Source organism: Corvus cornix, chromosome 23 (assembly GCF_000738735.6).
Source record: "Corvus cornix cornix isolate S_Up_H32 chromosome 23, ASM73873v5, whole genome shotgun sequence".
Taxonomy (NCBI): domain Eukaryota; kingdom Metazoa; phylum Chordata; class Aves; order Passeriformes; family Corvidae; genus Corvus; species Corvus cornix.
The window spans coordinates 6,062,104-6,182,372 of NC_046352.1; the positions used below are offsets into that span (position 1 = coordinate 6,062,104).

Below are 120,269 nucleotides of genomic sequence, written 5' to 3' on the forward strand. Positions count from 1 at the left end.
CTCGCTGCTCTGATATCACCCACAGCAGCACCGAGGGGATGTTTTTGAACGAGGTACCACGCGCTATTTTGAGCAGCTTCTAAAAATAAATCCCTGCCCAGGCTGCTGTTGTGGTAGCTGATGTTTTATCTCTTAATTGGGGCTGTTTGCTGAGGGTGATTCATAGAAAGGAGCTGAGCTTTCCAAGTTTTGCCCTGAGGTGGAACGGCGGAGATGATTTGCTGATCAGAGCAGAGGCCTGCGCAGCCAAGAGGAATTTTTGGATTTTCTCCACGGCTCTTTTTGGCTTTTCTCCTAAGGCTGAAGTGTCACATTAGACCCTGGACAAGCTCTTTCTCCTGGAGGTGTCTGGGAGCTGGCAGAGCACATTCTGTGCAGGGGCAGTGACCCACAGAGCTTTGGAGAGTCCGTGGTGTTGTCACATCGAGTGAGAGATAATGACTGAGGGAAGGAGTGAGGAAGGAGATGATTCCTCTGGGAATTCCAAGTGGAGATTTAAAACTTGTGCTTGAGCTATGGGGAAGAAGAGCCAGAGGTGGAGGAAGGCATTTCATGATTATCTGAGGAGCAGGAGGTGACTCAGCCTTCCCACACTGCCACCTAATTTCTCCTGAGCCGTGTCCAGTTCTGGGCCCCTCACTGCAAACAGGACATGGAGGGGCTGGAGCGAGTCCAGGGAAGGGGCTGGAGCCCCGGGAGAGGCTGAGGGAGCTGGGAAAGGGGCTCAGGCTGGAGCAAAGGAGGCTCAGGGGGGCCCTTGTGGCTCTGCACAAGTCCCTGACAGGAGGGGGCAGCCGGGGGGGTCGGGCTCTGCTGGCAGGGAACAGGGACAGGAGGAGAGGGAACGGCCTCAGGCTGGGCCAGGGGAGGCTCAGGGTGGGCAGCAGCAGGAATTTCCCCATGGAAAGGGTGCTCAGGGATTGGCAGGGGCTGCCCAGGGAGGTTTGGAGTGCCCAGCCCTGGAGGTGCCCAAGGGAGGGCTGGAGGTGGCACTGAGTGCTCTGGGCTGGGGACAAGATCAGGCACAGCTTTGATGATCTCGGGGCTCTTTTCCGACCTAATGAACTGTGTGGTTCTGTGATCCATCAGCGTTGGATCCCCTTCCCTGGAGGTGTCCAAGGAAGGCCTGGACATTTGTCTGGGTCACAAGGTGGGGATCAGGCACAGGCTGGACTCGATCCTGGAGCTCTTTTCCAACCTAAAAGACTCTGTGATTCCACATCCTGGGGGGAACAGCTTCCTTGCTGCAGCTCCCAGCTCCCAGATTTGTTCTTTTTGATGTTCAGCAGAACAAATCTTCACTGCTGAGCTGCCATGGTCACCCTTTCCTGGCCAACTACATGAGCAGCTCCCAGAGCCAACTCTGGCCTCTTGTCCAGCCCCAGGATGTTCCCTCTCCAGGGGTCAGCGCCCACTTGGAGATGATTTAGGGCTGGATGTGAAATAAGAAGAAAGAACCAAAAGAGCTGAAGAAGGGAGCAGGAGTGGCTCAGGTCCCCTGAGCTGCTCAGATCCCAGTGCTGGTGGGGTTTGTGTGCTCAGGAGAGTGAGAGGATCCCAGGGGCGCTGTGCTCGAGAGGCCAGAACCTCCAGAGCTGTGATGTCCAGGGGGACAGCAATAGGAACAAGCAGTCCCCACGCTGAGGGTAGCGCTGGCCTTGCTCTTCCCGGAGATTTGGAGGCTTGGCTTCATTTGGACTGCCATGAAATGCTTCTCCAGCGTCCCTCCCATGTTTCAGCCCCAATACGGGAACGATGCATTTCTGTTTTGTGGGGTTGTTTAGGATTTGCTGGCGTTGGATTTGGGATCCTGGGGTAACACTGCTCCATAAATGTGTTAAGTTTTGAACGGAATTCGTAGGCACGAGGTGACCCAACGGCCATGGGTTTGTCCCCACGGGCCTGAGAGGGGATAAGGGAACACCTGTAGGGTGTTCACATGGACAATGTGGGATCCTGGAAGGTGTAGGGTCACCTTTACTGCACCCAGATCACCTTTACTGCACCCACAAAACGTTCTGTTGTGCTGCCAGTGGTGGCTCCAGTGCTGACCAAACAGGTTGTGCTTGGTTCCTTCCTCTTGCAGGAACAATCCAGAACGTCCTGTGCCCTCACTGAGGGAGCCTGTCCTCTCACCTGGGCAATGGGAACCTGCCCCGTGCCCTCACCTGGGCAAAGGGAACCTGCCCTGTGCCCTCACCTGGGCAATGGGAACCTGCCCCATCCCCTCACCTGGGCAATGGGAACCTGCCCTGTGCCCTGTGCCCTCACCTGGGCAATGGGAACCTGCCCCATCCCCTCACCTGGGCAATGGGAACCTGCCCTGTGCCCTGTGCCCTCACCTGGGCAATGGGAACCTGCCCTGTGCCCTCACCTGGGCAATGGGAACCTGCCCCGTGCCCTCACCTGGGCAATGGGAACCTGCCCTGTGCCCTCACCTGGGCAATGGGAACCTGCCCCGTGCCCTCACCTGGGGAATGGGAACCTGCCCTGTGCCCTGTTCCCTCACCTGGGGAATGGGAACCTGCCCTGTGCCCTCACCTGGGCAATGGGAACCTGCCCTGTGCCCCGTGCCCTCACCTGGGCAATGGGAACCTGCCCCGTGCCCTCACCTGGGCAATGGGAACCTGCCCCGTGCCCTGTGCCCTCACCTGGGCAAAGGGAACCTGCCCCGTGCCCTCACCTGGGCAAAGGAAACCTGCCCTGTGCCCTCACCTGGGCAAAGGGAACCTGCCCCGTGCCCTCACCTGGGCAATGGGAACCTGCCCTGTGCCCTCACCTGGGCAATGGGAACCTGCCCTGTGCCCTCACCTGGGCAATGGGAACCTGCCCCATCCCCTCACCTGGGCAATGGGAACCTGCCCTGTGCCCTCACCTGGGCAATGGGAACCTGCCCCGTGCCCTCACCTGGGCAATGGGAACCTGCCCCGTGCCCTCACCTGAGCAATGGTGCCCTCACCTGGGCAAAGGAAACCTGCCCTGTGCCCTGTCCCCTCACCTGGGCAATGGGAACCTGCCCTGTGCCCTGTTCCCTCACCTGGGGAATGGGAACCTGCCCTGTCCCCTCACCTGGGGAATGGGAGCCTGCCCCGTGCCCTCACCTGAGCAATGGTGCCCTCACCTGGGCAAAGGGAATCTGCCCTGTGCCCTGTCCCCTCACCTGGGGAATGGGAACCTGCCCTGTGCCCTCACCTCGGCAATAGGAACCTGTCCCGTGCCCTCACGGGTGCCCTGGGCAAAGGGAAGCAGAAGCTGAGCCAGAGCCGTGGCCCGGTCAGTGTCCCGGGGATGTTGTACCATGCTGAAGTTACAAACGAGGCTTTCCTTCTCCTCGGAACCTGCCGTGGGGCAGATTTGGGGCAGAGTTTTTGTGCTTCGTGAGGAGGCAGAGCGCAGTGGGGGCTGCACTGCCACCCCATGTGCCCCAGGAAAGAGAATCAAAAACATCCTGAGCAGGGAGGGACCCCGCGGATCATCCAGCCCAACACAGGCACCCCAAGAACCCCACCCTGTGACACCAGAGAGGCCACAAGGCCTGGCCCTGCGGAGATGTGCCCAGCTCCCTGCAGAACAACAGGAAAACCCATCAAAGGGCTGGGAAGTCGTGTGGTGATGACACAAACCCCTCATGGGATCCTGCTCTCCGTGAGGCCCTCAGGGTGTCACAGCGTTGGACATTGGTCTGGGCGCTGCCACCTCCTCCCTCCTGGGGTGCAGGTGCCTTTCAGGGGGTGACAGCACCCTCAGAACCTCTCCTCGGAGCCCTCTGGGGTGCCACCAACCTGCAGCAGGTGGGCAGAGAGCGTCTGTGCCTCCTGGAAGAGGTGAGGAGGCTGCACCCTGCGGCTGGAGGGAGGTGGGAGGAAACCATCGCTGCTTGTTTACCCTGTGCTGCCTCAGGATGGAAAAAAGAGGCTTATCGTGATCAAAGCAGGCAAAACAGGACGTCGGGGCCGAGTTCTCGTCAGGCGCTGCTGCTCCAGGCTCCTGCGTTTCAGCTCACTACAGGAACGGGGCATTTCTGGTTTTGTCAGGCTGCCCAGGACTCGCTGCCGTTGGATTTGGGATCACAAGTGCTGCTCAGTAAATTTGTTTAGCTCTGAGCTGGCAGCGGGGAAAGGAGCAGAGGGTCAATTCAGGGCTAATTCTGACTTTATTTGCTGCCCGTTTCAGGAATAGCCGCCTCAAAGGCAGCAAAACCAGCTAAAAACCCCCAGAATTGTTCCAAGGCAAAAGGGTGCCAGAGGCTGAGGCTGAGCAGAAGGGAATTGGTTTTGTGTGCAAAGGTTCAGGCTCTTTAAAACGGAGTTTCCTTCATTCATCTTCATTAAGGAAATGACACTCAGAGCAAAAATGAAACACCCTGGGGAAATAAAACCCCTCCAGCTGTGGAGGAGATCTGCCCAGAGCTGCAGTGCAGCCCTTTTGGAAGAGTTTATTCCTTGCACTGCCTCGTGTGGAAGGGGATGAGACCATCCCCATCCCTGGCAGTGCCCCAGGCCAGGCTGGACAGGGCTGGGAGCAGCCTGGGACAGTGGGAGGTGTCCCTGCCATGGCAGGGGGGGAACTGGGTGGGATTTTGGGTCCCTTCCAACCCAAACCATTCCAGGATTCTGGGATTCTGGGATTCTGGGATTCAGTGATTCAATAATTCAACAATTCAATAGTTCCATGATTCCATCATTCTGTGACTCTATGACTCAATAATTCAGTGATTCCGTGATTCTATGACTCAATAATTCAACAATTCAGTGATTCAATGACTCCATGACGCGATGATTCCATGATTCCCTGATTCCATAATTCTGTGATTCTGTGATTCTATGATCCAATAACTCAGTGATTCCATGATGCCATGATTCTGTAATCCTGTGATTCAGTGATTCGATGATTCAATAATTCAGTGATTCTATAATTCTATAATTCTGTGATTCAACAATTCGATGACTCAATGATTCCATGATTCTGTGATTCCATGATTCCACGATTCTGTGATTCCACGATTCCGTGATTCCACGATTCCATAATTCCATGATTCTGTGAGTCCACAATTCTCTGATTCCATGATTCCGTGATTCCGTGATTCCATGATTCCATGATTCCGTGATTCTGTGATTCTGTGACCTCACAGAGCAGGCAAGAGATTGAAACCTGAGAGAAATGGGGAAAACCCCCAATCTCCCTGTTTGTGCTGGGGTAACGAGCTCTGCCCGGCTCAGCAGGACACTGGGGACATCCGTGGCGACTTCTGTGCCCCGGTGCTGCTTGGTTGGGGTTGAGGCAGTGCAGGGACCGGGGGAAGCCCCACTGGCAGAGAGTTAATCCTGACATAATCCCGACGTGATCCCGACATGATCCTGACATGATCCCAACATGATCCTGACATAATCGTGACATAATCCAACATAATCCAATTTAATACCAACATAATCAAGACATGATCCCGACATAATCCCGACATAATCATGACATAATTCTGACATAATCCAACATAATCCTGACATAATCCCGACATAATCCGGACATGATGGCCCCATTCTCCTGGGAGAGGAGCTTTCCTGGGGCTCTGCAGAGGGGAATAAATGGGGACAAACCCCCAGGAGGGAGAAAGGCCCTCACTGAGTGTTGTCCCCCCGAGCTCGTCTTGCCACGGGGCCCGGGGAGCTTCCTCCTGCTGCAGCTCAGCAAAATGTTTGTGTTACCCACGGTGAGGGCTCTCTGAGCTGCTAGGGAAGCTCTGGAGCTGCTCCTTGTGGCTGACCTTGCTCCTCGTGCCTCCCGAATTAGTGATCTCTGCTCAAAGTGCGGGCCACATGGAGCTGCCACCAGGCCCGCTCCCTCCAGGCTCACTTTGCAAAGTGCTGCCACAGCCCTGCAGAGCCACTGCTGCTGCAGGGAACCAGAACAGGGCTCTAAAACCCGCAGTGCACCCTCCCAGTGCCCCCAGTTTGTGCCCTGGGCAGCTCCCAGTGGGGCTGGGGATGCTGTGGGGCTGGACTTTGAGTCCTGGGCTTCGTGTGCTCTGATCTCAGACCTGGGGCTGGTCAAGGGAGGGATTGTCCTGCTCTGCTCTGGGCTGGGGCGGCCTCGCTGCAGTGCTGGGGGAGTTTGGGGTGGAAGAAAGATCTAAAGGTGTTTAGAAAGTGTCCAAAGGTGGGACAAGGGGGTGGGAAGGGTCTGGAGGGGCAGTTGAGGGTTCTTGGTGTGTCCAGCTGGAGCAGAGGACATGGAGGGCAGAGCTCAGCAGGGGCTGCGGCTCCTCCCGAGGGGCAGCTCCGATCTCTGCTCCTGGGACAGGGACAGCACCCAGGGAGCGGCTGGAGCTGGGCCAGGGCAGGCTCAGGCTGGAGAGCAGGGAAAGGTTCTTCCCTCAGAGGCTGCTGGGCACTGCCCAGGCTCCCCAGGGAATGGGCACGGCCCCGAGGCTGCCAGAGCTCCAGGAGCGTTTGGGCAGCGCTGCCAGGGATGCCCGGGGTGGGAACTGTTGGGGTCCAGGAGCTGGGCTGGATATTCCATTATTTAAGAACATAATTTAAAAAATCTTGGTGCTCCAGAACAAAAAAATCACAGATTTTGTCACTGGCAGCCAGTCAGACATGGCTACAGAAATGTCAAATACTTGGTAAAGGATAGAAATATTTTTTTGTAGTATTTTTTTTTTTCTTTGACCTTTAGCACTGCAGGCCCTCCATGACCAGAGAAAATTGTGATGGTTTCTGGTTTCTGACCATTGCTGCTCATCAAAAGCAATTCCAGAGTGTCACAGTTGACCACAAAGGCAGCTGCAGCCAGAGGGTCTGGGTGAGATGCACAGAGGGCTGATTGAAAAGGGGCAGGTTTCCAAGAATTCCCCAGGTTTTGGTTTGTGCAAAGCCTACAATGCAAGAAATGCTTCTCTTAAGGCACAAGGATCTCAAGCAGCAGTTGTAAGTGAATTACAGCAGGATTTGCTGGGTTCAGGGAGGGCCCACAGAGATCTGTCCTTGGGCTTTGGGAGTTGGGGGCTTTCTCCTCGAAGAGCAGAAACAACAACAAAAACCATCTGGTGCTGAATTTGAGAGGTCTGGGCAGCGAAGCCAGACAAAAAAAGCCTCGAGAAAAAGGGAACAGAACCTTAACAGAGAAGAAATCAATCACCAGAACATCTCCACTCAGAGCTGCTGCTTCTGCTGCCGGTTGTAGTCTTTCAATCCAGACTGTTTTCTATTTTCATATGAGAAATTGAAGCTTAAGGACGAGTCCTGAGCCTGACGCAAAAATGCCTGGGGCCTTCTGCAGCCTGGGTTTAGCAGGTCAGGCTTTGTCAGTGCTGGATCCTGGTGTCTGAGGGTCTCTGAGGAGCCTATGGGGTTGTGGCACCACTTTCTGAACCACCAATCTTTTCATCTTCCTGGGAATGCTGATTCCAAAGAAATCAAGGGCCTTGACTGCAGCAGAGTTGTTTTGCTGGAATTCCCTCTCTGCAGTGCCCCAGAAGTTTGAGCATCAGTGCTGTTGCTGCTCAGTCTGGGGCTCAGAGGAGCTCCCAAGACAAATGCCGGGCTAATTTCACTCCACTTCATCGCTGCTGGTGATTTTAGGGAGTTTAAGGCGGCTCCTGCACAGCTCACAAAGCAAAAGCTGAGACCTCCAGGGCTTCTTCTGCCCCCTGGGCAAACAAACAACCTCTCGTGCCATGATCCTTTCTAATCTGACACATTTGGGGGGATTATTTTTACAGGTCTGAGCCCCTTCCCTCAGACTCCGGGTGTGGGTGTAAGCCTGACGCTTCTGCTGGGGGAAGGAACGGCATCTTCCAAACTGACTTTCAGGAAGGAAAATAAAAACCAAACCCAAAAGGGGCCAAAAACCCCTTGAAAAATAAAGGCGTTGTAGGCCACAGAGTGGTTTGGGCTGGAAGGGACTTAAAGACCATGGGCAGGGACACTTTCCATTATCCCAGGCTGCTCATGTTGGAAGTTTCTCTCTTTTGGGGAGTGAGGTCAGAGTTCTGCTCATCCTCCCTGTGCCACCAGAGCGGGGCCATGTTTGCAGCTCTGCTTTTTGTCCATGAATGAGCACAAAAGCCTCAGAGAGGAAAATCCTGCAGAGCTTTTAGAAACCCAAGGCTGACATTTCATGTCCCCCGGTGACCCGACCGCTCGACTTCCCCCGGCCTTGCCCACTGTGGGTGTGAGGTGAGCAGCTCTGGAGGGCCCTGGGGTTTCCTGCAGCCCCGGGGATGATTCAGCACCTTGCAGGCAGCTCAGGTCCGGCTGTTTTGGGGTGCGAGCACCATTCTTGCAGCACCACCTTCTGGTGCTCAGCCCCGCACCGTGCGGGCCGTGGAGCAGCACATGGAGCTGCTGCTGCCTGCCAGGCCACCAGGGAAACTCCTGGCTGGCTCCTGGCCAGATCCTGAGGGGCTGGAGCACTCCTGGGGGAATCGGAGCCACCCCCAAGCTGTGTTTGCTGCAGGATTTCCGAGCCCCGCGGTGCTGGCGGTGCACAGGAGGTGCGGGACCACATCCTGCCCACAGCCCGGAGCGCCAGTGGGGAGAGAATTACTGAGCTGCAGAGTTCAGAGGAGACCCAGGAGCCTCCTGCCCTTTCACACCATCCCACGGGGGAGTTCTCTCCTGCTGCCCCTCATTTTCCCACCCTGTCACCAGCTGGTCACCAGTTGGTCACTGGTTGGTCACTGGTTGGGTTTAATGACTCACCCTGGGCACAAGTCCCGGTTTTATTGCCCTGCACGGGGCTGGAGCTGCTCAGGGTGGCTCTCCCTGTGCCAACTGTTCTGTTTAAAGCCCTCAACTCCTCCTCCAGCCCTGGCCCCGCACTGAGATCTCCCAGTTCCCCTCCCTGACTGGATGTGACGGAGCTGCCTGTTCGGGGGCACTCAGCCACCTCACCCCACACCTTCCCTGGGCCTGTCCTGCTGGGACAGAAATGTCCTGCTCAGGGCACTCAGCCACCTCATCCCACACCTTCCCTGGGCCTGTCCTGCTGGGACAGAAATGTTCTGCTCAGGGCACTCATCCACCTCACCCCACACCTTCCCTGGGCCTGTCCCACTGCTCTGTCCCTTCTGGGACAGAAATGTCCTGCTCAGCTGCTCTGCAGACACAAAACCCCTCTGCTCTGTGCAAATCCCAGACCTGAGCTCTGCCTGTCAGGGCCTGCAGACATCCTTCGTTTGAGGCTCAGGCACCAAGCAGGAATGCTGGCCCCTGGAGAGGGTTGGGTTGGTTTTTTTTTTTGGTACTTCTAACATTTTTTTTAAGCTTTCCTAAAGAGGCTGGAGGCAGTTTCAGACTTGCCTCGTGTCCAAACATTGCTCTGCACATGGGGCAAGAGGCAGAGGAGTTGTTACAATGGGAATTGTCTCTCCCTGGACCCAAACCCAGCTTGTTTGGGATCACTGAGGGGTCTCTGTCTGAGGGGACGGTGCTCAGGGTGGGTTTGCAGCAGCCCCTTGAAGAAGGAGTGGTGGTTGGAGGTTCAGGGCTGCGCTTTGTAAATGGGATCTGGGGGGGGAAAAAGTTGTTGCTGCTCTGGGATAGACCAGGAAAAATCCATTGGGAATCCAGCTGTGAGGATTCCTGGATTTAACCAAGGAATCAGAACAAAACTCCAAAAACCTGTGCTATTTCTCACGCTGGCACAGTCAGAGGGGGATGGATGCTGGCTGAGGATCCACTTTGCCAGCAGTTGATTATTTTAAGTGTTTGTATTTGCTTTGTTTATTTATTTTTTTCTAAAGCAGCCGTTTCATCTCAAGTTCAGATGTGTGGCTGCTTGGGATCTTTGACTGAAGAGTTTCTTGCTTGCGTTAAAAGAATGATTTTTTGGTTTTTTGGTGATCTCTCAGTTGTTCCATCAGAGATTTCATCTTAGGGAGGGTTTTTGAAGCATTCTTCCTCTCGAGGCTCTGCAGAGCAGGAGGCTTTTTGGATCAGTAGCTGAGCACATGAGTAATTTCTGGCTCTGGATTCTCTGCAGGTTTCAGATCTGGTTTTTTAATTTCTTAGGAAAAGGTAACACGCAGTTAAATAAATAAAACAGGTTGGATGTGCTGAGGAAATTATTTGTCCATTTTTTCTTGACAAACACATTAAAATTCTTTTAAAAATATCCCCAAATGAATATTTTGAATCCAATTGTTGATTGAGCCCCATGCTAAGCTGAAGGAATATGCTCTCAGATTTTCTGCGTGTCTGTCCACAGGGATATATCCACTGTCTTTGCTTGGGTTGTGGCACCAGCCTTCCAAAAAATATTTATTTACCTTGAAATCTTTAATATTTGACCTTGATGCCATTCCAGCTCTGAGCCCTGATGAGCTCAGCGAGGTGTTTTCAAGGTATTTTTGGTCACCAGTGTGAGCTCGTTGCTAACGAAACAGGAGCTCACACCTTATCTCGTGAGAGACGTGGTAATAAATGTGCACAGCACTGGCTGGCTCTTGGAAACAAATTCCCTGAGTCTGGCAGGGTTGGAAAAGGGGGGTTTGTGCCACTGAATGCTCTCGTTCTCCTGATCCACTTGAGGATGTCGCTTTGCTCCCGGCTTGGATGTGTTGGGATAATTTATCCAGCCCCTGGGTGTGACAGCAGCAGGTACAGCTGGAATGTTTCCAGGAGGCACAGGCTGGACTTAGGGTTGGTTTCCTTTTAAATCAGGGGAAGTTCTGGAACCTCCCAGCTGCTTTTGGCCTCAGTGGTGGCTCTCGGGGTCACCTCTCCATCTGCCAGCTCCACCTGCAGGTGCCTTCACCACACAAACATCAGTGGTCAATAAAGGCACCAAAATCGAGTTGTTTCTCATGAATCTGTGGCTGCTCCATCCCTGGAAGGTCCCAGGTCAGGTTGGACAGGGCTTGGAGCCACCTGGGAGAGTGGAAGGTGACCCTGGGGACTGGATGAGCTTTAAGGTCCCCCCAAGCCAAACCATTCCATGGTTCCACAATTCCATGTCCAAGTGAGAATCCAGCAGGGTGGGTGCAGCAAACACAAATCCTTCACATGAGCCCTTCCCTTGGGGTATTCCAATCACCATTCCCACACTGTGGGAGTGGGCTTTTGTTGGGAATGGGGTGAAACTGGGGGTCTCTCCTGGAGTGGATCCTCCTGCTCATCCTCACCCCGACTCCTGCAGATCCTGTGGCGGCCTCGTGTGGCTTCGTCCTCCCGGCTGCATCCTGAACTCTGCTCCCACATGGAGCCCTCAAACCCTTACAGGGATAAAGGGAAGGAAAACGTCAGGAAATGGCACTGGAGCAAGGAGCAAGGAAAGGGCAGCACCAGGATTCCTGGGGTTTAAATTAGCGTTTAAATCTTGGAGTGGCTGTTCCATCCCAGGCACAGGCAGGAGGCTCCAGGTTCTCATTTCGATAAAGAATCATTCGATTAATGATCGTTCGTTGTCCTGCAGCTTTGCTGGAGGCTCAGGAGATTTGTCCCACCAAAGGGCAGAGCTCTTCCCCTCCAAATCCACCTCAGGTGTCCCAAAGAGCCACCCCAATCCACTGGGAGCAGAAGATGCTGGAGGAAATATTTGGCCAGGCTGCATCCCTGTGTAGGAGTCGAAAAAGGGGAATTTCTGATGGATGCAGCGGGGTGGGAAGAGTGGAGACTCTCTGGTGAGGAGGAGATCCTGTCTGGGGTTCTGAGGATGTGGAAAACCCTGCTCTGGGTTTTCTCCCGCTGCCCCAGCCAGCGCTGGGCTGTGGATTCCTGAGGAACAGGTTTATGAGGGGAAAAACCAGGAGAGACGGACACGCAGCCAATGGGGTCCCTACACAAATATTTGCCTTCATCTACAAGCAGGATCTGTTAAGAGGAGCCCAATCACCTGGAAATGACCCAAAACACGCTCTGGCGCTCGTTAAGGCCTGGTTCCCTGGCACAAGGTGGATTTTTGTGAGTGCAGACAAGGGAGGTCTGTGGAGCCAGTGATGACAGGGGAACAAACACTGCCCAGACTTGACTCCGCTCTCCCCGCACAGCTCCCGACATTCCCTCCAAACTCTGTCATGCTTTTCCTCCCTTTCCTGTTAAACAAACGCATATCTTGATTTAAAAGTTATTTGTGCTCTCTCTGTGTGCGCTCCAGAGCTCTAAAATGTGAGGTTTCCCCCCTGGATCTGCTGTGGGGAACATCAGGATCTTCCAGGGGGGCCAGGTCTTCACAGCCTTCCCAGCTGTGTGAAATTGGGATCTGCTGAGAATGGCCTGGAATTGGGATTTGGTTTGGAATTTTGAGTCAGAGTCGCACATGGAGGGGTGTGTGTGCGCGCAGACAACTGCAGGATATAAATATATATAAAAATAAAGATAAAGCAGAAATAGCTACACTCTCCTTTGGAAGGGACAGAAAAACTCCACGCCTTGCAGCTGGCTCTGGGTTCCCTGGTGAATCCCTTTCCAGCAGCTCCACCTTGCCTGGGAAAATATTTACCTGGAGAAAAGCTGTGTTCATGAACCCAATTCTCCCCCAGTTCCCCTGCCACGGAGTGGGAGCACAGCAAAGGCTTTGTGGGGCTGAGGGTGGCACTGGGGACAGGCAGGGACCTGCTCACTGGGCCTAATTCACATTTCTGGGTCTGTCACCATTTCTGTTCCGGGACAAAACGGAAAGGAGTTTCAGGATGAGCTCCCTACGAGCCTCTGGGGAAGGGAGATTCCCATCCTGGAGAAAGGACCAGAAACTCTGGGTTTGCCCGCACGGAATAAAAGGATCATTTTCTTCTCTTTCTGCCTTTTTGTTGAGGATAGGGAAAAACCCCATCGCCTTTGGCCCTGAATCGCTTGGGGAAGTTCCCTTGTTGAATTTCCACTGAGATTCCAATTATTTTTTTTCATTTCAACAGAAATCTTTCAGCATCTCCTCTGTATATTCAATTAAATAACACCGCACTGTGTGTGGATGCTGTGTCCAGAGAGTGGAAAACATGACTTATTTTGGTTTTCAGGGGCTGCACACACAGGTGAAGGAATTGCCAAGCGAAAAATTCCCAGGCAAAAATGCTTTTGCACCATCCTAATTCAGGGAATTTATAATATATTTGCATTTTTACAGTACCTTCTATTCTTTAGAGTACTTGGGACCTCGGTTAACTCGAAGCTGGAATTCTGAAGCTGGAATTCTGTGCATGGAGAAAGGGAAAGGAGAACCTCCTGCCCAGAAGGGTGGGAATTGCAGGCTGGGGTTGCCCAGAAGATTTCGTGGCATCTTTAATGCTCTGTCCACAGATTTCAATCCCAAACTTCCATTCCCCGCCCAGCCTAGGAGCCCTGATGTGGCTGCTCCTGGTGGGTAGGGCTGGATTCCCCTCCAGGCTCCCTAGGATGGGGAGATGGCCCTGATGGGGCCGGGGAGATCATAGGATCGGGAATCACAGAAACCTGGAATGGTTTGGGTTGGAAGAGACCTTAAATCCCACCCAGTGCCACCCCTGCCATGGCAGGGACACCTCCCACTGTGCCAGGCTGCTCCAGCCCCAATGTCCAGCCTGGCCTTGGGCACTGCCAGGGATCCAGGGGCAGCCCCAGCTGCTCTGGCAATTCCATGCCAGCCCCTGCCCACCCTGCCAGGGAACAATTCCTTCCCAATTCCCTCCCTGCACCTCTCCTGTTTGGTTTAAAACCCCTTGTCCTGTCACTCTCTGCCCCTGTAGGACGTTGATCCCCCCTTTATGAGCCCCTTCCGAGCACCAGGAGGCTGCACCAAGATCTCCCTGGAGTTTTCTCTTCTCCAGATCCTTTGCTCTGCCTGTCCCAGGTTGTAGCTCCGCCTTTTTTCAGCCTTCATCCCTCTTTTCTGTGCTTGAGGGCCCAGAAAAAAGCCGAGCAGGCCGAGGGGGTGAAGCTGTCTGTGTTTTCTGTGGGAATTCTCCGTGTGAGGCTGCTGGAGCTGTGGGAGCAGCAGTCAGGAGGCTCTGGAGGAGCTCTGAGGTTGTGCCCTGTGTGTTTTTGGCTTTTGGACGTGGCAGATGTGAGGCTCCACATTTTCCTGGCTGCTTTTCCAACGCCTCTCTCACCTCCACCAGCGCCTGGCATTTAATCCCTGGAAGGATGCAGCCCTTGGCACATCCCGGGACTTCACTAAAACCCTGTAAATTCACTTTGTTTTCTTGCACGGGGAAATGACAAAACCCCATAGATATTCCATGATTTTTTTTTTTTTTTAAACATAAACCAGAAAACATTAAAAGGAAAAAACCCGACCTCAGTAACTGCGCGTGCAGCTGCCAAAACAAAAGCCCAGGCACCAGAGCTGTGCCAGGGACTGAGCACAGAGATGAACCCGTGGGTGGGTTCTGGCCCCGCTCCCACGGTGCCATCCAGGGAAGGGGCAGAAGCTGCCAGCAGCAGAGCCTTGGCTCGGGCAGGGGCTGCTCCTGCTTCCAGCTCCTTTGGGCCCTGCTGGGGCTTCCCTGGAGCTGCTGCTGTCGGGACATCTTCGTCTGCCAAGAGCAGCGGGCTCCAGGAACCCCTGTGTGTGTCAGGATGGGGGATTGGTGGATGTGAGGCAGAACCATCCCCGTTGTCCTCAGGGATCAGATCAGAATTCCTCCTGTGGGGCACAGGCCCTGTGTGCAGCCACCACTTATGGGGCTTAGAGAAAACCCATTTTCCAGCCCTGATGTGTGTCTGGAGGGCACAAAACTCCCCCGTGATCTTCTACAGGTAAATCCATCAGGGAAAATAGTGACTGGGGGAAAGGGCGTCAGTTTGGGGTCGGTGTGGGCTGACAGGGAAGGGGTGCTCAGCTGGAGAGGAGAAGGCTCCAGGGAGAGCTGCGAGCCCCTTGCAGGGCCTAAAGGGGCTCCAGGAGAGCTGCAGAGGGACTGGGGACAAGGGATTCAGGGCCAGGACCCAGGCAATGGCTTCCCAGTGCCAGAGGGCAGGGCTGGATGGGATCTTGGGCAGGAATTGTTCCCTGGCAGGGTGGGCAGGGGCTGGCATGGAATTGCCAGAGCAGCTGGGGCTGCCCCTGGATCCCTGGCAGTGCCCAAGGCCAGGCTGGACATTGGGGCTGGAGCAGCCTGGGACAGTGCCACCCATGCCAAGGTTGGATTTAGATGGTTTTTAAGGTCTCTTCCAACCCAAACCATGCCAGGATTCTGTGCCCGTTGTCCCATGCCAGGAGGAAGAGAGGAAGCCTTGCTGAGGGCTCGGGCTGGAATTCAGCACAGGGATAAAGCTGAGGCAGCTCCCAGCCCTCCACAGCCTCTGTCCCAACGGAGAGATTGTTTTTAGGGAGACGTTTCCTGCAGAATTTCTGCTCCTCCGTTCTGCATTTGAAGCAAACCGGCAGCTTTTTGTGATACCAGCTGGAAGGGTCCCGTCAGTGGGGTTATACAATAATCCCGGAGTCGGTTTAATTCTCTTCTGTTTAAGTTTTATTGCACTTTGCTTAATTGCTTCTGCTTTATCGTTAACGAGACAAAGAGCAGTTTGTGCAAGACTAAAATTGTCGAGGAGCAGAGCTGGAATTTGCATGTTAAAAGTTTCCCTTTTACTGTTCTCTTTGCCTTCCAATCCCTCACTTGGTTTTGTTCAGTCCTACAAAGCTGCTGTGCCCTGCAGGTGACATCACTGGCCCGGCTGTGTCCTGCCGGTGCATCCTGAGGGAAAACTCCTCTGGATCACGGCCCGGGAAGGTTCTCCATGGGCAGGCCCAGCCCTGCTCACACGTGGATCGAGGCAGAGCCTCCCTGCCCCGGCCCTCCCGCAGCCGTTCAGTGCTGGGCACTTCTGCAACCTGCCAGAAGTGTCCCTCTCTTCTGCTATTGGCAGAACACACCAAAATTCCTCATTTTTCCCCTTATGGAGCGGTTCCAGCTCCCGCAGCAACCAACGGTCAGGAAACCAGGGGCTGAGCCAAACAATGCAGTCAACAGCCCACGGCACTTCTTGGGGGTTTTTTGTTGGTTGGTTTTTTTTCTTTTGTTCCTTTTTTTTTCCCCAATTATTTTCTTTAGTGAAGCCTAGAGGGGAATGCTGCTCTCAGGAAGCCCCTGGAATGCCAAATAAGCTGGGAAGGAAATGGTATTAATTCAGCTGGAGAGCGCCATGCAGGAAACTTGGGAAAAGCTGCTCCTCCCTGGTGTTCCCCTGCTGTGGAGAGCCAGGAAAGGCTGAGTGACTACGGGCTGAAAAGGGCACTATTGCAGCCTGATTGCTGAGCTTTCCCCGTGTCCTTGTTGGAACAAACTTCCCAGGGAAGTGGTGGAATCACCAGCCCTGGAAGTGCCCGGAAAATGAGTGGCGATGTGGTTTGTGAACGTGGTGGAGTTGGGTCGAAGGCTGGAGTTATCCTGGAGGGCTATTCCAGCTTTAATGATTCAGTGTTTCTGCAGAAATCCTGCAGGAGTTACGTGGGCTGGCGTGGGGTCTGGATCCTGGGTGGTCAAATCCGTGTGGATAAAGCTCTGGGGAATATTCTGGGAATGGGGATTAGCTCGTTATTCCCACAGCCACGACGTCCCTGCTGCTGCCTCCCGCCTGTCCCTCAGCTCCGGCCCGGGTGGTCACTCACTGGCCATCTCACTGGTGTGGCTGCAGCTCTCCTGCTGCTCCAGGAATTGTTCTCCAGGATTCTGGGAGAGAGGAGGTTCCAAACTGGTCCGTCCCGGACAGCTCAGGCCAGGATGTGTGAGCAGCAGCCAGCACCTGGGACTGGCTGCGCTTTGTTGTAGGGCAAAAGGAAACCAGGAAAGGGCTGGGACAGAGCTGTTCCCACTTGTGGGCTTGGCTGGGGTCTGGTGCTCTCCCTTAGTGCTGGAATCCCTGCTGGGTTCCCGTGCTGGGAGTTTGGGATCTCAGCTCCCACTGGGGCACTGCCTGGGCTGGGATTTGCGTGGGGTTTGAAGGATGAGCCGGGCTCTGGCACATCCCAAGTCAGCTCCAGGAACTGGGCTCTCCCTGACCTGCTGCAGCTCCCAAACTAGCGTGGCTCCACAGAAAAATGGGCTTATCTGGGAACTCTCCTCATCCCTGGACTTCTTACTGGAGCTCCAAACTGGACCCAGGCTCAGACAGCCCTGAGTGGGTGTCTGGAGGTTGCCCTCTGATCTCTTTCTGAGCAGTTTGGCAGCCTGAGTTCTGTTGGGCTTCATCTGTCCTGGTTCAGCTTCCCTGGGAGCTCTTCCCTCTGCTCCATCCCGGGAGCTCAGCTGGAGCAGGAGGAGCTGGCTCCAGAGGGCAGGAGCAGCAGGGCAGCGCCTGGTGGGGAGCACCCAGCACCCTCCAGCTGCAGAGCCCCTGGGGCTGCTCCAGTCCCAGCACATGGAAGGAGCCAGGATCAATGTCCTGACCGGAATTCCCAAGCTGAAGGAGCTCCCTCCATCTCAGGGGCTGCGGTGGGGCTGTGCCCTCTGCAGAAGGGGGAGATCCCCCTCAGAGCAAAGCCTGCTGCTCAAAATCCTGCTGGAAAAGAATCCTTATAAAAAACCCTTCCTGGTCCTGCCTGGGCTTGGGGTTGGAGATGCTCCATGGGCTGGGAGTGTATCCATGGGCTGGGAGTGCGGGGTGTGCATCCATGGAGCGGTGAGTGCATCCATGGATTGGTGAGTGCATCCATGGATTTGTGAGTGTATCCATGGATTTGTGTGTGCATCCATGGGCTGGAGAGTGCATCCATGGGCTGGGAGTGCATCCGTGGATTGGTGAGTGCATCCATATTTTGGTGAGTGTATCCATGTTTTGGTGAGTGTATCCATGGATTGGTGAGTGCATCCATGGATTTGTGAGTGCATCCATGGATTGGGGTGTGCATCCATGGGCTGGAGAGTGCATCCATGGGCTGGGAGTGCATCCGTGGATTGGTGAGTGCATCCATGTTTTGGTGAGTGCATCCATGTTTTGGTGAGTGTATCCATGGATTGGTGAGTGCATCCATGGATTTGTGTGTGCATCCATGGACTGGGTGTGCATCCATGGATTGGAGGGTGCATCCATGGATTGGGGTGTGCATCCATGGACTGGGTGTGCATCCATGGATTGGAGAGTGCATCCATGGATTGGGGTGTCCATCCATGGACTGGGTGTGCATCCATGGATTGGAGAGTGCATCCATGGGCTGTGAGTGCATCCATGGATTGGAGAGTGCATCCATGGATTGGAGAGTGCATCCATGGGCTGTGAGTGCATCCATGGATTTGTGAGTGCATCCATGGATTGGGGTGTGCATCCATGGATTGGTGAGTGCATCCGTGGGCTGTCTATCCCTGCAGGAAAGTCAGGGCAGTATCCAAGGAGAGGCTCATCCAGGGGAAGGTCAGGGAGAGCCGTTCCCACTGACCCCTCTGAAGCTGGCCACAGATCCAGGGCTGTGGGATTGACTCCTTCCTGCTGCAATCCTGAGGTTGAGCAGGAATCACAAACTCAACTGAACTGGAGTTGCCCGTTCCTCCTTTTTTTTCCCACTCCTGTGCTTTGAGATGGTGCAGGAACGTTCTGGGAGGTTTCTCAATCCCTGGGTTCACACAGGAATCTCTGCAGGCGAGCACATTTCCAGGGAAAGGCAATTCCTGCCTTCCCTGCATTACCTTGGATGGAATCAGAAGCTCACCACCAGCTGCCTCCCCACCCTGGATCTGGCAGGCCTGGAGTGGTCAATCCCGAGGAATTCTGAAGGAATCATCAGGCAGGAGTTGTTTAAAAGTATTAAATAGTGACTTTTGAACAGTGAGAAGGGAGAGCAGCAGGGATTTGCACAATCCCGTGGAGGAGATGAGATGGGAATGCTCGGAATTCCTCACAATCGCAGGTACTGCACCTCGAGGGTCATCTTAAATGTCTCTAAAAAAGGTGATTTTCTTGAATTTTGGCCGCAAGAAAACAGGATCGGTGTCCTTATAAAAGTAAAAATCCCCTCTGGAATACGGGAGTGGATTGGCAGCGCCTGCAGGAGTGGGAGCCAGGCTGCAAATCCCATTTTAGGGAAAAAAATGGAAATGGATCAGCCTGAGCTGGGCTGGGGCTGCAACAGAGCTGGGGCTGCCTGGAGCCTGAGCCAGAGCCTTGTCCTGGCTGGCCAGAGCCGAGTGCTGGCTCCAAGGAATTCATGGAAGTGCTGATGCTTTGCTCCATCACTGCCCTTCTGCTGCTGCTGCTCCTCAGGCTGCACGGGCCCGGCTGCTTTTTGTATTCCCCCCTCCCCTTCTAGTGTTGAGGGTGATATTTCTGGGAAGATTTAGCTCTCAAATGTGCAGATTTTGCAATGATTTCTCTGTTGTGACTCAGACGCTTTTCTGGAAAGCCTCTTTGAAGTGATGAAACTCTGTAGGATTAACCCTTTGCCTCGAATAAATGCAGAGTTGGGTTCGTTCATGTTTTCCTCAGGTTCTGGGGGCCCTTCTCTGCCTGGAAAGGTGGGAGGGAAAATTGCTGAAACCACGTGGGATAAAAATAAAAGTGAATAAGCACAGCCTTTTAATCCTGGGGTTTTTTAATGAGCAGAGAAAGTCTCCTGGCTGTCTCCCCATCTGTTTCCAGTTAAGAGGATCCCTGTTTATCTCCGTGGGTCTCTCCCTTCCCGTAGGATCCAGGGCCCCCCAGACGCTCAGTGCTGAGTCACAGCACCGCTGTGGGATAGGGAAGTGTTCCCGTTTGGAAATGGGGACGAACTTGGGCCCGAGTGGGATGAGCTTGCCCAGTTTCACCCAGGAAATGTGTAACCAAAGTGGGAACGGAACTGAAATCTCTCCATCTTAGCCCCGGTTTGTCTTCTCCCCTCGGCAGCTCAGCAGATGTTGCTCAAGCCTGAGGATCCAAACATGTGAATTCCAGAATCCCGGAATGATTTGGGTTGGAAGGACCTTAAAGCTCATCCCATCCCACCCCTGCCCTGCCATGGACAGTGACACCTCCCACTGTGCCAGGCTGCTCCAGCCCCAATGTCCAGCCTGGCCTTGGGCACTGCCAGGGATCCAGGGGCAGCCCCAGCTGCTCTGCCAATTCCATGCCAGCCCCTGCCCACCCTGCCAGGGAACAATTCCTGCCCAAGATCCCACCCAGCCCTGCCCTCTGGCACTGGGAAGCCATTGCCTGGGTCCTGGCCCTGAATCCCTTGTCCCCAGTCCCTCTGCAGCTCTCCTGGAGCCCCTTTAGGCCCTGCAAGGGGCTCGCAGCTCTCCCTGGAGCCTTCTCCTCTCCAGCTGAGCACCCCCAGCTCTCCCAGCCTTTCCTCATCGGGAAGGTGTTGGGATGTGCTGGGATGTCTGTGGAAGGTGAATGTGGAGCAAATGAATGATTTCATTAAAACTAAAGGTGGTATAAATGCAAATATTGAGACTAAATATGTGCTTTGGAGGAAGGGCTGGGCCAGGAAGGGAAATAGCTTGTCCAGGAGGAGAAGTAATTGGTCCAGGGGGAATAATACCTGGTTCAGATGAGGAATACCTGGGCCAAGAGGAGGAATATAGGAATACCTGGTCCAGGAGTGGGAATACCTGGTGCAGGAGATGGAATACAGGAAGAGGGAAGTAACTGGTCCAGGATGGGGAATAACTGGTCCAGGAGGAATAACTGGTCCAAGAGAAGGAATAACTGGTCCAAGAGAAGGAATAACTGGGCCAAGAAGGGAAACACCTTGTCGAGGAGTAGGAACGCCTGGGCCCAGAGGGGGAATTCTTGGGCCAGCAGGAAAAATACCTAATCCAAGAGCAGGAATAGCTGAGCCAGAGGAGGAACACCCCACAGCGCTGTGTTGTCTCTGAGCGTTGGTGTCACCCGAGGGAGGGGATGCAGCCCCAGGGGCTCCCCAGCCGTGGCACTGTTTGTGCCCTGCTGTGGTTACCTGCTGCTGTCTCCAGAAGGGCCTGGCTGCTCCTTGGAGGTGGCACTGGGATATCTGCACATTCTGAGCCCAGCCTGCTCTTCCTCCCACAGACTGAACTCAGCCGTGGGCAAACGAGAGAGGGACACCACCAAAATTCCAGACTCCCCAGTCCACTGTGAGTATCCTCTGCTTTTCCCACCCTGGGGGCCTCCCCCGCCCTTTGCCGTGGGCTCCACCTGGCAGCAGGACCTGCCTTTCTCCTTGTCCAGTTTATTTTGCTTTCACTTCAATTCATTTGAGAAACTTTTGCCTTTTGAGTCCTCCGAGTGCTTCATTTTTATATTTCTGAGTTACAAGAGGTGATTTCAGGGGGTCTGCCCCTGCTGTTGTTTGCATTAAATCCTTCTCTTCATCAATCGCTTGTTCAAAGCTAATTTGGGGCCTCCCACAACCTCCAGGTAGCACCAAACTCTCCACCCCGTGCTTCTCACATCTGGTTTTATACACAGGTCGAGGTGTTTTGGAAGAGCTGAGGAACACCATCAGCTACTGCAAAAAACCTGCTGTTTGTTTTCCCCCCAGATGTGCATCTCCAGATTGATTAACCCCTAATTAAAAAGGGGTAAATGCTGGATCCTCCCACAGGCAGGGCACTTTAGTGGCTGCCAGTTCTGTCCGTGGAACAGAAATAGGAGCTGGTGCTGTGCCTGCTTCCCTCGCTTGCACAAAAGTTGGAAGATTTAAAGTTTATTTAACAAATTTAACAATTTTTAGCAAAGTATTTAACAAATGTCCAAGGCGGTTGGTTGTTAAATTTGTCTAAAGTTTGGCTTCACACTTGTGTCCAACAAAGACGTGGATTTTCCAGCAGCCCACCAGGCTTTCCCCATAAGCCTGGAGTCCCTAAGAACAGGCTAAAATTGGGTGTATACAGAGAGGAAATTGCTGTCGTGGTTGGAAAAGGCGGGGCTGTGACAGCTTCCCAAAAATCCCACTGGAAAATCCTGATGTCTTCTCAGTGATGTTCCCACTTGGAGCTCAGGCGCCAGGCCCAGCATTTCTCATCCCGTTCAGGAGGGGTCTCAACCCCAAATCTGCTGGGGAAGAGCTCATGTGGGTGGGGTGATGGTCCCAGGCCTGAGGCTGGGCAGTGGTCAGCTCTTCCTCAAAGCCTTCAGGAGGACTTGGGAGAGGCATAGGACTGGGAGAGGTTTAGGACTGGGAGAGGTTTAGGATTGGGTGAGGTTTAGGATTGGGTAAAGTTTAGGATTGGGTGAGGTTTAGGATTGGGAGACGTTTAGGATTGGGAGAGGTTTAGGACTGGGAGATGTTTAGGATTGGAGAGGTTTAGGACTGGGAGAGGTTTAGGATTGGGAGAGGTTTAGGACTGGGTGAGGTTTAGGATTGGGAGAGGTTTAGGATTGGGAGAGGTTTAGGACTGGGAGATGTTTAGGACTGGGAGATGTTTAGGACTGGGTGAGGTTTAGGATTGGGTGACGTTTAGGATTGGGTCAGATTTAGGACTGGGAGAGGCTTAGGACTGGGAGAGGTTTAGGACTGGGAGAGGTTTAGGACTGGGTGAGGTTTAGGATTGGGAGAGGTTTAGGACTGGATGAGGTTTAGGATTGGGAAAACATGTGCCTGGCCCTCCTTGCATGACCCATTTCCGCCATAATAAGGTCGTTCAGAATCCCAACAATTGTGACTTTCTAGAAGAGCGTTTTTCTGGGCATTTTCTCTCAGGCTTTAGGGTAAAATTCTGGTCCCATTAAAATCAGACGGAATTCTGTCACCGATTCCTTCCATCGGGGTGGCAGCCTTTGTTTCTGGCACTGGGAACGCAATGGGCATTCCTGCTCGTGTTTGCTCCACTGCATCTCAAGTGAAACCCTAAGAAATGCTGTCTGAATAGAAAGAAAAGCTGGAATCCCCAGTTTGAGTGCCTGTGCCTCGGACCGGGCCGCAGACATGTGATGGCAGCAGCTGGAAACCGTGTGCCAGATAATCCCTGCAGCTTTTTCCTTTAGGATTTGCTGTTGTTGTGCCAGTGCCAGGCTCGGGATGCTGAGGGGAAAATATTGTAGGGTTGGAGAATCACGGAATATCCTGAGCTGGAAGGGACCTCAAGGATTATCAAATCCTGCCCAAACAACCCCAAATCCCGCCCTGGGCATCCCTGGCAGCGTTGCCCAAACGCTCCTGGAGCTCTGGCAGCCTCGGGGCCGTGCCCATTCCCTGGGGAGCCTGGGCAGTGCCCAGCAGCCTCTGGGGGAAGAACCTTTCCCTGCTCTCCAGCCTGAGCCTGCCCTGGCCCAGCTCCAGCCGCTCCCTGGGTGCTGCCCCTGTCCCAGGAGCAGAGATCGGAGCTGTCCCTCGGGACGAAGCTCCTGATCCTGATGAAATCTCCCTTCCTCTTCTCCCTCCCTCTGGATTCTTAGTGGAGAAACCCTCCCGGGCTGCATGTTTTTTCTCCTGTTTTTTGTTGCACTGTTAAATTTTCCTTGGAGAAGTCCCAGCCTGGATGAACTGATCCAGCCAGGAGAGTTATCCTTTGCCATTGGCATTCCAGGAGCCTCATTCCCAGTAATGGAATAAAGATGTCCAAAGTAGCCTGAGCTGGCCCGGGATGGCCCCGCTCGCTGCTGTAGGCAGCCAGGTGTGTTTGTTTGTTGGCTTGTCCTTGAATTGTTCACTTTTGGGCAGAATTCCTAAAAAAAAAAAAAAAGTCAGCTGGGGCCCATGTGTTCATCAGAGGAGAACGAGGAACATCGAATGGTCTGGACATTTGGGGTAATATTGAATCAACTCAAGAATTTTCTTTGCAAGCCTCACTGCTGTACATTTAGGAATTGGTACGTTGCCTATAGCAGGAAATTCAGTATTAAAAAGTTGTTCAGGTTGAGTTGGGAATTCTTAAGTGTGAATACTTGAGCTTGTGGCAGCTCACTCTGCACTTGCTGAAAAAATCCCCACCTAAATCCACTTCTGCCTGGTTAAAGTTCTCTGTCCCTGCTTAAATCCACTTCTCCCGAGTTAAAAAGCTCTGTGTGTCACGAGTGGGGCAAACCCCAGCAATGTGGGCAGAAATCAAGGTGATAAATCAGCCCCACGAGTGTCTTTGATCTTCAGTAAGTGCTGGGCTCAAAGTCTAGCCCAGACCACGCTCAGGGTTAGTCAGCACTGAGGGCTGCTCAGAAAACGGCTTTCAGAAGGTAATTAAATCCTTCTCACAGCAACGAGCCCGACCTCCTCAGCAAGTCAGGGCAAGAACAGGTGCTCTGCAGGTCCTGGGAAGTTTGGAGGTTGTGCTGGAGGGGAGCAGGGCCTGGATTTGGGGAAAAGGAAGGTGAAGTTCAAGCCTAGGACTGATTTTGTGTCATTGCCCTGAGACTTGGTGTCACAGCTGGGCAGTAACAGAAGCCACTTGTCCAGTGAGTAAAAAATGGCATCTCAGGGCCACCAGTGTCCCTGAACTGAGCCCCTCGCGGGGGATGCGTTGTCCCCGTTGGGTCCCTCAGTGGCAGCTGCCTCTCTCCGTGACAGAGTTGTGTCCAAGGACTTGCACCCTAAATTCGGCCATCTGAGGTGATGTGTCCAAACAGCAGAAGGTTTTCAGAGAGTTTTGTGAAGTCTGGCTGGTCACGATGTGTCCCCGGGTGTCCCAGCATCGTTAGACTCTGCTAATTAAGCTACATCCCCTTAAACCCCACGTCCCTTTTCTCATTGAGCCCACAGGGTTGCAGGAGTGAATGAGGTGTGGGGAATCCCTGGAGGACTTTGTGGTTCCTCCTGGTGGATCTTCACTCTTCAGGAGGAAGTCAGGCTGTCACAGAGCTCAAATCTCACTCCCCTGCTCCTCCCTGCTCTGCTGGACTTGCACTTCAGCCCCATCCCCAGGATGAGAACACAGGGCTTGGAACACTTTCCCCCTATTAAACCAAAGCAATCCTGTCCTAGCGAGGTGCAGCACCCCGGGGCAGGCAATACCTTCAGAAAGAGGGACAAGGATTCATTTCTCCTGATAGATCACACCTCTCGGTTCCCTTCACTCAAAAAGCACCGCCCTTCTTTTCCTTCAGAGCGTCCCACCCGTCCTCTACTCCATCTCTTGGAGACACCGGCTGATTCCAGTGCAATTCCAGTGCAATTCCCTCCTGGAGTGTCCCATCACAAGCTGCCCTTGCTGACCAGGGTGGTCAATAGGGCTTGAGAGGTCCCATCCCCACTCATTTCAAGAGGGTTTCCCTTTAGGAACAGCCCACGATGGCAGCCCTCACGTGTGCTGCAAGAATTGGATTTGCACCTGTGTTTGGTGACAAAAGGCAGGAAATTAAAGAGGCAATGCTCCCACAAAAGCTCCTCTTTACCTGCCTTTGTCGTCGGTGACGCTGAAGATTAGCACAGCTTAAGAGCAGCTTTCATCCAGAGAAGATCTCTCGTTATTTGTCAGGGCTGTAAGAGGCGTGAGGCAGTGCTTTGGTGTCAGTCAGTTTGGAAGGGAAATACAATTATGAAAACTTTAAACCCCTACATGCTTGCAGGAGATTAGGAGGAATCCGAGTTTGAGAGCGTTTTAATGCATTTTTCCAAACTGTCTCTGTTTCCAGTTCATGTCTTTGGTTGCTGCCCCACAGCCAGGTTTTGTGAGCGTTAAACCGAGTCCCTGAGGTTTGCCTGGGTGCAGTTTATGTTTAGGTTGCCATTAAAATAATGTCTTGTGAATGGCAGACATTCAATGAGTTATTCCGAATTATTTGTGTGCAAAATATTCCCTGTGAACCCCCCCAGAACGAGCAGCGTTTAATTACTTACACACAAAAGCTAAAGTCATTTTTTTTTTGTTTGTTTTTCTTTTGGATGTAATTACAGAAATGTGGGAAGTACTTTTCCAAGGCTTTTGAACTCCAAAGTGGAACAGAAGGAAGACACAGGGGGACATCCACCGTTCAGTGTTATTTTCCTTGCACAGGAGAAAGAAAGGGAAAAAAAAGGATCTTTCTGAGATGAGCACTAAAGTCTCAAGTTTTCAAAGCTTTGCATAACAAACAAGAGACACATTGTGGGTTGCATCTTGACTTTGAAGGCTTGCCACTGTCAACTGAAATAAAATGGCAAGGTTTAAAGCCTTAACCAAGTTCACAAGGAAAATATTTGGACTGAAAGTTTTGGAAAGTTTTCTCTCTTTGAAGTAGTTTGTCATGTGTTACCAATGTGAACTTTATTGACCTTGAAACGTTTTTTTTTTGAATCAAATAGCAACTAGTGACACTTTAGTAAAATCTTAAATCAACAACCATCTCCTGGCGGCTCCAGCTTCGTAGCAAATGCAGGCAAAACAGGGAATCTACAGAGGAGACCTTTATTATTCGTAAATGAAGCCTGCCAAAACCTTCCCGAAATAGCATTCAAAGACCCTTTTAAGGTCATGGATCCTGAACAAAGCCAGAAGAGCACAAAAAAGGCTGAGGAAAGTCCAAGAAAGAGGCTTCCCAAAGGAGAGGCTTTCCAAGGCAGTATTTCATCCCCAACTACGTACCAGGGCAGCTCTGCTCCTTCCCAAGGAACCCCTCTCCGAGATATCATCTCACCGCAGCACTTTTCCGGCTCTTTGCCCGTTCCGCGAGAGGAGCCCCAGGAGAAGCCCGGCCACCAGAAACAACCCAAGCCCTCCTCCTTCGACCACCCCGCCCACGTCCCGCAGCTTCAGCAGCACGCACTGGCACCAGCATTTATGTCCCCGGGGAAGCCGGAGCATGTCCTGGAAGGTCCCACATGGCAGCTAGTTGATCCAGTCAGACCAGGGCCCTCTGGCTCCTTCCCATCCCCCGGGCTGCACTCCCACCATGGCCAGCTCCTCCCGTCCCACTCGCCCATCATTCCCGCGGAGGACATGCCGGCCGTGCAGAAGGTCTTCATCCCTCGCCCTGCCCAGGTGTCCCTCAAGCAAGCTGAGGAGGTGCACAAGAAGGAGAAGAAGCCTCAGAAGCCGGGCAAATACATCTGCCAGTACTGCAGCAGGCCCTGCGCAAAGCCCAGCGTGCTCCAGAAACATATCAGGTCCCACACGGGGGAGAGGCCCTACCCCTGCATTCCATGCGGCTTCTCCTTCAAGACGAAGAGCAATTTGTACAAACACAGGAAGTCTCACGCTCACCGGATAAAAGCTGGGCTGGCCTCAGGGATCGGAGCAGAGATGTATCCATCGAGCCTGGAGATGGAGAGGATCGGCGGGGAGGACTTCGAGGAGCCGACAGAAGGGGAGAGCACGGACTCGGAGGAGGAGACGGCAGCGATGTCGGGTCATGCCGTGGAGCTGTCGCCCAGGCAGAAGCACACCCTGCTCTCCAGCAGCCTGCTGAGTGCAGGGAGCCAAGGCTCCAGCCATGACCGCTGCTCATTGTCCCATTCCAGCATGTCCCAGTCCCTCGAGGACAGCTCCCAGTTCGTGGAGCCGTCGTCGGAGCACGCCCTGAGCCATAAGTCCGAGGACACCCACACCATCAAGCAGAAGCTGGCGCTGCGCCTGAGCGAGCGCAAGAAGGTGATCGACGAGCAGGCGTTCCTGAGCCCCGGCAGCAAAGGCAGCACCGAGTCTGGGTACTTCTCCAGATCCGAGAGCGCGGAGCAGCAGATCAGCCCTCCCAACACCAACGCCAAATCTTACGCCGAGATCATCTTTGGGAAGTGTGGGAGGATCGGGCAAAGGACGGCGGCGCTGGCTGCAAACACCACCCAGGGGTTCCCACACCTGTCCGGCGACGAGAAGCCCAGCATGGTCCCGCTGTCTGTGCCTAGAACACAGGTGATCGAACACATCACTAAGCTAATTACCATTAACGAAGCCGTTGTGGATACCAGTGAAATCGACAGCGTGAAGCCCAGAAGAAGCTCCCTATCCAGGCGTAGCAGCATTGAATCCCCAAAGTCTGGTGCGTACAGGGAACCGTTTCAGTTCGATATCAAGTCTGGTTCCAGCAGCCAGCTGGATGCAGCGAAAGTGTTGGCATCCCACGGTGAAAAAATGAAGCCCGAACAATCATTGTTGTCACTTCAGCAATCCCACAGTGCCACAGAGACAGTGCCTCTCCTAAGAAGCCACTCAATGCCTTCTGCTGCATGCACTATAAGCTCCCCACACACCTTTAGAGGTAGCTACTCATTCGATGATCACATCATGGAGCCTGAAGTCTTAAGCCGCAGCCAAGCGTTTTCCTCCCACCCTCGAATGCTAAAACGCCAGCCAGCTATCGAGCTACCCTTGGGAGTGGAATACGTCTCGGAGGAGGTCGGCTCTGCCAGCAAAGAAACTGTTCCCAAACCTCCCGAGGAGCCTGAAACCAAGGAAAGCGATCTTACCAAAAAGTCCCGCAAGGGCCCAAAGGCAAAAGGGTTCATGTACGAGTGCAATGTGTGCGGCGCTCGCTATAAGAAGAGGGACAATTACGAGGCCCACAAGAAGTACTACTGCTCAGAACTGCAGCTCTCCAAACCCCGCTCTGCCACATCCCACACCTCGTCGGAGCCGGAGAAGAGCGCGGCAGATCCCGATGTGTGGCCCCAGATGATGCATTACAAGCTGGGCAGCACCTTGGAGCTCACCCCGCTGCGGAAGAGGCGGAAGGAGAAGAGCCTTGGGGACGACGAGGAGCCTCCAGCTTTTGAATTATCTGACACCCCCTCCTCCAGCACCGGCCCAGGCGCTCAGTTTGCAAACCTGGCCTCCTCTGATGTGGCTCTAAACCTGACCCGTGAATCCTTGAAGTCACCAGCAGACTCGGGAAAATCTGCACCTTCCGAGGCCAGTGCCAGCTTCCATTCCAGGAACACCAAACCGGCTTCGAGCGCGGAGGGCAAGGAGAGGAGAACAACCTCGAAGGAGATCTCTGTCATCCAGCACACGAGCTCCTTTGAGAAGTCAGACTCCATCGAGCAGCCCAGCAGCTTGGAAGAGGACAAGCCCCTGTCCCAGTTCCCATCGCAGCCCACACCCCAGCACAGCCGCCCCCCTCACTCCCTGCAGCCCAGGCTGGTCCGCCAGCCCAACATCCAGGTCCCTGAGATTCTGGTCACGGAAGAGCCGGACAGACCAGAAACAGAGCCAGAACCTCCTCCGAAGGAGCCAGAGAAAACCGAGGAATTCCAGTGGCCGCAGAGAAGCCAGACTCTTTCCCAGCTCCCTGCGGAGAAACTCCCACCCAAGAAGAAGCGGCTCCGGCTGGCAGAAATGGCGCAGTCCTCCGGAGAGTCCAGCTTTGAGTCCGTCTCTCTCACCCGGAGCCCCAGCCAGGAGAGCAGCCTATCCCACGGCTCCAGCCACTCCATCTCCTTTGATCGGGACGACCACACCAAGCCAGAGTCGAGTAGCCAGCCCTCCGAATCCCACCCAAAACCTCCTGGTGTTGGCTCCCATATGCTGATGGTCCCCAGCCACCATCACCATTCCAGGGAAATGCGGAGATCCGCGTCCGAGCAGACGCCCAACGTGTCCCACCCTTCCCAGATGTCAGAGACTCGCAGCAAGTCCTTTGACTACGGGAGCTTGTCGTCCACTCCTGCCTCCACCCCTGGCCCCTCCACCTCCTTGGCCCCCCAGGAGAGGAGGAAATGCTTCCTGGTGCGGCAGGCCTCCCTCACCAGGCACCCCGAGCACGAGCCAGACCCGGCCCCACCGGGCTGGCCAGACACGGAGGATCCAGCTCCTTCTTCCAGTAAATCTCCTGCCACGAGTCTGCCCCATCAGCCGACCTCGTCCTCCCCTTTGCCCTCACACGGCACCTACCCGAGTGACAAGAGCCAGCCAAAGGACAGCCCCGAGCCATCCTACAGCCCGCCATACACAGAGGCACTGCAGGTGTTCCACCACCCCGTGCCACAGCTGACACTGCACGAGAAGCACTTCATGGCCCCCCAGGTTTCCATATTTCCCTACCAGCACCTCCTGCCGCAGCCGGGGCAGTCTGCAGAGCTCTTCGCTGCCCACACCATGTCTGACATCCTCTCTGCCCAGTTCTCCATGCCTCAGATCCCTCCCTCCATATTCCAGACCCCGCCGCTGCCCCTCCCGCAGACGCTCATCCACCCCGGCCCGCTTCACATCACTCCTCCCTTGATGTCTCACCCCGCTGAGGTGTCCTTCAGGCACCCTTCATTCCTGCCCGTGCACTACCCTGGCTCCTCCCCGATCCCCTCAGCCTTCTTCCTGCCTCTCCAGTCTCAGTTTGCTCTCCACTTGCCAGGCGATGCTGGTGGACATTTGCCACAGATCAAATCCAGTTTGTTCTCGGCAGCAGGAAGCTCCAGCCTGTCCCCGTGCACGGATTATGACTCGGACAGCAGGTTGCACCCTCTGACCTGCACAGCGAGTCCCGCGGTGTCTGTCACCGTGACCCAGCTCGTTGTCCCCACCCGGACGGAGCCCATGGTGTCCCTGGTTGTCCCTGTTCGCATCCAGACCAACATGCCCTCCTACGGCAGCGCCATGTACACCACACTCTCCCAGATCCTGGTCACGCAGTCCCAGTGCAGCTCCTCCACCATCGTCCTCCCCAAATTTGATGACCGCCAGCCCAAGGGCACCCTGGTGTGCAGCGCTGACGTCCATGGGCTGGGTTTTGACCTGGCCCAGATGATCACAGAGGAGCAGAGGAGCCTTTTCCAGAGCCCATACCTGAGAGTGCCCCTGCCCTTGCCAGAACGAAAGGGCTACATGCCCCTCACCTGCCCCTCGGACAGCGTCCTCGGCCTGGAAGGGGGCCCCTCCACAGTTGGAGGGAGCAAAAGGATGCTGTCCCCAGCCGGCAGTTTGGAGCTTACGATGGAGACACAGCAGCAGAAGAGGGTGAAGGAGGAGGAAGTGTCTGAAGCAGAAGAGAAGCTCGAAGTGGTGAAGCCGCCCAGTGCAGTAGAGGAAGGGAAAAAGCAGGATAAATCTCCCTTCCTTGCAGAAAGCCAAGACAGGGTTGAGGTTGAGACACCACCCAACGTGTCCGTGGAGCAGTCGGAGCCAAAGGAAACCCTGAGCAGTTCCCAGCAGGCCGTGTCCCGCTCGGGTTCCCCGAGCTTTGAGGCCCTGCAGGAGTACGAGCAGCCAGCTGGCAAACAGTTCCTCAGCCAGGAGCCTCTGCAGCCCGTGAAGAAGGAAGACTCCAAAGAACCGGTGGAGCAGCCTCCACCAACCCCTGCCAGCACTGCCCCCGTGCCCGAGGGCGCCGCCAGCGCGGGGAAGGCTCGGGAAGGCACAGACACCAAGAAGGTCCTGCAGTTCCCCAGTCTCCACACAACCACTAATGTCAGTTGGTGCTATTTAAACTACATCAAGCCAAATCACACCCCGCAAGCGGACGGCCGCTCCTCGGTGTATGCCAGCTGGTGCGTCAGCCTCTACAACCCCAACCTGCCCGGGGTGTCCACCAAGGCAGCCCTGGCCCTGCTGAGGTCCAAGCAGAAGGTGAGCAAGGAGACCTACACCATGGCCACTGCTCCGCGGCCTGAGGCGGGCAGGCTGGTCCCGGCCAGCTCCAGGAAGCCCAAAATGACCGAGGTAATGCAATCCTATCTCTTTCTCCTGATCCATTTGGATGCGTGGGCAGAGGGGGCTGAGGGCCGGGGCGTGGCTGTGCTTAGGTTGGTTGGGGTTTACTCGTCCCGCTGGCGCTTTGAGAAGCGCCTGTTCTCGGTGAAGCTGTTAGAGTGAAGAACCCAAACCCCACTGAAACCCCAACCCAGGAGGCAGGAGAGCCTGCTCCAAGGCCAGGTTTCTGTTCTCCAGTTCCTACTTGCCTTGTCACCCAAAAAGTAGGAATCACCACCACCACCCCACGAACCACCACGGCTCCAGCACAAAGGATTAGACTTCATTTGCATTTGTCTTGATATTTCAAATAGCTTTATGGCTTTTTTTTTTTTTTTAATGCTGTTCTAATTCCCTACATTTTGCATGTTAGAAATGGAAAAAAAAGAAAAAAGAAAAAAAAAAAAAAAAAGGATTACCTTGGGGAAATGGGATTCTGTCTGGTTGTGCATCTGCTCATCTCACATTAATGAACATGGAGAGGCATGCTTAAAAGTATTTAAAAAATATTAAAGGGAGATTTGCAAGTGTATTTAGGCCCCTGAAGAAGCACAAAGGCTGGCAGTGACATTTATAAAAGTGCCTCAGCAGGGCAGACACGTTTTGTTAAACACCCCTGTGGTTTGGTCCGTTTGGTCCATAGCTGCCCACCTGCTTTTCCAGGTATTTGAGGACATTTTATGCCTGGTTTTAGAGTTAAGACTTCGCAGTGGCTTCCCAGGGGCAGAGCTCCCCCAAGGCAGTGCCCACACGGGCACAGAAGTCTTTAAGACGCTCCTGTGAGCTGCCTAATTTTATGTATCTCATTTTAAAGCCAGACTTTACTCCTCCTGCTTAATGCTGAACCAAACAGATCCCTTTAATCCAGATCATGTTCATGTAGATTAGCAAACAGAATCGCTCTAAAGATTTTGCAATTTGATATTCATCTCAAGTCAATTTATATTGATGGATTATTCATTTTATTTCTGTGTCATGAAATGAACTCTGAATATTAAATTTATCATAATCACTGCTGCAGCTGCTGCTTATAAATATGTCTTAAAATACACAGTAGAGTGGCTTTGATTCAATAAATCTTTATTTCTATTCAGCATTTCCATCGCTCTCCTGCCAAAATCCAAGAGACAGATTTCCAGGGACACAGGGGCAGATAATTACCTGAGCAGTGCAATAACCACACTGACATTTATGCACTATTTTTCTGAGGGTTTTATCTGAGTGCTGTCGTAGCATCCTCGATTTCAATCCCTTAAGGAAGTGCCTGTGCTGCTCTGAGCTCTGCTCTTTGCCATGGTGCTAAAACGCACACCCTGTGTGTGTGTCCAGAGGTACGAGACCCCCACGCCCTGAAGGGACGGGCTGAACAGCGATGGTTCAGCCCTCACTCATCCAAAGCCACATTTCACTGCATGCATGTCCCCCAGCGCCTCCTAAACCCCCTCACAAAACCCCTCCAAGCTGTCTGCTGGTGCAGGTTCAGGTTCCCGTGGTGCCATTTGCAGAAGGAAGAGTTTGCCCTGCCCAGTTCACCTCCATTCAATTGGCCTCCAAGGGCTTTGCAGAGGGATTTGTGCCCCTCCAAGGGCTTTGGAGAAGGGTTTGTGCCCCTCCAAGGGCTTTGCAGAGGGATTTGTGCCCCTCCAAGGGCTTTGGAGAGGGATTTGTGCCCTTCCAAGGGCTTTGGAGAGGGATTTGTGCCCCTCCAAGGGCTTTGCAGAGGGATTTGTGCCCCTTCAAGGGCTCTGGAGAAGGGTTTGTGCCCCTCCAAGGGCTCTGGAGAGGGATTTGTGCCCCTCCAAGGGCTCTGGAGAAGGGTTCATGCCCCTCCAAGGGCTTTGGAGGGGGATTTGTACCCTTCCAAGGGCTTTGGAGAGGGATTTGTGCCCCTCCAAGAGCTGTGGAGAAGGGTTTGTGCCCCTCCAAGGGCTCTGGAGAGGGATTTGTGCCCTTCCAAGGGCTTTGGAGAAGGGTTTGTGCCCCTCCAAAAGCTTTGGAGGGGGATTTGTGTCCCTCCAAGGGCTTTGGAGAAGGGTTCATGCCCCTCCAAGAGGAGGGAAACGGTGGATCCTAAACCCAGCCCTTTGTCCCCGCGTGGCTGGCAGAACCCCTGATAGCTGCAGTGGAGGTAAATGGAATTCTCGGCAGGCACAGAACTGATTTGTGCTCAGTGGGAGCGAAATCCTCCGTGCAGTGCTTAAAACACACACAGCTGGCACGGGCGGGGCAGCAGCGGCTGCCAGGACGTGCAGGAGCAGTAGCATCACTCCAAGGCTGGGAGTCCAACCCTCAGCTAACTCTGCTCTGGCTCCTTCCCTTCAACATTCCCTCCTTTCTGCAACTCCAGGCTGTCACTCAACCCCCCAGGAGATGTAACAAAGCTCCGCTGTTCTGTACAGTCATGCATGCAGCAAGCAGTAGTTCCGTACGTGCTGTCTCCGTCCTCGGCTTGGGGTTTGAAATTTTCCAGTGGGATTTGCTGAGCAGATAATTCTGGAATTCTGGAGTGGCTGCGGGCTCCAGCGTGCATGTAGGGATGGCTGGTGACACTGTACTGGGGCGTGCACACTCTGTACATTCGAACGAGACTGTAAAAGGGGATAGCAGTGACTGTATGACTTTGGCTCTCCGGTGCCTTTCATCTGTCAATGTTTTTGTGCTTTCGAAAGTTGCAATAAACAAACCTCGTGCTACATCTAGCAAGTCAATTGTTTTGTATTCCTCAGCAAACCTGCGAAGGTTGTCCCCAGCAGTGTTCTGAGCCCATAGCTCCCATCAAGAGGTGAAGCCCCAACCCTAAAAGTTTAAATTTTGAGGGTTCTGAGTGTGTCTCCTGCCGCTGGTTTCCTCGCTGTTATCTCCATGCCCAGAGCCACCAGCTCGAGACCATTCCTGCTGTTAAATATTCAAATGGTTCCTGGCACTGTTCTGCCCCGGACCCTTTCTCATGAAATTCCTGGCACTTTTAGGCAGACAGGACAGCACAGGGACCATTCCCAGGAGGCTTTAGGAAGGATGTGTGGATGGTGTGGGCATGAGGCTGATCTGGCCCCACGGACAAAGAGCAGCCCTGGGTGAATTTAATGCTCTGAGCTGAGCTCCTGAAATTCCTGGGCAAATCTGAAAGGTTTCACCTCATTTCCCAAAGCGACTTCTGGGTTATCCCTGCTCCTACCAAGCATCCCGTGGCAGCTCCAGCAGCTGCGGGGGCTGGGTTACATCCCCCTGGATTCTGCCGGCTTCCGTTTGAGCTGCTCACTCTGTGGCTTCCCCCAAAACCAGGGGAGACAAAGAGGCTCCGCTGGGGTGATTCATCCCCCTTAGGACAAGGCTGAGGTGGGGCAGGGGAATCACCTGGGGAGCCGCCACTCCTGGCAGCCAGAGCCAAGGGTGACGAGCTCTGCTTTGGGCTTCAGGGGCTGCCTTCAGGCCAAAAACTGCTCACAGATGCCTTCAGCCTGATTCCATAAATGACAGACAGTGTGAGGACACGGGGATTCAATTGGACGGCAGAGTTCCTGTGCGCAGAGTGACCTGGGGGAAAGGCCTCTGCTTTCCTTTCTCTGGAGACCCCTGGGTCTGTCCTGTTAGGGTTTAGGGGACCAACACCCCAACATTTCATTCCAGGCATGGAGAGCTCTCCTGGGGTTTGTCCTGTTAGGTTTTAGGGGGCAACACCCCAACATTTCATTCCAGGTGTGGAGAGCTCTCCCTGGATTTGTCCCATTAGGATTTAGGGGACCAACACCCCAAAATTTCATTCCGGGTGTGGAGAGTTCTCCTGGGGTCTGTCCTGTTACATTTTAGGGACCAACACCCCAACATTTCATTCCAGGTATGGAGAGCTCTTCCTGGATTTGTCCCATTAGGATTTAAGGGACCAACACCCCAACATTTCATTCCAGGCATGGAGAGCTCTCCCTGCATCCCATTCAGAGCCACAGAGGCAGCTTTGATGTTTAGGTCCATCCTATAGCAAACATTAAACGTGTAGCTGAGCTGTCAGGGCATGACTTAAACCTTGGGCTAGGCAAGGTTTAGACCCCAAACCCCCTCACCAAGGTGGCAATTTAACAGTAAAAAAGCAGATCTGACCCTGGGAACGTGTGGGGAGGTTGAGGATTCTTTTCTCCCGTGGGTTTTGTGGCTTTCTCCGTGCGGCGCCCTTGGCAGCGGAGTTGCAGCGAATGGAAATCACCCAGGAGCGCTGCCTGGCGAGTGATTTATGTCAGGCTGAGGTGGCTAAAACCCAGATTTGTGTGAGTGTGTGTGAATGAGGGGGAAGGCCAGACGTTCAGTGTATGAATTCTGCTCATTCCTCCTCTCCAGCCCTTTCCGATGTGCATTTTTAGAGAGAGGATTATCCAGGGACAGAGATTTGGGAACAGAGAACCCCACACGCTCAGAGTTACCCCAGCCACTACCCTTCCCTCCATCCCTCATTTTTCCAGTTGGCAAGAGCTGGATAACGTGGCGGGGGCATTAAAAAACTTGTGAGAGCTCACAGTAAATGCAACAGCACCCTCAGGGCCCCAAATCCAGAGGGAGAGGCCCCATTTGTTAGGAGGGTGCCCTAATTGGCGCCCTTGGTGTCGGGAGCAGCCTGGGGACGCTGCTGGCTCTGCTGGGCTGTTTGCTCTGTGTCTGCCTGCCAGTGATGTTGTCTGTAATCATGGATTGTTTTGCTCTTTTGGGGAGATAGGTTCATTTGCCTTCGCTCCTTTCTAATGAAGGTCGAAAAGATATAACTAGAGCTGAGAAGGAAGAGGAGAAAAGGGGAAAATCAGAAGAGGCTCTTGTGACCAAGCGAGGGGAGCCGGTGAGGATCAAGATCTTTGAAGGAGGGTGAGTGTCTCATTTTCTTTCTCTCTCTGTGTCTCGCACTTGCGTAGAGTTGTTACAGTGATGGCGAGGTGCCACTGGAGGTGAGCAGATGGAGCTGGATTTCAGTTCATTTTCCGCAGCCGCTGTAAAAACTCGGCCCTCCAGCTCTGGAGTGCATTAATTCCCTATGTTTGAGCTGCCTTTAAGTCAGCAATCACCTGGATGTCTCTTCTGAGTGGGTGGTTGAGTGAAGAGCCCAAATCCATCTCGCGGCTGTCTCTGAAGTGACAGAGGTGCACTCCTCAAGCTTTCCAGAGCCTTCTGAAAATGGTGTTCCTGGTGGTTGTTCCCATTGTGAGGAGGATCTGGGGAGCTCTCTCCTGATGCCTGGGCTTTGGGTGGGGAACAAAAGCAGCGTTTTGTTCATGTGATTTCCATCCCACCCAACTGAAATAGCTCAAACCAGGATGGCTGCAAGGCCTTGATTTGATGCGTCTCAGACCCCGGCTCCAGGTGATTCCGAGGATGCCTCAGGAATTCAGCACTGGTCTAATGCTGCTGTTTATTTCTTAAAAATTTAAAAAAATACCGAATGAGCAATGTGTCTGTGGGTCACCATTAGAGATCATCCTTCCTGGGCGTTGCAGAGGGGGGCCAAACTGGTGGGGGCAATTTCCAGCAGGATTTATCAGTCCTGCCCGTACTGTTGGGTGGTCTTGGTTTCCATGTGTCAGAAAAAGGCTTTCATTAGGCTGTGCTTGTGGTTTTGCTGCTGTTACCAGCTGAAACTCGCGTTTATTTTAAAATACCTCATTAGCAGATGGTCAAACTAGCAAAGCAAGAGGGAAAAGCAGTGCTGTGGGACAGGAAAGCTGCGTCTTGGTCAGGAGAACTCAGCTCTGCTCCAGGTGTGGGCTCTGCATGCCCGGCTCAGGTCTGGGCAGGGAGTGGGGGATGCAAAGAGCCAAACAGTGCCAATCCTGTCATGGCTGTGGCCTGAAACGACTCAGGGAGCAGCAGAACGAGAGATTTGATGGGCTCAGTAAATCTCTGTCACCCCCCTGTAGCAGATGGGACCCACGGGACCGACCGAGCGCGGTTTATTCCCTTCAACCCCACGGCAAACCTCGGTTCCCCTGGACTGGCTTGTCCCTGTGGCTGCTCAGGGGGACTCTGGCATTCCTTCCTGGAATTAAAGCAGCTCAGCATTAGCACGCCTGAACATCCCCCTGCTCCTCACAGGGCAGCTCAGGGGTGTTCAGGGCAGAGCTGGGGGGTTCTCAGTGCTGTGCTCCCACAGGGGTGGCTTTGTCCCCGAGCCCAGCTCAGCCAAGTGACGCTGGGGTCAGTGCTGGCGTCGCGGCGTGTCAGGGGATGGTCCCTGCCTGCTGCCATTCCCAGGGTGGGATCTGGGAGCGGAGGGGTGGGAACACCCAATGCCTGTCCCTCTGCATGACAGACACAAAGCAAAGCCTCTTCTCCAAGGTGCTCTGTGCCACCAGCACCAGGGAACGTGTCAGCCGTCCTCAACCCGCGTGGGGTGTACTTCGAAACCTCCTGTAGCTCTGACTGTGTCCCTCTGGGTGGCACACAGCGCCAGGCACTGCTGGGGCACGTCAGGTCATGGCAACGGGTTCTGTGTGTGAATTCCATGTCTGGATTCCATACCTGAATTTCATGGCACTGCCCAGGGCTGGCAGAACGGGCTCTGCTCCGTGTGCTCCGTGTGCTCCGTGTGCTCCGTGTGCTCCGGGCCTCATTCCCACAAGGTTTCTCATGTCGAGGTGTTCAGCCCCAGCAGCCAGGACCTTTTCCCTGATGCTCTTTCCCAGGCATCTGCCAGGACCTTTTCCTGCAGATAAATCCACGGGGTGCCTGGTGCCTTCTGCTAGCTCCCAAATGGATCAGCCTCCCTTTCCTGGCCATCTCCTGAAAATGTTTTATACAAAGTGCAGCCATTTTCGAGACCTTATTTCACTCTCTTATTTTCCTTTATCCCCCATAAAAATTTCCTCCTGGACTCATTTCCCCCCTGATTTGTTGGTTTCACGCTGAGTGCTGCTGGCCAGGCCCATCCTTCCGGGGGGATGCATTTGGATTCACAGCTTTTGGAGCCATCCCACGTTTTGTTGTCTCAGCCAAGGAGGGAGATTATCAAGAAATTCACAAAAGGTGAACTTGCTGCAGCTCCTTGAGCTCCTTCTTCCCCTCAGCTTTGATTTCTTTGGAGCTCTTGCCTTTCTCTCTTCTATTTCCAGCACTTTTCCCTCTGTGCATTCTTCTGGCTTCCCCAATCCCATCACTTTTCCCCTTTGCCACACTCCTTTTGGACTTCCAGGACCATCTCTGAGGCTGCTCCTGCTGCTCTCCAGCCTCCCAGCTGAAATTTTATTTCTTGGCCTTCAGGCAAGGCCAGAAAAGCCAAATTTCCTCCTTTCACCATTGAAATGAATGAAAGATGAACCCCCGAGAGCGCTGGGGGCAGCCTGGCTTCTCCTCTCCTCTTCTTCTCTTCTCTTCTTCTCTTCTTCTCCTCTTCTTCTCCTCTTCTTATCTTCTTTCTCCTCTTCTCTTCTCTTCTCTTCTCTTCTCTTCTCTTCTCTTCTCTTCTCTTCTCTTCTCTTCTCTTCTCTTCTCTTCTCTTCTCTTCTCTTCTCTTTTCTCTTCTCTCCCTTGGAGGTGTCTCCTCCCCAGCTCTGGGACTGGATGGTTCCTTTGTTTTCCCCCTGGGAATGGGTTTGGATCCAGCACCTGCAGGTTCCCTGAGCCTGGAGGTTTGTGCCTGGGTTTGGGATCAGGGGTCAGCAGTGCCGGGCACGGGGCTCAGTCCTTCCCTCCCCACTCTCTCCATGAGGGATTGGCAGTGCCAGCTCAGGATGAGGCTCTGGGGCTGCCGGGAGGGCCCGGCTGTGGATGTTTCCAGCTCCTGGGGAGTTTCCAGCCCTTCCAGCACCGTTCTCCTGGTGGGAAGAAGCTCTGCAGACCCTTTGCAGAGCCTCTGGTTCCCTGGAAGCCTCAGGAGGGACGTGCACGGTCCCACCTAAACCGGTCCACATTGAACTGGGGGTGGGACCCACGGAGTTTTGTGTTTAAAGAACAAATTCCTCTTGAAGAGGTCACTCCATGTGCAATTTCAGCAGTGGCTTTTTATTTGAAACCGTGGAATTCTGTCAGGCTGGATATATCCCCATTCCCAGCAGATGGCCCCAGCACTTGGCTGGAAGGTTGGGGTCATTTAACACCCCCAGGACAGGCTGGAGGCCGCACAGGCTGCTCAGGCTGTGTTTGGGAGAACCATTAAACAGCCAGGTCAATGCCTGAGCTCCTCAAGGAGCAATCAAAACATCCACGGGGCTCGTCCTGAGGGATGCTCTGGTGGTCTGGGGCAGGGAAGATGATCTCTGAAGGTCAGGCTGGCAGGAGCAGTGCTGTGGTTCCTCAGTGGCTCAGTGTCACCTTCACCACCCCCCTGCGGTGCCCATCCTGCAATCTGACATCATGAAACCAGAGACTGGGATCGACCTGGGCCAGAGCGGGGCCCGTGCTGCTCTCAGGGGCTGCTCAGGGACGCGTTCCCTGTTTGCTGCCCTTCCCACCGTGGGATCTGAGAGCAGAGGGGTGGGGACGCTCAATCCGTGTCCTTCTGCTTCACAGCCCAGCCCTCTGGGCTGTTGTGGGGACAATTAGTTGGTTTGTTTAATTAGTTAATCGCAACCAGTGGGAAAAACAGCGCCAAGGTATATAAAGTTAAAAACCTGGACTGACACCCCAAACCAGTGCCGTGGGGAGTGAAAACTGCATTTTCTCCTTGGAAAACTGTTCCTTTTTTTCCTACTTTAGGGAAAAAAACCCCACTGTAACATTACAATTGGAGACACAAATATCTGGCATTCCCACTTTAAAAAACCCCTCCCCTTCACACCACGCCATGGCACAAATCCACACATCCCCGAGAAGAATTTCTCCCTTCCAGAGGGACGCTCAGAGTGGGGCTGTGCCCCAGGGCCTGCTCTGCTCTGCAGTTCGGAGGAATCCAAACCCTTTCCTCTTTGTCTTCCCCAAAATGTGACAGAGCTGGAGGTGCCCCAGCCATGGGATCTCCTGAACTGGGATCTCCTGAACTGGGATCTCCTGAACCCCAATCTCCCTCGAGCCTGGGCGCAGCCCCTTCCCAAATGACCGGGGGGTGCCTGAGGTTGGATTTGCATTCCCTGGTGAGCCCCAGTGCTGAGGGCTGGAGCTGCCATGCGGCCCTTCCCCTTCCTGTCCCCTCTTTTGGGGTTTTAGGCACTCAGGAACACCATAGAGCCTTAGATCTTCCTCTTTTAGCCTGTCCAGCAAAATATTTCCTCCTGGTCAAAGGAAAATGGAGAAAACGCAGCTGTTTTAGCAGATTTGAGCATGATTGCTAATTAGTGGATGAATAGGGGAAAACCCCCCACCTTGGGGTTACCCCTTAGCTGGTCTGAGCCTCCCTTCCCCGCTCTCCTCCCAGTTCTTGCCGCCGTGGGCTCACTGGGAATTGCGGTGGCTTCTCCGGGGTGATGTCACCCCATTCCTGTGCCCAAACTGCGGCTCCCTCTGGCACTCACCTGGTGGAAAACCCCTGGCACAGCCCGGGGCAGGCTCTGCTCCCCCGGGAAAGGCTCTGTGTTAAAGCAGCAGAGTTCCCGGGCTGTGACCCCAACCCCTGCGGCACCGCGGGGATTTCCTCGGCTGAGATGAGTTCTGGGAATCCTCCGTGTTTGTTTTGGAAGGAGTCGCTCATCCCACGGCAGGGATTGAGCGCACACAGGACCAGGGACGGAGGGATCCGAGGCACTTCCAGCTGCCCTGAGCACTGGGGAGAGCCGAGGGTGGTTCATTGAATATGGAATCGGGGATTATCCAGGGTGGGAAGGGACCCACAAGGATCCTGGAATTCAGCTCCTGGCCCTGCCCGGGACAAGCCCCAGATTTACCTGGAAACCTGGCAGTGAACTCACTCAGAGCCCCAGGGCAGTGCCTGAAGTGGGAACTCTCCCGTGATGAGAAGGGCTGGGCTTAAATAGGAGCCACAAATCCCAGAATGGTTTGAGCTGGAAGGGAACTTAAATCCCATCCAGTGCCACCCCAGGGACACCTCCCACTGTGCCAGGCTGCTCCAGCCCCAATGTCCAGCCTGGCCTTGGGCACTGCCAGGGATCCAGGGGCAGCCCCAGCTGCTCTGGCAATTCCATGCCAGCCCCTGCCCACCCTGCCAGGGAACAATTCCTGCCCAAGATCCCATCCAGCCCTGCCCTCTGGCACTGGGAAGCCATTGCCTGGGTCCTGGCCCTGAATCCCTTGTCCCCAGTCCCTCTGCAGCTCTCCTGGAGCCCCTTCAGGCCCTGCAAGGGGCTCGCAGCTCTCCCTGGAGCCTTCTCCTCTCCAGCTGAGCACCCCCAGCTCTCCCAGCCTGGATATTTTGCTCCATTCCTAGATGTAAGCAAAGAATTCCTGCAATTTACATTTCTGAGTGAAAGGGGTTTTCCTGAGTCTGTTTGCTTTGCGTGGCTGGGAGAAATTGGAGTTCAGCCTTTTCCATGAGGGCTGGTGGTGCCAGACTGACCACTCAGCATCCACTTGAGCATCTCCTGGGGGTTTGGTTGCTGGATTTTCCCTGCCCTGAGCAGTGCTGAGCAGGCACTGCTGCCCTGTGGCTGCACAGCCCTCCTGGGAATCACAGAACCACGGGATCATGGAGTGGTTTGGCTTGGGAGGGACCTTAAAGCCCATCTCATTCCAATCCCCCACCACGGGCAGGGCTGCCCCCAACCAAATCCCATCCTGGGTGTCCCGAACTGCTCCCTGGGACAGGAGTTTAAAGTCTCAAGCAGCAGCCCCTGCACTGGTGTTTGTGCTGCCTCTGTAAAGGGTGTTTCAGTAAAAAAGTGGGGTTTATGTGGGGAATTTTTGGTTGGTTTTCAGCCAGGACTTCACCGGCAGTGCAGAGGGGAGGTTTCATGTCCCCCTGAGCCCCCCAGGGACAGCCTCGTTGCCCATCAGCTCCAAACACCATTAACCCACTGGTGCTGGGATGCTGGGAAGAAGGGAGAGCAAACCCTGGATTTGGCAGAGCTCAGCTGAGAAAAAGCTCCTGGCAGCTCTCCAGAAATCCAGGCCCCATTTTACCTCCCAGAGCTTCATTTCTTGTGGGGTTTCCATGGGGTCTGGGTGTGGCCTGAAGGGTTGTGATGCTCTCACTCGGCAGGATCCATCCTGGGTGCCAAGGAAAGGTTCTGGAGCTGGGCCAGGGCAGGCTCAGGCTGGAGAGCAGGGAAAGGTTCTTCCCCCAGAGGCTGCTGGGCACTGCCCAGGCTCCCCAGGGAATGGGCAGGGCCCCGAGGCTGCCAGAGCTCCAGGAGCGTTTGGGCAGCGCTGCCGGGGATGCCCAGGGTGGGATTTGGGGTGTCTGGGCAGGGTCAGGATTGGGCTGGATGATCCCTGTGGGTCCCTTCCAGCTCTGGATATTCTGTGATCCTGTGACCTTGCCAATCTCAATTATAGGATCATGGAATAATTTGGGTTGGAGGGACCCTAAATCCCATCCAGTGCCACCCCTGCCATGGGCAGGGACACCTCCCACTGTCCCAGGCTGCTCCAAGCCCCATCCAACCTTGGACAGCGCTGCCAGGGATGCCCAGGGTGGGAATTTTGGGGTGTCTGTGCAGGGCCAGGATTGGGCTGGATGATCCCTGTGGGTCCCTTCCAGCTCAGGAGATTCTGTGATTCTCCTAAAAGAGCCCAAGGTCTCTCTGAGCACGGCAAATTTACACTTTTTTCTATTTTTAATAGCACAAGAAAAATACTTTTTCTGCTTAAAATGTAATCCAAAGGAGACAAAACACAGCGTGGCAATTTAAGGAAGGAGAGATTTTTGAATTTTCCCAATGCTGACAAGATAAAAGGGGGAATTGTTTAAGAGGCAGCTCTGCAGTGGGAGCTGCTGCTTGAAAGATGCATTCCTTAATAAGACGGGAGAAAAACAGCCAGGAGAGAAAAATATTTGCAAAATGAAAGGAATCTGCTTTTTGCTTTGGAAATCATTATATTCTTACATTAAAAGATACTTAAAAGCCAATATTGCAAAAAGCTTCAATTCAATAGGAAGCAAATGCTTTTTTTTCCCTCCCCATAAAGTGTCTTCATGAAAATTTGGATTTTTCTCATTAATTTTGGGGGTTACTTAAAAAGCAAATGTTTTCCCTGGTAACTCAGGGAACAGTCAAAGTGAAAAATCAATTTTTTTCCAGTGGTTTGCTCAGGGAATCTTTCCTTGGATGGGAGCAGCGAGGTAGAGGGCAGGAAACAGCACTTGGAAGAGGAGGAAAGGGAGGAATTTAAGTGCAGAGTCAGAGCAGGAGCAGCAAAGCAAAGGCGTCACTTGCTGGGCTCTGAGCTTGGACAGCTCAGCGTGTTCTCGTGGCATCCCAGAATGGTTTGGGGTGGGAGGGAATTTAAATCCCGCCTCATTCCACGCGCAGGGACACCTCCCACTACCCCAGGGGGCTCCGAGCCCCGGCCAGCCCGGCCTGGACTGAGGTTTGGCTGGAAGAGCTGAAGGTTTCCGTGCCACGGTGGCTGTTAACAGCACCACTGCCCAGAGCTGCCCCTCAGCAGCCATGAGCTGGCCACGAGCTCCTGGACAGGAAAATTTGTACAAAATTTGTACAAAACAGGAACAATGTTGGGTTATTCACTTGAAATCAGCGTTAATTTCTGTCAGGAGCAGCTCTGGGTTGTGGAACCACAGCTGGACCTTCAGGCACGACCCCAAATGTTACAAACACAGAGTCCCAGACTAGTTTGGGTTGGGAAGGGCCCACCTTGCTGTGGGCAGGGAATGCTGTCGGAGCTCAGGGCTTGGAGCTTTGTGTTTTCCCTGCTTTTAGGACAATAACCTGTGAGTTGGTGCCTTTGGGAATGCACCTTAAGGGTCTGTGCAGAGCAACTCAGCATCCACCACATCCAATCTGCTTCCTTTGGTGTCCCCTTAGAGATGGGGGTGGAAAAAGCCCCATTAACCCCCCCAAACCCCATTAAATCCCGCATGTTTCTGTCCATAAGCACAGATCCCTTCCCAGCTCCATCCCAGCCCTTCACTGGATGAAAAAAGACATGTGAGGCTTGGGCTCTTCCCGCTCGGGGTGCAGCGGGGCCTGGCCAGGCTCGGCTGGGGGGTGCAGGATGTGCCCCGTGCCTCTCCTGTCCCAGCAGCTGGGTTTGTGCCCAGCAGTTCCTGGACAAGCTGTTCCCTTGCCTCCCCGACACCTCCAGGAATGCTGCTTGGAGCTGGGAAGGGGGACTGGGGCTGGTGGGATGAACCCTTCCCCTCTCAGTGTCTGGGTGTGTGAGGGGACACACAAACGGCTAAGCTCGATTATGTTATGCCTTTAAAATGTCTTAATAATGCTCCTCGCTGGGAATTGTTGATGTGTCCTGGCCTGGACACCTCGTGGCTTCACTCGACAAACTGGGTTCATTCTGCAGCTTATTCCTGTTTTCCCAGGAAATCCCACGAACTCAGGAGGATTCTTCTGGGTTGTTGTCTGGTTTCCTTTGTTACTTTTCCTCCGTTGTTCCTGCTGGGGCAGCCAGCCCCCTTCCCTGACTCGTCCTCGTGGGTGCTAATTTCCCACAGCCAATTATTAAACAATGTTGTCTGCAGCTTCCTGCCTGACCTCGCGTGGGATGCTCAAGTTTCTGCAGGGATTTCCTTCCCCCGAAGGACCCTGCGAGTGTCCAAGCCCGTGGGATTCCCCCGTGGTCCCTCCTGGAGGAGGAGGATGAGGATGCTCTTCCTGAGCCCAGCATTCCCAGGGGTTTTCCCCAGCATCTTACTCCACTCGCCACCAGTTTTATCTTCTCTCTGACAAGAATTCCCATTTGCTTCCAGCTCAAATCAAGACTAAATAAATGGGATCAAGCAGGAGAATGCCTTTGCTGCCTCTCACAGGTGCCCAGGGTACCTGGCTGGGCCCTGTGTCACCTTTGGGGGAACAAGGGGTGCTCCAGTGCCAGGCCGAGCACCAAAGGAATTTAAAATCTACTCATTATCACATTTTGTCCAAGTAATTTCTTTGCTCTCAACACCTCGTAGATCCAAGGATCATCCCAGATGGGTAAAGAGGAGCAGCTCCTGCTGTGAGATCGATACCAAGTGGGTACCTGGGGAGGACAAAGCAGGATTTTCCTTTCTCATGCAGTGCTAAGGTGAATTCAGGGAGCAAAAAGGGAGAACGGGAGCTTGGCCTCGCTTGGGGAATCTCCTCCATGCCTTGCCAGAGATTGGTGGCCCTGTCTCAGTCAGATCCGGGGCAAAATCAAGGATGGCAGGAGTGGTGTTACATTTTTAGACCTCCTGTCTCTCCTTGGGGCTGGTTAGACCATTCCCAGGTCCGGAGCTTTTCCTCTTTCCTGGACCTCTGTGTGACTCCATCTCATTTTGGGGTCGGGGGTTTGCTGATGAAACTCTGAGTGAACAACTCGGGGTCGTTTCCTGCAGCGAGGCCGAGGTTTGTGGGGTCAGGGAGGGGGAGAAGGGGAACGTGGGGGAGAGTCTGAGGGTGGAACCTCTGTGCTGATGTGATTTTTGTACCAGAGAATTATAAACCAAAATGAACAAAGAACTTTAGGGCCAGAAAGAGCCCGTGGGTGTTCCAGGCCCACAGGGGCTGTGGGCAGAGCAGGGCAGGGAGAAAATGTCACGAGCTGGGAGCAAATGTGATGTCCAAGAGCAGCTGAAAGGAGAGGCAGGAGCATTTCACAGAGCCTCAATCCCACAGGTGAGAGGATTCCCGTGGGAAGGAGGAGGATTTCATCACACAGACGATTCTGGCAGCTGGACAGGGATGGAGAGAGGCAGAAATTGGTCAGAAGGGAAGAGCTGCAATTATCCAGCAGGAGAGGGACAGGCTGGAAGCTCTGAGCTCTCACAACAAAGAGGGGGGAGTGGAATGGAGAGGAAAAATGGCTCAAGCTGCTGCCAGCAGAGAAGGGAAGAGAGGCTGAGGGTCAGAGATGATCTCGGGATAGGGAGGTGCCAAACTCCCAGGAGTGGGTGGATGCAGGTACCAGCTTCAAACACTCCTGGTGGTTTTGTTTCCATTTCCAAGGGGCTGCCTGCCCTCAGTTTCCCAGGAATAATCATTTCCCCGCCGTTTTAGATGCTTTCCTTTGTCAGAGGGTTGCAAATTAAAACGCGGAAGAATTTATGTGAAGTCCTGCAGCAAATCCACGATCACCTGGGCTGTCCTTCCTCATCCCGGATTCCCAGGCATGACACAATGCCTGACTCCGAGCCACGGGGTGACAGGGGCCAAACGTCTGGGATAATGAGCTGTGCCTGTTAACAGAGCATTCATGGGCTGCTGGCAGAGCTCCCGGCGCTGGGGTTTGCACTTCGTCCATGCTCTGACACAATCCTTGCCGCTAATTCCGTGGAAAATCAGAGCAGCCAAAGGTTTTTATCATTTTGACTCAGGATTAGGCAGCTCTTAACATCTGCATGCCCAGGCAGCCTCTCCCGTGCAGGGATGGGGTTTCTGGGAGCCCTTTAATGGATTCCAAGCTCTGTGCAATCAATCAGGAGCCCGGTGTTCAGGCAGACAGACCCAGAGCCCAGAGCCTGATGCTCCGTCCGTGCTCCACTGGGAGAAGGGCAGGAAGATGACTCTGAGAGTGTAATTCTGCCCTGGCTTCTGGGACTTCCTTTTCTGTCACTTTCTAATGATGAAAATATTATTTTGGGGAGGCAGCTCCCTGTGCAAGGCTGACGTTGATCTGATTCCTGTTCAGTGTGGTTTTGGGGTTGTTTGTTTTTAATTTTAATGTTCCCAAATGTAGTTGGTTTTTAGTTCTCTTCAGTACTGACCAGCAGACATTTTATTTATTTGGGGATTAGGGTCAGGGTTAAGATTAGAGTTAAGGTTAGGGTTGGACTTGGGGTTAGGGTTAGGGTTGAGGTTAGGGTTGGGGTTAGGGTTAGGGTCGAGATTAGGGTTGGGGTTGGGGTTAGGGTTAGGTTTGGGGTTAAGGTTAGGAGTGTGGTTAGTGTTAGGATTAGCATTAGGGTCAGGGTTAGGTTTACTCTTAGGGTTAGGGTTGGGGTTAGGATTAGTTTTAGTGTTAGTTTTAGTGGTAGGGTTAGGTTTATGCTCTCTCTCCCACTGAGACAGATGGGATGTGGAATTTTTGGGAATGACAGCAATGGTAAAGGTCTGAGAGTAGAGTGTGGCTAAATCACGTTTTTCATAAATTACATGAATTTGGGGGTGTTTTTCCTGTAAAATCCATCCACTGACCAGGAATCCACCCAGAGTGGGGCCATGACCCTGGGAGTGGAATAAAGCCATCCCACATCCCAGTTTGCATTACAGTTTTAACTTTTTGAGAAGTGTTCCTGTTCTGTGGGTTTGGAAGGGAGCCCGCAGCTCACCCTGGTATGGGGACTGGGGACAGCCTGTGACAGAACCCAGCATTGGCACTGGGAGCCCTTGCAGAGGAAGGTTTTCCAGTAGCTCCCAGTTTGTTGCTGGAAGGGGAGCAGCTGTGGGCTCTGTCCTGGTGGCTCCGGAGCTTTGGAGGTCATGGATTTCCTCCCTCAGCTGCCCAGCCAAGGGAGGTGTGGTGCTGGAGGAAAGGGAGATCACTGCTCCTCCTGGGACACTGCTGGCCTTGGAGAGGCTCCAGAGGCTCTGGGATGTGCCCGGAGCACATGGAATGAAGACCAACAGGGCCAGAGGGAGTTGGGCAGGCTCAGAAATCCAGGGAATAGCTGGAGGCAAGGATCCAACTCGGAGCCAGGGCTGCAGATAATTTTTTTTTAAATATCCCAAGTTGCTTTTCACTATTTAAAAATTATTCTCTTTTATTAAATTATTATTTTATGGTGAAGCTTCTCTACTTAGTTTTTAATTTCAGTCCTTTTTTTGAGGAGGAGCTCCTCAGGGATGAGTCCCAGGCAGATCCATCCCAACCCTGCAGCCAGCCTCAGTCCCAGACTTCGGGATCAGCTGCCAGCCCAGCTCGGATTCTCCAGGCTGGAGCGGTGGGAAAGCTGTGGTCCCTCCCTGCAGGTGTTTAAAGGCATTTCCCTGCCTGCAGGAGCTGCTGCTGCTGCTCCGGGAGTACCACAGAACCAAGGGGATGGGCAGGGACAGGGTGCAGGGTCCGTCTCTTGAGAAATTCCTGCGTTTGTGTCGGAAATGTGAATTCAGCCCAGCTGTACCTGCAGGTTTCTTGCCCTGCAGAGCCTCAAACAAAAAGAAAATGCGACCTAGTAAGATGATAAGCTTCCCTTGCTGCTGTTGAGATATGACTGAAGAATTCCGAGATTTTTAAACTGGAAGAGGGGCGGATTAGGGGCAGGGCCTTGGCAAACTCTCCTGGGGATGCTCACCTGGCATCTGTTTTTTTGGAAATTCGGGTGGTTTTGGATGCTTGGGTACCCTTGTCTCTGTTCCTAACTTGGTATAATTGCTATGAGGGAGTAATCAGATGGATGTAGCCAAATTTCATATATTTTTCTGGGGGTGCTCTGGCTCCTCGTAGACCCTGGACCAAACTGGTTTGTGTTTCTTGCGGGAAATTCAGGTGTTTCTGAATGCTTGGGTGCCCTTGTCTGTGTTCCTAACTTGGTATAATTCACATCATGGAATAATAACATGCAAGTTTTATAGATTTTTCTGGTTTTTGGGTACTCTGGCTCCTTGTAGACTCCGGACCAAACTGGTTTGTGTGACTCATCTTGTGGGAAATTCAGGTGTAGTATATTCGCTATAAGGGAATAATCAGATGGATGTAGCCAAATTTTATACATTTTTCTTGGTTTTGGGTGCTTTGGCTCCTCGTGGACCCCGACCAAACTGGTTTTTGTTTCTTGTGGGAAATTCAGGTGTTTCTGAAGGGTACATTTGATATAAGGGAATAATGAGATGCAAATTTTATCATTCTTTCTGGGTTTTGGGTGCTCTGGCTCCTCGTGGACCCTGGACAAAGCTGGTTTGTGTGGCTCCTCCTGTGGGAGCAGCACAGTAGCGGCACTTTCGGAGCGCAAATTCTTCTCCCATATGTTTCAGATCAGCACTTAAATCAGCGCTTTTCAACGTCTCTGGGTGTCTTGACATTCTCGTTTAAACAAACTATTTGATGGCAGAATTATGGTGGTTTCAAGGCTGCAAGAGCCCGAGCACTCACAGGGCTCTTGTGAGTGGTTCAGTCCCCTCACAAAACCCTAAGAGGCCTTCCAAGTGTGGGGTTATCTGCAAAGCCTCTGCCTGCGGTGTGCCAGCAAGCTGGGCTTGAGGAAATAGGGAATTTTCTCAAATGGGAACTGAGCAGAGTTAAAAACCCCCAGCCCTGTGCTTGGCAGGAGAGCTGCTGTGGGGTGGGGGAGCTGGAGGCTGCCGGGGTGCGCTAGTCTGAAAGCAAACCAGTGGGAGATCCCAAGTCAGGATTACAATTTAATAGGAAAATTAAAATAAAGGCAATGATACAGAAACAGCGGCTTAACCTGACAGGGTCAGGATCCAACCTGACACCCTGCCGGGCAGGGTGGTGGTACCAGTCCGATTAAGGGGTGTCTGCAGTCCTCTTTGAAGTGATAGAAATGGTTCTGTCAAAGCAGTGACCCTGTAGATGGGTCTGGTCTTCCTCTGAAGGTCCAGTGCTGTTGCAGTGGGGATACTGCAACACGCATATATCAAACCAGGAGTCCCGTGGAAAGGAAATATATATGGACAGACAGATTCTTGCTAGCTGTTTCAGAGATGTTTATTTCTCCAGCCGCATGGCCGGAGCTCTGCCAGGAACTGTTCCAGTCACGGGACCAAGGGTCCTTCTGCCCGCGCAGGGAACACAAACCAACCAATGGGAACGAGGCTGAGCAGGGGCAGGGAAACCCCGTGTCTGTGCCCTCAGGGCCCCTCTCCCAGGGCTACACGGCGGGGAGGGACCCCAACACCTCACCCGTTTTATTTTAATAAAAGGAGAATGAAAACAACTGGATAAACATAACAAGAACAGTTTCAAAACAAAACAAGCCACCCTCCTGAGTCTTTAAATGTCCAACAGATTCTGTGGAACATCTTAGGGCTGACAGAAGGGAGACAGACTCTCTGAGCATGCTTTGTGGGGAAACTGAGGCAGGAGAGGGTTTAACTTCTTCCCTCCCCCTTTTCATCCCCCACTCGGCATTGGAAAGGGATTTTTGGGGAAACAATTGGCAAAAGCATGGTTTTGTGAGGGAAACCATGGGTGAAAAAACGGATTGGGAATACACTGGGGGTAATAGGACATAGGGTAAAAGGGAAAGGTGGGATTAGGAAAGGGAGACTGTAGGGGGGCTTACAATGGAGATATTGTCTAACATGACTACGATTTTTTGCATATATACTGCCTTTTACAGGAACACCATCAGGCCCAGTGACCTGCGATGCTTGTAACCCTTTTCTCCCTAGTACAATTTAATTCCACCACCTTCCATCTCCCAAGCTTGGGATGCATTTTTCAGGGTTATTCTTTTTAATAGCAGTTCTATGCACGAATATGTCTTGCTGGTTGTCACACCTTGTTATAAAACCATAATTTTGCTTAACATTATACCATTTTACTATCCCTAAGGTCTTAGTTACTATGATCTTTTCCTTTTTCCGAGTGGCTGCTGTTTTCTGTCTCGCTGCGTCTTTGCTCTCTCCTTCGGTCGCTCCCGTGTTGGAATTGTCGGGGCTGCTGGTGCCTGCGCGCTCTTCCCGGGGTCGCGTTCGGGGCTGCGCGGGCCGGGCCGGGCCGCGCCGCTCAGTTCTCCGTGCGTCGCCTCCTCTGGTCGCAGCTTCGCTGCCGCTGCCGGCGCTGCACCCACGTCTCGGCCGGGCCCCCGAGCGATGACTCCCCCGCGCTCCGCTCCAGCGCGCGTCTTCGGCTGGGCGCGGCTCCGCTCCACCGCCATCGCCGCCGCCGCCCGCGCGCCGCCCCTCTCGGCCGGGCGTTCACGGGGCTCGCTCCACCACGCGCTGTGCTGGGCCGGCGGGCACCGCCGGGTCCCGCGCCCGCCGCGCCTCGCTCCGCCACCGACACTGCGGCTCGCGTGGCTCCGCCCGCCGCGGGAACTGCCTCGCTGCTGCTCGCAGAGCGCTCGGTGCACGTGGCCTGGGCCGCACGGTCCCTGCGCCAGGCTTCCCTTCGCCAGGACACAGCTGACATTGCTCAACAGTCTCGGTAACTAAATAATATTCACGAAAATATTCTTCCATCGGCATATATTTTGACTCCAGTATTAACTGTGTCCAAACGGTTTTCCAAAAGCCCTTGGTAAGAATTAAATCCCAAGAAACATAGAAAAAGTTCTTAAACAACCATGCCAGGAAGTGTTTCAGTTCTTTTTGAGCTTGAATCAAGCTAAAATTTACAAATCGTTGTTCAAGAATCATTTTAAGTTTAAGATAAATGTCCATATGCGGCTCTGAGAGCCAAGAGTCTTCCCACGTTCCTCCATAGTTTAGATATGGAATAGCAAAGCAAAACCAAGAAGAGGAATCCAAAGTTTCCAGGGTTTACTCACACAAATCAGTCGCTTAGGGATCGGGGATCGTTCTGCTCTCATTCTCCACCATTTGTTGCAGTGGGGATCCTGCAACACGCATATATCAAACCAGGAGTCCCGTGGAAAGGAAATATATATGGACAGACAGATTCTTGATAGCTGTTTCAGAGATGTTTATTTCTCCAGCCGCATGGCCGGAGCTCTGCCGAGGAACTGTTCCAGTCACGGGACCAAGGGTCCTTCTGCCCGCGCAGGGAACACAAACCAACCAATGGGAACGAGGCTGAGCAGGGGCAGGGAAACCCCGTGTCTGTGCCCTCAGGGCCCCTCTCCCAGGGCTACACGGCAGGGGAGGGACCCCAACACAGTGCTGGTTATGGAGCTCTTGTCCTCTGGGAATCCAGTAGGTCAGGGCTGGCTGTGGTGTTCCAAACCTCTGATTATATCCAGGTAGGAATGCTTGGTTCCTCCCCCTGGGCGGAGTGTCTCACAATGGGATGATGTCATTCTATGAGTCATGCAGCAAGGCTTGGTGGCCCATTAAGAGAAGATATGGCTCCGGAGGGAGTTATCAGGGATGTGTCGAAGCAGAAAGAACCCTGCCCCAGCTGGTTCTGACACTTCTGGTTACATCCTTCACTGAAACCTCAGACATGAGACACAGGGAACTGGTCACTGGGGAGCTCCCAGGTGAGGGTGAGGTGGGGAAATGCAGCAGATAAAGGAGCCTTGGAGAATTCAGGCTGGAGGTTGATGAGATTTTTCCCAGGAATTCACTGAGGCCAAGCAATGCATGGTTTGATGCGCACAGTGTACAGGGGATGTTGTTTTTCCCGTGGCTCTGTTGTTGGTTTGTGGATATTTTCCTTTTTTTCCCTCAAATATTGAGAATTGCAGTCAGGTGTGTGTGAGAGCAGAGGGTCGCAGCACAAAAAAAGGGCAATTATTGACCTGGGCTGGGGGATTCAGAGCTGCCACGTGCCAGTCTGGCTGCAAAGTATCCCTAATTACAATAATTTATTATCAATTCAGCTCCTCATGTCTTGGACCTTGAGCTAAATTTGTTGAGCTGGGTTTCTCCAGCAGAGAATTCCCAAGCTCTGGGAGCCAGAGAGACTCTGGGAGGTTCTGTGGAGAGAGTTGGATCTGCAGCTGGGCTTTTCCAGCAGAGAATTCCCAGCCCTGGTGCTGTTGGAGGCGCAACTCTCCTGGGTAACCCGGCAGGAAACACCCTTGGGTTCCTCTGCTGAAGTTTGGGGAAGTTTTATTCCTTTCAGTGAAGAGAATCATCCTAAACCAGCTCCTGACTCTTCCCCAACTCCTTCAGGAGTCCCTGGTCCTCCCATTCCTGCCGTGCCAGGAATGCTGGAGAGCACAGGCTGTGGCAGCAGGAACAGCAATCAGATATTTTTGCATATTTTTGTCTCCATGGCCTTCTTGCCTTCCCTGAGGGAGGGTGGCTCCTGTCACCAGAGCCACTGCGGCCTCCAGCAGCTGAGGTCACCTCTGGGGCAGGGGTTCATGAGCTGTGCCTGGGATCAGATGGCTCCGAGTCCCTCTGGATCCGTTCAGGGAATTCCCAGCCGGGTTGGTGATCCCAGGAGCCACCAACAGAGGGGAGCAGGAGGGGTTTGGCGGAGGAGCCACCTCGGATTCCTGTGAGGTTTAGTGGGGCCTGAGCTGCAGCACAGGCACCTGTCCCAGATGGGGACACTGAGGGACTGGCCTGCGTGTCCCTCCCTGCCTTGAGAAAAGTCCTACTCTAGGATAGCCAGGGACGCTGGTTTTGTAACTTTGTGGAGCTAAAAATGGATCTGTTTTAGTCCCAGCAGAACCCACCATGAGATCCTGGTACCCTTGCACACACAAAACACGGAGAGGAAGTGTTCGGGGCAGGGAGCTGGGAGATGTCCCAGTTTTTTTCTTTTTAAGGGAAATATCCTGAAGCGTTAGTGCAGGAAGGGGTTTCCTGAAATCCAGGCAGAATGGTCTTTACTCGCGATTGCAGAATCACAGAACTGCTCAGGTTGGAAAATTCCTCTGAGTTCATCGAGTCCAACCACTGATGGTGCCACCAAGGCCAGCACTGATGGCTTCTAAATCTCTCCAGGGCTGGGGACTCCACCACTTCCCTGGGCAGCCTGTTCCAATTCTTTCCATGAGGAATTTATTCCTAATATCCAATCTGAACCTCCTCTGGCACAACTTGTGTCCATTCCCTCTCTTCCTGTTACTCTGAGCAGGTTGGGTTTTCTCTGCAAGCCAAACTCGCCCAAATCCACTTTGAGCTCACCTCGAAGGAGGGTCCAGGATCTCTTCCCATTCCTTGGGGGTTATCCTGGCTCCCAGCACCCCGTTCTACCCTGGGAAGGGAAGCTGAGGGAGCAGGGAAGCAATCCCTTGCAATTCAGCTGCAATCACCAACCTCTTTCTTCTGGGCCACCAGAAAACTGTGCTGGGACAGCTTTCGGCCAGCACAGACCTGGAAATTCCAAGTGCCAGCCCCTCGGTGCCATCAGCAGGCTCTCAGGGCACTTCAACCTTTATTTTTCATCCTGTTTGCACCCTCTCCCCCTCCTCCAAAGCCTGGCCGTTCCGCCTGCACAAACCCCGGCACGTTCTGCTCCCTGTGCATTGCCTCTGTGAGATTTCCACGGGAAAAATTCCAAGCAGGGATCATTTCAGCCCTCAGGGGAGGCGGCCAGACCGGGGGCATTTTCCATCGCTGCCTTGGGAGCCGCTCTCCTCCTCCTCCTCCTCCCACCAGCTCCGCATTCCTGGGAGAGAATTCCGTGCAGCCGGTGGGTTTCCGTCCCTGCCTTCCTCATCTCCCAGCTGCTGTGCTGCTCCTGGCTCTGCTCTCACCCCCGAGTCGGGAAAACCTCTGGGAGCAGCGGGAGCAGCGGGATCCCATGGCCCGGGCAGGAACCGGGGGTGGTGCCGCATCCTTGGGAAGTGGGGGTCCCCTCTGGAGCGGGGAGACCCTTCCTGAGCCGTGTGTGGTGTTGGTCCCGTGAGAAGTGCTGAGCTCCGGCGCTTAGGAAAACATTTCCCTGCCGGAGATCCCCGGTCCGGAGCGGTGAAACTCTGGGGAAAGGGTTTGGGAAAAGGGCAGGATCTCAGTGAGGCTTTCCGTGGCTGAGGGACTTCCAAAAGGAATCACACAGGGGATGCCTGGGTGCTGCTTAAGATATGCAAGAGTGTGCTCTTGTCATAATTATATCATTTATTTTTTTAATTTTTACTTCATTTTTATTTTTATTTTTACTTTTATTTGTATTTGTATTTTTTAAATTTTAAAAATTTATTTATTTTATTTGTATTTTTATTTGTATTTTTATTTGTATTTTTATTTGTATTTCTATTTTTATTTGATTTATATTTATATTTATATTTATATTTATATTTATATTTATATTCTTTTTCTTTTCTTTTCTATTTTTATTTTTATTTTTATTTTTATTTTTATTTTTATTTTTATTTTTCTTATAACATATGTAGTTATACAACTAGCTAGAGTTATATGGTTATATGGTTGTTGTCATTCTTATAATTATTTTCTCATATTATTATTTTAGTCTATTTTCTTTTATTTTACTATTAACTATAATACATAATTTGAAGAGATATATACATAAAATATATTCATATTAAATATATGGTATAGATATATATATTCAAATATATTCGAATATAATAGAATGGTTTATATAACTAGATAACTATAGCTAGTTATAGCTGTATATGTTATTATTAATATAATAATATCAATATTATTGATGTGACCACAAATTATTATTATTAATACTATTATTAATATTAATATTAGATATATAGTTATACAACTAGCTATAGTTATATGGTTAGATATACCAATATATTATATATTAATATTATTAGCATCATTATTTTATACTACAGTATATGATTAGTTTATTCCATTTGCTTTTATTATTTTATTCTCATTAGCTATAACATATAATATGAAGAGATATATTTAATATATTCATATTATATATATGGTACAGACAAAAAATTCCTTTAACAGAAAAAAACCCCTAGAACTCTTAAAACCCCAACACAGATATAATATATGTATTAAAAGATATTAATATATAATATATTGGTATATATAACTATAGCTAGTTATAAATATATATGTTGTTATTATTAATATAATAATATTAATATTATCAATGTGACCAGCAGCAATAATAGTAATGGTAATAGAAATAGTAATAATAATAATAATAATAATAATAATAAATTCATAGTTATTATTACTACTACTATTTTTATTACTATTATTATTATTACTATTATTATTATTACTAATACTATTATTATTTACACTGAACCTTCTGCACAGCAATCAGTTTGAGGGGTTTTTTAGGTTCAGTTGCAGGGAAATGCCTGGGAAAATGGCGTTATGGGTTCGCCAGGTTTTTTCCCTCTCTAATTGTGGTGTCAGGTGTTCCTCAGCTCCGAGTGAGAAGCTGAGGGGGTTGAAGTGCAGGTCCTTTGCAGAGCTTTGGCTCTGCTCAGCTCCTCACACATCATCATCATCATCCTCTTCCTCATCATCATCCTCGTCCCGGGGAATGGAGTCCAGCCCTGCTTCCCTCCATGGATTTTCCTGCAGGATTGGAGCTGCACCAGCCCCTGCTTTGATGATGTGTAGGGAACAGCAGGATCCTGCTCCCCCTCCCTGCTGCTCCTCCAGCAGCAGCAGCAGAGGGAAATCGAGGGAAATCGAGGGAAATCCCAGCCTAATTCCAGCTGGAGTTGGCAGCTGTGACTCCGACTCCCAGGGCGGAAGGGGCACCTCCAGGGCTGAGCAGCCCTGGAAAACCTCGGGGAGCTTGGAACTTGGCTGATGGGGTTTGGTCCTTAGGGATGTGGGATTTGGGCAGGTTGGGGATTGTCACCCAGGGGCTCTCAGAGTGGGCAGGGAGGTGCCAGCCTGGCAGGAATTCAGGCACTTGGGTAAGGATTCCTTTGGGATGGGTGAGCCCAGCTTGTGCCCAGCCCTGCCTGCAGTTCTCCCGTGTCCAGACCCTCCACCAGCCTGGATTGGGCCCCACATTTTGACTGTAGGAGTGCTAAAAGAGCATCCTGGTGCTCATGGATTCAGCAGGACTGATGATTTAGGGCCTCTTTGCAGGTGTTCCACAATCCAGGTCCTTCCTCGGTACTACTGAGGATGAGTAGGGTTTAAAACCCCCAATTCCCTTCGTCCAGATGAGAGCCCGAGGGACAAAGCCCCTCTAGCCCACCTGGAATCTCTCACCTGTCTAGAACTGATCTGAAATTTTGCAGGACAGAACTTCCTCTCCTCCAGTTCCTGCTGTCCAGAGGGACCGATGGGATCTCAGGCCTCGCTGGGATCGCTCCTCATTTCCTCGCTCAGCTTTGACAGAAGGCAGGAAATGAGAAATAATTGAATCAGTTCCTACAAATTGGTTTGTCTCAGATCCAGTCGGAGCGATGGGGAAGGGCCTGGGCTGTGTCTGAGGCTCAGAGTGTTTCTCTCTCCGCCAGAGCAAGGCACAGAATTTCATTAACAATTACAGCCCCCAGGTTCTGGGGAGCAGGATGGAGGTTGATGGGGCGGGCTGCTCAGAGCTGATAATCCCAGCCCAATCCATCAGATCCTCTGGGATGCCGAGGGGTTGTAATAACCTGAGTGGCTCTGGGAATTCTGTCAGTGGTATTTATATCTGGAGATCAGAAATTCATCAGCCATCTATGCCCAGTGGTGATGAGGGCAAGAACAGAGCAGAAATTGATATTTTTTTGGTACTTTCTGAGGATTTTTGTTGCTGCTGGTTCTCAGATTGTCTCTCCTGTGCTGTTGTGGAGTTTTGTTACCTCAGGAAAAGAGGGATGGGGCAGCTGGGCTGGGTTTTGTGTGCTGTGTTTCAGTAGAGCCAGAGGCTGTTTGGCTCCCGTGCTGTGGAAATAAACCCAGCCTATCATTATTAATTATTGTAATTATTTATTAGGAGCTTTCCCTGGGGAGTTGGGCCTCACTCAGGGAGGTGTCAGACTCGTGGAACTGCTCGGTTCCCCTCTGAATTCCAAGGATGGATCCCAGAAGGATCAGCTGGTGGGGAATGCCCAGGATGCTGCCAGCAGGGACGGGGATCTGCTCCAGCACCTCGGGGGCAGCCCCAGGGAATTACACATCCTGAGAAACCTCAGAGGGCTCAGCTCTGCTGCCAGCTCCACCCAGGGAAGGGCCTGAGGCTCCAAAGGGGACCATTTCTTCTGGAAAATCCTCCAGGTTCTGCTGGAGCTTCTCCAGGCACTGGCAGCGGGGTTGGCTGGGCTGCCTTGTAAAGGCGTTTGGGAACCGAGTCTGTGTGTTGAAGGAGTTGTTCCATCATGTGCAGGATGCCAAGTTCACATCCCAAATCCTCAGAAATCCAAGCCCTTCCTGTTATTCCAGAGCGTCACGGGGCCAACCCTTGGATGGGGATTGGGTTGTTGTGAATGGCCGGGGTTTTGGGATGTTCAGGCTGTGCCAGCAGGCTGTGGATGGGTATTCCTGGCACTGCTGGAGAAGGAGAAATCCAATATTCCCTGTGGGGCTGGAGCTGCTGGAAGGAGAAATGTTTGGGTCTCTGTTGCTAAGGAACAAAAGGCTGGGGATAAACACAGATCCTGACCAGCCCTGGGCCCCTCCAGGGTGGTTTCAGCCCCTTCTCAGAGAGGGACAATCCCCAAGGAGAACTCTCCAGCCTGTGCTGGTGGAGAGGAACTTTTCTTTCCTTTCATCCCCCTAAGGGCTTCATCCCGTGGAACTCCCAAAGGTGATGGAGCAGCGGGAGGGGAGATGCAGGAGGTCACCTCGAGAGCATCCAGGCCAAAATCTTCCAGCAAAACTTCCAGGAAGAGGAGCTGAGCCCCCGTGGGATGAGAGGGAAACAAAAGGATGTGACAAAGCAGACAGAGCCCAGAGGAGGGGCTCGGTCTGAGCCAGTTTTGTGGCTCATTTGTACTGAAAAATCAGAGTTTCCCATTCCATCCCTTCAAAACAACAGGGTCAGCATTGCTGGAGCTGGCTGAGGCTGAAGGGAAGCTGGAAGGGACCACAAATCCGTGGATTATTCTCCTGGGAGAAAGGAGTTGCAGCTTTTGAAGTTGGTTCGAGTGAGGCAGCAGCACCGGGAAATGCTTTTGGGTCATCTTGGGGAATACTTCACAACTTTGACACAAATCAGGGCTGGGAATTCCCTCCTGTCACTGGCAGTATTTGGGGTATTTAAATGGATTTCCTGGCCAGACAGCGAGGAAACAAGGATCCTGGAGGATCTGTTACCACCAGGGGCACTTGGTCAGTGGAAGGGTCTTCCAGTCCTTAATTCCATCAAAACAAATTCCATCGAAACAAATTCCATTAAAATAAATTCTATTTGTGTAAATTCTATTCCAGTGCCAGGTTCTGTAGCTCGGACTGCAGTTCATGTCTCACCCACTCCAGTGAGTGCCAAAAGGCTCCTCATTTCCCTTTCCAGGGATTAGAAACATTCAGAATAAAGTGCATTTGTTGATGTTAAAAAATGAACTAAAATTTGGAAATATTCCATCACTTAGAATCATGGAATCATGGAATGGTTTGGGTGGGAAGGGAACTTAAGTCTCTTCTAATCCCACCCCTGCCCTGGCAGGGATACCTCCCACTGTGCCAGGCTGCTCCAGCCCCAATGTCCAGCCTGGCCTTGGGCACTGCCAGGGATCCAGGGGCAGCCCCAGCTGCTCTGGCAATTCCATGCCAGCCCCTGCCCACCCTGCCAGGGAACAATTCCTTCCCAAGATCCCATCCAGCCCTGCCCTCTGGCACTGGGAAGCCATTCCCTGGGTCCTGTTCCTATAAAAAATCCCTCTGCTTCCTTTTTAAAAAGCCCCTTTAAGGTACTGGAAAGCTTCTTCCCAAACTTGTCAACACTAAACCCAAAATCTGAAAGGTCATCTCAGCTGTGATCAGACCGCTCAGACTCAGGGCACAAACCTCTGTGTAGTATTTCCTAATTTTAAATTCATGACATTTTCTATTTCCTAATTTTTAATTAATGTCATTTTCCACTCAAAGTGCAAATTGGTTTCATTTTATCCCTTGGCATTCCTGGACCTTCCCTGCCATTCCCTGGCAGCTCTCCGGTGATGTTGGCTATTCTTGGGATGCGGAATGAGTTTGGGAACTGTGGAATAATGGCAGGTGCTGTTGATCTCCATCTCCATTTCCTTGCTGGAATCAGAGAATCAGGGAAATATTTCTGTGTTAAAGATCTTCCGAAATCGGCTGCAGCACCACAGATTGCTTGTAAAAGTCAGGAAATGACTCTTCCTTTTCCTGCTTCCTCCCAGTAATTCCAGCGGTCGGGGATGGGACAGCTCCATTTGGGGGTCAGGGATCCCAGAGAGCAGAGGAACCACAGAAAATGAGGCAATAATTGGTTGTGACAATGTAAATGTCATTTTGGACAGAATATTAGAGAAAATGTCCTACCCAGGCTTCTGTGAAGGGTCAGCTGGGGGTGTTTCTCAAACGAAATGATGAAATTCTGCTTTTTAATAATTTAAAATGGATTGGTGTGGCAGTGGAAAGCAGAGACGGGCAGTGGCACCTGTCCCCAGGAGCCGCCCCTGTGTTCCTGTGGGGTGGAAGGTGTAAATGGGATATTTAGGGTGGACCGAAGAAGGTTTGGTGTGGTGACAGCAGAGAAAATGCAGTTCTGGGGCATTTTCACTGCAATCAGTGGTTTCTCACCTTGTCCCATGGCTGAATATTGAGCTTTGTTCCTGCGACTCGTGTTGGGACCGGTCTGAAACCAGAACTTCCCAGTGCTGCATCCTAAATACCTGGAAAAACTCAACGTGGTCCCACGGAGAGCACCAGGACCCCCTCAGGAATCAGAGAATCAGAGAGCCCTGACAATATGTTTTCTGTGTTGAAGACCTCAGAAAATCAACTGGATAGCACCACACAGAGAGCTCGGGCAGGACACAACCACGTCAGGGAGGCAGCTTTGGGAAGAAATCCTCAGGAAATAAATCCTCCAGCCCAGCCCAGCCCAGCCCGGCCCAGAGGGGCTGAGCATCCTCAGTGTGTCCCAGTCAGGCTGGGAGGGGATGGAAAGCCCGAGAAAATTCATCTAAAACTCAGAGTCTTGGGGAAGTGTCACCCCATAAAGCTGATTTTTTTCTCTGCCAGGAACTGTCTGTCACGAGGCTCTGTTACATCCCAGACCTGTGAATTCTTCAGTGGGTGCATTTCAGCAGTTAATGAGTGGAGTAATTAAAGACTGGAGAATCAGTGGTGGTTAGCCCTGTGAGGAATAACCAGCTCAAGTCAAGGTTCCTGTGAGGAATGGGCTTGACTCTGAGCAGCACTGGAGTTCTGCTGGGCTGCTGAAAGTTCTGCTTCTCAAACGAAGCAGTCGGCAAGTGTGAAAAATGCTAATTAATGGCACCAATCATTCAGTAAATGGCACGGGGAAAAAAGCTGCTTGAAATGAATGTGGAGGTGGATAAAATGCGATGGATCCAACCTGGAGAAAAGGGGCCATTTTTGGCAAAAATTGGGGGTTCTTTATAAAGAAATGCACCCAAAAAAAAGGGAATTTATGTATTTCAGGAGCCAAAACCTCACAGGGTTAATTTCTTTGAATGTTTGTAGCTGTGTTGAAATAAATTCTTGAGTAGATTGGGGCAGCTTAAAAATAGAGAGGAGGGAAAGGCCCTGGAGCTCCCAGCCATGCAAAAGAGCAGCGGGGGAATGTGGGGATGGAGGCACTTGGCCTCTAACATTGGGAATTTCATGGAATCCCAGAATGGTTTGGGCTGGAGGAGAACTTAAATCCCACCCAGTGCCACCCCAGGGACACCTCCCACTGTGCCAGGCTGCTCCAGCCCCAATGTCCAGCCTGGCCTTGGGCACTGCCAGGGATCCAGGGGCAGCCCCAGCTGCTCTGGCAATTCCATGCCAGCCCCTGCCCACCCTGCCAGGGAACAATTCCTGCCCAAGATCCCACCCAGCCCTGCCCTCTGGCACTGGGAAGCCATTGCCTGGCTCCTGGCCCTGAATCCCTTGTCCCCAGTCCCTCTGCAGCTCTCCTGGAGCCCCTTTAGGCCCTGCAAGGGGCTCGCAGCTCTCCCTGGAGCCTTCTCCTCTCCAGCTGAGCACCCCCAGCTCTCCCAGCCCGGCTCCAGAGGGGCTCCAGCCCTGGAGCAGCTCCGGGACCTCCTGTGGATTTGTTTCCATAACTGACCTCGATCCAGAACAATTTATGCAGGAATTTTAGGATCTCTTCAGTGCAACAAGTGCCGCAGAGGCCCTGAAGTGAGATCCTGCAGGGGGGAGCGAAGCCCTGGAGTAAGGCCAGGAGTCAGAGCCAGCCCTCCTCACCAGGGCGCAGGACAGAGGGACAAGAGCAGCCTGGAATTAAACAAACCAGCAGTGGAACCAGCCAGAGCACCGGGAGAAAGGGCTGCAAAGGAGCTGTTGGAGAGCCAGGAGTGTCCGTGTCAGCCCGGAGTCACCCGGAGCCAGCCCCGGTCATTAATGTCACTCCTCCGGAAATTGGTCAACCCGTGCTGGGGAGGCTCAGGGAGTGGACAGGTCATCTGTGGGGATTTCCGTGCCAGACTTTCCCTATGAATATTTTATGAATCAGCTGGATGAGTCGCTGGTTGGTTTTTTTCCTTTTTTTTATAGGGTGTTTTATTCTATTTCTGTTTGATCTTCCAAGGGAGCTGCTGGAGCACTGCCCAGGGCTGAGTGTGAGTGCTCACCCATGTGGACTTTTTATTGTGGTCCAACCTGTCTGAGTGGTGCTGGGCGGGCAAAAATACCCCCCAGCCTTGCATTAGCAGTGATGCAGCTTTAATTTATCCTCAAAACATCCAAAAACCCATCCAAAATGTGCCTGTAGAGGGGGGGGCAGCTGCCAGCACACCCCTGGCATTGCAAACCCTGCAGCAGCTCTTTGCTGCCTTTCTTCTCCCCTTTTTATGCCCCTGTGGTGGTGGATGAGGAGTTTGGGTTCAGTTTGGGTTTCAGGGTTCTGCAGGAGCTGGGTGAGTGGATTCAGTTTGGGTTTCAGGGTTCTGCAGGAGCCGGATGAGGAGTTTGGGGTCAGTTTGGGTTTCAGGGCTCTGCAGGAGCTGGGTGAGGAGTTTGGGGTCAGTTTGGGTTTCAGGGCTCTGCAGGAGCTGGGTGAGGAGTTTGGGGTCAGTTTGGGTTTCAGGGCTCTGCAGGAGCTGGGTGAGGAGTTTGGGGTCAGTTTGGGTTTCAGGGCTCTGCAGGAGCTGGGTGAGTGGATTCAGTTTGGGTTTCAGGGTTCTGCAGGAGCCGGATGAGGAGTTTGGGGTCAGTTTGGGTTTCAGGGCTCTGCAGGAGCTGGGTGAGGAGTTTGGGGTCAGTTTGGGTTTCAGGGCTCTGCAGGAGCTGGGTGAGTGGATTCAGTTTGGGTTTCAGGGCTCTGCAGGAGCTGGGTGAGGAGTTTGGGGTCAGTTTGGGTTTCGGGGCTCTCCCGGAGCTCTCTGGTTGTTGTGTGGCATCATCTGGGGACAGGGACACTCATCCCCATCCTGAACAGAGGCTGGGGAGTTCCTGCATTTCCTGCCTGCACTCATAATTGGGTTTAATGGGAGGGAAGCCCAGCAGGGACTAATTAGTGCGTGCACACAATCAGTGCAACCCTGCATTTTTCACACTCTGGTGGCTGAAGCCGAGCACCAGGCAGGGACAGTGCACTCCCATTCCACTGAAATCCTCTCACCTTGCCCTGCACTTCCATGTTTTCACTCTGCTCCCCTCCCTAATTGCATTTGAGCCGCCAGCGCCGGGTTTGCAGCCTGTCTGGAGCAGTGTGGGGCTGCTTGCGTTGGGCTTTTGTGCTTTCGTGGTGGTTTGTGGTGACAATTCAGTGATTGCAGTGTGCAGAGGATGGAGCTGTGGAGCAGCCCGAACGAGCAGAGCTGCAATTCCACCTCTGGTAGGCCAGCGGAGGCCTGGTGCCACAAGCCCAGATGGAACTGGGCCCTCACTCAGGCGTGACACTGAGGGGAGGAAGGTGAAGCCGCTCTGCTTTCGCAGCTTTGCATCCACAGCCAGCCCCGGTGCTGGCTCTGTGCGGGGTTCAGTGCACTCAGGAAGGGCCAGGCTCTGTCCTGAACACTCCTGCAGGGGCAGCTCCGGGAGCAGGGATCAGGCACAGGAGCAGGGATCAGGCACAGGGTCAGGGATCAGGCACAGGAGCAGGGATCAGGCACAGGGTCAGGGATCAGGGTCAGGGATCAGGCACAGGAGCAGGGATCAGGCACAGGATGAGAGATCAGGCACAGGATGAGAGATCAGGCACAGGGTCAGGGATCAGGCACAGGGTCAGGGATCAGGCACAGGGTCAGGGATCAGGCACAGGATGAGAGATCAGGCACAGGGTCAGGGATCAGGCACAGGGTCAGGGATCAGGCACAGGGTCAGGGATCAGGCACAGGATGAGAGATCAGGCACAGGGTCAGGGATCAGGCACAGGGTCAGGGATCAGGCACAGGGTCAGGGATCAGGCACAGGAGCAGGGATCAGGCACAGGGTCAGGGATCAGGGTCAGGGATCAGGCACAGGAGCAGGGATCAGGCACAGGGTCAGGGATCAGGCACAGGAGCAGGGATCAGGCACAGGGTCAGGGATCAGGGTCAGGGATCAGGCACAGGGTCAGGGATCAGGGTCAGGGATCAGGCACAGGAGCAGGGATCAGGCACAGGGTCAGGGATCAGGCACAGGAGCAGGGATCAGGCACAGGAGCAGGGATCAGGCACAGGGTCAGGGATCAGGGTCAGGGATCAGGCACAGGGTCAGGGATCAGGCACAGGGTCAGGGATCAGGCACAGGAGCAGGGATCAGGCACAGGGTCAGGGATCAGGGTCAGGGATCAGGCACAGGGTCAGGGATCAGGGTCAGGGATCAGGCACAGGAGCAGGGATCAGGCACAGGGTCAGGGATCAGGCACAGGAGCAGGGATCAGGCACAGGGTCAGGCACAGGGTCAGGGATCAGGCACAGGGTGAGGGATCAGGCACAGGAGCAGGGATCAGGCACAGGAGCAGGGATCAGGCGTTGGATGAGGGATCATGCACAGGATGAGGGATCAGGCACAGGAGCAGGGATCAGGCGATGGATGAGGGATCATGCACAGGGTGAGGGATCAGGCACAGGAGCAGGGATCAGGCACAGGAGCAGGGATCAGGCGTTGGATGAGGGATCAGGCACAGGATGAGGAATCATGCACAGGATGAGGGATCAGGCACAGGATGAGGGATCAGGCACAGCTGCCCTGGAGCAGCTCCTGCGCTCCCAGCTCCTCCCATCCCTGCAGCCCACAGCGCTCCTCCAAACCCAAATGGCAAAGCGATTTGCTTTTGCTGATGGAGAAATGCCATTAAAAGTCGTTCTCTTTTTGTGTTTTTAGCCCGGTGAAAGCTCCTTGGGTGGATTTGGGTTGTTGGTGGATGTTTTCCACGCTGATTTCGCCACCTCTGGAGGCAGCTTTGGGTGTGACAGAGGTGTCAGAGCTTTGTGAGCCCCTCCCGTGGGTTTACAGCAGGGAGCAGAGGCCCAGCAGGTGCTTTAAAGGCTGAACGGGCATCAAATCCTTCCATTGGTGCTCCTTGAAGACATTTTCCATCTTTGGTTCATGTTTAGCTGAAATCTTCCACTCCCTGCCTTCGCTCTGCCGCTCTCAGGATAACTGTCCATAAAAATGTCCCCCCATCCTGACCATCCCGTGCGTTTTTCCAGATAATCACGTGTCCCTGGACCTTTTCCTGGCTGTCCTTCAGTGTAACCATTCACTTTTCATGTTCGTTCCTCCCAAATTCACCTTTGCATCCACCCCCCTCACACAGATCTCGTTTCCCTCCCCGTTTTTCTGGTTTGCTGGCACCATTTGGATTTTGAAGTGCAAAAAAAAAGACCCCAAACCGACCCTGGATGCAGTCATGGGGTCACATCAGGAGAGATTTCCTTGGATTTGGTGGCACTGACCTGCCCCTGTCCCGGTGGCCTGGCTGCTCCCGGGACACTGCTACAGGCAGCAATTCCTGTGGGGTTTTCCAGCGAAATGTGGACTCTGTCAGTGTCCATGTTTTGTAGGGAAGCTGGACCATCACTGATCTGCTGCTGGGCAGTGCCCTGGCCGTGGTTCTGAGGGGCTGGCGTGTCCCACTCAGCCCCAGTGGCACCGAGGCCGGGCTGGCAGAGCTGTGGTCACCAGGAGGGCACTGTGGGGACATTCCCACTTCATTGTTTCCCACTCGGAGAAATGTGAAAAATTGCCTTGGGTAGGATCTGAGCTGTGGGGACCCACCAGGGACAAGATAAAAAGCAGAAAGGCTCACTCAGGCCTGGGTGATCATTTCTGGGGTTTTCTTTTCAGTGCCATAAAATCCTTCCTCCTCCTCCTGTCTGTGCTTGAATTCCCGCAGAGAGAAGTGAGCAGGATGCATTAATTCCATTTATTTGTGCCTTTGGGGGTTCTTGCTGGATTGAGGTGTATTCTGTGGTGCTCTGCGCTGTGTGAGATGGAGAGGGAACGGCAGAGCTGCCACTTTGGGCTCCCTGAGGGCAGATTTGAGGTTGTCAGAATCCCTTGGGAAGCCATCCTGAAAGGCACAGGAGTCCAGGAAGGCTGGACATCCTTCAAGGGGGAAATCCCAGGAGTCCAGGAAGGCTGGACATCCTTCAGGGGGGAAATCCCAGGAGTCCAGGAAGGCTGGACATCCCTCAGGAGGGCAATCCCAGGAGTCCAGGAAAGCTGGACATCCTCCAGGAGGGCAATCCTGAGGGGCTGCTTTGCCTCACTCTTTAACAGTCAGATCAGTTTTCTGTGGGTCCCCAGCCCCCCGAACTGGAAGAGAAGAACTGGGAGCAGAAGGAAGCCCCATAATCCAAAGGGAAATGGTGTCTGTGACCCCACTCAGACACACACGGAGCTCTGGGGCTGGATGGAATTGGCAGAAACGTTCACCGAGCCAGTTCCCACCATTTCCCAGCAATCCTGGCTCACTGGGAGGTCACAGTGGACCGGAGGTTCCCAAATGTGACCCACAAGAAGGGTCAGAGGAGGATCCAGGGGACTCCAGGCCTCACCTTGGTGCTGGAGTAGGTCATGGACAGATCATCCTCAGTGCCACCACACGGCACGTGTGGGACAGCCAGGCCCAAACATGGACTGAGAAAGGTCTTCCCAGGCCAGGTGGGTGAGGGAGAGGTTGTGGGTGTGTGTCTGGACTTTGGGAGAGCCTCTGGCTCCCTTTCCCAAAGCGTTTTGGGGCCACTCAGGGCCTGGGCAGGTGCTCTCTTTGCTGGGGAAAAGCTGGAGTTCAATGAGGGGAAGATTTCACGCCTCAACTTTTCTGTGATTCCCCCAGCCCGTCCTTACCTCGGGATAGATCCTAACCTGTTATCTAAATGAAATCCCACTGCAAGCCACACCCCGGTGCTCTGCGCTGTGCCTGGGGCAGGGGACAGGCCCTGCCCTGAGGCTGGCTCCGTTTGTCACCTGGGGCAGTGCCACCCTGCCAGTGCCACACCCTACCTGAGCTGCTGACACCTGACTGGGGGCACGGGGATGGTGACAGTGACACACTCACACCATGGGTGTGTCCCTGATGGTTACAGTGACACCCTCACACCGTGGGCATGTCCCTGATGGTGACAGTGACACCCTCACACCGTGGGTGTGTCTTTGGTGGTGACAGTGACACCCTCACACTGTGGATGTGTCCCTGATGGTGACAGTGACACCCTCACACCGTGGGCATGTCCCTGATGGTGACAGTGACACCTTCATACCTTGAGTGTGTCCCTGATGGTGACAGTGACACCCTCACACTGTGGATGTGCCCCTGATGGTGACAGTGACACCTTCACACCATGGGTGTGTCCCTGACAGTGACAGTGACACCCTCACACTGCGGGGCATGTCCCTGATGGTGACAGTGACACCTTCACACCTTGAATGTGCCCCTGATGGTGACAGTGACACCCTCACACCGTGGGCGTGTCCCTGATGGTGACAGTGACGCCTTCACACTGTGGGTGTGTCCCTGATGGTGACAGTGACACCCTCACACTGCGGGCGTGTCCCTGGTGGTGACAGTGACACCTTCACACCTTGAATGTGCCCCTGATGGTGACAGTCGCACCCTCACCCTGTGAGCGTGTCCCTCACCCAGCTCCCACCCTCTGTGCAGTTTCCCTGGCGACTGGTGCGTTCTGTCTGTACGGATCCATTATTCCAGCCAGGAAAAAGGAGATTTCCGTGCCAGCTCCTCCCGGATCCGTACCCAGCTTTGTTGTGCTTCTCTGGAAGCGCCTGGTTTGTCTCGCTGCAATATCTCTGTCTGGGAAATTGGGATGCTGGAGTGATTTGGGATGCTTTTAGGAACCTGGAAATGACATTGTCTGGTGTGGGGTTTGTGAAGGAATCCCTCTGTTTGCCCTGCTGGAGCTTTGCACGAGCGAGGGGACATCTCACGGTGACTGTATGGCCCTGAGGACACACCTGTGTGTGGTCATCCCAGCTGGTGTTTCCCCAGGGATTCCATGGGAAAGGCTGAGCAATTCTGCTGCACGCTCGGGTTCAGAGTGATCATTGTGTAGGGAGCTGTGAGGAAGGCAATTAATGGTCGGTAATTAGTGGCACTGTGGTGGTTACACATTTATCCGTGACCTGGCAGATTTTGCAGCAGACACAAAGCATAAATGAGATCAGTTAATCCCAGAGCAGCCTGTCAGGAACTTCCCGAGGACTTAGCCAAGCCAGATGAGTGGGCAGCCTGGTGACAGATGGAATGGGCCATCAACAAACCCAAAACCTGACACCAAAGGCCACAACTGCAGAGCTTGACTCAGTTCACTTGACAGGGAACCAAACCCAGCAGCTCAGGACAGGGATCAGATATCCCGTTCCCGTTCCTGTGCACCCAAAACCCAAAAAGCAAACAAGGGACTTTATCAAATGTCAAAACCAGTCGAGGAAATACTTCTTCAGTTGCTGTGAGAGCCTCCAGGGGTGTTCTTTGAGACAGCAGCGAGCTTCAAACTGTGGGAATTTACAGAATTAAGGCTGCTCACCTCAATTTTAAAAATGTAACCACTGTGCCCAGGCTGTGACCAGCAAGGCCACATCAGCAAAGCCTTTGCAAGGCGAGGTAAAATCCTGGTGGAATTTAAAAAAAGATTTGAGAAGGAAGCAGGAGGGAAGGGGTGATTCAGCCCAGCCGTGAGCAATGAGTCCCCCGGAAACCTGCTCTCCCTTGCCGCCTGCCAACCACCAAACTTCCTTCCCCCCTGGCTGTCCAGGGTTTTATCCTGTGGTTTCCAGCCACATGGAGATTTTGGATGTGGCTCACAGCACTGAGGGGAAAAAAAGAAGTGTTTGTGGCTAAAAAGGCTGGTCAGGAATTTGTAATAGCCGATACTGAGAACTAAAGCTCCTGAAGGCTGTGAAAGAATAAATGCTTCGTGGGTTTGGGTTTCGGCTGAAGGGAAGGAGCTGAGACAAAGCTTTTGCCAGGCTTGTGTTTTCCCATTGTTGGGTTTCCTGTGCCTCCTGACAGCCACGGCCCATTCTGGGGCTGTTGGGTCTCTGGTACTGCCAAGGGTGACACCAGCACTGCAGAGGCTGTGCCCATTCCTCCAGATCCAAGAAGGCTTTGTGGTGGTGGCCCAAAATTTGCCAGCAACACAAAAGAACCTTTCAAAAATGCATCAAATAGCTGAGTTTTTCTCTGTGTGTGTGTCTGTTTGAAAGGACAATTCCCAAATCAGTTTTTGGGCTCGTAGTGACCATTAACCCCCCCGTGTTCCCAGCCATGCCCGCTTTGGAGGGGAGCGAGGGGAGCTGCTAATGCCGGGATTGTGAATTCCACAGTGCTCGGGAAGAGAAGCCCAGATGTGCTGACACAAACCCCAGCTGTGGCTGTCCACGGGATGTGCCAGCAGCAAACCCTGCGGAGCAGGGAAGATCCTTTGCCCGGGGTGAAGCTTCACACAGAGCGAGCTGTGGCTGATTTGTCTCTCTGATGCAAATCAGATGGGCACAGGAGCAGGGAAACCGGGATCACATTGAAGGAATTATGTCCATAAATCTATCGCAGCCCTCGGAGCAGGCAGATGGCATAGGCAGCAGCATTCTCTGGGTTCTGGCACTGTCACCTCCTGCTTTCTTCCTCTTTGGTTTGGGATTCCTTAAGATTAACTTGCTTTTCACCTTTCTCCCTTCTCCCTGCCTGTTTTCCACGTGGTCTCGGGGAGCTGTGGGGGAATATCTGTGCTGGAGCCTCCCAGAGTGTCAGATGAAGTGCAGTGCCTGATTCCAGATTAAATCACTTGTCCCTTGTAACGCAGCCCCGATGGCTTTAATGAGGCCGAGGGAGGGAGGGACACAAAGACATTTCCACGGGAGGGTGTCATCAGGGGCAGTGCAAGTACAAGGCTGATAAAGGAGCAATTCCAGGTTTTAAATGGCCAGGTCATTCCCAGCACAGGGACAGGCAGGGAGGAGGCAGAGAGGGAAGCCTCCAGTACAAATCTGAACAGAAAAAAAATCAGGATTCCCGATTCCTTTTGCTTCTTCTGATGCTTTAAGTCCCTGGCTGAATGCCATCCCTAAGAATTAGTTACGTGGGATCTGTGTGGTTAAATGGAGGTAACTGGGCGTACTGGGATGGACACTGGGGCACACTGTGAGCTCTTCAGACACCAGCTCAGCCTCCTCTGCCCAGATAATGAGAACCTTGTGACGATGGGTTTTGATGTTGGCTTTTTTAGGGGTTTTGGGGTTTTTTTTGGTGGCTGGGAATGGCCACAAGGGGGTGGCGTTGCTGCCACTTCAGTCACAGCAGATAAAATAAAGTACTTGGGCCGCCAGGTGAGCCTGGCGAGGATCTAGAGAACTCCTGATGGCACCCAAGGACAGAAACACAAACTGTTCCTCCGCACGTTGGGCACCAAGATCTGGTTTAGTCTGGTTTGTGCTCCTGCTGCAGACTGGGGCCGTCTAAACACCCAGATTTCCTCTCTTCTCTAATCCGTGTCCAAGCCTGAATCCGTGAGCTCATGCCCTGAACTCGCGAGCAGCTCATCCCCCTCTGAGCCTCTCCCACGTCTCTGTGGGGCTCAGCCAGGACTGGCAGCACAGAAGGGTTTAGTCCCAGCTCACCTCCTGCACCCAGGAGGATCATCCTGAATTTCAGCTGCAGCTCCCCCAGACACCCCCCTGGAGCTGGAATTGCCCGGACTCCTCCTGAGGGAATGGAACAAAGTGTGTGGGAGACCCAGGGGTGCCTGCGGTGGGACTCTCCCACTTCTAACTGCACCCTCACAGGTGGCTGGGATGAGTTTCCACGGCTGCACCCTGTGCAGGCCATGCCATTCCCATCCTATCCATTCTGGGCTGGATCAGGGATCTTTGTGTATTTTTTTAACTCAGTTTTAAATGACTTTAAATGGTTTTTCTTCTCTATAAATACACAGAGTTTAGCATTTATTGTATATTCACTTGCTGGAGTGCTCAACCTATTCCAGTGCAGCTGTTTCTGTTTGAGCTTCTCCTCAGTCTGGCTGCTGTTTTCTCACCCTTCTGGTTTGGAATGGGCTTCGTTGGGAAGATACTAAAACCTGACGGATGGTGTTGGATGCCTTTGGATCCCCTATTAAGAGCCTTTAGACAGCCTGATTTTTCCAGGGTGGATGTTTGGAGATTTCTGAAGACCAGACTTAATTCCTCCTGGGTAGAAAAATGACTTGCAAGAAATGCCATGCTTCAAAAATTTGGCCTCTTTAAGATCTGAGGGGAGCAATTTCGTGTTACCTTATTCCTCTTGTGCTGTGAGCACAGGAAATTGCAGACTTCATTTGCTGAGCAGCAGGAGGCCGGGAGATTTGTCTCAGTCTTACAAGGGTTTTTCAACCCCCCATCCTGCAGCCTTCCCCGTGCGCTAATGCCTGGACAGAAAATCAAATATATAATGGGAAGGAAGGATGACCAACCTCATTCTCTTGGGTAGAACTAAATCGTGATCCTGCGCCAAGGATAAAACAGCCTGGACTCTGCGGTGTTTACATTTAGTGGTAGCATGATTTATTTATTTTAAAAAAGGGTGTTTTCTTCTCTTTGTGTCCATTCTGGGTGTGTCATTCAGGCTGTGCGGGGGTCACAGAGGGAGATGTGGCATCAGTGACTTCTCAGCTGGCTCTTGCTGCAGCCCCAGCGGGTGGGAGGTGGTGTCTCAGGAGGTTTGGCTGGGATGTGTTTGCCCAGCACCCTGCACGGTGCTGGGCATGTTTTAAAAGGCAGGGAGAGAGAGGCAGCTGGGCTGGACTGGGATGAACTCTGTCCAGGCTGGCCTGAGTGCCTCAGTGTGTGTTTGAGGACGGGGACATCAGGACAGTGAGGTGCCCCTGTGACTTAGCTCAGCCTCTTGGTGTGCACAGAGCAGCACATGCAGGACATGAGGACATGTTCCAGCAGAGGAATCAGGTGTCTGGAGGCATCTGGGAACAAGCTTTGGATGATAATTTGCATTTATCCTAATTACCCAGAGCTACCAAACAGCAACCAAGACCTGTGGTGTCAATAACGCGCTGAACTAACCCAGCAAAGTTGTGACTTCTTCTGTTGAGGTGGGAATCTTCTTTTTTTTTTTTTTTCCTTTTTTTTTTTCTATTTTTCTTTTTTATTTTTCCCCTTTATCACGCCACCTGTTGCTCATAGGTACAAATCAAACGAAGAGTATGTGTATGTGCGAGGCCGTGGAAGAGGGAAGTATGTTTGTGAGGAGTGTGGAATTCGCTGCAAGAAACCCAGCATGCTGAAGAAACACATTCGCACGCACACAGACGTCAGGCCGTACGTCTGCAAGTACTGTAACTTTGCTTTTAAAACCAAAGGTAAGCCACAGCCAGCTCCCAGCTCCTCTGCGCAGTGCGGTGGCTCTGCCAGCCTGCTGGGGGGCACTGGCAAAGGGCAAGGGAAGGCCTTCCCAGGGGCTGCAAGAGCCCAGGAGTTGGAGGGAGGGGGATGAGGGAGTTGGAAATTGGTTGGTGTTTCCGGAAGAGGAGCAGCTCCGCTGCAGCAGAACTTCGCTGCCGTCCTCCTTGTGCTTCTCTCCAAGGGAAAAATCCTGAAATGCAGCTTCCCTGGAAGGGCTTTCCTAACAAAGCCACCCCAGAACGCGAGCAGGAGCTCCAGGCTCCTGGCCGAGCCCCTGGATCCAGGCTCTGGGTGGCTTTTCCTGCTGGTGCTCTCCAGATCTGCCCATTCTCATCCTCTGCAGTTGCATGTGGCTTCCACATTCTCTGTGTCACATCAAGGGACCTTTTCCCTAAAGGCCTCCATCCCAGGACATCGAGCCATCAATGCCACCAGGTCTTCTCTGCCATGGCCTCAGGGAGGGTGTGAGTGAGCCCAGGAGGAGCCTGCAAACCACAGGCCAAAAAAAAAAGTCTATTCCAAGAGAAATGGGGATTGGGACTTCCCAAATGTGCCAGAGGTGCCTTTAACTTCCTGTAGGGTCTGGCACCATGGGTTGGACAAATCTTTGGTGGCAGCAAGTGTTGGGGTAAAGGTGTGGGGCTCAGTTTCTCAGTTACAGCTTGACAGAGATCTGTGAGTTCAGGGAGCCTTTGGACAACGCCCTTGGCCACGTGGGGGGATTTTGGGGGTTGTCCCATGCAGGAGCTGGCCTGGGTGATCCTTGTGGGTCCCTTCCAGCTCAGGATGCTCTAAAATGCCCGTTGTCTGTCACCAGAAGGTGGCACAGCTGGGAGGGCTCAGTAGGCAGGAAGGACCCGGTGTCACCCAGGCAGGGGCACGCTGTGGGTGTGGGGAGCGGCACTGGGTGCTGCGTGCTCTGTGGCACGGGTGCTGGCCCAGAGGTGACAGAGGAGGGCAAGGGAAGTGGCCGGAGCAGGTGACTCGGGGTGGGCAGTGCCTGGAGCCGGTGGCTTTGCTGGGAAGGCTGGCGGGGGATTTCTGGGTGACAACGTGCTGGTGATCACTGGGACTGGGGGAGAACGGGAAGTGATACCGGGTTTGAGGCCAGGCTTTCATGCTGCACATCCCAGCGACGGTTCTTCCTCTCCCTCCCATCCTGGAGCTGTTTCTGATTCATTTCCTTTCTCTTCCCCTCTTGCTTTGACTTCGTTCCGAGGTTTCCCTTGGAGAGCTGAACCTGCTCAGCCTCTCCCGTCACTTCACCTCACTCCCCACCATGCTTCTGTAGGGCTTTTGTCCAGGGTGCTGGGCCCAAACCATCCTCTCCACCACCTCTCTGGCTGCTCTGCTCTTCATCTCTGCTCCCTTGAAGGCCACGATCTGTCAGCTCTGACTGCACATTGCCCATGGACACTTCCCTTCTTCCGCTTGGCATGGGCAAGGGAGCATGGAAATGCTTCCTTCCACAAAAACCAAAAAAATCATCAACAGTCTGTTGGGATTTGAATGGCAAAGTATCCATTTGCCTATGGATGCATGGAATGGGCAGCACTTCCCCAGATCGGGGTTTATGGATAAATAGTTGCATGATGGTGACTTGGAATTGCATGAGAACGGCTCTTTGCTGGGAGGGCGTGACGGGCAGAGCCCTGGGACGTGCTCAGACTGCCCAGAAATGGGAGAAAAGCTCTTTGGGGGCACAAGGACCTCGGGAAGAGTGGGGGGAAAAGCCCTGAGTGTGTTGATAAAAGCATCAGCTGGTGATGGGGAGTTATTGCAAACGAGAGTTTGAGTTTGCTTAAAAAATCCCCGCCAGGGGTAGGAGGAAAATCTGGATTTTTGCTCATGCCCTCACCAGCAATTTTTTTAAGCCATCTCAAACTCTGGTTCTTAGCAAGAGTGACCTGGAGGAGCTGGGGCTTTGCAGAACTGGTGTTTCCCAGCTCATTCTGGAGCCACTCCGGAGGGGCTGGTCCGGGCCCCGGCTCCTGGGTGGCTTTGGCAGCCCCGGGAATTGCAGAATGCAGAAGCTGCAGCTCTCTCCCTCCTGCCAGGCTGCACTTGCACAAACACGGAGCTTTTTTAGAAATCAGCTTTGCAGAGTTAATTTTAGCCTTCGGCATCAGCTCCAGGGGGAGGTCTGTGGAGCTGGCTTCGTTTTGGCGGGGGGAGATCTCTCCAGCATGATCTAATGCTCTAAACTCTCAAGCAGCCTGGAAGCAGTTAAATGGGTCTTTATTATTATTATTTATTATTATTGTTTTTAATGAGGATCTTTATCTGGTTAAAATGTACCTCACCACCCACTCCTCCCACTCCACAAAATCCATCTCCGTGTTCCAAGAACTGGGAAAACTTTTGCAACAGAAAATGCTTTAAATATTTCCCCTTATTCACTAATTGTCTGCTTTTTTGTGCCTTTCTGTCACTGGAAGCAAAGCTGTTCCTTTGGGTTACAGAGCTGCAGGGAAATTTTTTTATTATTATTATTATTTTAAAGCAAATCCATGAGTTTGGTTTGGGGGTTTTGTTTGTTTGTTTGTTTTTTGTTTGTTTGGGGGGTTTTTGGGAGGTTCTTTGGGTTTTTTGGGGGGTTTTTTGTGTGTGTGCTCGCTTAGCTGATGGGAACAACAGCCTTGGAAATCTGGTTTGTAGAGATTTATCTGATTTGGTGTTTCTGGAGGAGATATAAAGGTGCTTCTTTAATGAGGTGTCTCTTCCCCTCCGCTGAGGTGGGGCTCTGTGACCGTGGCCTCCAAGAGGGTCTCTAGAGGAGGCTCAGCAGCTCCTGCATTGTTTTCTGGGCAGGAAGGAAAGGAAGGAAAAGCTGTTTTCCCTTTCAGGAAGGTCGGGGAGAGCTTTTCCCTTCCCCTCTCTCGCTGCTGCTCGGGGTGAGCTGGGACGAGGGGCAGTGCTGGCACATTAATGCCCCCTGTGCAGACATTCCCCTTTTCCAGTCATTTTCTGCCCTCCTTCAGACTCACGTCACCCTCTCCCATCCTGGTTGCTTTCAGAATTCCTCAGAATTTCTGGACAAAATGTGTGGAACAGCTCTGGGTGGCTGCTGCTGCCTCTGCCTGGAGGTCAGAAGGGACGAGGAGCTTCATTTGAATTTAAAGGGAGCTGCGTGAAGGACACCGGTGCTGCTGGCTGGAGACACCCATTTCGCAGTCTGGGCCACTCACACTTCCCAGACACCAGACTGCTCCATGGCCTCAGCCAGGGTCTTTAATAAATTCATTTTCAGTTCCTTAAATCAGCCCTGACAGCACCGAGGTTACTGCACATGTGAATATATTCAATATAATAAATTAAATATATTAAATGTGTCCCCCCCCAAGCCCTTAAAGGGCTGCACAGTTAGTTGCTATTGCAGCTCCAGCAGCCTCAGCCTCCCCTGGAAGGCGCAGAGCGGGTCCAGCTGGTGGAAAACCCCGGCAGAATTCCCTGCAGGGCACAGGGATGGACACATTCCCAAAATATCCGGAGGGCTGGGGCCCTTCCTAAGCGGCCTGGAGGAGGGGAAGGGGCTGAGCATCCCTGGGGAGCTGCTGGGTGTGGTCCCTGGGGAGCTGCTGGGTGTGGTCCCTGTGCTCCTGAGGATGTCACAGATGTCCCAAGGGATGGGGACAGAGTTCTCCTCAGGGATTTGCTGCCTGGACATCCTGTGGGGTGTGTGGCCAGGAGCAGAAAATGTCCCAGTGGTCCAGCCAGGAGATGAAACACGGAGAAAAAGGGCTCTGGAACTCTCCAGGGAAAGGGAAAAAAATCCAGGAATCAGGGCTGGAAGCAAAGGACTGGTGACTTGCAGTGAAATACTCAGGGGTGTGTGCTTTAGCCAGTGCAGCCATTGACGTCTCAGTCTCCATGGGAAATCTGCTCAGGGTTAGGATTGGGAAAGCTGCAAATCCAGGGCAACTTTCTGGAAAATCAGCCTTTAGCTGGTGCGAGGGATAGGCCTGATCCAGGAGGTGGCTGATATTTTATAGCCTGTGTGGACACAGGCAGGATGTGCAAATTCACTCCTTTAATATCTGTGTCAATAAGGATAAAATATAAGAATTGATTTTTTAAAAAATTGAACTCCTTTGCCCAATGAGTTCTGTAAATTAAAGCTTTCCTCCTCCTAAAGTCTCACCTGGGGACGTTATCTCCCCACCAAGACCTAAATCAAGGCCTGTGAAGTATTTAAATCCCAAGTAAAACCTGTTTCAAGGATTTATCTGGGACACAGAGTATCATTTATGGCTGGTTCTCCGTGTGTGAGTGCATCTCCCAGCAAATCACAGAAACCTGGAACGGTTTGGGGTGGGAGGGACCCTAAAAGTCACCCAGTGCCACCCCAGGGACACCTCCCACTGTGCCAGGCTGCTCCAGCCCCAGTGTCCAGCCTGGCCTTGGGCACTGCCAGGGATCCAGGGGCAGCCCCAGCTGCTCTGGCAATTCCATGCCAGCCCCTGCCCACCCTGCCAGGGAACAATTCCTGCCCAAGATCCCACCCAGCCCTGCCCTCTGGCACTGGGAAGCCATTGCCTGGCTCCTGGCCCTGAATCCCTTGTCCCCAGTCCCTCTGCAGCTCTCCTGGAGCCCCTTTAGGCCCTGCAAGGGGCTCGCAGCTCTCCCTGGAGCCTTCTCCTCTCCAGCTGAGCACCCCCAGCTCTCCCAGCCCGGCTCTGTGGGATTCTCCTCCTTCCAGAGAAGCTGCTGCTCTCCTGGTGAATGATTTTCAAAGAGGGACGTGACAATTGCTAATCCTGGGAAGCTGCGACCGTTTGTGTCCCGGTGCTGCCTCCACGCTGAGCTCCTGCACTCGGTCATTTCATGGTTTTTTTGAGTTTATTTTTTGGCTGTTGCTGAATTGATCAGGTTAAAGGGCAGAAACAGAAAGGACGGTGCACCCCCAGCACAGACAGGATCGCTTTGACAGGAGTCTCAACGCTTCGGCTCCCTGCGCTCTGCTCTAACTCCGTCACCTTGCGAGGATGATAACAGCTCTTCCAAAAAAAAAAATTCATTTCCCTCATGAAATTTAGCTGGGAAATCACTTCTATCCCCCATTAAGCTGCTTTAGGTGCTTTTGGAAGGCTCGAGGCTCGGCTTTCTCCAAACAACACAGGCATTTAAGCTGCTCTAAGTCCCCAGTAAGACCTCACAGCATCGGCAGAGCTCAAGCAGCTGTAGCACATAGTTCTGGGCAGGCGTAATGGGAGCCGTGCTCGCTCTGCCTCTGCTCCTCCTGGGGGCTCGCAGCTCCCAAGAATTCCTGAGGTTTTTTTAAATAGAGCCGGTTTATTTCAAATCTGGGAGGGTTTTGGTAAACAATCCCCAGAGAGGAGCACTCACCTGCTCAGGGTTCAGTGCAATTCCTCTGCTGTTTAAACCCAGCCTCCCTGCTGGTCTCTCTTGCTCCCTCGGAGATATTTTTTCCATGGTTTCCAAGGAAGCAGTGCTGTGTGGTTTTCTTACTTTTTTTATTTTTTTTGGCCTTTTTTTAACTCGGGAGCCAGAACTCTGCGAGGCAACAAGTAGCTATGAGCCTTCCCTTGTAGGATCCAGGTCCGGCTTTCACTTAGGCAGAGTGGTGCTGATTTTACTGGAAATCTGCCGAAGGACTCGAGCAGCTTTCATCCTGCCAGCATTAATTAAGGGGTCGAAAAAAACCACAGACTGGAGGAAGAGCCCTGATAAGACAAATATCCTTGTCCTCCAGATTGCTCCCAGGATGATCACTCAGCTTCTCAGCTGGTGGGAAGCAGCATCCAGCTCTTCATTTCCTTCAAATGATGCAGAGGGGGCAGATGAGGATCTGGCCTGCTGAGTCTCCCTTCCCTGAAAGGATGCAGCACCCCAGTTCTGTTGGGATTTCTCCGGGAGTGTGTGCAGGATTTGCATCCCGAGCTTTGCAGGAGGATCTTGGCTTTACCTGGGGGGGAGAAGGAAGGGACAGAGCAGAGGAAAAAGAAGTTGAAGAGGAAGGAAAGTAAAGCTTGGAATGAGTTGGTGCTTTGGTGTTTGGGGTGAATTTGCTGGCGCTGGGGGCTGGCAGTGCCTGGGCTGGGGAGGGAGGGAAGGCAGAAGCCACACACTGGGACAGAAAGGAGAACAGGAGCTGACACTGGTGGCTCCTGGCACAGCTTCTCAACCCCAGCAGCTGCTGAGGTGCAGGGAGGGCTCTGGGAGCCCTGCCCAGGTCCTGCAGCTCCACAGGGACAGGGGCCACTGGACCTTTGGACACCTGAGGTGGCCACAGTGGCCTCGGAGTGCCAGTGAGGAGTCCCCAAGCACGGCACCGAACAGCCCCCCTCTCCTCAGGAATTCCTGCTGTTGCCTCCTGGTGTTTCCAGAGCCCGGTGCTTGTGGCACAGAGGATTTCTGGGCTGCTTTTGGGGCTGGGGCCACACCAGAGCTCCAGGGGATGTCCCCTCCTGCTCAGCTGGATCCCCACATCAGCCCCTGCTCACAGCAGGCACTGCCCTGGGCTGGTTTTGTGTTTGTTGCCCTTGGGGTGACTCCAGGCAGGGATTTTGCTGTGCTGGCTGAGCGGGGATGGGGCATTTCTGCCAGCCGGGCTGTGAGGTGCCCTGCTGGGCAGGCGGCAGCACAGGGTGGATTTCAGCACGCTGACTCAGTTTGTGTTTGTGCTGCTTTTCACTTCCAAAACCAAATTCCAGCTCCATGAGGCCGCAGTTTGGACTGGTTGGGTGCTTTTTTTTTCATTTTCAGGCAATGGTGATTCACTGGGAGCAGAGGTGGCCATGAGAACACACTTCTGGCTCACAGGGTGGGTTTGGGGCCACAGCAAAACTCCTGGTTTGGGGTGGAGAAAAAGGACTCTGATTTGGAGCAGGGAGCTGAGCCAGGCCGGCCTCATCTTCACACCTGAGCGTCCTGACCATGGGGCTAAGGGGAATTAAACACGAGGCTTAAAAATAATAAATCTCTCTTACTTGGAGCTGTTTTGCTGCATTTAAATTATTAAACATCCCCTGGATCCACATCCAGCTTGGGTGCCAGCTACAGAGGGATATAGAGTCAGCCTTTGTCTCCCATGGTCTTCCCTGCTGGAGCTGCTCCACTTTGTATGAAATGGGCTGAAATCAATAATTCATGGACTAAGGAGGAATCCAGGTGGCAGCTGGGTGGTTGTGGCACTCTCTGAGAGGTGAGGGCACCACGGGTAATGCTCTGCTCCAGCAAACAGTGGCTTTTTTATCCCAAATATCCAGAGCAGCAGCAGAAGAGGCTCAGAGAGACTCTCTGTGCTCCCACCAGTTCAGGGACTGGGCACTTTGGAGGGCAGGACCTCCATCCTCAGCTGGAGGTTGTAATAAAGTGGGAGAATTCAGTTTTTTCCTTTTTTTTTTTTTTTTTTTTAATTGTTTGGTGAGAAAGCCAAGCCTGGTTCCCCTCAGTGCCCTCAGGTGTCAGTGGCAGCAAGGCTGAGGGCACAGCAGGGAACGGGCAACGCTCAGCCAGCGCTGGGAAATTCAAACATTCCTTCAGCAGGGCCCAGGTTTCTTCTCATCATCCCCTCAGCCCATAAATCCCTGGAAGCGTCCAGGGCCAGGCTGGATGAGGCTTGGAACAACTTGGAATAGTGGAAGGTGTCGCAGCCCGTGGGACTGGATGGGCTTTAAGGTCCATCCCAGTCGCAGTCTGGGATTTTAGGAAGAGCTGTCAGACAGGAAAGGGAAAATGGGACATTTCTGCTTGAATTCTCCTCCCTTCATTTCCTGTCTGTTCCCCCCCTCCGCCTGCTTCTCCCCCTCCAGCAAACGCTCCCCTTTGTTCAGCATTCCCTGGGCTAAAAGTCGGGTTAATTAGTGTCTAATTAACCTGCCTGTAGTGTGGGAGGTCGAATTAGAGAGGTGCTCTGTGGTGCCCAGGAGTTAGCCCACCTCCCTGTCCCAGAGCAGCCCCCAGTGACCTCCCATGGCATTCCCTCCCCCACGGGGGCTGCCCTTCCCAGAGATTCCTGAATTCCAGAGGGTGTCCAAGGCTCCTCCTGCTCAAGGAGCCGAGAGCTTTGGCCTGGTCCTTTGGTGCATTCCAGAGCACCTGAGCCATCCTTGTGGGGGAAAACGGGAATGTGGGGGGGTTTTCCCTCTTGCTGGCAGCTCAAACCCTCATTTCATCGTGGAATGATAAAACCATTAAACCTGTTAAAGCCTTCCAAGATCCTCCAGCCCAACCACTCCCTCCCTGCCCCGTGTCCCCAGGTGCCACATCCGCTCGTTTTTGGAACATTTCCAGGGTGGAACCGCTCTGCGCTGTGGTGCTGAGGATCCCCTCACCTCCAGGCAGGCAGGGCTGTGTTGGGATGAGGTTGGAGGTGATGCCACGCTGGGATGTGTTTCCCATCCCCGCTTTCCTGCCATTTTTCCTTTGCTGCACCCTCACAGCTGAAAAAACCCAGGCCTTTTCTTCCCCCAGCCCCAAAACTGTGCCCCAGCAGTTTTTGCAGGCTGCAGAACACCTGAAGGGTCCCCCAGCACCTCCTGCTGCACTCCAGGGCAGCAGCAGAGGGAGAGAAGGGGGGACCTGGCCTTGTGTCACAGGGTATTTGCAGTGGGCAGGGGCTTGGGGACAGTCAGGGACCTTACTCTGGTTCAGAGAGAGTTTTGGCTTGTGACTGCTGAGCTTGCAAAATGGGGAAAAAAAGAAGAAAATACAAAAAAAATCTAAAAAAAAACCAAAAAAAGAAAAAAAAAAGGGAAAAAAGGGGGGGAAAGGAGCCATATTTGAGTAAAATACATTTTCTGCTTCTTTTCAGGGAATCTGACTAAACACATGAAGTCAAAGGCCCACAGCAAAAAATGTCAGGAGCTGGGCGTGTTGGTATCTTCACTGGTGGATCTGGAAGCCGAAGAAGGTAAAACCTTCCCCTTTCTAAAGCTGCTGTGGGTGCTGAGGGAGGGGCAGCATCCAGCCAGGGCCCAGCCCTGCTCTGCAGAACGTCCTGCCACAGATGGGAGCAGTTTTGTCCCCCCCAGGCTCCTTCCAGGGGTTTCTGTGTGCGTGGGGCCGTGCTGGGAGCTGCATCCGTGGGGGAAGTGTGAGCCTGGGTCTCCTTGCTGGGGGTTGGTGGTCCCAGAGGAATTTTCTGGCTTTAAGGGCTCTGGTTCTGTGCCTGCCTGAAGTTTTTGGTGGTGCAGGGATGGGCAGGGATGGGCAGAGCCGGTCCTGCTCAGTTCTCTGTGCGTGCATCCCAATAAACAGGGAATCTGCGGCATGAGAAGTCCTTGTTGGTATCCCAGGGTGTCTCTGCCATGCTCTGAAGGAGCTCGGGCCTTTCATGGCTCTGGAGGGAGTCTCCAAAGCAGCAAAATGAGACCCCCGAGGATCCCACCCCAAGGATCCCACCCCGAGGATCCCACCCCAAGGGCGATCCCAAGCCCCGAGGATCCCACCCCAAGGGCGATCCCAGCCCCGAGGATTCCATGCGCGAGGCTGTGCAGCCCCACCCTGGTGCTGCAACCACGGGCTGGAGGGTGAAGGGGAAAAAACCATTCCTGGCAGCCTGGATTGGGGTCTGGGGGATGCTTTATCACTCCAAGTGCTGAATGTGAGCGTGGGGGCGGCCCTTTGGCGGCCCTGCAGGCTGGGGGGCTGTTTCTGCACCAGGCAGACGCAGGTGGTGCTTTGCTCTGCCCTTCCCGCAGGAGGGTACAGCCAAAACCCAGCCAGGGATTTTGCAGTTGTCATCCCGAGGGAGAAGTGTTGGTGTGGTGTGAACAGCAGGACGGGGAGGCTCCTGCCGTGGAACATCGCTGGAGAGCCCTTTCATCCCAGGGACTCACATAAAATAATTGATTAACTGAGATCTGTCCCTGCTCTCACACCCCCTTTTGGTGTTGCTTCAGCAGATCCCTAAAGCCACGGAGCTGCTCCAGGGCTGGAGCCCCTCTGGAGCCAGGCTGGGAGAGCTGGGAGAGAGGAGAAGGCTCCAGCAGGGAGAGCTGCGAGCCCCTTGCAGGGCCTGAAGGGGCTCCAGGAGAGCTGCAGAGGGACTGGGGACAAGGGATTCAGGGCCAGGAGCCAGGCAATGGCTTCCCAGTGCCAGAGGGCAGGGCTGGGTGGGATCTTGGGCAGGAATTGTTCCCTGGCAGGGTGGGCAGGGGCTGGCATGGAATTGCCAGAGCAGCTGGGGCTGCCCCTGGATCCCTGGCAGTGCCCAAGGCCAGGCTGGACATTGGGGCTGGAGCAGCCTGGCACAGTGGAAGGTGTCCCTGTCCATGGCAGGGGTGGGATGGGATGGGATTTAAGGTCCCTCCCACCCCAAACCATTCCATGATCAAAGCCAGGAAGGGGGAGCAGGAAGGTGAATCCCAAGGGTTCATTTCACACTTCTGAAAGAACGACTGTTACTTTACACCCTTCCATCATAGAACCAATTCATCCCGGTGTGTGTCACTGTTGGAGACCCGCAAATCCAGCGTCCTATTTACGCTCCGTGGAGCTGCAGCCTTCTGAGGACACAGGGGCTCCCTTCAGCAGCTCAGGGCAGTGCTTCCAGTCCTGACTTCCCCGGCCATTCATCCCTGGATCACTCAGGGTTAATGCACCCAGCGTTGTTGTGGAAGTCGGGATGGGTGAAAGCTTGCGAAAAGGAGTTCTGTCAGGTGATGGCCTCATGGAAAGAGGAATTCTAAGGAAGGTCCCCTGGCATGCCCAGGGCAGCTGGAAGAGCTCTCAGCCCAAACCACGGCCCCATCAGCTGGGGGGCTCTGCCTTGGCCATCACTCAGTCACTGACCCCTCCCTGCCTGAGGCTGCCGGGGAGGGTCTCCCCTCCAGGTGTTGGTTGGCTGCAGAGCTGCCCCTGGAGTGTGTCTGGACTTTGTGCAAGCAATCCGTGTGAATTTGGGATTTGGAGCCCATTTCCTGCTCCCGTTGCTGCTGAGCCCCTGTGTGGGTGTTCAGGAGGTGCACAAAGGTGCCCTTGGGAGGGCTGGGATCACAGGAGGTTTCCTTTTGTTCCTCCCAGCTTCCCTCCCACCTGGTCAAAGCCAACACTGGACTTCTGCTGGAAATGGGAATATTCTGCTCTGCGAGCAGAGAGGCCCATTGCTCACAAATGTCGAGTAAATACTGAATACAGCAGCCAGGGAGACGGGCAGAAAATGGGATTTTGTCCTCTAGTGGTCAGGGCTGTTTGGATGGATGAGAAAATAACCCAGGAATGACAGAAAGGTGCATGAGAAATCCAAGATCCAGCTGTGACCACAGCCCCCGTTCTCAGGGCGAGGGGCTGCAAAGCGCCCTCCCCTGTGTCCTCTCTCTTCCTTGCAAAGAGGCTCAGAACCAGAACTAAAAGTACTGTTTTAATTAAATAATAATAATAATAATAATAATAATAATAATAATAATGGCTCCAATTTCCACATGACACAAAGCAGCACAGGAAGGTTGCCGTGCTTTCCTCTGGGGGCAGGCGGGGAGGGAGCAGCCGTTCCTAAAACTCCCTGGATTATTTTAAACCGGAGTTGTATTTCACTTGATTGTTTGTATTTCTATTTAAGGGGCAGCAGAAAGCAAGGGGTGTTACTATAAAAGGAGATTGGAGTAGAATTCCTCACTCCTGCCTGGGCTGGGCTCGGTGGGATGGCACCATTTGGGGAGGATAAATAACACACACGCAATGAAATGCAACCTCAGACAAAGCTGTCAGCAGGACACATTCCCACTAATTCCCTCTCTCCTTCCTTCCTCCATTCCTCCCTCCCTGCCCTGCCCTTTCTCTCCCCACGAGCCCAGCAGGATGAATTTTGGAAGCCCGGGCTCAGGGATGGTGTCAGGAGGCCAAAGAGGATCCCTGGGGCTGTCCCAGGACTCGCTGAGATGTTTCCCTTGCTGGAATTCGTGGTGGCAAACGCAAACAGCTCCCCCAGTTTGGGGCTGGCTTCACTTTCCCTTCGCTCCTGACCCTGACCCTGCTCTGTCCCGGCCGGGGCAAAGAAAGGAGAGCACCAGGACAAGGCACAGCTCCTGTCTGTCCCCAGCCCCAAAACCAGAGTCTGGGGCTGGCTCACAGCTCGGCCAGTGAAACGCGTTCCTCTTCCAAGCAGGAAATATGCATGGCTCAGCCTACAGCTGGGAGTTTGGAATAATATTTGTTCTGAGCTCAGCTCCTCTGGGAGTTTGCAAAGAGCCCGGGCCCAGCATCCCCCCATCACGGCGGAGGATTTCACAATGTGAGCCAGAATCCCTCCCTGTGGAGAGCTGCTGGGACAGCTCTGCCTTCAGGGACTGCTGCAGGGATGTTTTGCGTGGATATTGGAGGGATAGATGAGATGCTCCTTTCCGTTCCCGGTTTCAGGCAGGCTCTTGGGTGGATTATCAGCCATGGGAAAATCCATGTGACTGGGAATGCCAATCGCTTCGTGAGCAGTTCCTTGTAAGGCCCTGGCGTTCAAAATAAACCCAATTAGTCCTTTTAGTCCCTCACAGGGACTCCGTGCTGTGCGGCCGTGTCCCCTCTGGAGCCACCCTGGCTGCTGCAGCAGGTTCGGCCCAGCTCGGCTCCCTTTAATGCCCCCTCCAGCTGGTGCTGCTGGCAGTGGCACCTCTGAACGGGGACCTGTTCCAGGCTGGGCGCAGGAGGAGCCGTGTCCCGGGCTGAAGCGATGCAATTTGTCACACACAGGTGTCACAGCAGCACCCGGGCCACGCCGGGATCCGAGCGTGTCCCAGCAGCTCCGCTGCATCTCCGGGCGCCTGGCGCGGGCACAGCTGAACATTTCCAGCCCCTCCGGAGCAGGGGGACCCGCGGCCCTGGCAGGGCGGTTCTGTTGAGCTGCAGTGACATCCAGTGGCTGTTCCCGACGGACCTGTCCTGCTGCCAGCAGCCCTGCGCATCTGCCAGGGGAAAAGCAGATTTTTCTCTGAGCGTTGAAAGCTCGGTACCCAGCCCCGAAAGCTCCTGCTGGCCCTTCAAGCAGCAGAGAGATGTGGTTTCACCTGCAGAAATATTTTAAATCCTGTAAAATTTGCTTTTTTTATCCTCCTCACTGCCCCCAAGCTCTGATTTACAAAGCCCCAAATCCTCTGCCCCACAGAAGCCTCCGAACCACAGCTGGAATTTATCCTACCACAGGAAAATCCACAGAGGTTCCTTCCACCCTGTTGTTCGATTTTTAGAGAAAGCCTAAAAAGCCTTGCTGGAAAGCCTAAAGCCTAAAAGCCTAAAAATCCAGGCAGGAAAAGGCCCAACAGGTGGAGCTTGCCATATTTTGGCAACTGTGGATATTCTGGAGTCACCACTGCCACAAATAATCATCAAACTCCACTGAAGGATGGGGGTGCTGCTGTTCTCATCTATTAAAGGGTTGGTTTTTTTTGCATTTTAGAGCAAATCAAGAGTGTGGCAGGTGCCCAGCAGGGCCTGAGGGCTGTGGGTGCTGACAGAGCTGGAACTGGGGTGGAGTGGGATTCACTGGGATCTACTGGGATCATCAGCAGGGCAGCTGGCAGGGAGGGCAAGGCTGCAGTTTCAAAGCAGGAGATGATCAGACCTAGGAAACAGCTGGGTCCTGTCTCCTCCAGTGCCCTTAGAGCTTGTGAGCAGATTTAGCACAAAAATAGCCCCTTACAGGTGTTTTAGGGGCAGATGTAACACAAAAATAGCCCCTTACGTGTGTTTTAGGGGCAGATTTAGCACAAAAATAGATCCTGAACGTGTGTTTTACACTCTCTGTTTCGTGTTTGCCTCCAGGAACCAGTGAAGACCTTTTCCAGGACTCTGAGGGGCGGGAGGGATCTGAGCCCATCGAGGAACACCAGTTTTCAGACCTCGAGGAATCCGACGACGATGACGACAATGAGGACGAGGAAGACGAGGAGGAAGAGGAGAGCCAAGACGAGCCAGCCCTGAAGCTGCCCGAAGGCAAACACGGCACCCTCCTGCTGCACTCCTCAGGGGGCTCCCCATCTTCCCAAGAGGAAGGCACTGACACGGCACCATCCACAGCTCGAGAAGCTGCTTCCAGCACCCCGAAAGCGGGGGAAGGCCAGCAGGCCTCCTCCTCCTCCTCCTCAGGGCTGGAAAGCAAGTGGTCAGCAGACAGCAGCGACGTTGCTGTGTGCCACAGCTTCTTGAGCCTCCACAGACCAGCTTTGACCTCCACCGAGCACTTGGCTCCTGCTGAGAGAGAGTCTGTCACGAGGCCACCGATGTCCTTGGCCATGGACCTGTCGACCTCCAAAGACACCTCCCCGAGGAAAAGGTGGTCCCCGAGCCAGGACGGTGGCAGAGGGGGTGGCAGCAGCAGACCAATGATAGCGAGGAAGCACTTACTGACCAAAAACGAAACCTCCCCCAAACGCTTCTCCCCCACGGCAGAGCTGTCCTCCCTGAGGTGCCTGTCCCCAGGGAGGGGGCTGTCCCCCTGCCAGCGCCTCTCTCCCAGGAGGGAGGCGTCTCCCCTGAGGTGTGTGTCCCCAAGGCTCGAGCTGTCGCCCAGCAGGCACCTGTCCCCCCGGAGGGAGCTGTCCCCGAGGACAGCCCTCCCCCCAGACGGAGAAGTGTCCCCTGGCAGGCACTCGTCGCCCAGCAGAGAGATGGCATCCCTGAGGTACTTCTCCCTGAAGAAAGTCTTGTCTCCAGGCTGCTTGGAGCTGTCCAGGTATCCATCCCCTGGGAAAGAGGACGTGCCTGGCACCAGCAAATCAGCGGAGGACAAAGTTCCAAGCTCCTACCAAGCCCAGCCCGGGATGTTCTCTTCGATGCCTCTACCTCACAGGTTCTTTGGCAAAAACTTACAGCTCTACGAGTCCAAGCTGGTAAGTCCAGAGCCCTGCTGCCCTCTGCTCCCCACAGGGTGTTCTCTGGTCGGGTTTTTGGTGAAGGCTGTGATGCAGAAGTGCACAGGGACAGGGGACAGCAGTGGGTTTTGCACCCATTTGGGTCCTGCCCTTCTCAGCTGGAAAGAAATAAAGTTATCCCTTTTCCGAGGGGTTATTCCCACCCCTGGGCCAGCCAGGCCTGCCGGGACAATCAGCAAGGACAACCTCTTAATGATTAATTGTCACTTAGAGCCTTTTTGTTCCTGGGAATTTCATTCCCATCCCTGAGGTTTCCCTGGCTGGGGTGGAGCTGTGACCATTTTCCACTGGTCAGTGACCTGAGGCAGCTCTGAGGCAGCCCTGGCTGAGCCCTGTGTCCACCCACAGCCAGCTCTGCTGGGGGAGCTGCTGAGAAAGGTTTGTTTGGACATCTCTCATTTCATCTGGCTTCTCTCTTCAGCACAGCGAGGGGGTTCCCACTGGGCCCAGAACATTATTTAATCTCTCTGCTGGAGATCCTGTGGGTGAAGGGAACTCGCCCGTTCCTGTGCTGCAGGCAGATGGATGTGGGCTTTGGTGGAATATTCCCCCTTCCTGCGGGAGTGCCGGGCTCTGCTGTCAGTTGTGCTGATGAACGTGAGATCCACTCGCTGTGGGGAGAGACTCCAGCCCTCAGGGACTGCCCTGGGGAGAGAGAGGCCTTTAGAGAGCCCCTGCCACCCTAGGTACTGAGCCAGGGCTTCTGCAGACCTTTCTCCCATGCCCATGACAATCTTCCGTCCTCCTTCCTCCTCCTTTCCACTCTGAGCCTTTGTCTCACCTTCTCAGAGACTTTCCTTTATTTTAGGCCCAAACTTTGGCTTCCTTTAATGCCGTTTCCCTCTCCTGTCAATTCACATCTCATGGTGAATCTCAGGGCTCTGGGAACCCCCATCCTTCAGCTCTTCTGTCAGGATAACTTTCTGCTGCCTCTGCTTGGAGCAAATCCCCTCAGCTCCCAAATCCACAGTAGGAGACAATGATTGAAGTCCTGCTTGTCTGCCATTCCCACCTTTGTTCACTTCTACCTTTTGGCTTCATTTTCCTGCTCCTTTTCTGCACCCAGAGCCACCACTGTTGATTTTCCATGTGCCTCCAAAGCAACAGCAAAAAACCTGAATGGAAAACTTCCTGTTTACCAGCATGATGGACAGCTGGGCTTTCATTGCAAAATTAACATTCCTGCTAAGGCCACAAGAGACAGAAAGACCAGAGGAGGATTTGTCAGATCCCAAACAGGGCTTGAGGATGATCTTAGCTCGGTTTCAGTGTCAGGCTCTGCCAAGTCTCACCACGACCATCTCTCCTCCCACAGGCCCTTGCTTAGGGCAGTCTCTCCTTGTGGTGATTGTTGCACCACTGAAATATTTGTTTGGGGTTTCCCAGCATCCCTAAAGTGATTTAGCCAAGACTTCCTGTGGATAAGTGACAGTGTTTGACCTTGTCCCTGCTGACCCTACCTTTGGTGGCTCTTCCTTTTTCTCTTTCCTGTTCTCTTTTGCCGCTTTCCTCTGCCGCCTCTTCAGAGATCCAGCTCACAGGATCAGGGAGTTATTCCCCATAATCCTACAAAGAAATGTGCCCTCCTCACACGTGGATCCTCACATTTTATCTCCAACCCCATCTTAATGGAAAGTTGATTTCAGTTTCTGTTGCTTCCTCTTCTTGGGAGTCCTGTGCAGGGATTTAGTCGTAACCTCATCACTAATTAATCCGTTTCTGTTTAGCCACATATCTCTCCATGATGTACGTTAGGAAACTATGGGAAGCACCGAGAGAGAAAGAGGAAAAGGTAAAATGTAGGGTCGGAACCCTTGATTTGCACAGAGCACCCTGTGAGGGTGGTGGTGGGGACCCACTGCTGGGCGTGCCGGAGTTGGTGCCGCCTCTCACTGGAAGCATCCCTGCACTCAGCAGCTGCGAGGATGCGATCCTGCTTTAGGAAAGCACAGTCAAACCAGACAAATAAATAAATTAATTAATAACCTCATTCTGGGCTCTCGGGAACCCCCTGCACTGACAGGGATCCGAAGCAGCTCGGCTGGCAGCAAACACTGGCATCCTCTGCCAGCATTTCCGAGGCAGCTCTGAGAGCAGGACGAGGGGTGATGGTTTTAAACTAAAAGAGGGGAGATTCAGATTGGATTTAAGGAGGATGTTTTTTACTCTGAGGGTGGTGAGGCCCTGGCACAGGGTGCCCAGAGAAGCTGTGGCTGCCTCTGGATCCCTGGAAGTGCCCAAGGCCAGGTTGGACATTGGGGCTTGGAGCAACCTGGGATAGTTAAAGATGTCCCTTGCCATGGCAGGGGGTTGGACGAGATGACCTTTAAAGGTCCCTTCCAACTAAAGAATTCTCTGCTTTTATAATGATCCAGGCCTAAGCCAAATCCCTGGATCTGTTCCCCAACACACCAGGGGCATATTTGTACCCAGAAGGGAAACGCTGTGGTTTTTGCTGCTCTCACCTTAATGGTTTGGGGCTCCACATCTCCCTCAGTTGATTGACCTCCCTCAGATCCGAATAAAACGCTAACCCCAGTCCTTGCACTGAGCATTGCTGCTGCTGAGGCCATCACTCGTGTGCTGCACTGACCCAGCTCTTTCTTTTCCCCCCCGGCACAGAAGATGGAACCCCGCAGCCCGCCCTGCTCCCCTGGCACCCCGCAGCCCGCGTGCCCCCGGCCCCTGCAGGCCCCTCACGACCTCCACGCTCCCGGCCGAGGGGAGGAGAATGTCTTCAGCCACCTCCCGCTGCACTCGCAGCAGCTCGCCAGGACCCCGTACCCCATGATCCCCATTGGGGGCATCCAGATGGTGCAGGCCAGGCCCAGCACCCACGCCAGCCTGGTGCCCGGCCCCGTGCTGTCCCTCCAAGCGGGACACTTCGCCTCTGCAGCCAGCGGCCTCGCCCAGCCCAGCCGGGCTCCCAGGAGGGACGAGGAGCCCCAAACCCCTCCAGAGCCGTCATCGGCGTCCGTGTCCCCCGTTGCGAAGGTCTCCAAGTACACTCTGTCCCCGGAGCCGGCGGGTGGTGGCTTCTCAGAGGAGAAGATGAGGACTAGTGAGCTCCAGCAGGAGCAGGAGGAGCACAAGCCCGCGGCCGAGGCCGAGCCCAGCCCAGCGGAGCAGACGGGGCCCTCGGTGTCCCCAGCCAGCCCCAGCATCCCCCAGGAGCCCTCTCCGGAGCCCTCAGCCAGCGGGGACGACCCCTCCAAACCCACGGGCAAGCAGCAATCGGGCAGCTCGAGCACCCCTCCGGAACCACCCTGCACTTTCATCTCAGCCGTCCCCTCGCTGGAACCCCCCCCCGGCCACCCCCAGGCCCAGCCCTGCTCCCTGCGCCCCAGGAACCTCTCCGGAGAGCCCGGCGCGAGCAGCCCACACCCAGAGCACTCCGATTTAGGTCAAACTCACAAAAAGGTGGATGAAAACACGGGAAGTACTTAAGCCTCCGCCAGCTGTTCCACCTTTAGGCTTCCTCTGTAAAATCAACAGACATTTTCAACACTATTTCCTTTAGTATAATCATAAGAAGCACTCTAGTGGATGACCAAACCCATGGAAAATTCCTGGTTTTCTTTGTCCCAGTCTGGTATTATCTCCACATGTATGCAGTTACTTGTGCCTTTTTCTATACCTTTTGTTGCTTGAAATGTACAAAACTGTTTGAGGCTGTGAATATTTTTTTAGAGTTTTTTGGAAAGGGGGTTTGTTAGACCTTGTCTTTTTTGCCATTTAGGTGTGCGTAATCCTGGGCCTGAGAGACGCAGAAAGGAAAGGGTTAAGCATTTTAAAGAGGAAGAAGATGCACTGAAAACAAAAGCAAAACAGAGAAAAAAACCTTTTTTTTTATATTGATTAAACAATTAAAAAAAAAAAAAGAGAAAAAAACCCCAAACCCTTGCTCCTGTGTACAGAAGTTTATGATTCGTATTTATTACATGCTTTATTTAATTCTTGCAAAGTGCTTGGTTGGTTTTTTGGTTGTTTTTTTTCCCTCGCATCCCTATGGTTGTGCTTTAAACAGTTGAAACTGCTTTACATTTGAAAAACGTGTTTACCCTGACCTTGTGACTGAAAGTAGCACTTCCTTGAGCAGGGGAGGTTCCTTGTTGGCAGGGAGAGAAGTTGTCCCTCGAAAAGAGGAAAACGAACCGCGAGCAGCCCTCCCTCCTGCAGAACCCAGCAAAGCACTTTTCTAAAAAAAAAAGAAAAAAGGGACAAAAAAAAACCTTAAAAAAAACCTAAAAAAAAAAAAAAAGAAAAAAAAAAAAGAGTTCTTCAAAGATTTACCTGCGAGAAGGTAGGAATGTATGGAATGTAGAGCCCGTGCCAGGAAGGGTCTCTCGCTGGACGAGCCTCCTGCTTTGCTTTAATCCTCCCGCGGTGCCCGGCAAAGCCCTGCCCGTGCCTGAGCCCTCCCTGGGCCGGGGGAGCCTCTGCAAACCCTCGCCCGGTGTCCCAGGGGAGGAAACCCAGCCTTGAAACCCTTTCTCTCCCTCCGGCATGTTGAGTTGTGGACAGGCTCCCCTCATCCCATCCCATCATCCCATCCCATCCCCTCATCCCATCCCATCCCATCCTATCCCATCCCCTCATCCCATCCCCTCATCCTATCCAATCCCATCCCACCCCACCCCATTCCCTCATCCCATCCCACCCAATCCCATCCCATCCAATCCCACCTCCCCATCCCATCCCATCCCATCCCACCCAATCCCATCGCATCCCATCCCCCATCCCATCCCCTCATCCCATCCCACCCCATCCCATCCCACTCCATTACCTCATTCCATCCCACCCCATTCCCTCATCCTATCTCATCCACCCCACCCCATTCCTTCATCCCATCCCACCCCACCCCATCCCATCCCACCCCATCTCATCCCACCCCATCTCATCCCACCCCATCCAATCCCATCCCATCCCATCCCATCCCATCCCACCCCACCCCACCCCACCCCAGGCTCGCTCCTGGCTGCTTTGGCCCCGCTGAGCCCCAGGGCTGCGGGAGGGCTCCGGGCTCTGCTCCTCCGCTGGGGCTCTCGGTGACTCTGGCTCTCGTTCTCACCTTTCTTTCTTTATTCAAGCGGCACACCCCCAGCTCAGCCCTTCTGGCGCAGACGGGCCCCGTTTTTGGGTGGTTTTGGGAGATAAAAACATTGATGCTGAACGGTGAATGCTTGCAAAATCAGCTTGTTATGCATGCGCAGCAGCTTTTTCCAGAGCAGATTTTTTGGGACGAGCATCCCTGGCAGAGCAAAGGCCTCAACTGCCAAATCCGATACCAAATCCAGAGCGACCCCGACGGAGCCTTCCCTCTGTCACAACTTTTTAAATCACAAAGCTTCAAGACGTTTGCCCCAGCAGGTCCTTTACTACTTCAGAGGGTTTTCTGGTCTATGGAATCTGTACAAACCTCTTTTTTTTTTTTTCCTTATTTTAACAAAAAAAAGAAAAAAAAAGAAAAAAAAGAAGAAAAAAAAAGAAAATAATATAAATATTTAACCAGTGGACCAGTTCTTTCTTCTTTCAGAGCTGTTCCAGTTTATCGGGTACGTAATACACTTTTTAAAAAACAAAAAAAAAAAGAAAAAAAAATTAAATAAAAGGAATCAAATAAAACCCTGAATAAGAACATATTTCCTTGCCAGACTTGATGAGCTACGAACTGTTCCCGATTCACGGGCAAAGAATAGAAATTTTTTAATAATATTCTGTCATTTTTTCTATTTTTTTTTTCTCTTCTCATAAAGGGAATTAAGTACAAAAAAAGATATCATGGAAATACCATTAAGGCTGTGACACTGACCAAAACAACGCCCAGACCCCATTTATCCCCTAATTAGCACTTCTATCAGGTTTCCCTTTTTCCCATCTCCCCGTTTTTGGCCCCAAGCCTGGAAGCTGCTCCTGTTCGCAGATCCCGAGGCAGGAGCAGGGGCTGGAGCTCGGCTCAGTGGCGCAGCTCCGTTTACTCGAGCTCTTAAGCACCAGCTTAAACCCCACTCAGGCTTTAAGTGCGTGCTTAATATGTGCTTAATCCCAGGGTGAATGGGAGTGGAGTGCTCTGGTGTGGGCAGCCTTGGAAACCATCCATGAAATCGAGCGACTTCCCTGATTTCAGCCACTTTCTGCCCCTTGTCACGCTCTTAACTTAATCCAAGGTAGCTTTTTGTATTTAATTTTACACACACACATATGTATGTATGTATGTGTTACATAACAATCCTGCAGCAGCTGTGTCTGGTTTTTTGGTGCATTTGCCATCAGTGTTGGGCTAGATCAAATCTGCTCAGCTTCTTTCTCTGCCTGCATTTCAATCCTTAACCTATTTCAACTTTGTGTGGATTTTTTTTTCCCTCCTCCGTCATTTGTGGAAAGGGCGGGGGGGGGGGGTCATTTGTGGAAAGGGGGGGGGGAAGCCCCAAGAAAACCCAGAAGTCTTAATTATTGATTATTTTTTGCTGTTGTTGTGGGGGTTTATTATTGTCATTATCAGGATTTTTTAAGCTCTCCCAGCAGCTCGATGCTTTCTGCATCTCAGCTGCGGAGCATCGGGGCAGTGGGAATGTGTAACCATCCGGATCCCTTCACCCGGGGCCAAAAAATAGACCAGGAAACGGAGTTTGGGAAAGGGCTGAGGCGCTCCCGGGGACATTCCCTGCCTGGATCCCATCCCCACCCCCGGCAGCCACGGAGCGGGGCAGGCAGGGACCGCTGCAAACTCAGGAGACGGGCACAAAAACTGAGTCCCAACCCAGTTTGGCTTCTCTGGCTGGGGTGCAATGGTGCTTCACGCTGTACCCAAGGGGCGAGAAGGCTCCCCCCAAAATAACTAACTGCTAATTAAGGGCTAATGGTCGCACTGCCAGCTCAGAGCTCCGCGGGAGGGACCCGCAGCCCGCCAGCACCAGCATCTCTGTCTGCGGGCAGGGCGGGTCCCGGGCAGCCCAGCCGCGCTGGAGCCACCTGGGACCCTGGGCAAAAGTGTTTCCTCTGCCAAGGAGCACAGGAATGTCACTCCCGGGATTTTAATAGGGCTGGGGTTATTCCAGCCCTCACCGGTGGCTGTCGTTCCCCCCTGGATCCCCCTTTGGTTTCCCTGTGTCACCCTCGGTGAAAGCTGATTGCTGCTCGCAGCTTCTCCTGTCACTCTGAATGTCTGCTCTGCCTGCAAAGCAGGGATGGAAAACCCCATTTTGCTTCCCGCAAGGGCTGCAAGGGTGGCTCTGTTGCGTTGCAGAGCCCTTGGCAGGATTATCTGCCAGAGAATGTATTAATAATGCAAATAGGCAAATGAAAAAGCAGAGCCCAGCCCTTCCTTTTCAGCAGCAGGTGGAAATAAACCCCCCCGCTTTTCTCATGGCAGAGCTCCTCCAGTTTATAACCCATGAGGGCACGCGGCCTGGCTGCTCCTCTGCTGTGTGGCTGCTCCATCGGCCCCGGTCCCGCTGGGATATTTCCCTCCCAGCTGAGCTCTTTGGGTGGCTCCCATCCATGCAGCTCCGGGATCACACACAGATGCTCCAGCAGCCAGAAATCCTCCTGCACACAGAGGACTTGGCCCAAGCTCTGGAATCACTCCTGGATGCTGTTCTTATGCCAGGACTGACATCCAGAGCTCAGAAAGCTCTTGGACCTTAAGCTCGAGCATCTCTGGAGTTTCAGGAACTCCTTTGTGCTGCAGCATGGATTTAGCTCCTAAATTGAGCTCGGGGTCTTGCAGGGCCAAGCAGACCATGGGATGAGGCGAGGGGGCAGCTGGCTCCCCAAAACCCCCCCAATCCTCGAGGCAGAGCTCTGCCAGCTTTGGTTTTTCCCAGGTCCTTTGCTGGATACCCAGGAGCTGCAGCAGGGAACAAAACCATGACGGAATAGCTGTGAATTTCCAGCTTTTGACTGAGAAATGCAGTTCCTCACCTGCCCCTAAGGGGTGACATCCCAGCCCTGGTGTCCCTAATGTCCCACCAGTCCCAAGCCTCGCTCTGATCCCAAATCCTGCCCAGCCCTGTCTGAGCTGCCGGGTCCCTCTGGGGCAGGAGAGCCTCTGGCAGAGCAGGTAATTCCCACCCGTGTCCACCCAGAGCATCCCAAATCCTTCCTGCCAGGGCTGGGGCTCTGCCTCCCCCTCCCCAACAACTCTGCAGCTTTCCCTGCCCTGGGTTTTATCCAAAATGCACAGAGACAGCACCTGAACAAGCAATATCCTTGGAGAAGTCATCCAAATTATCCCAATTTCCATGCAAAATCCTCCAGGATTTGATCTAGCACTTCCCTGCTCTCCTTGCTTTTCCTCTGCTCACCATCTGCTTTTCTGGGTTTTTTTCCTTTCCTTTTAACATTTCTATTGCACAGTATTTACAAATAAAAGCGTATTGTAAATTATTTACAAAAAAATAAAAACAAAACAAAAAAAAAAGCAAGAAAGAAACAATTTAAAAACATCAGTCCTGATGGCATAAAACCAATCTGTTTTCATTACTGAGATATGATGGCACTTACGATCACTTTAGTAAATGTAATGTAAAAAATAATGAATAATAATAATAATGAATAATAATAATAATGTGTACGCAAATTTAATATACATGGTCTCATGTAAGATAAATATTTGCCTTTTTTTCTAAAAGGTGTATGTATTCTGTAAGTGGAATAGTCTGTAGAAAGTTTCTATATGTTCTTAAAATGGCAATACATTCCAAAAAAAAAAAGGTACTGTAAATATGTACAGCGTCCGATGGAATTTGGTAGTTTTGCCTGTAATTTTATTTGAACTCCAGTTTCTACACTTGCATCTTGCAATGTCTGTATGGTTATATCAGTGCAAAAAAAAGAAAAAAAAAAGCAGGTAAAAAGCACAGTCTGATGTAAAAACGACAAAAAAAAAAAAAAAGAACAAAAAACAAAAAACAAAAAAAAGAAGAAAAATACTCAGTATTTGATGTTTGTGACCCTTATTGTAAATGACATCTGTACTGTGAATGAGAAGTTTTTACAAGTATAATATTGCCTTTACTACAGCTCAGATTGTCTGCTCGGTCTGGGCGTATTTTTAAAAAAACAGCATGTTGGAATAAATTTTAAAGTCCCAACATATCACTCCGTGTACTAGTGGCACTCTTTAACTCCCGTTTTATTTTCCTGGGAAACGATGGAGGCACATCAGGGAAAATCTTGGTTCTGCTGTGTACTAGTTTGAAAACAAAGTAGTGGGAGACACCAAGTCAGAATAACAATTTAATGGGGAAACAAAAATAAAGGCAGAAAACACTGGTTCAAACTGACAGAGTCAAGATACAACCTCACTCCCTGTTAATCAGGGTGGTGGTAGCAGTCTGGTAGAATGGTGGCTGCAGTCCTCTGAAGCGGTGATCCTGTAGTAAAACAGTCTGCTCTTCCTCAGGAAGTCCAGTGGTGGCTGTGTAGCTCCTGTCCTCTGGAAATCCAGTGGGAAGCCGGTGTCTCTGGTGTTCAGAATCTCAGATTATATCCACGATGGGATGCTTGGTTCCTCCCTCTGGGTGGAGCATCTCACAATGGGGTAATGAGTCATGAGGCCAAGTGTTGATGAGGCTCATTAACAGAAGATAGTCCGGAGGGAGTTACCTCTGAGTCATGCGGCAGGACAATGATGGGCAATTAACAGCAAGATAGTCTGGGGGGAGGAGGCAAGGAAGCACTGCCCCACCTGATTTCAACAGCTCATGAGGATGGTAATAGAATACACTGCAACCCAGGACATGCTGCAGCCACCCCATCCCTGCCGAACCCCCACTGCAGGGGAAGTGCTGCCCTCGTGGAAATGCCACAATTCTGGTTTTTTTCAGAATTTCCCTCTTTTTTTTCCCCCGGTTTTTCCTCCTCACGGAGCTGAAGCCGTGAGCCAAGGATGCTCTGAGGGGGCTCTGCAGAGGCCAGGCTGAATTCCCAGGATCCCAGACTGGTTTGGGTTGGAAAGGACCTTAAAGATCATCCTGTTTTCCAAGTCCTGCTGTGGGCAGGGACACCTCCCGCTGGGGCAGGGTACTCAGAGCCTCATCCAGCCTGGCCTTGAGCACAACCTTTAGGGGAAAAAAATGGGATAAATATAAAAAAAGTCTGGAATTTCCCCCTGCCACCTGCTCCTCCCCAGGAACTGAGCTGCCCTCAGCCCATCCATTCCCTTGATTCACCTGGAAACCCCTCTGAGCAGCTCCTGCCCTGCTCCCCTTCGCCCCGTCGGCCCCAGGGCTTCAGAAACTGGGGCAGGGAAGGAAATCCCTGTGGGATTCCTCCCTGTGATGCTCCAGCTGGGGCTGCAGAACCTGCTGCTCCCTGGCCAAACAGCAGCGCCTGTAGCCTGAATATTTGGAGTTCTCCAGCTCTGAATTCCAAGCGGGATGAGGGAGGCGAGGACGGGGTGGGGGAGGCTGGTCAGTCTCCACTAATCTCAGAAAAGCCCCATTTGTGCCTGAAGAGTGGGGAGAAGTTTTGGGGACAAACCTCCGCCTTCCCCTCGCAGGGATCGGTTGGAATTCAGCAATAACTGCTTTTCGAGGAAGGAGCTTCACCCCCTTCCCAGGACTCCGCCACTCTGTGCCTCAGTTTCCCCAGCTATGGGTACCCCAGCACGCCTGGGCTGCCCACAAGGGTCAGCAGGGCAGAGCTTTGGGTGCCAGCAGCGTTTTTCCTGGGAAAGGCTGATAAAGCTCTGGGGGCTGCGCTCTGCAGCCCCTGCTCCAGGGGCTCCCCACTGCTGCTGCTGTCCCTGACGCAGAGAAGTGGATGGAGCATCCAAAAAACCTGGGGAAACGTGTGAGATGTGTGAAGGTTCCCTAATAACCCCTTGGATTTTCCTTTCTTAGGCAGCGAGCCCTGGCTGGAGGCAGTGGGATGGCGACATTTGTCCCGCTGCCAGCCCCTCCTGCCACGGAGTAGGCGAATAATTTTTTCCTTTAGAAGAAAAAAAATCATTTCTGCAATGCTTAAAACTGCTGGAGGCAGCCAGAGCTGCCTGAGAACGCTGCAGTTAAACCCCGCTGAGCTCCCAAACCTGGAGCCAATTTGGGTCACACCGATCTCCAGAGCAGCTCCCATTAATCAGGTGTCCCAAGAAATTCCTTCCCCCGAAAGAGCCTTTGTTATCCCGACGCAGAGAGCAGACATTTCCTGCCCTGGGGAAGCCAAATGTGGGATCAAACCGTTCAGATTCCCTTGGCTGAGGCTCCAGGCGGGCTCCCCCGGGAAGTGCAGCCGTGTGGAGAAGGGAGGGTGGTGACAACGCTCCGGGAAGTTGAAACCAGTGCCTCTTTCTCTCTGGGAGGCTGAAATTCCTGCTGTTCTTTGGAAATATCCAAAATGGTTGTTCCTTCTCCCCAAGTTCTGCCTCCCAGAAGCTTGAGAGCTTCAGCTGGGAGAGTGGGAAAAGGAATTCCTCTCATAACCAGGCCTTGATGTGCATCACAGCCACAAAAGCACCTTCAGAAATCTTCAGTCTTTCAACTCTCATGGGACTCTTGGGTGAAGAACCACAGAATCATGGAGAGGTTTGGGTTGGAGGGACCTCAAAGATCACCCAGTGCCACCCCTGCCATGGCAGGGACACCTCCCACTGTGCCAGGCTGCTCCAGCCCCAATGTCCAGCCTGGCCTTGGGCACTACCAGGGATCCAGGGGCAGCCACAGCTGCTCTGAAGAAGCTGCTCCTGCGGGGTTTCAATCCATTGCCAGCCACAGGCTTCCAGGGGAAATTTCTTTGAGACCCTGGATCTGATGGATTTTCTGAAGCACAGTTCGGTGCCCCCAGTGCCTTCAGGGGCTGCTCTGGCTCTGCCCAAGGACCTGGTTCCCCTTGGAGAAGCCTGTCCTGAGCCACAGGGAACTTCTGGGGCTCCTTAAGCTGCACCCAGCTGGTCTGGTTTGGTCCTGCCTGTGCCTGGGGGTGCTGCATGTTGGATGGTGTCACACAGGGAGGGGAGGAGAGGGCTGAGAGCATCGGGGACCTGGCTGCAGAGATTTGGGGTCTCACTGAGGAGAGGGCTGAGAGCATCGGGGACCTGGCTGCAGAGATTTGGGGTCTCACTGAGGAGAGGGCTGAGAGGATTGGGGATTTGGCTGCAGGGATTTGGGGTCTCACTGAGGAGAGGGCTGAGAGGATTGGGGATTTGGCTGCAGGGATTTGGGGTCTCACTGAGGAGAGGGCTGAGAGGATTGGGGATTTGGCTGCAGGGATTTGGGGTCTCACTGAGGAGGGGGCTGAGAGGATTGGGGACCTGGCTGCAGGGGTTTGGAGTCTCACTGAGGAGGGGGCTGAGAGGATTGGGGATTTGGCTGCAGGGATTTGGGGTCTCACTGAGGAGGGGGCTGAGAGGATTGGGGATTTGGCTGCAGGGATTTGGGGTCTCACTGAGGAGGGGGCTGAGAGGATTGGGGACCTGGCTGCAGGGGTTTGGAGTCTCACTGAGGAGGGGGCTGAGAGGATTGGGACCTGGCTGCAGGGGTTTGGAGTCTCACTGAGGAGGGGGCTGAGAGGATTGGGGACCTGGCTGCAGGGGTTTGGAGTCTCACTGAGGAGGGGGCTGAGAGGATTGGGGACCTGGCTGCAGGGGTTTGGAGTCTCACTGAGGAGAGGGCTGAGAGGATTGGGGACCTGGCTGCAGGGATTTGGGGTCTCACTGAGGAGGGGGCTGAGAGGATTGGGGACCTGGCTGCAGGGGTTTGGGGTCTCACTGAGGAGAGGGTTGAGAGGATTGGGGACCTGGCTGCAGGGATTTGGGGTCTCACTGAGGAGAGGGTTGAGAGGATTGGGGACCTGGCTGCAGGGGTTTGGGGTCTCACTGAGGAGGGGGTTGAGAGGATTGGGGACCTGGCTGCAAGGATTTGGGGTCTCACTGAGGAGGGGGTTGAGAGGATTGGGGACCTGGCTGCAGGGGTTTCGGTCCCCAGGGAGCTGTGGAGGACACAGGACACAGCTGTGGAGGGCTGGCCGGGGATGTGCTGCACAGACCTGCCAGGGCCAGCTCCTCCTGTGCCCAGGACAGTGCGTGGCAGAGGGCACACAACCCCCGTCCCTCTGCCCGGGGCTCCCCTGCGCTCCTCCCCACCTGGGCCAGATGGTTCGGGGCTGGAGCTCCCTCCCGGGAGGAGCTGTTTGAGCTGGAAGGGCTGGCACGGCCACCCGGGCCGGTGCTCGTTGTTATGACAACAGGAGGAGGCTGCTGAGAGCAGAGAACAGGGAGGGAGGGAGGAAAAGGAGCAGAGAATCAGAGAATCAGGGGACTGTAGAATTATTACAGCTGGAAAAGACCTCCAAGAGCATCAGGTCCAATCTTTGACCGAGTCCCACCATCCCCAGTGAACCATCGCACAAAGTGCAGGACTTTGTGGGGTAGAAGGGGTCAGGGAAGCCAGCGAGGGGTCAGGCTGAGGGATGGGCTGGGCACGGGGCAGGGATGGAGGGCAGCCCCAGGATGGGCACCAGGGTTGGGGTTGTGCCTTGTTTGTGACACTGCTGGGCACAAGAAGGGCTGAGACCTGTGCAGTGGGCAAAAACTGGGAGAATAATGCCCAAAACAGCAGCCTGAGGGTTATTGCAGCAGATCCCTCCCGGGGTGCGCTGGCAGCTGAGCCGTTACCTCCTTACAGGCACTGCTTGCACAGGCAGCAAAACAAACCCAAAATCACCTGAGAACAAACCCTGTGTCCTGGGGTCACCAGTGTCCCCTGCCAGCCTCAAGAGGGGCACAAAAAGCGAGGTGCAGGAGTTGTCAGGGGACACCCGAGGTGTCGGGCCGTGCTTTTCATTTCCAAGTGGTGTTTCCTAACACGTCCCTCTCCATAAATCACAGCTCCCGCGCCCAGAGGTTGAAGTGGAAAACTTGGCTTTCCTCATTAGAAGGATGCAAGCAGCCGCATCCGCTGGTTTATGGGGGAAAACCTGGAAGTGTGGCCCCGGTGTGCCTGCCAGGAGGGATTAACACCCCTGTGAAATACAGGAGTCTCCCCTGCCTGCCTGGCAGACCTGCTCACATCCCTCAGGAGCTCTGCCAAAGGGAGAAAAAGCAAAGTTTTCAAGCCCAGATGAGATAAAGGCTGGAGTAACCTGGCCTGACTCCCTGGCTGACCCTGCTCTCCCAGCCTGGGTTATCCCGTAATCCCAAGTGATCCATCAGCGAGGGAGGGATGGGTTAAAGCCTCCCAGGTGCTCAAGTGGAGGCAACACCAGCCAGACTTTGCTTCTGTGCTCAGGAGCTTGGGGTGTGGGAGTCAAACCCATCCCAGACTGGAAGGACCCCATGCCCTGCCCTTGGGACTCAATCAGGTAACCAGAACCCACCTTAAAATTAAAATAAAACAACCCTGTGAGGTGAATTTGCTTTATTCTTCCTCAAATTCCAGCTCAGCTGCACAAAGGACATGGTTCCAGCAAGAGGTGGCTGTGGGTGAGGACACACTCACCACACTCATTGCATTATTTATCTCAGCAGGTCTTTCCCCATTTCCACTGCAAATTGCAGTTTAGGCCTCAGCTCTGCCCAAGTTGTTCGGTCCTAAAGGAATGCAGCATTCCAGCTGAAATATCTGGGTTAGGAGATGAAATCCCAAACTCCCAGAGGCTCCCAACACTTGGTTAAACCTTTGGTCCTGGAAGCGTGTGAGCGCTGGGAACTCCCAGCACTCCCGTGCTACCGCTGGCTCCGGGCTGTTCGCTCTCACAGCGCTTCTCCCTCCCCTTTTTTCTGCTCCTGGAATCAGGTTGTTCACTGAGAATCCAAACACTTCTCTATAAAAATAGACTTCTTAAGTATCGTGGCTGCGAAGAGAGCTGGAAACCATGAGCTTATCTTTCCTAACATATGGCAAAAATGAAGGCTGCAGAATGTGTTATTCCTTTAACCTCGTAACTTCGGAGACACGGGGCCAGCAGGGCCCTGTGTGACACCGAGCTCCAGCAGAGATCTCTGGTTTTTAGATCTCTGTAACCCATTAGGGTGCAAATTTATTAAAGGAGTTGAGCTAGATAAAAACCAGGTGGTGTTTTAAGGTGAGTATTGTGCTCGAGGAAGGGATTTTCATGGGTTTTTTACAAGCTCTGTGCCCGTGGCTCCTGGCCTGGGACGGGGGTGCTGCTGGGCTGTGACTCAGTGCCAGCTGGCGGGGGACAAGTACGGGGAGAAGAGGAGATGAGGGTGTGGGGAAGGAAGCCAGGATGGAGGGACAGATGGAGGGATGGAAGGATGGATGGATGGATGGATGGATGGATGGATGGAGGGATGGATGGAGGGATGGAGGGATGGATGGATGGATGGATGGAGGGATGGAGGGATGGAGGGATGGATGGATGGATGGATGGAGGGATGGATGGATGGAGGGATGGATGGATGGATGGATGGAGGGATGGATGGATGGATGGATGGAGGGATGGATGGATGGAGGGATGGATGGATGGAGGGATGGATGATGGATGGATGGAGGGATGGAAGGATGGATGGATGGAGGATGGAGGGATGGATGGATGGATGATGGATGGAGATGGATGGATGATGGATGGATGGATGGATGGATGGATGGAGGATGGATGGATGGAGGGATGGATGGATGGATGAATTGAGGGATGGATGGAGGAGGATGGATGGATGGAGGGATGGATGGATGAGATGGATGGAGGGATGGAGGGATGGATGGATGGATGGATGGAGGAGGATGGATGAATGGAGGGAGGGATGGATGGAGGGATGGAGGGATGGAGGGATGGATGGAGGGAGGGATGGATGGAGGGAGGGATGGATGGAGGGATGGAGGGATGGATGGATGGATGGAGGGATGGATGGAGGGTATGGGGAGAAGCCTCTGGAATGTGGGTTTGTGTTGCTCAGTGGGAGAGCCCAACCTCTTGAGGCCGACACCACAGCGGTGGCTGAGGCTGTGTGAAATCCCAGCTGATCCTGCTCTGAAAATCCCCTCCCCTCCCGTTTTCCATGCCTTCCTGGCTCTCTGGGAATGTCTGTGCAGTTATCACCCCCTTCCTGAGCTCCTCCTTCAGGGCCAAACCCCACAACTCCCAAACTCTCGCAGGGCACCAGGCGCTGGGGCTTTGAATCCTCCTCTCCCAGCCCAGGCAGCAGCAGGAGCCTCGCAGGCTGCTCGAGCAGCAGTGATGGCTCTTGCTAGCAGCAACCTCCTCTTCCAGAGCTTTATATCTCTGACTGGAGACCTAATAAGCGCTGAATTGGTGGGTGATTTAATGAGGCAAACTTCAAAGCTGCTGTTTCCACACCTAATCCACTCATCTGGACTAATAACTGCAATGGGTGGCACTCTTTTTTTATTTCCTCCTAGCAATTTGTTATTTACCCAGTTGCTTTACAGCTCCTAATTTAATAAGTGCAATAACCCTGGGGTACTGCTTCAGTGAGGAGGAGAAGCTGTGAAATCCAACAGTCTCTGCTTTGCTGGACACCAGAGGTCCCATTACAACATTTTAAGCCCTTTATGGCACTGGCAAGGAGGAGATGTGGAGCTCTGTGCCTCTCCAGACAGCTCCATTCCCAAAATGTGCTGGCAGCTGCTGGAAGGGGAGGATGGCAGCGCTGCATCTCCTGTGGGTTTGTGTCCTGCAGCCTGGCCAGGTGTGAGCCTGGCTGACTGCACACTGGATGTGGATTGAGGCAAACTTGAGCATGGCAAAGCTCATCCCCTCCGGACAGATGTCTCATTTTTGGGCTCTCCTCACTCTGCCTCCCCCTTCCAGGGCCATGCATGAGGGAGCAGTGACCTCGTCCCAGCCCAGTTTCATGCTGGGGTTACAGTGATGGCCACAGACCCCGCTCTGCCCTCCAGGGGGAATTTTAGAGGTCCAGAGGAATTTTTCGGGGGGGGGGGGGGAACAGAAGTTTCCAGGATCCTTCCAGGGGTGTGCAGACAGCTCTGAGGCTGAGGGAGGGACTCCAAAGTCCCCAGGACCAGGATAAATAAGAGCTTGCTCTGCCCTGGCACTGCCCTGAGAGCCTGGGCACTGCCAGATCACCAGGAACAGCCCCTTTGCCTTTTTTCCACCTGAAGCATCCCTGAGGTCCTGCAGCTCCCTGCAGCTCCTTGGACATTTTCCAGCTGTATCCTGGGGAGGAACCTGAGCTGAGCCCCCCTGAGCTCCTCCTCAGCCGTGATTTCTCGGAGCTGTTGCCTTCAGAGCTGCTCGGAGCCTGTTCCCAACAAGCCCCGTCCTTCCCCTTCCCCATTTCCCATCGTTTCAAAGCGCTTTCGCAGACATTAAAGAGCTGTTCCCCAGAACCCCAGAGGCTGCGGCTGAGCCGAGTCTGCTCTGAAATGTTCCTGCTGTTGCTGTGATACCGGCTGGCGCTCGCTGCAGCCGCCAGCCTTTTTATTACAGCCTCAGCTCGCTCCGGGGTTAGGTCATTCCGCAGATAAAAACCCAGCCGGGGATGTGGCCGTGCTGAGATCCCGCTGCGAGCCCCTGGCAGAACAAGGGACGCTGCTTGGCATTCATCAGCCCTTGAGGCAAACTCACATCCTCCTTTCCTGCTCTTGCGCCATCCTTCCCTCCCCCGATTTATTCATCCTTGGGGCACCGGCCGTGCTCCTCGTGCAGGGTAGGAAGAATTCCGGCTGTTTCACAGCCTCTCCATTAATCAGGCACTTCTGGAGAAGGGGAAAATCCTAATAAACCTGCAGCGAGTTCCCCTGCTGCTAATTAGCTGATCCATTTTCCTCTGGATTTAAGTGGGAAAATCGCAGTGATCGGGAAGAGCCGCATTCCTGGCCCATGAGCTATTCCCAGACAGGCAGCCCTGGGAGCATCCAAGGCGAAATCGCGGCTCGCTTTTCCTGCCTGCGGAGCACAAGGAAAAGGGGCTGCGTTTCCCATTTGGGGCTGCGTTTCCCATTTGGGGCTGCTGCCGGTCGGAGCCAGCAAGAATTGCAGCCAGATTTGGGGGTGGGCAGGCAGGGACCCGCCTGGGCCCCTGGCCACGGGGCTGGGCTCAGCCAGGGAGCTGCACAAGCCACTGCTGGTCCTGGGGCGCATCCAGGGGCTCCAGATCCACACAGAAACTCCAGTCTCAGCCCCCCCCCGCACAGGGATGAAGGGAGAGGTGTGACCAGCACCGAGGGCTCTGCAGGGATGAGCCGCTCGTGTCCAGGGAGGTGAGCTCAGTGTGGACAGGACCGGGGCTCGTTGTGGCCTCACCACGCCAGCCTCGGGCTCTGCTGGAGCCAGAGACACCCGGAATTCTCCCTCCCAGTCTCCCAGTCCCCAGCAAAGCGACAGGGTGGTGAACTGTGCACCTCACTGAGGTCTGCAGGCACCACAGTCATGGAATCACAGAATTGTTCACGCTGGAAAAGGTTCTGAGATGATCAAGTCCAACTTTTGGCTGAGCACCACAGCACCAACTAAACCACGGCGCTGAGTGCTGCACTGGATTGTTTGCTGAGCACCTCCAGGGCCGGGGGCTCCAAACCTCCCTGGGCAGCCCCTGCCAATCCCTGAGCACCCTTTCCATGGGGAAATTCCTGCTGCTGCCCACCCTGAGCCTCCCCTGGCCCAGCCTGAGGCCGTTCCCTCTCCTCCTGTCCCTGTTCCCTGCCAGCAGAGCCCGACCCCCCGGCTGCCCCCTCCTGTCAGGGACTTGTGCAGAGCCACAAGGGCCCCCCTGAGCCTCCTTTGCTCCAGGCTGAGCCCCTTTCCCAGCTCCCTCAGGAATTCTCCAGCCCCTTCCCAGCTCCTTCCCTTCCCTGGACTCGCTCCAGCCCCTCAGGGTCTCCCTTGCTGTGAGAGGAAAATAAAAAAGTGGGAGAAAAAAACGTGAGGGGAAAAGAAAGTGAGGGAAGTTTGGGGAAGGCTCTGCTGCAGAGCTTTTCCCTTCTGGATCCTCCTTTGCTCCAGGCTGAGCCCCTTCCCCAGCTCCCTCAGGAATTCTCCAGCCCCTTCCCAGCTCCGTTCCCTTCCCTGGACACGCTCCAGCCCCTCCGTGTCCCTCTTGTCCTGAGGAGCCCAGAACTGGACACAGCTCTGGCTCGGGTGCTCTCAGGTTTGTCACTGCCACCTCCCTGCCTCCCTGTGGGGACCAGCACACACCTGCCAGCCCTCCTGGCCCCTCCTGGGTGCTGTCACCTCTTGTCCAGCCTGGTGACACCCACCCGCATCGCTCTCTGGCCTGGGAGAGGAGCAAGGGGGGCTGTGGGTTCAGCACCCCCCTGGAGTGGCTCCCTGGAGTGACGTGACAGTGAAATCAGGCAAAATGAATGGAATTTGGGGTTCTCCAGCCGGCACCCGCCCAGGTCTGTGTCCCAGCCACAGGTTTCCTTCCTTCTCCTCATGTTCCTCATTGCCTGACCAGTGACGGTCACAGCCCTCCCCCAGTCACCCCTTGGTCCCTCAGCCCCAAACCCTGCGGGCTCCTCAGCACCATCCCCGCTCTCACCTTCACCCAACCCTTGAGCGGCATCACCCCAACAACAAATGCCATTTTCCCACCAGAAAACCCAAAAGCAGCCCAGCCGTGGCCGTGCCCGGTGCCACCAGTGTCCACCCACCCCTCCAAGGACCGGCCACGCTCTCCCCTGTTTCTGCAGGGCAGCGATGGTGGCCTTGGGGCCACTCTTATCCCAAATCCCAGAGTTTCCTGATGGCTTTGCAGTGGTTCCCAGTGTGGGTGGAGGGTTTGGGGTTGGGGTTGGGGTTGGGGTTGGGGTTAGGGTTAGGGTTAGGGTTAGGGTTAGGGTTAGGGTTAGGGTTAGGGTTAGGGTTAGGGTTGGGGTTAGGGTTAGGGTTAGGGTTAGTGTTAGGTTGGGGTTAGGATTAGGGTTGGGGTTAGGCTTAAGGTTGGGGTTTGGGTTAGTGTTATGTTTAGGGTTGGGGCTGGGGTTAGGATTGGGGTTAGGGTTAGGGTTGGGGTTGAGTTTAGGGTTAGGGTTAGGGTTGGGGTTTGGATTAGGGTCGGGGTTAGGGTTGGAGTTAGGGTTAGGGTTGGTGTTGGGGTTCGGTTTAGGGTATGGGCTGGGGTTAGGATTGGGGTTAGGGTTGGGGTTTTGGTTGGTTTAGGTTTAGGGTTTGGTTTATGTGTTAAGGATTGGGGTTAAGTTTAGGGCTCAGGTTAGGTTTAGCGTTAGGGGTCACTGGCTGCCATTAGGTTTTGGGATTAGGGTTAGGATTTGGGTTAGGTTATGTTTGGGGTTCGGGTTAGGGTTTTGGTTGGGTTTCGTGTTTTTTGGCTTTCATTTGGGTTCGGAATAATTGTATGGGTTAGGGTTTGGAGTTATTGTTAGTGTTCGGTTTAGGGGCTAGGCTTACCATTTGGTGTTCGGTTTAGGGTTTCTTTTAGTTTTCCATCATTAGTTTTAGGGTCTCTCTTAGGGTTTGGTTTATGGTCTGGGCTAGGTTTAGGTCTGTGAGTGCCCTCCAGCCTCTCTCACGGGCGGGTTTGTGTGCCTGGTCTTGCTGACAGAGTTAAATCGAGCTTGCAGTGATGTAACACAGAAAGTTTGGCTCTGCATGGCTGGGGGTGCTTGTGCCAGCCCCGCACAGCCCCGTGGTTGGCAGGTGGGCCATGCAAGGGTTTATCTTTAGGAGAAATTCATTATTTTCCTGGGTCTCTAATGAATGCCTGGGCAAGCTGTCGGTCACGCCAGACACCGCAGCCCCACTGCCCAGCAGCCCCCCGGGCAGGCAGCATTTGAGAATGTGGGCAAGGAACCAAGAGGGTACTGTGAGCCCCTACGGGGTGGCACTGGCAGCAGGATGGCCTGGAGGTGTCCCCATTCCCCGGGAGTGGGGCTGGGAGCAGGGGGATGAGGAGGAGAATCATCCTGGGGAAGGGAAAACTCTCGTGGGCTCTGCTGGTGCCACAAACATCCCTGAAGACACCACAGAGAATGGTTTGAGGCCAGGAGAAATAAAGGATTGGGGTTTGGGTTTTGCTGGATGTTCTCCACCCCACAGCACACAGTGGGTTACCCGGTGGGGTCTGCCCCTCCCAGCTGCCCTCGCCCCCAGCACTGGCATGGTGCTGTGGGCTGGGAAGCGCCCAGACCCTCTCCTCTTTGATAATTACCTTCCTCTAAGCAAACAGGGCCCTTTTCCCAGCTCCTTTTAAGCCAGCAGTGCCCCCTCACTGTGCCAGCCTCTGGAGAAGTCCCCCACGTGTGTCACCACAGCTGGGGGGTCAGGCTGGGGGCAGTGGGTGAGGAGGAGGAGCAGGAGGAAGATGCCCCTTTCTGCTGCCCCTGTCCTAGGGCTCCATCACAGGGCAGCTCCCTGGCACGAGCCAAGGGTGGAAGGGTCAAACCAAGATTTCTGTCACCCCACACGGGGATGCTGGGGGATGATGGGGACACCATTTCAATGCCACCCAAGACCAGGCTGTGGGGTGATGGGGACACCTCTGCAATGCCACCCGAGAAAAGGCTGGGGGGTGATGGGGACACCTCTGCAATGCCACCCAAGACAAGGCTGTGGGGTGATGGAGACACCATTTTGATGCCACCCTAGACAAGGCTGGGGGGACACCGTTTCAATGCCACCCTCCAGGTCTGTCTGAACCCCCCAACCAGAGCAGGGGGGAGCAAGAGCAGCTCTTTCAGGGCTTCCCCCCCTTCATCCCAGCAAATCCCTCCCTGGCCTTAGGGCCCAGGTTCCCACCAGGAAACCCTCAGAGCAGCACTCTCAGCCGCACCAGGGGAAGGAGATCCCCGCTCGCCGGCCCCGGGATGCTCCCAGCCCCAGCTCCGTCTGCCCGGGGCTCTGCGGGAGCTGCGACGTGAATGATGCGCGTCCACCGAGTGCCATCTAGTGGGATTTCATCTACCATCCGTATTTCCTTCAAAAAAAACCCCCCTCATTTGCTTAAAAACGGCTTTGATGCACGTCCGAGAGGAGAACATGAGCTAATGAATGCAAATTCTCCCTCTCGCTCGCTCTCCCGGCAGCTCCTTCCCAGCGGTGCTGGTGCCGCTCCTCTCCTCGCACAACGTCTGCGGTTTCCTGGCACCAGATCAATCTTGATTTAGAGGAGGAAAACCTCGCAGCTTTTCAGCGCTGTTTAAAGCGCCCTGCAATTCAGGGGCACGACGGGGTGGAGAAGGATTGTCAGATCTCGATCCTACTGTGAAATTTAAACTCCCCGGTCAGATCCAGAGAGGGTTTCTCCAGGGACGCTGCGTGTTCCCCCGTGCTGGTGGCACCCCACGGGACATTCCGGGGAGGATCTGGCTCCTTGCAGCTCATCTCTGCTCTGCTCTGCCTTCAAGACCGACAGCAGGGAAAGCCTGATCCTTGTGCTCCCGGTTATTCCAGCCGGGAGCCATTGGAGAGGCCTGGGAAAGCCCCCCCAGTGCTTTCCTGGCCCAGCTGTGCCCGTGGGGTCCCTGTGAGGTGTGGGTGATGCTGGGCTGCAGCGACAGCTCCTGCTTGGAACTGCCGCGTCTGAGAGGGGGACACCAGCAGCAGGGACAAGAGGGAGCCAGGACTGGGAGAAACTGGGAGAAACACTCGTTGTCCCTTGGAGAAACTCATGGATGAGCCCCCGTGTGCTCACGGTGACATGCTGTGACCTCAAGGAAATGCAAATGTGCCCTTGAACGGGAATAAAACGGGAATAAACACGGACAATCTCTCAGCCTCTGTCCCTCCGTCACACGCAGCAACAGCTTTAGGAAATGCGGGATAATTGAAAATAATTGTTAATTAAATAATGTCATTTCACATTTAAAATCATGAATAATTTATTATTCCATAGAAAAATAGGGAATAATAGTAAGGGATCTGGGAAGGGCCAGCTCTGTGCTGAGGGTCTCGTTTAAAGCTGCCCAAGGCTCAGCCCTTCAGAGATAACCCGGGATGAGGATTTTCCTGGGATGCTCTGTCCTTCCCTTTCCATCTGCATCCTCCCAGCCCTGCCCACCAGCAGCGGGTCCAACTCCACCCCCTGAACGCTCCAGCTGCGGAACCAGCGGTTCTCTGCTGGCTGGGCAGAGAGGCTGCAGGAGGCTCCTCCAGGGAAATGCTGGAAAAGGGATGCAGGAGACGCCCCTGCTGAGTGAGGGGTGACTCCCTCTGCATGAGTGACCCCCAGCCCTGGGAACACGGCAATGTTTGGAGCAAAATGCCAAAGAGCACTGGGAAGAGGCTTCAGCTGCTGGGAAATCCTTAATTTAGAGAAGCATTTGTTGATGTGGCAGAATAAAGGTGTGGCTGATCAGCCTGGAGAGGACAAGGTTATGGGGAGACCTCAGAGCACCTTCCAGGATCTCAGAGGGCTCCAAGGAACCTAGGGAGGGACTGTTCATCAGGAACTGCACTGACAGCACAAGGGGGAACGGTTTTGAACACAAAAAAGGGGAAATTAAGGTTAAATATATGGAAGGAATTGTTCCCTGGCAGGGTGGGCAGGGGCTGGCATGGAATTGCCAGAGCAGCTGGGGCTGCCCCTGGATCCCTGGCAGTGCCCAAGGCCAGGCTGGACATTGGGGCTGGAGCAGCCTGGGACAGTGGGAGGTGTCCCTGCCATGGTTTGGGTTGGACTGGATGACCTTTAAATGTCCCTTCCACCCCCAGCCATTCCGGGATTCCTAAATCACATCTGCCATAGTACCAGTGATGTGGTACTGGTTTATCCTGAAGTCTTAGAAATCAGGAAAAAACCCCATCAGCTGATCAAAACTGATTGTTCAAAACGAACCCTAAACTTGTATTTTCTTTCGGAATGAGATGAGAAAGGAGGAGCTGCCAGAGCGGAGCCATTTCTGCTGGGCCCAGTGAGTCCCTGTGTCACAGCCAGCCCTAGAGAGCATTAATCACACTTTACTCACTCCTTACTCAAATCACCACCCACAAACGCCCCGTGTGAGCCCTGAGAAGGTGAAAGGGTCTATACTGAGCTCTCTCCCTGGGTTTATTTGCACTCTCATCACTGGGGACCCAAACAACACCAAATCTGTGCCATCACCACTCCCAGGAGCCCCCACCCGCAGCACAGCCCTGGCTGTGCCTGGGGCACCTGGGGGATGCTCTGGGGGTCGAGCCAGGTCTCCGCGAGTTGTCTCCTCCGTGGAATTCCTCCCTCCTGCCCAAGATGGCCCCGTACAAGGGAGAGTCGGAGAAAGGCTCCACTGAACCCCCAGCCCAGGCAGAGGCCTGCACTCCCCAGTGGGATCCCTGGCTTTGGGAACGTTCAGCTCGGCTCTGGCTCCTGTCTCCGCACTCTTGGCTGCTGCTGGGCTCTCTTGTTTGCTGCCATTAATCCTCAGATAGTCCTGGAGCCTGGAGGAGCCTCCCTGGGAAAAGGCCCTGTGTGCATTCCCGGGATCAGGCATGTCCAGACCTTAACCCTTCACTCCTGTTTCTCTTGTGGGGGAAGAAAGGAGAAGTTGTTTAATTGATCCCAAACGAGTTCCCCTTCTCAGTGATAACGAGACTGGGGAGCACAGCCCCGTCCTGCAGGTGGGAGTCACCACTATCCCAAATTATCCTGCCTGGTCCCAAAGTTACGCCAGGAGCAACCGCTCAGTGCAACGCCACAATCCGAGGGAAAACATCCCCCTGCTGATGTTCCTCTTGGGATGAAGGACCTCCTGGTGTCCTCCATCCCTGGTGGGCCCACAGCCACCGCGGTCCCCCCCAGGAGAGCTGGGCTTGTGGGTTGGGTTTATATTGGAGGCTGGCTCAGGCTGTTGGGCACGGGCCATAACCCAACAGTGTTTATCTAAACCAGATCCCAACTTGGACCAGTCTGTTCCCCAGAGACCTCAGCCACAGCCAACATGGAAGCAGCAAAGGGGCCCCTTTGGGGATTTGGCCCAAGCAGAGTCAGAGCTGCTGGTGGTGGTCCAAGAACTGTGATTGATTCTGCCAACAACCTCCCCCCTCCCCGTGCTGTGAGGGGCTGGGGCTGGCCCGGAGTGTGAAACCTCACCCCAGGGGCCTCCTGATGCTGGGAGCTCTTGGCTCTGCACCTGGAACCAGCCCTGGGACACAGGCACGGGGCCCTGCCTGGGACCAGCTGCTGGCATCTGCTCCCGTGGGGGACAGCAGAGCACCCAGAGGGGACCTGCAGAGGGCAGGGACACAGCCCAGCACCCAGAGGGGATCGGGGCAGGGAGCAGGGACACAGCCCAGCACCCAGAGGGGATCGGGGCAGGGAGCAGGGACACAGCCCAGCACCCAGAGGGGATCGGGGCAGGGACACAGCCCAGCACCCAGAGGGGATCAGGGCAGGGAGCAAGGACACAGCCCAGCACCCAGAGGGGATCGGGGCAGGGAGCAGGGACACAGCCCAGCACCCAGAGGGGATCGGGGCAGGGAGCAGGGACACAGCAGAGCACCCAGAGGGGATCAGGGCAGGGACACAGCCCAGCACCCAGAGGGGATCGGGGCAGGGACACAGCAGAGCACCAGAGGGGATCGGGGCAGGGAGCAGGGACACAGCCCAGCACCCAGAGGGGATCAGGGCAGGGACACAGCCCAGCACCCAGAGGGGATCGGGGCAGGGACACAGCCCAGCACCCAGACGGGATCAGGGCAGGGAGCAAGGACACAGCCCAGCACCCAGAGGGGATCGGGGCAGGGACACAGCCCAGCACCCAGAGGGGATCAGGGCAGGGACACAGCAGAGCACCCAGAGGGGATCGGGGCAGGGGGCAGGGACACAGCAGAGCCCCGTGCTTCCCTTCTCACAGATGGATGGGGACAGAGCTTGGAAGCTGCCTGGCTTTCCATGGAGCCTTTCCCGAGGCTGGGCTGCCCTGCAGAGCCCACGCTGCCGCCGCAGCTGGGGCAATTCCAGCCTCTTTTAGGCCGCCTCGCATCAGCGGGACGGAGCAGGCGAACGCAGAGCGTGCCAGGGAGCGGGGAACGTGAGCAGGGCGAGAACTCCGCCGCCGGGGAGTGAGGCAGCAGCTATTTATAGTTATTGCTGATAACTGGCACGGGGAGCTCCGTGCAGCTCATTCACACCTCCCACAGCGGAGACAAAGCCGCTGCGTGTGAAGCGCTGCCAGCCCGCTGCCATCCGAGCCCGGCTCCCGGCCCCAGCTGATGCCTTAGGATTTTAGCTTTTCTATTTTACTTATGGATTTTTTAATATAACTTATCTTTTTCTTTATATTTTTCTAATTTATTTATTTATTTATTTATTATAAAATACGTATTTTTATATTTTGAATATTGTTGTCTATTTTGTATTTTTATATATTTATATTTTAAATATATCTCATATTTGTATATTTTTATATTTTTATATATTTTATATTTTAATTTTTATATTATATATTTAATTTTTTATATATTTATATTGTTTATATTTCTATATATTTTATATGTTTTATGTATTTTATATTTTATATATTTAAAATGTTTATATATTCTATATTTTTATATATTTATATTTTTATATTTCTATATATTATATTTTCGAAATTTTTATATATTTTATATTTTTATCTTTTTATATTATTTATATTTTATATATTTACATATTTATATTGTTTATATTTCTATATAATTTATATTTTATATATTTATATATTTATATTGTTTATATTTCTATATATTTTATATTTTATACATTTAAAATGTTTTTATATTTTATATTTTTATATATTTATATTTTTATATTTCTATATATTTTGTATGTTTTATGTATTTTATATTTTATATATTTAAAATGTTTATATATTTTATATCTTTATATATTTATATTTTTATATTTCTATATATTTTATATGTTTTATATATTTTATATTTTAAAATTTTATCTATTTTATATTTTTATATTTTTATATTTTATCTATTTTATCTCTTTTATATTTTTATCTATTTTATATTTTTTAATTTTTTTATTTTTCTATATATTTTATATGTTTTATATATTTTATATTTTAAAATTTTTATCTATTTTATATTTTTATATTTTTATATTTTATCTATTTTATCTTTTTTATATTTTTATCTATTTTATTTTTTAAATTTTTTTTATTTTTCTATATTTATATATTTTATTTTTAAATATTTTTATCTCTTTTATATTTTTTATATTTTTAATTTTTTAAATATGTTTATATATCCTGCAGTTCTTTAGTGTATCATTCTAAACTCCACGCAGCCTGTTAGCTGCTGTTCTCCCGTCTTGGTCAGACTAAATTCCTCTCTAGGCCCTAAAATCAAGGACACCTCACTGTCTCAGGACCTGAGAAATACAAACAGTGAGTTGGGGAGGAGCAAACCTGGAGTAAATGACTTCATTACCTGAAGCCGTAATCAGAGGATTAACCCCCGATATGCAAATGAGCCAAACCTAGAAAAGCGTGAAAAGCCGTGAGCCCGCGGCCCGTTCTGGGGGCTTTGGCTGCCCTGATGTACCCGAAGGCCCTCAGTAAACAGAACCGCTTTGATTCTCTTCATCCGCTCTGCTTTTAGGCAGCCCCATGAAGGCATCGCAGCCTCCTGCTGCCCCAGCCCGTCCCGGGACCCACGGCCCGGTGCCCCGCACGGAGCGGCGGGGCCGAGGTGGTGCCAGCGCGGCTGAGTTGGGCACCGACCCCCCCATCCTCAGCCCCAGCCAGGAGCTGATTTTCACCCTCAGCGCTGCGGCTCCTTTCCCTGCTCAGCCCTCCCTGACCCCAGCTGCGCAGGAGCTAAAGGCTGCGTGGTTTCTCTCATGTCAAAAATGGACTTGTTGAGGCATTTCTTTTTTTCTCACGGCAGTGTTTTAATTGCTCTATAAAGAACAGTTTAACAACGGTGTGTTCTATCAGCTTTGTGCAGTTGCTCAGCAGTAAATCAATGAATGGGGCGTGGGAATGAATGGCCCCCCCTGAGTTTTATCTGTGCCCTGACCTGCCTGGGACCCCTGGAATTGTCAGGGCAGGGCTCACACTGGGGACTCTATCAGCTATGGCAAAGGTGTGGAATCTTCTCCCTGGAAGGGACCTTAAATCCCATCCCACCCCACCCCTGTCCTGGCAGGGACACCTCCCACTGTGCCAGGCTGCTCCAGCCCCAATGTCCAGCCTGGCCTTGGGCACTGCCAAGGATCCAGGGGCAGCCCCAGCTGCTCTGGCAATTCCATGCCAGCCCCTGCCCACCCTGCCAGGGAACAATTCCTTCCCCAGATCCCACCAGCCCTGCCCTCTGGCACTGGGAAGCCATTGCCTGGGTCCTGGCCCTGAATCCCTTGTCCCCAGTCCCTCTGCAGCTCTCCTGGAGCCCCTTCAGGCCCTGCAAGGGGCTCGCAGCTCTCCCTGGAGCCTTCTCCTCTCCAGCTGAGCACCCCCAGCTCTCCCAGGCTGTCAGGTTGCTGATTCAGGTGTCTGATCCAAGCGCTACCCTCTGGAAATTTCCCTGCCTTCCTCGGGGATTCTCAGGAGAGACACGGCCTGGAGTGACCCAGGAGGGACAGGGCAGCTCTGATGTCCCCGTGTCAGATCCTGTCACAGCCGTGCTGTGGCTGCCAGCGCCTGCAGGGCACGGAGAGCTGGGCTGGGCACGGGGCAGGTGCCACTGAGATCTCCTCAGCCTGGGATGTTTAATCATGGGATCACTGAATCACTGAGGCTGGAAAATCCCTCCCAGACCACTGAGTCCAGCCCTTCTCCCAATGTTTCAAAGCCACCCACGTCCCCAGGTGCCAGTTTTGCCTGTTCTTTGAACACTTCCAGGGGTGCTGATCCCATCACTGCTCCAGGAAGCTGTGCCAGGGCTGGACAATGTTTTTCTGTGAAGAAACGCTTCCTAATATCCCACCTAATCTACTCAGGGCTTGTTTTCCAGCTCCTCCGTGGGAAGGCAAGGCAAGATGACGCTGTGCAGCTGCAGGACAAGCGGGATTTGAGCTCCTGGGAGCGGGAGGCAGCTGGGGTTGAGGGTGTGGGTGTGCTCTGTGTGGAGGAGGCTGAAATCTCTTTTCCCTGTTTCCCCCAGTGCACAGCTCCGCGTCACCTCAGAGGAGCCACTCAGGGTGCGTTTGTGGCCATCAGGTCACCCTTTCCCTGCTCCAGGAGTGGCTGGGCTCCGTCTGGCAGCCCTGGGCCTTGTTTGGCCATAATTCCTGCCAGGTGCTGAGTTAGGGACGGCTGAGGTGGTGCCAGCCCAGGCACAGCTGAGAGGAGACACCAGCAGGGAGAGCTGCGAGCCCCTTGCAGGGCCTAAAGGGGCTCCAGGAGAGCTGCAGAGGGACTGGGGACAAGGGATTCAGGGCCAGGAGCCAGGCAATGGCTTCCCAGTGCCAGAGGGCAGGGCTGGATGGGATCTTGGGCAGGAATTGTTCCCTGGCAGGGTGGGCAAGGGGCTGGCATGGAATTGCCAGAGCAGCTGGGGCTGCCCCTGGATCCCTGGAGGTGTCCAATGCTGCAGAGAGGGGAGAGCTGGCAGAGACACACCTGAGACCTGCCCGGAGCCCCGAGGTGTGGGGCTGGAGCTGCTCCCAGGAGGGGCCATGGGGCTGGATGCTGTTTCCTCTGCCCCTCTGACAGAGCATTTCCCACACCCTGGCAGATTATTTGGGGTTTCAGCTGCACTGTGCCCTTTTTCCTGGTCCCTCACCCTTCCACACCCGAGTGGCCAGGCTGAGGAGCCAATTGGGATTGTGGCCAGGGGAACACAGCAGGACCAGATTCCAGGGCAGGACTGTCCCAGCAGCAGGCTGGAGTGAGGAGCAAAGCAAACACTGAACACGAATTCATGAGACCCCCTCAGGGGGCTTCTGCCTCCCTGGAGCATCCCCTGGGGATTGATACTGATCTTCCTGGGATTCCTCCAGCTCTTCTGAGCTGCTCATTACCCCGGCGAGGCTTGGGCTGGGGCGGGTCCTGCTTCTCATCCTCCCAAGAATTCCCCCCTGCTCCAATTCAATGAGCAGCTCTGGAGGCATCAGGGCTGATTTATTCCCCAGGGTTTGCATTCCAGAGGCCAGGGAAGCCCTACTGGGTGCCCACATGAATAATGTGTGGAGTAACTGCAGAAAATGCCTGTTGGAAGGGGGAAATCTGGCATTTCCAGAGAGCCATGGCAAGGGATCCACCCCACAAATGCTCTCCCCAGGCTGGAGAGTGATCCAGGTTTGGGATTCGTGGGGTCACAGACTGGTTTGGGTTGCAAGAACCTTAAAGATCATCTTGTTCCAACTCCCTGCCCTGCTCTCCTTCCTGGCCTGGAGAGTGATTCAGGTTTGGGATTCGTAGGATCACAGACTGGTTTGCGTTATCTCGTTCCAACCCTCTGCCAGGAACAGCAACAATTTCATCCACCTGAGTGTGTATTTTTGAAAATCAGGTGTTCACACCCAAAAAAATCAGTGGGTAGGAGACACCGTCAGAGGGGTCAGGGGAAGCCTTTCCCAGCCCTGTGCAGGGGTTCCCCACCTCTCCTGCCAAAGGACAGTGCCCAGCCTCCCTGACCTTCCCATTAATGAAGCCAAGGAACCTGGAGCGAGAGCAGGGGAGGAGCAGGAATTCAGGAACGCCGCTCCCCGAGGCACAGCAGCCACGGCAAACAACAGCAAAGGGGGCTCCCAGCACGGGGCTTCATCCACTTCCAAACGGGAGCGAGGCATGCAGTGAGGAGAAGAGTCAAACTGAGATTTGCCACTCTGGGCAAGGCTGCAGCCGGGCAGGGATGGTTAAAACTGTGCCCTTTGTCATCGGTAAATGGGAATGGAATCACCTTTTCTCTCCCTCCTCCACCAAACTTGCACTGTGCATGATCAGAAATATTTTGGTGGTTGTGTCACTTGTGAGCTCCAGGTCCTTATCTGCTGTAGGACTCTGACACACATTTCCACAGAAATGAGCCATCACCTAATTGGTCAAAGTCTTGGATGACCTTGGAGGTATTTTCCATCTTGAATGAACTGTTCCCTGGTGAGGAAAGGCACTGGGAGCAGGGTGGGTTTGGGTATTCCAGGCTGTGGGAAGAGTCCTCAGGTGGCTCCCGGGGCCTTGGGAGCACCTCGGTGTCCCTGCTGACACCAGGACTGGTCACAGCAACTCAGGATCTGTGCAGAAAGCAGGAGCAAACCCCTAAGGACACAAAGGTCAGTGCCCATCCCTGCTTTGGTGACGTTTCCATTTGACATCCTCAGCCCTGTGCCCCGTGGGACAGGGCAGAGGTGACACTCAGTGATTCCCTGGGCAGTCTTTACTGATATCAGTGGAGATAAGGGGGGATAAACCCCAGCTAGGCCCATTCCCACAGCTGGAGTGTGTTTTGGGGGACAGCAGGACAGCAGCCACCAGGGATTGGGGCCCTTTTAGGGGCCGAGCCTGGCTTGTCACTGATTCATTGTGAGAACAACAAACAGAGCCTGAGGTCACAGCTGTGACATCAGCGTCCCCAGGCACCCCAGGCTGCAGGAACCACGGCGCTGAGAGAAGTCCTTCACCAGCCCCAGCCCTCTGCACCCCACCGGGAGCACCCTGGCCTGGGAGCAGGCTCCTGACAGAGCACTCACCTTCTCTTTGCAGTGTTCAGGTTAAAATCTGTTCCCCAGAGCTCTGGATCTCCTCAGGGCGGGACGGGAGGCTCCACGTTCCCCGGAGGCAGAGGGTTGGGTCCTGTTGGGTCCCTCCTTGCAGGGACCTGGCCAGGGAGGTCACAGGCTGATTTCCTGAGCTCAGCAGATCCCCTGGGAAGATGCAGAGGATTCCACAGCCTCCCTCAGCAAAATTCTGCTCTTTGGAGTCTCCAAATCATTAAGGTTGGAAAAGCCCCCCAAGCTCATCACCCCATGCTCCCCATCAAACCATGTCCTCGAGTGCACCACCCACTTGGTGTTTGAGCTCTTCCAGGGATGGAGACTCCCCCACAGCCCTGGGCAGCTGTGCCAACGCTTCACTGACCTGGCTGTGAAGAAATTTTCCCAAATATCCGATTTAAACCTCCCATGGCCCAGCCTGAGGCTGTTTCTTCTCATCCTGGTACCTGTGAGAAGAGACCACCCGGCTGCCCCCTCCTGTCAGGGACTTGTGCAGAGCCACAAGGGCCCCCCTGAGCCTCCTTTGCTCCAGGCTGAGCCCCTTTCCAGCTCCCTCAGGAATTCTCCAGCCCCTTTCCAGCTCCCTCAGGAATTCTCCAGCCCCTTCCCAGCTCCGCTCCCTTCCCTGGACTCGCTCCAGCCCCTCCACGTCCTCAGTGTTTCAAATACAGGACAAGGGACCTGGTGAGGGGCTGGTTTCCATCTTTGGGAAGTCACTCAGAGCTTCCAAGGCTCCCGCAAGCACCTGGTGACCAGAAGGGGAATTCTCACCACTGACAGCGGAATAAAACACGGGAGGGGAGAAGCTGCAGCACTCCCGGCTTGTGCTGCACACCTGGGCCACCTGCAGAGTCTGCACCTCCACACCTGTTTCTTAAAGCGCCTCTCCAGAGCCTCCTCCTCCTCCTGGGAGCAGCTGAAGGTCCAGCCAAGCCCTGGGCAGGCTTTGCTCCCCCTGGTGATCCGTGCTCAGAGGATGTGCTGGGCATCCACAGCCACAGGTGAGTGTAAAACCTCACAGGTGAGTGCAGCACGTCACAGGTGAGTGTAAAACCTCACAGGTGAGTGCAGCACGTCACAGGTGAGTGCAGAACCCCACAGGTGAGTGGAACACCCCTCAGGTGAGCGCAGCACCCCACAGGTGAGCACAGCACCCCACAGGTGAGTGGAACACCCCTCAGGTGAGCGCAGAATGCCACAGGTGAGCGCAGCACCCCTCAGGTGAGTGCAGCACCCCTCAGGTGAGT

At 53.4% G+C, this 120,269-nt stretch overlaps 1 protein-coding gene across 2 annotated transcripts; it reads left to right on the top strand.

Moving 5' to 3' along the window:
• Nucleotides 1-20,852: 20,852 nt before the first annotated feature.
• HIVEP3 (HIVEP zinc finger 3) lies at nt 20,853-92,161 on the top strand. Of its 2 annotated transcripts, XM_039564697.1 has the most exons (8): nt 20,853-20,947; nt 25,642-31,312; nt 36,045-36,187; nt 72,514-72,689; nt 81,509-81,607; nt 86,449-87,515; nt 89,285-89,349; nt 90,180-90,232. In XM_039564697.1, the coding sequence occupies exons 2-7, from the start codon at nt 26,198-26,200 to the stop codon at nt 89,300-89,302; spliced, it is 6,618 nt and encodes a 2,205-aa protein (XP_039420631.1). In that variant the 5' UTR covers nt 20,853-20,947; nt 25,642-26,197; the 3' UTR covers nt 89,303-89,349; nt 90,180-90,232. The 2 variants fall into 2 exon arrangements, with proteins under 2 accessions (XP_039420631.1, XP_039420630.1); XM_039564696.1 differs by lacking the exon at nt 89,285-89,349 and having other exon boundaries at nt 90,180-92,161.
• Nucleotides 92,162-120,269: the final 28,108 nt, after the last annotated feature.

Excerpts from the sequence above, each read along its gene's own strand:
- HIVEP3 (XM_039564696.1), top strand. The coding sequence starts at position 26,198 with ATGGATCCTGAACAAAGCCAGAAGAGCACAAAAAAGGCTGAGGAAAGT. Across the intron at positions 31,313-36,044 it reads GGAAGCCCAAAATGACCGAG|GTTCATTTGCCTTCGCTCCT; the intron begins GTAATGCAATCC and ends TTGGGGAGATAG. Across the intron at positions 72,690-81,508 it reads CTTTGCTTTTAAAACCAAAG|GGAATCTGACTAAACACATG; the intron begins GTAAGCCACAGC and ends GCTTCTTTTCAG.